This window comes from Cyprinus carpio, chromosome A5 (genome assembly GCF_018340385.1).
Source record: "Cyprinus carpio isolate SPL01 chromosome A5, ASM1834038v1, whole genome shotgun sequence".
Taxonomy (NCBI): domain Eukaryota; kingdom Metazoa; phylum Chordata; class Actinopteri; order Cypriniformes; family Cyprinidae; genus Cyprinus; species Cyprinus carpio.
Genome location: NC_056576.1, coordinates 9512574 through 9636034, shown reverse-complemented (window position 1 = coordinate 9636034; position 123461 = coordinate 9512574). Strand labels below are relative to the sequence as shown.

At 38.7% G+C, this 123461-nt stretch overlaps 3 protein-coding genes and 3 long non-coding RNA genes across 12 annotated transcripts; 5 read left to right on the top strand and 1 right to left on the bottom strand.

Annotated features, from left to right (window-relative positions):
- The first annotated feature begins 11729 nt into the window (after window positions 1-11729).
- kat6a (K(lysine) acetyltransferase 6A) lies at window positions 11730-54368 on the top strand. 2 transcript variants are annotated; one of them, XM_042753330.1, is made up of 17 exons: window positions 11730-11886; window positions 14358-15646; window positions 35577-35685; window positions 37456-37571; window positions 39095-39176; window positions 39347-39461; window positions 39557-39912; window positions 40554-40669; window positions 42844-42959; window positions 43375-43516; window positions 45817-45978; window positions 46453-46546; window positions 46693-46924; window positions 47331-47520; window positions 47636-48322; window positions 48518-48776; window positions 48892-54368. In XM_042753330.1, the coding sequence occupies exons 2-17, from the start codon at window positions 15017-15019 to the stop codon at window positions 52140-52142; spliced, it is 6657 nt and encodes a 2218-aa protein (XP_042609264.1). In that variant the 5' UTR covers window positions 11730-11886; window positions 14358-15016; the 3' UTR covers window positions 52143-54368. The 2 variants fall into 2 exon arrangements, with proteins under 2 accessions (XP_042609264.1, XP_042609269.1); XM_042753335.1 differs by lacking the exon at window positions 11730-11886 and adding an exon at window positions 12092-12223.
- On the top strand, window positions 26268-27713 carry LOC122142467. The gene is made up of 2 exons (XR_006158630.1): window positions 26268-27603; window positions 27666-27713. It is a non-coding gene; the product is annotated as an uncharacterized LOC122142467 (long non-coding RNA).
- Window positions 54369-55436: 1068 nt separating the features above from the next.
- On the top strand, window positions 55437-60865 carry ap3m2 (adaptor related protein complex 3 subunit mu 2). Its single transcript, XM_019097519.2, has 9 exons — window positions 55437-55589; window positions 55934-56214; window positions 56691-56862; window positions 56951-57088; window positions 57210-57295; window positions 58063-58196; window positions 58515-58722; window positions 59129-59273; window positions 59959-60865. The coding sequence occupies exons 2-9, from the start codon at window positions 55942-55944 to the stop codon at window positions 60057-60059; spliced, it is 1257 nt and encodes a 418-aa protein (XP_018953064.1). The 5' UTR covers window positions 55437-55589; window positions 55934-55941; the 3' UTR covers window positions 60060-60865.
- Window positions 60866-61020: 155 nt separating this feature from the next.
- On the top strand, window positions 61021-110442 carry LOC109082666 (methylcytosine dioxygenase tet3-like). Of its 6 annotated transcripts, none has more exons than XM_042753277.1 (12): window positions 61021-61729; window positions 64052-64784; window positions 78102-78158; window positions 93149-96083; window positions 97629-97719; window positions 100123-100216; window positions 100543-100751; window positions 101241-101391; window positions 103406-103495; window positions 103755-103892; window positions 104285-104633; window positions 105556-110442. In XM_042753277.1, the coding sequence occupies exons 2-12, from the start codon at window positions 64419-64421 to the stop codon at window positions 107274-107276; spliced, it is 6201 nt and encodes a 2066-aa protein (XP_042609211.1). In that variant the 5' UTR covers window positions 61021-61729; window positions 64052-64418; the 3' UTR covers window positions 107277-110442. The 6 variants fall into 6 exon arrangements, with proteins under 6 accessions (XP_042609211.1, XP_042609217.1, XP_042609222.1 ...); XM_042753283.1 differs by having other exon boundaries at window positions 61021-62635; XM_042753288.1 differs by lacking the exon at window positions 78102-78158.
- A 1435-nt stretch (window positions 110443-111877) lies between these two features.
- On the bottom strand, window positions 111878-114445 carry LOC122142457. Its single transcript, XR_006158625.1, has 2 exons — window positions 113631-114445; window positions 111878-112929 (listed from the first exon to the last, which is right to left on the bottom strand). It is a non-coding gene; the product is annotated as an uncharacterized LOC122142457 (long non-coding RNA).
- An 11-nt stretch (window positions 114446-114456) lies between these two features.
- LOC109111755 lies at window positions 114457-115623 on the top strand. The gene is made up of 2 exons (XR_006158619.1): window positions 114457-114833; window positions 115195-115623. It is a non-coding gene; the product is annotated as an uncharacterized LOC109111755 (long non-coding RNA).
- Window positions 115624-123461: the final 7838 nt, after the last annotated feature.

Sequence of the window (123461 nt, the reverse complement as noted above, 5' to 3'; positions counted from 1 at the left end):
GTCCCTGTCTTCCTTTATTTGTTAATAAATTCAGATCCCTTATCGCCCATCATCTATTCCATCGCGAGTGATGCTTTAACTAGATCCTTAACAGAAAGACTCATGCAAAATTGATGATGAGTGTCATACCCCGATTAGATTAAAGCGGTCTGAGGTCAAACGCTTGCTGTTGAGTAAAGCCAGTGGGCTGAGTGTTTACGTTCTCCGAGTGTCATCTGCTGCATCGCTAAATTATTCACAATGTGTGAAGTCTGTTTCCAGTCTGTTACAATGTACATAACTGTCACTTTCAACGCAGCCTTCATCATCAATGCGTCATGAGAGGCGCTATAGAGTGATTAGCATAGATCTTATGTAGCTCCGCCCCTTTTCAACACTGAGCTCATATGCACTGAGATCTCATGAATTCATTTACTGACATTTTTTACAACATCTGCTTCAAACATTACAATGTGCAAATCCACTTCGTCAGCTAATTTACTCATCAACATTGATGCCATAGAAATACACAGAGCAACTATAAAAAGCGGAAGTTCAAAGACAACATTCTGAAGATGGCTGAGTGCTTGTTTCTCTGACACATAAGGTCTATATGTCTGGCACAATCTATTTTCTCTTTAAATTTTGCTGCTGTCATGATTGAGCAACAGTTTTGAGAAATTTTGCAGAGCAAGTTAAAGTTACTCATACTGTCATAGAATGTTTATTTATAGATACCTGAGTATAACAGGGGGTCACTATCTGTTATTGGCTGATACCACTAATCTATAATAAATAGATGATTAGAGTCATTATGTAGATCAGTGGCTGATATCCAGAAGACCCTAGCAACCACCCATAACAAATAGCTACTGCCTAGCCACCGCACAGAACAATCTAGAGCAGGGGTCTCCAAACTGGTTCCTGGAGGGCCGGTGTCCTGCAGAGTTTAGCTCTTGCCTCAACACACCTTCCTAGAAGTTTCTAGTATAACTAGTAAGACCTTGATTAGCTGGTTCAGTTGTGTTTGATTAGGGTTGGAGCTAAACTCTGCAGGAACCCTGACCTAGAGACTGCCTATCAACCACCCAGAACACCCTAACAATTATAAAGCTTGAGCTGCGTCCCAAATGATGCACTATACACTATGCACTCATACATACAGAGTCTGAGAGCCCCTCCCTCTTCGTTAAATAATTAAAGCTGCGACAGTTGAGTGCATGGAGTGTCCAACATTCCAAACTTCGGTTTTTTTTTTGGTTATTTAAGTGCATCATCCGGGTATTTAAAGTGCACTTTTTATTTTTGGAATTTTCAGTGTGAACGCACTACTTGCACTATTTATACTACAAAACGTCATAGAAAAGTGCATAAGATTGCGATTTGGGACTCTCCTAATGGCTTAGCAACCACTGAGAATACCCTAGCAACTGCCTGATGCCATGGCAAGCACCAGTCATACTTTCTTCAGAAAATGTTTTAGTATTTTTTTTACTCGGCAGCATTGGTCAATATTGGATATACAGTTGTGAAAGCCCATTTTGCCTATTTTTCAAATAACCTTAGTCGTCATCTACTGCTTACAAATTAAATAAGTAATCATTTAATAACACTGTTAAATGTAATCTTCAAAAGATCCCAAATTAATATCCGACTCATTTAAAATGTAGTGATGCTTAGAATTTAAAACTATTGATTTGATAGAATTTATTCCGATTGGTTGATTCATTTAATTATCTTTTTTTTTTAGACAATAGTACAGAAGTTTAGGTTAAAAAAAATTATTGGTTCCAAACATCAAAATAATTTTACAGTTTAAATGTCAAAAGAATAATTAAAACATTTAATATTTAAAAAAAATGAGTGGGGTCCAACAGTACTGGACCCCATTGACTGTTGTTAATATATATTTGTATGTGCATGGCAGTAAATTTCAAACAATAGTCTGAATACAATTCATAGCTTTGTTGTGTCTACCTGGCAAACTTTGCCAAATGTGATTATTTCCTCAGTTCTCAAAAGTGCTCCTTGTATCCGCTTTAACCGTTTGTTTCCAGATGGACTGACAAAAAAATACCTGTGTGCTCTTACTCCAGGAAATATGCATCATTCCTGATTGATCAGATGGTTAGTGCACTATCACCACAGTAAAGCAAGAATGTGTAAAATATGTACCACTTGCAATGCACTGGCAAAATACTAATGTTTGCATACTTGTATAAAGTATTTCTGGCCTTATTTGACAATCACCTTATTTTTTTTTATTTTTATTTTTTTTAAACCTTTGCACTGTTGACAGGTCCACTTCTTCAGGAGCATTATGAGGTTAAATGTCTTGCTCGAGGCCACAGTGGTGCTATAACAAGCGAAAAACATCTGAACAACTCTCCAGGTGATGGAGAACCCCTGCTTTGGAAAGGAACCTACAAGTTAGTTTGCAGCCCAGATCCCAGATCATTAGTTTCCCAGCAGCCCAAAGGATCCAAACAGCAGGGCTGCCAGTCTGTGCTCTGTTTATCTCTTTGAAATGTGCTCTCTTTACGTCAAATCATATTCCTTGGCCTGTGAGCGAGTACCTGAGACGTGAGAGAGAGGATGTGCTCGCCGCATCTCCATTGGGACGGACTTCAGTGGAGGGATGTGGAACCTATGCCTGCTGCTCCATTATTAATGAACTGTTGAGTCCTCAGCACACTCTCTGTCTGCTGCCGAAAGATGACAATGTAAGAACTGCGAGCTGCATTTGAATGGTTTTGTGTGCTGCTGCAGTACCAGTGCCTGTTGCCTATACTGGATGATTTTTGGGGGGAAATTTGTCACTCTATTGATACAATAAAAACAGGTTAAAAAACAGCTACCTTTTTTATTCAGCACAAGGTTAATTAAATAATGACATAATTAGATTTTTTAGGGTCAAACTGTTTATATTAAGGAATATTCTGGGTTCACTACAAATAAGTTAAAATTAACAGGTAAAAAAGTTAATTATTTATTTGCTTTTTTTAAATGACAAGTATAAGTAACAAGACTCATTGTATTTATTCAGCACATGACTGAGTAAATAATAACAGAATTGTCATTTTTGGGGGTGTTGAGCTATTCCTTTTAAGGAATATTCCGGGGTTCACTACAAGTTAAGATTAATTGAAACTAATGATTTTTTTAATTGGAATTTTTTTTTTTAAATTACAAGTTTTCAGGTAAGTAACAGGTGTACAGAAAGAGCAGATATTTTGAACAATGTTTATAACCAAACAACTGATGGCATCCATTGACTTCCATAGTTGTTTCGCTGTATTTTTTTTATTAAAGGGTCAGAATTAATTTTTTGTATAGATCAACACAAATGCGGTTGATTGAAATTAACTGGTATTCAACCCAGATTGTTCCTTTAAGAAACCTTAAGCATCTGGTTTATTGCTTTAGGATGGATTTTATTTCAGAAGCAAGGGTGTCACTTAAAAGTATTTAAATTGTTTTTGTTGGTTTTTGTGTATCTGATTACAGTAGAATTAGTTGAGCACACACTGTGGAGTAAATTAATCAGGGTTAAGCAGTGATGTCAGGGGTTTGTAACAGAGTGAACAGCTTGCGATGGGCAGAGGCAGACTGATATATTAGATTAGTGATTGTCAGAGGTCAGAGGTCACGCTGCCCTGGGTCAGAGTGCCTGTTCCGTGAGGAGGTCCAAAGATTAACTATCAAAACACAAGCCAGAACAGCCCGCCCACAGACTGCATGTCGATTGTTGCAATGAAAACATTCCTGTCAGAGAGAGATATTGTTGTGAAAATTTGATATCAGTGTATGGATAAAAAAAAAAAATGCAACGTTAAATGACAATTTATCAAGACAGTTCAGAAAACAGGAAAGCTGTCTCTGTGTGTCCTGAAAACTGGACATAATCCAATAACAGTAATTCATTTTCCATGTACTGTCGAAGCTGATTTTATTTAATATGAGACATTGCCCTTGTATTTTACAGCTTTTTTGTTTACTCACAGAGCAGGAATGATAAATAACTACAATCAACCAGCCGTTGTAATGCATTTCAGCTATTTCTGTCAGGATCTAATCATATTTGGATTTGTACTATTGAATTAAAGACACTTCTCACTGACTCTTAACTTCAATTTCATGGCGATTAGTCTCATTAGACTGACAGGCTCTTATATCAGAGTGCCAGAGCTGATATAATGAGCAGCAGAAAGCATTATTGGGGGTAACATGAATCTGGCTGCTACACTTAAACTTTGCAGAAAAAAATCGCAGAAATCAATAAATCGATTTAAAGCAAATCTAGTTACACTCGGCTTTGACACAATCAGTATTGTATAAAGCGCTATACAAAAAGAAGAAATTCGTCCTGCATGGAGAAATATGGACAAAACCTTTCAAAACAGATCCAAAACACAAATCATTAAATCAGACTTTTAAATGAAGTCATGCTTGCCGATATAAAAGTCACAGACCGTCCTGCATGGACTCTGTGTGTGTGCTGTGTGTGTGCACTTCGGATGGGTTAAATGCAGAGCACGAATTCTGAGTATGGGTCACCATACTTGGCTGAATGTCACGTCACTTTCACTTTCGTCACTTTTGTTCAAGGTGGTTGCTAGGGTGTTGCTATGTCGTTGTTAGGGTGTTTTTGGTGGTTGCTAAGTGAATGCTATGTTTAATGGATCGCTTCATTGGTGAGCAAGTGATAATGATCTCCAAAACTGTTCCGAAGAATTAAACTCATCTGGATGGCCTTAGGGTGAGTAGGCTACATTTTCGAAAAAATTTCATTTTGGAGTGAATTATTCCTTAAAGAAAATAAATATCCATTTTGATTTAATTTTCAGTTTCAACAAAATAGCACTAAAGGTTCATTTTAGTCAGCTTGATATACATGGCTTTGAAATTACAGACTAAATCGACTGAACAATAATGATGCAAACTCATTTCACATTCAAGTGCATAAAATTTTGATGTGTTTTGAGGATACAGCCTGACAGCATGTGACCTCGGAGGTCAAAACTGGCATCATTTCCACTGAAAAATAAAAGCCAGATGCACGTTGAACTCTTAGGGGAAACATAGTTAGAGCTCTAACTCTGGAGGCCTACGTGAATGATGTGTGCTGCTGGGGTGAGTGTAGGCAGAAAGAAGCAGCAGGAGGGAGCGTCCTCCACTCACTGCCAACACAGGAGAGGGAGGGAGGAGGAAGAGTGAGAATGAGAGAGGCACACATTGTCTGCTAGGCTCAAAAGAAGAAATACCCGCCAACAGCCCCTGCAGGAATGCATGAAGGTCTTAGGTTGCATTGTTGTCTGCATTGTATCCTGCCCTGTAAATATATACTGCTCTGTGTCACATGACCCTGTGAAGAACATGTAGTTTGTGTCTCGGTTTTCATCCTCCCCTTGTAACTATAATTCAGACTCAGAGTAAAGAGCTGTCTTTTTCAGAATGAGATTTTTTTTTTTTTTTAGAATCTTATAGTAGGCGGCCAGAGGGCCAAATGGTCCATGACTTCTTTTCCTTGCTCTGACTGCCCTGTGTAACCTGAGATATTGCCCCTTTGAGAATATTCCACAATGGCTGGGGAATAAATACACACTTTACTCAATGATAAAATAGTTTTATTTCAAAATAAAATAAATAAAAAAGCAAACTAAATAGGACAACCAGTATAAAAAAGGGGAGAACACTGAATAACTTTGAACTCTGAATTTCAGAATAACTACAAAGTGATTTTTAACATATGAAGTAGAATTAAAATGAATTAAAAAATAGAAAGGAATTCATACATGCATAAATTCATTCATTCAGTTCAACTAATTTTTAACTAGAAGAGCTTTATCAGAAGTTTATCACAACAAACTTTTAATGATGGATGGATGGGTGGACGGATGAATGGATAGATAGATAGATAGATAGATAGATAGATAGATAGATAGATAGATAGATAGATAGAAGTTGCAAGCACAATTTCATGTTGAATTTTACTGTACCTTCAACCATTTCCTCACAAGTATGAACACCGGTCCTACAGGCCGGCAGAAGTACACTCCTACTTCAACGAAGAGTGCACTTCTGTGCACTTGAGGGATTGAGAAGGAAAAACAGAACTAAAGTATAGTGTCAGAGAGATCTTGCTGAAGTTGCTCTCTGCTTAGAGGCTTTGGGATGAAAACCGTCTGTAGTGGTTTGGATGAGGTAGAGGTGTTTCAATTGAGTTAGAAGTGAGGTGGAGGAGGGGTGGGGTCTGTCAAGCAGGCAAAACTTAAGTTTCAAGTGCAGTAGTTTTAACTGGACAGTTAAAGTCCATGTTTAACTTCAATAAGTAACATTTTTTACTGAAATTGAATACTGAATGAGAAAACATTCAGGGTGCAACTTGATATTTCATATTTTGTCTTTTTTTTTTCTGTTGTCTTCAAATTTTTGTCCCAGGAATCAGGACATTTTTATTTGAGCTTCTGCTTTCTGGGAAACCAATATGATTTTGAGACTTGGAGGTAAGTTCAGAATCTCAGCATTACCCAGTGGTAGATATACCATTAGTTACTATTATTGCTGTAACCTTCATTCATGTTAAAATTACTGTTTTAACTAATTCTCCCTTGTTTCTTAAAGAAATATTTTACCCAGATATGAAAATCCCATAATTTTCCCACAAAAGTCTTACATTAAAATCCACAGCACAACATTTTGCCCTGTTTTCACTCATAAACTATGCTTGATCTGAGCATATTGATCTGAGGAGTTGTTTCTTACAAACAGTTTTGCACTTCACAAGACTTAATTGATGGACTGGAGTCGTCTGGATTACTTGTGGGTTATTGTGATGTTTTTATCAACTGTTTGGACTTTTTGTCATTGATGTCAACCAAAATGTAAAGGCATGCAAGATTATGAAAACAAACATTAGAATAAAACACTGTGATGAATCATGTACAATATTATGTGACCACCAGCATGCAAAGGAAGTAAATCTGGTCAGTTTTGAATCCATGCTGACTATAAAGTGAGAGCCAACAGATAGGTTAGTTGACGTGGGTGGGGGGTATGCTTGGAAATTTCCGTTGTATGTCTCCGTCTGCTCCAGGATGGGAGGGGAGTGCCTGTGTTATGGAGAAATAGAGAGTAGTGGTTTGGGACTGGAGTTGGGGTTTGAGAGTTGGCCATGAGCCAAAGCCAGACCCAGCAGGAAGCTTGCTGGTTCACACGGACAAACACAGTAATGACTAGTTCCAAGGACGTCTGTGGTGGACACAACTTTCATCATCCTCCTCAACCCCCATCAACAATCTCTCTCTTTTTTCTTCAAAGCCAATATCCAACCCTTTGTAGATGCGTCTTATGTTTTCAGAAAACACTTTAAATGCATAGAATTGTTAGTTTTTGCACCTTCTGCGCACCTTCTGTATTTCAGTATTTCCTAAAAAAAAAAAAAAGAAAAACTTTATGTATTATGTGGCTCTCTTTTTGCCACCTGTGATTTTCAAGTGGTTGCCGTTATATTATAAACGTAAAAAAAAAAAAAAAGACTTTAGTAATTTGGTATATTAACCATGTTTTCAGGTAATTAATTATTTTTTAATACACAAAAAAATTAAGTTAAGTCTGTTAAACTTAAACTGATGCTATTGTACTTCTTATAGTAAAGTTCTGGCAACTTCAGCTACCTTTTTTTTTTAAATAACAGGTTAATCTGTGTAAACTTAAGGCAAATTACTTCATACATCAAAAAAAATCACTTTGAGATCAACTGGTTAAAAGTCACTGCAAAACAAAAAAAATAAATAATGAGAAGTTCTAGTTGACAGATGTCACTTCTTTTGATATTTTGATATTTAATCCAGTCGATTAATTTTAAGTGTGGTTTAAGTGTTGAAATCATTTCTTTTGGACTATTGTTTTTGCAATAAGTATTGACAGAATTCACTACTAACAGAAACACAAAAGAAGTCATTTTGAAAAATCAAAGGGATTTCATGTTGTTTGAACCCCTAAAGTCTTCAAAATATCTTCTTTTGTGTTTCATAGATAAAAGAAAGTCATTCAGGTTTGGAATGATGTGAGGGATAATTAAATGATGTCAATTCTAATTTTTTGATGAACTTCCACAATTTGCTGGTTACAAAAATACATAGAATAGAATAGAATAGAATAGAATAGAATAGAATAGAATAGAATAGGTCTGTTCATCAGCAATCAGCTAAGGGTGGTGGACTTAATTTCCACAACTTACAGTGCGATGGCTCACATGTGCTGCATTGCATCTTAAGTTACAGGGACTGTCCCACTGGAGCAACCTAGGGTTAAGTGCCTTGCTCAAGGGCACAATGATGATAGTACAAAGATTGACCTCATAACCTACAACCTACTTTCACCGTTCCTGATCTTTATCCACAAAACTAGAAACCTGTGTTTGACAGAGGAGTATGGGTCTTTTAAAAGCTCAAGTAAACACTGGCATAGGTCAGAGGATGTTTTTCTAACCCGAATTGTGCTTTCAGTTTTTCAGTATATGTTTTGGAGTCCTGCAAAGCAGATGACCCCCAAAATGAAAATATTCTTCTATAAAAGTATGAACAAATTGCTTTTGTGTTGCAGAAAAGGTCAGTACTGCTCTTTTATTCCATTAGAATTGTGCGCTTGTTCTTCTTTTCATTTACCAAATAAACATGCTTTGATCCTAGTTAACACTTCATGTTTATCACAGTGGGAATGACTCAACAGTTAAACTAAACGTTTTAATTAAACTGATGATCTTTATTCGATGAAGCCTGTGCTGCAGGGCAACTACAGCTCACCCACATAGTGTTATGAATGTCTATCAGGTGCCATTGCTACCTCCTCATAGTACAGCTTTATTTATTTTTATATGTGTGTGTTTCTATAGTGACAGTACTGGTAGCACTCAAAAACAGGACAACCTCCTCATTCCTTGAAAATGTTTGCATGATGCTGTTTTCACACTTTCACCAGCATAAATTCCAATATTAGAAGGAAGGACTTCCAAAACTGAGGATTTATTTCATATGACATTCATCATGCAAAAAAGAATATCAGAATTTTTGTTTGTTTTCACATAAGGAATAGTTTACCCAACAATGAAAACTAATTTATTATGTAGATGAATTCATTAGAACAGATTTGGAGAAATTTAGCATTATATCACTTGCTCACCAATGGATCCTGTGAATGGGTGCCGTCAGAATGAGAGTCCAAACAGCTGATAAGAACATCACAATAATCCACAAGTAATCCATATGGCTCCAGTCTATCAAATTAATAACTTGCAAACTCATCTACAAATTGTGAAAAATTTAAATTTTTGGCTAACAATTCCTTTATGAAAACTTTAAACATATAACCAATCAAGAAACCATATAATAAAAGTTAAATACTGTGGCCTTTTTTTTTTTTTTTTTTTTTAAATCTGGCATAATGGTGCTTTGGTTGAGTTATAGTACCTCTGAGTCATGTTGGTACAAATGAATCATGAAACATGAACATAATCATTTAGATTTATTTATTTATTTTACGGCAAGCATTTCAGATGAAAAAAAAAACAGACATTGTGTGTACTTGTCAAAGCATCATAGAGGTTGTGAAATTAGGTTATAATATCAGTGACACCATATTATTCTAAAATAAATATATGCTGTACAAAATGTCTCTTCATAACTGCAGTTCATTGAAATAAATGGTATTATTTGAGAAGTATGCTGAAGACTTAACACACTCTCAACTTCCTTTTGGAAAGTTCAGATCTCACAAAGCCAGTCGGGTCTCTTCCTCATTTTCATCTTGTCCACCTTAAACATAGGATGTTATCATAGAGTAATTAAATAAAAGCATAGCTATCTACTACACATGAGAAACTGTGGAGGGAAAAGCGGGTAATCTAACTACACTGTGTATCAATAAATTGTCTATGATTCTAATAGTAACAGTTGAGCGTGGTGCTATTATTGTTATTTGATAACTGATAGATAATGGGTTATTATTATTCTGAAATCTGAAATACAAAATGTGTACCTTGAATACAATGTTGCCACTTAAAAGCTTCTGCCAAATGCAAAAATGAATAAATAAAAATGTAATAGTTTACTTTCTTTCTAAAGACTACAGCTTTAAAATAAATGGTCACAAATAGCTTAATTGTAATCTTTCTTTAATACAACTTCAAGCAGCAGGTGAGCTATTAATTTGAAAAAGCTTGATTTATAAATACAGAAGCATTGACCAAAACCAGACTGTTTAAAAATTCTGAATTCAGTTCCCTTATAGTAGTTCCTGTTTTTAAATCAACACACCTGTCAGCTGCCTCTGCATCTGACAGCTGTCCTAAAAAGACAGGAATGACTGCAACATTCATCACTTCCTGACTGCTGTTTTTAAAGACATATAAAAGTATATACATATAAAGCTGGCTGTCTATCTTTTCAGTCCTTGACACCAGTGAGCCACAAAGCTGCAGGGTGCTTTTCAGGAAATAATACATAGCCTACTTTAAGTGAATATGCATTGGTCCATTGGCTGACTATGAGTCAAGGGCAAATGCACTGCATGCATATTAGGCATACTTTTCTAGGCTTACTTTTTGGTTCTTGTGCATGTATATATTTTGGTTTATCATAGCATATAATATTGGTTTCTGGTCATTCACACAACATTACATAAGCTATTATTTACAGTCTGCACTATAGTTACTGATATGATGTATTAATGTATGTCAACAATTAGCTAAATGTTTTATTTAAACATTATAGAAGAGAAATTTGAGGGAAGTGTGAATGTCAGATTATTTATATTACATTTATAATTTAAACACCAAACAAGTGGCTTTGATGATCAAGTTGTTTAATAATACAGGTGTGGCAAATAAGAAAGCACGTTTACATAATTACAGTTTTTCTGAAATAATTATGATTGTCTAAAGTAAACTAATTCGTATTAAAGTTTTTCCTCTCTTAAAATTTAAAAATGGTCTAGAGCATGCCCTGAATAGTAATTATGTGTTCATAATATTAATATATTCACGCAGCTCAAACATTACAGCAATTACAACGCAACTACATCATATCATAAATATTCTATTAATGACTACTGATGGCACTATAGCAACAGATTCTCATTTCCCGAGTGGGTGTTAAATTGAAAACATCTCTCGCATGGAGCACCGAAGGGAAAGGTGTGTGGGTCACCTGTCATCACTGCCTCATACGGCACTGCGGGCAATTTACATAATCCCACTCTAGTAGTGACTCTCGCAGGCATTGTTTATGTAGTGCGTCCCCGCTCCCAAAATAAAAATATTTGCTTTGTCATAAGCCCTGGCGTATGAGCTTATGTATTTTTCATAGCATTATGATTTCTCTTGGAAACAGGGGACGAAAACAGGAGAATGGCTACGCAGAACCCCGATGGGAGGTGTGGAGGGGCCGTCTTTGATCTTTAAATACCCTCTAACATTAAAACCACACACCGCCGCTTTGATTTCTTCTACCGCCGCCAAGGCGCGACTGCAACATTCAGACATTCCCTAAGCGTGCCACATCGCCTTTCTTTTTTTTCCTCTTTACCATCTGTCCCTTTCTTCCATTTCACGCAGAAGCAACGGACATTCGCCCTTCAGATGTGTGCAGCCGTATCCCCCCCTCTCCTCCCGCTGCAGTCCCTTTCTTATCCCATGCCTCTCCCTCTCCAATTCGGATTCGCACGATGCAGACGCTCCCTAGCGCCGACTGTTTCCCCCCCTCCCCCACCCGCAAAGCTCCTGTTTCACTCAAAGATGGCGTCAGCTCTGGAGCCAGTGCTCTCTGGTTGCATTTTTCGGGCTTGTTGTTGTCTGTGTTTCGAACGCTTTCTGGCACCTTTTCCTCGGCCACTCGACCCGAAATTAAGGTGAGTAGCGTGCACTTACGGGTAGCGTTTTAAAATGCTCTCGGCTCGTGAGCCCGAACTGGACTCGTGGTTCTGTCTTTCAGGGAAGGAGCGGGAGAAGGTAGAGGGAACGGGGGGGTACGCGGAGATGAAGGGGGAGGGTGTGTGGGGGGGAGGCTAGCCGAGGCCTAACTACTTCCCTCACGGGCCTCGTCTCCTCCTCCTCCGCCACCACCACCACCGCCGCCGCCGCAGGTTCTCCGGTTGGGTAGGGAGGGAGGGTTACAGTAAGCGGGGAAGGAAGTGGAAGATAAAAAAAATGGTGGAGGAAGCGCGGAGAAGCACTCGAACATCTCGCGTGAGGATTTATTTATTTATTTTTTGTCAAGCGCTTATCCGAGGCAGAGATTGAGGCCGCGCGCGGCCGTGTCAAACGTTGGCGCGAGGGAAGGAAGGAATCTTGGCATTCTTTTTTTTTTTTTTTTTTTTTTTAACGGCTGAGGCGCGCTAACCGCGGTAGCCACTGGTTACGGGCATTGTGTGTTCATTTAGGCCGCGAGGTTTCTTAACGGAACATAAGGCTGGAAAGGTCCAGAAAATGCCGTTTTCTGATTGTTATGGTGTGAAATCTCAGGCGCTGGAGGGAATGGAGGAGACATTGTCCTTATTCTCAGCTGCACGTTGGTTGTGTTTTGAAGCTAACAACATCCGCCTAGTGCACTGGCCTCGTTACTTCAAAGTTTACATTGTTTGGAATGGAAAAATATGCTTAAATAATCTACAGTCAAGTATATTTTCAATATCAAGTGTTTAGCCACTATTGGGCTGCTGTGTGTAATACTGTTTACATTTTTTCAACGTTCAAGCCCCGTTGCCGTGTTGTTTACTATTAGCCATGTGTTGACATTTCGTGCTTTCCTTTCTGCAGATTGACATGCGATTAGCACCTAATTTACAGATCATTTATAAGTGGCCACCTGTCATAGTGTTGTGAGATTGCTAAACTTTAGTTTTAGACATTTTTTTTATTATAACCCTTGTATGCGGTCACTGGATATACTGTGTTTTTAGTGTGTTTACAACTGATCACGAGGCAGTATTCTGTTGCACGTTTTGTTTTTGTTTAGATTGTTGTTACACTTTATTTTAATGTGTCCTTGTTACAGTGTAATTACACATGCACTGATAAATATTAATGTACTTCCTATAGTTGTTAGTTATGTTTTGGTTTAGAATTACTTGCCATAGTAATAACAAAATGATGCATAATTAAAAGCAATTACATGTGTTTAAAAGGACACTAAAATAAAGTTGATTCCTGCTAGTATTGGCTTTAACTTGTTTAAACTGAATCTTAACTTATTGTATTTGAATGCAGAACTAAAAATGTTCATCATCTGATACAATACATATATTGTGTCCATGCAAATTCTTATATTGTACTAATGTAAAATTAGCTTTATATAATTAAATCTGTTAATAGCTTCTGTAATTACATCTAAAGTTACACTGTTGACCCACTGTTAAACCTAACAACACCAAGAAACCTGTACCTAACCTTTACCGTATCCCACTTCAGTAGCAGCGAAAGTGTTTTGCAATACAATAAGTACATTTACCTAATTATAGTAGTAAAAAAACACCTAATGTGGAACCTACATTTTTTCTGAAGTGTAGTGTGGAGTCGTAGTTCACCATCAGTAGATGGTGTAGATGCAGTAGATGCACATAGATACATTGCCCTTAGCAAGGCCTGTGTGTTTCTGTAGAACTGTTTGCTGTGTTTTCTGGCTTTTTTTATGTGCTAGATGATTAAAGGATCAGTTCACTTCCAGAATAAAAATTTCCTGATAATTTACTCACCCCGACGTCATCCAATATGTTAATGTCTTTCTGTCTTCAGTCGCAAAGAAATTAAGGTTTTTGAGGAAAACATTCCAGGATTTTTCTCCATATAATGGACTTCAATGGTGGCCAACAGGTTGAAGGTCAAAATTGCAGTTTCAATGCAGGTTCAAAGGGCTCTGCGTGATCCCAGCTGAGGAATAGGGGTCTTATCTAGTGAAACGATTGGTTTTTCTAAAAAAAAAAAAAAATTATAATATGCATTTTTAACCACAAATGCATGTCTTCCACTAGCTCCACCATGCACGTCCGCAAATTCATGCATTACGTAATTACATTGGAAAGCTGTTTTGAAACTGTAATTTGGACTTTCAACCAGTTGGCCACCATTGAAGTCCATTATATGGAGAAAAATCCTGGAATGTTTTCCTCAAAAACCTAGAACGTTTTGCGACTGAATAAAGAAAGACATGAACATCTTGGATAACATGGGGTTGAGTAAATTATCAGGAAATTTTTATTCTGGAAGTGAACTAATTCTTTAATATAGATGAGTGTTCAATAATTTTGTTGGTTGCAATGCGTTTTGTTGATTTTCCTGAGTCTGATCCTTGTTTTTTTTTTTTTTTTTTTTTTTTTTTTTGCAGGTTACAGGAGCTTCTGAAGAATACTCTGTAGGAAGATGATCAGCCTGCTTTGCTTCCTGGAGTGAGGGATTTGTTCTGGACTGCTTGTTCCAACAGTGCTAGGAAGATCATCAAGGAAGGAACGGACTGCTAAACACTCATACTCACAATCCCATTCCTATCAGAAAGTCTATAAAAGTGTTGCTACAATTCTTTACAAAGATGCTCCATCTAAACGGATAACACTAACTGTCAGAATCAAGGATTCTACCTGACTGACTGCTTTTGAGTTGGGCAGATAAGACGATACTCAAGGCTCTTGCAGCTTTGCTTTCTTTTTGGAGTAGTTGCTGTGTCTGCCTGTTGCATACCCCACCTCTTTGCATTGGTGTGGCAGCCCTTCAGCCTTCAGGAGGAAGGGTCACTGGGTTAGGGGGATCTGTTCTAGGTTGGGGGGGATTTAGGGAGCCTATGCTATGGTGATCGGCTCCCTCTCTAACAGCTCCTGCTCAGGCACAGAGAGACTTACTGCACCTCCCCGGGACAAAGGATAGCCTCCTGGAAGAACAGAGAGGAGGAGGAGGACAACAACGAGGCAGCGCCAGGGCTGAGGCCGCTGGGTTGCTTCCTAACGGTTGTGAGAGTGTGTTGGGCCTTGGTCCAGCAGTATTACAGCAGCCATGGTGAAGTTGGCCAATCCGTTGTATACCACCTGGATCTTGGAAGCCATCAAGAAGGTGAAAAAGCAAAAGCAGCGGCCATCCGAAGAGCGCATCTGCAATGCTGTGTCAATGTCCCATGGGCTTGACCGCAAGACGGTCCTGGAGCACCTTGAGCTCAGCGTTAAAGATGGCTCTGTACTCAAGGTGTCCAATAAGGGGCTCAACTCATACAAGGACCCTGATAATCCTGGACGCTTGGCGTTCCCAAAGCCTCGGGCGGGAGGTGGCGGAGGCAGTTCCAGCACCTCCAGCTCTAGTAAAAAACCTGGTCTGGACTGGAACAAGCTCATCAAGCGCTCTCTAGAGGGGCTTCATGAACCTAGTGGATCATCCCTGAAGAGTATCGAACGTTTTCTGAAATGCCAGGCAGATGTTGCGGGTTATCTGTCTGGCAGTGGCTCTATGGGGCCAGGACTTTTCCACCAGCAGCTCCGACTGGCTCTTAAGCGGGCTGTTTCTCATGGACGGGTGGTAAAACAAGGACCGCTCTTCCGGTTGGTAAGCAGGAGTTCTCATAATGACGGGACGGGGTGTGTGTCTCTGGATTCTCTGCCTCCGGTGCGTCTGCTGCCTCATGAACAAGATCGGGTGAGTTGATGGAGCTCTTCCCATTGTTCGGTTGAAGTTTTGTGCAAAGCACACTTACAGTTTCCCTTTCTGATGACCAGTATTTACATATTTCACTTATGTTTCGAATATGGGCTCTCAGCTGTGACATGATTTGAGTAAGTAAACAGCTTTCTGAGACTCACTATAACGTCCAGAAATAATTGAAAGCAGGTCAAAGTGCATGCCACATTTTGGAAATTTACTTCTAGATCTTAACATGTTCAGATCGCTTCCTAATGGATTTCAGCAGTTTTTTTTTTTTTTTCAAGATTTCATGTTTTGTATGACCAGCGTAGGGGCAGAGTCACAAAATACTACAGTTCTCAGTCTGAAATGCCTCGTTTAAGTGAGATGGTCTAAAAGAAAACATGGCAGAGGTTGTCAGGAATGAGCAGTTATATGAGTTTTGCTTCCTGTCGAGGCTGCCAGCTGCAAGTTGTGCCACTGTTGGCGGGGAGAGACAGAGAATGAGACATAGTGAGTGAATGAGAGGATGTGTGTGTGCTTTTGTGTTTAGAATTGTAAAACAAAACAAGGGTTTATGTGTTAGACCAGATGAGAGAGGTGAACTGAAAGTGTGTAGTGAAGAAGAGATCCACACATTCTCAGACTGATATACTCCATACCATTCTGCTCGAGAGGGAGCGAGGGATCGAGAGAGAGATAGAAGCTGAACTGCAGACACACAGGCGGCAAGAGTAGCACAATACACACCCACTTTTTTGTAACCTGATAAATAGCAGCTCTGCCTTATGGTCCCCAGAGGCTAAACACACGCATTCACACCCACCCACCCCTCCTATCACATCTGATATGGGTCACATCCATGATGTGAACTGCAGGGTGTTGGCTGTCAGAATGATCGGCTGTTCATGTCTGTGTTTTGATTCGGGTACTTGATGTTGAAGTCTTTACGTGCAACCAATGTTCTCCAAATGTGTTGTGTCTGGCTCAGGAATTAAGGCTTCCACAAGTGGCCTGAAGTCCCATGACCACTCCAGGCTTCTGCAGTAGAAGAAAATGCTTAGAATTGGCCATTGCTTTGTTTTGGATTAGATCACCATAGTGATGCCAAGTTTCTTTTTTTAGGATGCACAGGATTTTACATTTATTGTAAATCAAGAGTTGCAGGAAAAAGTAGAGGAAATATCAACCTAGTTGTTGATGTCATTTTATATTTATAACATGGAGCATTTTAACACTTATGTTTGTGCTTAATTTAAAGTTTGATTGTCTTTCTTCCTCCTGCTGTTTTGCATTTTCAAGAGGTCTGTGTTTTCTTCCCAATTGTGATGTTTTTGTCATCTGTGTGCGGATCATTAGCAACTGTTATAATTTTAAGTTAAAACTCAAAGATGTTTTTGGCTAAATATTCCTCTTCATGAGTGCAATTTCTACAAAATGTTTAAAATCCTTGTCCAGTAATGATGTTTTAAGTTAAAACTCAGCAGTTGGGGGGTTCATGACAGGAAAAAGTCATTGAGATTCATCCCCCCACCCACAAGAACTCAGAAGATTGGGAACCGTGAGGTTCTTTAAAAGAAAAGAACAGTAGTCATGTCACACAGGCTGTTTACACGACAACAATGTAGTCAAAAACTGAAAAGTTTTTCCCTTGCATTTTTAAAAAGTTTCACGTATACATGACGTTTTCAAAATGATTTGCATTTACAGATATCAGTGAAAACGGCCAAATATGCTGTATTACGTGTGCCAGGCCAGTAGTTGGCACTGTCACCTTGTTAGTAAACAGTACCCGTAGGGAAGTGATGATTATATGTTGTATATGATGCGTCTCCGCTGTTGGTTATAATATTGGTGAAGTAAATCCACAGTTTGCCGAAGAAGCGTTAGCAAACTCTTGAGCAGCAACAACAGTACCATGAACTCCGCCATTGTTGTGTATGTTTGTTCACGCTTGCCTTTAAAATCAACACGTACTTTGCATGTCTACATACTGAACACGTACTACATACACACTTGACGTCATTGTTTTCAAAGATTCCCATATTGGATGTTTACATGGAAACGGTTTTCAAAAACTTGCACTTTGAAACCCATTTTCAAAAATATGCATTTTCAGTTCCCAAAATGCTGTTGTCGTGTAAATGAACAGGCAAAATGCATAAAAAGTTTCCCGTCTTTGGCTGAAAATGTTGTGTAAGCAGCCCCATAGTCATATTTTTGAACAGAATTTGGATGCTGTATTGCCATGCCTGCAGTAATGTGGTTGATAAGATGAGAATGTGTTTAAAAATTGATAAGCAAGTGACAGTCCAACAATATATGTAATCGCACTTTGAATTGATTTCAAGCCCAGACCAGATAGTTTTTACTGTGTATCGCTACAGGGCCTGAATTTCGTTTGGGGAAAATGGGGGGGAATTCCCCCTTTAGGTGTCTATTATGGGGTGTGGGGGGGTTAATTTGAGGGTGGAGTTAGGGTATTTTTTTACATTTTTAAACTATAATCATCCAAACTAAATGTTTCGTCACCCAGTGTATTTGTTTTTTACAATTTATAATGTTGTTGATTCATATTTATATTGTGAGGAAGATACTTAAAAAAAACTTTCAAACTCTTAAATGAAAACAATCTGCAAAGTTGTTAATCAAAAAAGTGTATGATAAATAAAGATATTGTCTCTCAAAAGAGAGAGTCGGTTTTGAATTGCCTTAGCGAGTCGTCACATTTTTGTGTACGGGTATACGTTACTGGGTAACACATTTGCATAATCCCTGCCTGCGAAATACGAACATAGTCTGACCTGCCCACAAACACTTCCGCTAGTTAGTGTGTTTACATCATGTTTAAGATGACGCTGTGTTCAAGGATACCACAGAAATACAATTCGAACCTTTTGTTGTGTGCATGTCATTTTATCAATGACTGCTTCTCTAATATTGGCTTTTATCTTTGTTGGCTTCTAATTAGGCATGGGCCGATTGCCGGATTCATGGTATACCGTGATTTGAAAATGGCACGGTTTCAAAACCACTAATATTTTCCATTATACCGTTCCTGCAGTATGCGCTGTTTTCCATGTCTCCTCAAAGAATGAAAGAGTAGGAATCCCTCAGACTGAGTGCAGTGTAGAGAGTAACACTGACCCCTCCTCCTCCTCTTGGTGCGAGTGAGCAGTCAGTCACGTGTGTAGGATGGCCGAACTTAAGGCCCGGGTACACTTCACATTCAGCGTTCCTTTCTCGTGCACAGCCGCGTCAGCACAGCTTTACGTGATCAGCAACCGGTCATTTTTTGCCAATGCAATAATTTTCCAAAATACCATTTATGTAAAAATATGAAGTCTGTTAACGCCCGTTAACACAGACCAGAGATGCTGAAGACAGACGCACAGAGAAAAATACTGTAGCAGGCAGATCACTCACTGTTCATGATGCACAAACTATTGGAAGAAAATGCTCAATATTGATTTGGGGGTTTATATGAATGTGTTTCTGAGGGGAGCTGACTGTCTTCTGAAAAGTTTACGTGGTATAATTTCACAAAGCATGTCAGAACATTCTGTTTTTGCTTTAAATTATTATTTTATTATTATAATTATTTTGTTATTATTAAATCAAATTGTATGATGATTATTATTATCTAACTAAATGATATGAAATTATATAAATGATATGTATATAAATTATATAACTAAAATTAAATAACTGTAATTACAGATATAGGTTAAATAAAGATGTCAGTCTTTATTTTTTTTACTTTTTAGGAAACAAATAAAAAAAAAAATAAACTAATTCTACTGTTTCTAATATTCTGTATGTTGCTCAAAAGCAAAATATATTGTGTACAGTGGGGAATTTTTTTTTACCCAGTCATTTAAAAATAACCCATTTCAGAACTGTAACAACAACACCGTGAAACCGTGATATTTTTGCTTAAGGTTATCATACCGTCAAAATCTCATACCGGCCCATGCCCACTTCTAATCTTGGACTAACGAGCTCTCCGAAACACAACCTGAAAGTAGTACGAATGATACGTTATGTGTACATTTTCAATTGAGTGCTCAAAATATCACGTTTTTGTGCTAATATGTGATGTATACCTAATGCAGCTTTAGGTTTCCAGGTATTGGGTTTCCAGGTAAAGCTTAGGGTAACCCTAACCCTTAGGTTTCCAGGTAAATTTTATGGTGATGTGTTGATTATTGTAGACTACTGATGTTGTTCTAATTACTTCGTTTAATAATAATGTAGTGTAGCACACAGACTTTGTTCATAGTGAAATTGCTGTTTATTGTGCTGTACCGGCAGTTATAGGGTTAATGCGGGAGAGACAAGCGAGTCATCAGGCTGATGAGAGTGTGATATTTTTATGTATTCTTATTATAGTTTGTGTGTTAGCATCTTTTGTCTGTTGTTCTTCAAACATTACAGTAGACATATTTTGGTTTACAAACTGTATTGTTCCATCAGTTAGTCACGTTAGCACTCGGCTAACGTATCCACCATTATTGTTTTGTGTTCACAGTGTAGCAGCTAAACTTAAGCGGTGGGCACGATTCGCTTGCATAAGTGTTTTTGTATTTTATGTCATTATTATTAGAACGGATTGGTGTACTGTATTATTGTTTTATGTAAAGGTGCTTTGTCAACGGTATCACTAGCTAACTGGCTCAAGGACTCCTCTCTGTGCCAATCAAACAGGCTTGGCCAGCTGAGCAATCAGAGCAGAGTAGGCTATGAGGAAGGAGAGTAGGCTTATGGAAGAGGCTAGAAACGAATCATTTCCGAATCATTGGCAAATGACTCTAATATTAAATGTATATTCTGAGAAAATTACAATGTTTTCTGACCTTAGATGCATATAAACCTATTGTAGGGGACTCCAACACAATATTAGGACACTTTAAAAATACATATGACCTGCTCTTGAAAGTTCAATGCAAACGGAGATATCGTCTTTTAAAATTCTGGCAGTTTAATGCCTACAAAAATGACTGGTAGGGACTACAAGAAGTTACTTCCCGGGTTTCTGATGTAACAAACCCAGATAAACCCCACCCTCTGGCAAAGGGGGCGAGGCCATGCTGTGCTGCTTTAGAGAAGAGGAAGAGAAAACTATAGGTGCGCACAAAAATCTATTCAATATTAGGGCTGCACGATTATAACAAAAAATCATAATTGTTGATTATTCCCTTGAAATCGAAATTGCGATTATTAATCATGATCATCACAATTTACATTGAATGATGTTTATACCATTGTTTGATGCAACTACATGCCATATTTTTATATGAAAATAAGCAAGCTGAAAAACCTTTAGTGCTTTTTCTATTGTATTAAGCCTCAAATGTCAAATATACATTGGATTGGTTTCTTCTTTAAATGATAAAAAATATATATATTCTGCTCTCTCTATCTCTATCTCTCTATCTCTCTCTCTCTCTCTCTCTCTATCTCTTTTTTTTGTTTTCTCTATCTCTATCTCTCTATCTCTCTCTCTCTCTCTCTCTCTCTATCTCTCTATCGCTATCTCACTATCTCTATCTCTATCTCTCTCTCTCTCTCTCGCTCAGCTCAGCTCAGGTCCAACAATGAACTGTTCCAATTATACACTTATTTTCACATAGCTATGAGAAGCGTTAAACATGGATTTGCGTGCAGTTGCCATAGTCTATTAAAGCTTTAATCAGGATAAAACCGTATATTAAAAGCTAACAAAAGCAGTAGCATTTACAGATAACAGCATATCTAAAGGTGTGAGACAACAGCAAACAAAAAACATAGGCCTACCATTAAAAGCCGTGCTTGCACAGGTTCTGCACGATCCTCTTCAATAATATCCTCTGCTTCTCAATCGGGCTCAAACTGATAAGCGATGTTAACGATGCCGTTGTTTACAATACAACCCGGAGCACATGCCGATGAGTTGAGGGGCGGGACGTTTAGATGCACACTAGAGGCGGTTTAGCCAATCACAACCCACTGGGCTAATCAATTAGTAGAGCCCATTGCCTATTTCTGAAGGAGGGACTTCATAAAAGCAGGAAATGATCAGCGCGTTTCTCAGAGAAGGGACAGAGCGGTGTGGAATAAAGGTAAATTATGTGAAAAATAATGATTTGTGCGTTTATAAGAGAAGGGAAAGAGCGTTGTGGAGTTAGACTGCACCCCATAAACACAATCAAGCCTAGAAAAAAACCAGTGAACCACCCCTTTAACTGTAGGGTTTTTAGGTTCATCTGGATCCAGGTTCACACAAAAAACTCTTGTTGCCCTCATTTAGTGCAAACAAAACACTTTGGACCTGTTTATACTTTTATTGCAGAAATTATCATTTGAGGTCATTGAATTGGTTGTGCTCAAATTTGAGCTGTCTTCAACTTTGATTCTATGATTGAATTTAGAAGAATTTTCAATATCAGGTTTGTTTTTGTCTGATATGGTGGCTGTCGTTAATGCTGTTTCCTGCTTGACCGTTTATAGCTGCATATTGCTGACTCTTCCCATGCAGTTTGTATAAGATCATTGAAGGTTCTGCATCAGTGCTGTGAACAAGGGAGCAAAACAAATGGATGAGCACTGGCTGTGACCCCGATATTAGGGGTGGAACGGTTCAACTTACTCACAGTTCGGTTTGTATCATGGTTTCGGTGCGGTTCAGTATGTGCTATGTTTAGGGAAAAACTATATTGTAAAAAAAAAAAGATTAATCTATTTAACTATAAGCAACAGCACAAATAAATACAAAAAAGTAAAGATACAAATAAAATAAACAGTGATTTTCAGGGTTTTTTAGGCAAGTTATGGACATTTTCATATGGGCTGTTAGATTAATATTAAGAAAGTGCTTGTCACTTTAAGACACTGTAAGTACGTTCAGCTGGCTATGTCTGCTATAGGATACTTACCAAGGTGGGATTTTGACAATTTTTGTGTGAATTTATCTGTTTAAACAATACTTCAGAGAGAGCTTCATATTTGTGCGCAATCAGAGGCGTGGGTTTGCACGCTTCGGATGAGCGCACACACAGATCTTTTCACACTATCAGCACCCAGTTGGTGACAGAATAAATGACTGCTGCTCATATTCCAGCATAACGGCATTCGCATTGAACAAGAGTGAATAGTTTGTCCACTTTTTTTTCATCGCTGTTGTTGTAATGTATTGGAAAGCCAGAATGTGCATCCATCAACAGAAACATATATTAGCCGAACCCTGTTTGTTTTACGTGTTATTTATAGCAAACCATATTACAGATGCGTTGTCAGATTTAAGTTGAACCGTGGTCCTAGTGCGTGCTGAACCGTGTGGAGAACCGTACGGTTCGATTATTTTTTTCCACGAACCGTTCCACCCCTACCAGATATAGAGGAGTGATCTGTGTATTCAACACACAAATGACACACTCCTCCATTTAAATATGATCGCAGACTCACTCACACGTTCTTCCTCTAATAGAGGGTCATTGCCAGGGCATATGTGGGAAGTGAGGGGGGGCTGGAGTCAAACACGGGGCATGGAGGTATAGATGGTAAATCACATAGCTTTTGGGGGGTAATTATGAGAGTGTGTGTATATAGAACATTAAGAGGGCTGGTCCTGATGAGAGGGTTTTGTGTAAGAGTCAGCAGTAAGAGGGATGGCAGCCTCATGTTGCCCTTTCACAGATGAAAGCTCCAGGGTTGAAGGAAAGTTCCTCGGGCGGTCATTCTGGGGACGTGTGAAAATTCTGATGATGCTTATGTGAACTTCTAGCCTGGTGACATTCAGTTCATAGTCAGCATAATGTGAGGATGGACCACTTGTAGTGATGATCAGGGCAGCTATTTGGTAAGACCTGGACATTATTCTTTCTAATAATATCTAGTAAGTGGTTTATGTATGTAAATGTGTGTGTGTGTGTGTGTGTGGTGTGTGTGTGTGTGTGTATATATATATATATATATATATATATATATATATAATGTGTGTGTGTGTGAAAATGAAATAGTCTTTCATTGCGCAAAAGTATTATATAATACGAAAAGCTCCAATACAGAGCGCACAAAGCGCTTATGCGCATCCTATGTGCAGAATGATGCGCTTGAGGCAACACATAGTCACAGGCGACACTGTTGCCAAGTCCGCGATTTTGCCGCAGGTTGTTTTTCATGTCCACTGGTTGAAGCGACTCCAATAACATGATATTTATCCCCTGGACTGTGAATTGTAACTGGACACCCCCTCGAAACGCGATTGGGCTAGTTTTAAGTAGCGATTGAGTGGGTTTTCTTATGAAAATCTGGCAACCCTGAGTCAGGCATGCAGCTCCACATAGATAAGTTAAAGCACAAAGAGGAGAAATATTGATGCGTAGTTTATTAAATCTGTGCGATAGTATATTGAGCCTTTTCTTTTATCAGATTTAAATCTTGAATATTGTAACCAAACGCGACACACAGTTTGAATGCTGAATGAAGGAGAGAAGAGTTTACTTGAACTTGAATTTAATGACTTAAATATTCATCTGTACCTCACACTGAACTATGGAACAGCTTCAGAACACTTGGACTTTGACTTTATGGTGCTTTATAATGTGTTTTTGCTTTCGTGAGGCTTAAAGGGATACTCCATCCCAAAATGAAAATTTTGTCATTATTCACACCCGTAAAAGCTTCGTTCATCTTCGGAACACAATTTAAGATATTTTGGATGAAAACAGGTTTGAAACGGTCCCATAGACTGCCAAATAAATAACAGTGCCAAGGTCCAGGAAAGTATGAAAAGCATCGTCAGAATAGTCCATCTGCCATCCATGATTTAACCGTAACGTTATGAAGCGACGAGAATACATTTGTACACGAAGAAAACAAAAATAACGACTTTATTCAATAATTCCGCTCCTCTGTGTCTCTCCAAATCAGTTTTTTTTTTTTTTTTTTTTTTTAAACCACAAATCGCAAAAAACTGTGGTTAAAAAAATACAGGGATGTATTGAACAGTGGGCTAACTGTATTGTTGCATCCCTTATAATATATATCTTTTTTTATGTTATTTAAAATAAAATAGAATAAAATAATGGTCTCTGTGTGTATCGGCTTAATATTGGCCATCTGCCTCCCTGCTCTCTAAGATATCCACATCAGCATCGTCTGTCAAAAAAAACCAATATCGGTTGACCACTAATATGGATAGCTAAATGTTTCACAAGTATGAGAGGGTAAACGTTTACATCAATAAATGTATGCTACCTAAATAATTTATTCACTTAATATCCAGCGATATCATCGACTTGATTGCACAGATACTATTTAAACTGAACTCTGCAGGATGATGACATCACTGAATTCAATGATGAACTGCCTTTAACTGAAAATTGAGTGTTTACTATTGTCATTTTGCATTTTTGACACACTATTTTCCTATTTAATACTGTAAAGTGCTTTGACAAAATCTGTATTGTTAAAAGCACTATATAAATAAAGGTGACTTGACTTGACTTAAAACCGTTTTTGCATCTTGTTTTATGAACCACTGTGTCTCTTTACACTGACCCTTATATGAACTTGGGAGTCATATAGTCATCATGTTCCATGATGGATTTGAGCTTGAATGTGATTTAGCACACACATGTTCTCTGCTTCATTACTCTCTGCTGTAAGTGTCACCAGCTTGACCTCCAAATTTGAATCCCTCACTTTAGTTTGTCTAACAGGAATAGTCTGCATACACACGTTCTGTTTATTACAAAATTAATATTTGTTGTTTGTGTCACCAGCAATGTCTCATTGCGATTATTAATTACGATTATCACAATTTGCACATTTAATGATGTTTATACCATGTGTTTGATGCAACTGCATGCCAAATTTTTATATTTTATATAGTGCTCAAATGTCAACTATACATTATGATTGGTTTCTTCTTTAAATTATAAAAAAGCTTCTTTTTAAAAATATGAATGTCATTATAATGCTATACCAGAACTAAAATTAAAATAATGGGCTGTGTGAAAAAAAACCCTTAAGATAACATGTAGAAAGAAAAAAATGCATCTTAAGCATGCAGAATAAACATAAGCTCACTTTGAACGATTTAATTGCCGCATTGACGATTACGTAATTGTGGCATCCATAATTGTAATCGCGATTAGACACTTTCAAGAGGCGGCATGCAGTTACCGCGTTATGTGTAGCCACATTTTAATTTTGCAATTGTGCAGCCTATAGTCAATATTGTGCAGCCCTAGTCTGCATAGTACAATGGATTTTGGCTTGTTTGCCACTTCTGTTTGTGAAACCACCCTGAGACTTGATAAACCAACCAGTGCACTTCATTTCTCATTGCTTCTGAAGTCAGCAGGAGGCATTTTGGCTCTTGCACCTGATCTGAAAGGTGTTTTATTGTTTGTGTTTCGATGAAAGGTCTTTTAGAAATAGAGGACATCAATTTAAATTATTTATCTGTCTGTCTATCATTCTGTTCTATCGTTTCATCTATCTTTCGATCTATCTAAAGGTCTTTTTTAATGATATCAATTTTTTTCAGTTTTTTTTTAGTTTTTCAGTTTTTAAAGTGTAAAGTGTAAATTTTAAATTTTGATTCTGTGTGATTATGTGTGAATTTAATTTTTAATTTTATTCTTGTCTTGTTGATATGATGTTAACCAGTAATAACCACACCAACAAGCTACAGTGTTTGAGGGCGGGGTCAAATTGCTCACGGCCGGCCAACTGTGCCCCAACTGCTCCCCGGGCGCCGCAGCATAAATGGCTGGTCACGGGTGTGTGTTCACGGTGTGTGTGTGTGTGTTCACTGCTATATGTGTGCACTTTGGGTGGGTTAAATGCAGAGCACGAATTCCGAGTATGGGTCACTATACTTGGCTGCATGTCACATCACTTTCACTTTCACTTTCAATAGGCGGCATATTCCAAATGTGTTACCCCGTTATGTGTAGCCATCATAGAATTGGGGTTCGAATCACTGATGATTAGTTTAGGAGTCGATTCTCCCTTTTGGAAGACAATAACTTTTTATTTATCATGCATTTTTGGCTTTACAACTTTGCAGATTGTTTATATTCACATACAGCCATGTTACACGCTGCATGAAGGGCAATTTTTTAAATGGCATAATAGGGGCACTTTAGTAACATTTCGAGTTTGATGATGTGGGACATAAAAAGGTTGTCTGGTACCATGCATTGTGATAGACTTTATAAGGTCAAGGCCAGGAACACCCCATATTCTGATCTAATGGACATACCATTGTTTTGGTCGTACGCAAAACCACTGCTGTGATAGATTGTCTTGTCCTGTCATTTGATAGTATTATTTCATCTGCTTGTCTGCCCTCTATTTTTGTTTTCTTAGTTTCCTTTCTGTCACCTGTTTGTGTTTGGGTGTGTTTTATTAGTGTGTCCAGCTGTCTCCCTCTGTGTGTTGATCAGTGAGGTTCTTGCACAGGGGTTTGTGGGTGATTGGTAGGGGCTGCACTGTCAGGTGTATACAGAAATGAGTTTCACATGTTAATGAAAACCTTGACAGAGCCAGAGACAAGGACAGTAGGTTATGTTCTCCCTCCCCCTGCCATTCCTGTTGCATCCCCATCTGCCCATTCAGGATTGCCCACACTCAACATGCACTCAGCTTTGCTTATATTAAGAGGAAATTGAAGGCTGCATTAGAATGGCAAAAACTACAGATTGATGCATGCATGTGTGTGTGTGTGTGTGTGTGTGTGTGTGTGAGGGAGCAGCTTTTGTCCTGTCAGATTGCTTCTGTAAGAATAATTTTTCTCTCCCACATGTAATATTTTTAGACTTCCTGCGGCGGTCTTCTGCCTTGCAGATGTGCTTTAATTTTGCTGTTCTGTGAATAGTTTGTGTGAATAGTATGAATATTCTGTGAATAGTTTGCTCATCTCATGTAAGTTGTTCTGCTGGTCTTTATGAAGAATGAAAGAGGAGTTGTATGAATGCAAGGTGTGTCCGCAAACTGCCCAGGTTTCTCTATATCAATTTGTGCGTAATTAACTGAATGCAAGGTGTGTCCGCAAACTGCCCAGGTTTCTCCACTTGTCCTGACTTGTTCTTGAAAGATGTAATTAGCTGTGTGTGTGTACAAACTAAAAAAAAATTGTTTGAAAGTTTTTAATTAATACTTTTATTCAGCAATGAGCAGCAAAACTGTTTTCAACATTGACGATGAAATGTTTCTTGACAACAAATCAGTATATTAGAATGATTTCTGAAGAATTATGTGACACTGGAGACTAGAGAAATGATGCTGATAATCCAGCTTTGCCGTCATAGGAATCAGTTACGTTGAAAAAAAAATATATATTATTATTTAAATTATTTAAAATGTATTAATTTATTTATTATTTCTGGTAATAGGAATATGTTATTTTTTAAATTATTTATTATTTTTTTATTTATTTTTTATTTTTTGTTTTTTCATCGTTAAGTGTTTCCTTATTAACATTTTTTTGACTAAATTGCTGCCTTAGTGGAGAAAAAACAGCAATTAAAATGACACTGCTATGAGTTCCGCGGGACGAGAGGACGCAAACAAATTTCGGCACTGTCCCGTATTCTAGTTCAAGAAATGTAAATGTGATTTGAATCGTGTTAGCCAACGCATTCATCGAATATACAACAAAATTCATTTATAACAAGGAGCTACAATGCCTATTGCAAGGAAGACAAATATACTTTATGTACCACTTAGCAGCAAAATTTCTATACTTGCCGTTTATTGTTGTGCGCGGAAACTCGCGTAAATGGGGCTGAGCAGGTGGTTCCTCAAGTGTGGATAAATCAGCTGGGTTGATCTTGATGTTTCAGGTTCTGTTCTTGTTTTTTTTTAAATATTTAATTTAAGATGTCTGTTTTGACATGCTCGTCATGCGTGTTAAAAGTTTATTTCACTAGCAGACGTAAACTCATCTTCCCATCCCCCCAACAATACGCGATTGTCTAAACAGAACTACTAAGCTTATTGATTGGTTGTTGCAGTAAGGCAATTATATGAAAAAGTTTTCCCTCTACAGTAATTATTTTTTTTTACAAAACTTCTTGTACGTGTTTAAGTGATTAGTATTGCCACATATGCATGATCTTTTTTCTGCTTTCCAACATTTTTTTTTTTTTTGTCTGTTCTGATTGGGTGGGCCAGCCGTCAATCTGGGTGGGCAAGTGCCACCCTGGCCCTTATGTAGCCTCGCCCAACATGAATTAACATCAAAAGGTAGGCTATTTTATAAGATATCCTACAGTACAACTTACTGAAATGTCTCATGTAGGAGGAGCCCAAGCTACACTAAGTGGCCAAGTGATGCTTATGCTCCATGATACTGGTACAGATTCTGTGTAATGAAAAAAATTCTTTGTGACTGTAGATTTCAAGCTGGAAAGACATTTAGTTCCCACTTTAAGTGAACTTTAGTACCCAGATCATCTACAAGATGGATTAAAATGCTGATAAAGTCAAGAAAGGATGAGACTTAAACACATGACAGTATGATTGAAATGTTGAAATGTAAGTAAATAAATACATAATAATAATCGTAGAATATATAAAAACCGTTTATTCTGTGGCACCTAAAAATTATTTGGCTATTATTTGGCTCCTAAGTTTTTTTTTCTTATAGGAGCCAATGGCTCCTTTCTCGATTTTTTTTTTTTTTGTTTGGAGCCCTTTTATTTATTAGTGTTCATTTATTATATTGAACTGGATAAATTATTACACCTTTTTTAAGGTGTTCGTGGTCTGTCGTTTCGAAGCTTAAGTTACATATGTTTTTCTTTAGTTTTAATTTGCCTAACTATCGATCTTTCTGTTTGTTTGTTTTTTTTTTTTTTTTTTAATGGTGGGCGTTTACGCATTTGGCTAGAGCAGTGCTGATTGGGGAGAACAGAGGTGCACTCACTCTATTGGTTAGTAAGGCTGCCACTCAAGAATGGCAGTCATGCAAATGCTCTGGAACAGAGTAATATCACGTCCACATCGCAGGCTTTTGCGGTTAGCAAATCGCAACGTCTCAAATCGCGATTGCGACTCGATTTCGATTAATTGCACAGCACTTTGTCTCTCTCCCGCTTTCTGTTTGCTTTGTCTTTTAATATATTCTGCCTTTTTTTTATCTTTTTTGAGTTTGAATTTTTATATGAACTGTTTTGGACAGCCGCTTGAACTGAACACGATGCGTTGGATGTGTGTGATTTCTGTGAGATCTCCTAGACGCGGTACTGCCCAGTGTGTGACTAACATATTTTATTTTGTTTAGATAATCATCATGTGTTCTAGTATAGAAGCAAACTGTGAGAGTATACAGGGGTTGATGCAAAGTGTTTGAGTAAGGAGCCATTGTTTGTTTTGATAATAATAATAAGGAGCCAAATCATTTTTTTAGGTGCCACAGAATAAACGTGTTTTATTTATTTTACAAATATTATTTTTTATTTATTTACATTTCAACATTTCAATCATACTGTCATGTGTTTATGTCTCATCTTTTCTTAACTTTATCAGCATTTTAATCCATCTTGTAGATGACCTGGAAACTAAGGTTCACTTAAAGTGGGAACTAAATGTCTTTTCCAGCTTGAAAATATACAGTCACAAAGAATTGTTTCATTACACAGAATCTGTACCAGTATCATGGAGCATTAGCATCACTTGGCCACTGAGTTTAGCTTGGGCTCCTCCTTCATGAGACATTTCAGTAAGTTGTACTGTAGGCTCTCTTATAAAATAATCTACCTTTTGATGTTAATTCATGTTCACTATGTACTATATTAGTAAAGAGAAAGATTAAATGGGTTCACTTGCCCTTGAACTGAGGCGCTAAAGCAACCGCGCCTGCCCCATTAAGGAGCGCCAAAACTGTATTGTTTGAATTTCGTTAAGAATTCTGAATAATTTTAAAGCTGGTACTTTTTATTAAAAGTTAAAATAGTTTTTAACTTTTTTTTTTTTTTATAATTTATTAAAAGTTTATTACAAAGCACAGAGCTTTTTGCGATTACTGGACGGCAGTCGCACTTCAAATAATGAAGTTCACGCATCAAAAGAACACAGACCAAGATCTTGTTTAGAAGAAGCCATATTAGTAATTATTATAAACGAGAATTGTTAACGATATTGCCAATATCCACACAGCTGACAGCTTTACCTGTTCTAGTTTGTTCAAGTTGTGCTGTATTTTCTGCACTCTCCCTTCTTACGTCTCCGTCATTTCTCTCTCGCTGCACAGCGGAGCTGCGTTTATCAGACTGTGTGCGTCAGCACTGATGTGCGGCAGAGATGAGGACTGTCTGAAACTCTCTTTTTCCACTAAAACTTTGATGCGCATCGTCTGTTTAATACGTGAACATAACAAAAGATTTGATCGCAAAACAATTAGGAAAAAAGGCATTACATTCAATTCATTTTTAAGTTATAACATGTAAATATATACCCAGATAGCAATAACACTCGGGCTGATTCTGGCTGAAATGCGTCTCTGTCGGTTCAGTCTCGGCATCGGTGAGAAGATAATGGGCCAGAGCCGCGCCGACTCTACAAAACACCTCTGGCTGACAGACGGCTTTTTCTCTATGGGCTGATCTCGCCTGAAATCCTGAGGAGCTTTCGGCGGGTAGTCGCCAGTGGCGACCTCAGCAAAAACGTCACTCGCAAATTAATATTTATGGTCGCAAATGCGACTGTTTTAGTCGCAGTTTGGAGCCCTGGTATACATACAATATCTGTTAACATTAGTTAATAAACCATGAACTAGCTTTAATGATCAGTATATAATTAATATTTTATTCATGTATGGTTCAGTACTGTTTTTTTTAAAATAGTAAATTACTTTCTTAGTTTTTGTTCAGTATCCATTTTAAAAACTATCAGTTGATTAATCTGTATCAGCCAGTAGCTATCAGTATCTGTAAAATCCACTATTGGTCGACGTCTAATTTACATGATAGGATTTTTCTGACTGATTTCGAATCACATCATTTGTTGTGTTGACATAATAAACTGAGACGGTGCACATCAAAGTTTTTGTGGGAAAAAAGTCCTCATCTCTGCCAAACACCTGCTAAAAAAGTGTCTATTTCGTGCAAAATTTGTACAAACTACAACAGGTAAAGCTGTCAGCTGTGTGGATATTAGCAATATTGTTAACAATTTTGTTCGTAATCAGTGGTGCACATGTGCGACCAAAATAAAAAATACACTGTGAAAATAAGTTCAGACCGCTCACTGGCATACCGACATGGCTGACAGCTATTAATGCAATAACAGCTTTTTTGATCAACTAACTAATACTGTATATGATTTAATTTTTAACTGAAAGCATAAACCTAGGCTAAGTGTTGCCAGTTTCACAGCAAAATGCAAAACGAATAAATATAAGCATTGTATTTTTAGGTGTACTATAAAAATAATTGTATTTTTATTTAATACTCACTATTTTTTTTTAAAATATAATAGTATTGTTACACTTGATAGTGAAAACTCAGTTGTACATGACAAATTGTACCTGAAACATGTATTTCTACGAGAGCTTTTTGTGCTCCTGCATGAGTGGCAGAGCGGCACTGAACATCTGATATAAACGCCCAATATGATGTTGATGGGCTTTTTTTTTTTTTATCAAGATATAAACACATGTGTTTTTTCAAACACATCTTTACAATAACAACAGCATTTCTTGTCAAATGTCAGTCCAAGTTACCCACCCAACATGGCTGATAGATTAGCAAAATTACTGGCAACTAGTCAAAACATGAACAGTTAGATTTTAATAAAATATTATTTTTCAACACAGTGATTTTCATTCTTAATACAGTAACAGCAGATGTTGAATCAAAATAATGTTGAACCAGGGCAGAGTACTACAGTAAAATGAATTAGATTTTTTCCGTGGGTAAATCATCTGTTGTTGTCAACAAAAATCAGGGAGGCAGCCAAGTGCAAGCGTCACTGAACAGCGTCCATTATTGCTTTTAGCCCAAAAGTGTGCATATTTCGAGAAATACTGATGATGTTTACTTGATTTTTTTTTTTTTAGATAAAATCATAATTTATATTAATTTTCCACTGATTTCCATGATCTGATAAGCTTTAGCTGCTTCCAGCTCTGACTGTCTGTGTTTTTTCTTTCCCGATCGCTGTTGACTCATTTGCTCCTCATGTCACTCATATTGCGTTACAGGTTATCAGTTGGGTAAATGTATATGCATGGACCAGAGATAAGGAGTGAATAAAGATTTTACATTTCCTGAAGTGTTTAACAACCTAATGTTATGTTTATGTTCACCTATGCTGCAAAAGGCCCCTTTTTAGCTGTTATGTTGTATTTAATTTAACTTGATAATTGTCATTTACTTCAATCATCTAATTATTAGAATGCCTCAAATAGTGAGACGGCAGAGGCTTAAATCACCGCGAACGTCAGGTGTGCGCATTATGTGTGTAGTACGAAACTGCCACATGAAGTTCATGAAACCACGTGTCTGCGACATTCATTAACAGAGACATCTAGAACATGCAGGATGGATATTTAAATAGACTTTTGCGGCTTAATATTAACAGATACTTTTCCATATCGCAATTTGTTTTAAGTGTAATGACCTAATTTTGACAAATTCCGTGACATTCCGTGACATTCCGCGTTAAACTGTGAATTCCATTTTTATGACTGGATTCTGCGATTCCGTCCGCTTTTTCTGCATCGCGGAAATCATAGGGCCCTATCCACCTTTTTCTTGACGTGAAAATGGGCATGACCATTTGTACATTTTATGGGTCTGGCTTCCGGTCTCATCTGCGTCCACTCTGTCCAGCTATTTTTAGCTGAACAAAACAGTTAGTTTTGCTGCATGATATTGAAAGTTGGTGAGTCTTATCATATTATTTTAATGTATTATCTTAATTATGAACACAGTGGTTTGTAGTGCAAACAGTTTTACTGTTTACTGCATGTTGTTATTCTCCTCGTTATTTACCTATAGCGGCTAATGAAACGGAATTCTCACCCATAGGTTTACTTCCGCATTGAAGAAAAAAGTAGTTATGTTGCGTGTTAAAAGTCTTTGTTTCAGCCAGTTGAAGGGTGGGTACAGTGTGTGCACATGATCAGGACGTTACCACCTCTGCCTCATTATGAGCGAGGAAAAACCCTGTAAACTGTGCAAAATCTTTCTAGCTTATTATCTCTGTTGGCCGATCAGATAAGATCATCAGATAAGATGCTAGAGGTAATAAGATTTCTAACTCTGATTTTGAGTCTTAGTTCTGCCACGACACAAAGAGAGAAGAGACAATAAATGGCCTCTTATGGTTGAAGTATACAACAGTATTCTGTTTAACCTAGTTCTGATTGGATCTCTTGGCTAGGAGAAGTGTGTGTAAGGGTTTGGTTTTCTTCCTTAGAGTCCCACCCATGAGTATGTATGTGTGTGGACCTGAGTCAGAGGAAAATGAACCCAATAAATCACACTGTCCTCTCTCCTCCCTGCCTGGATCTGCTTTCTTACACACATACACGTATTCATCCAAACCTTAGAAACACCCACATATGTGCACTGACCTTTTTTCTCCCAGCCTAAATCTGCCATTTCTTCTTTCTGCATTCAGTCAAGAATGCCATATAAACACTTCCAGTCTAATACCCACAGCGTCTTTCTTCAGAGCAACTGCCATAATAGCCTATTGGATTGATACAATCACATGTTCAAAACCATAGTAGCAATTTTCATGATTGTACTGTTGCTTTGGCTGTAATGTTGTACAACATCTGTATAGCTGTGTAACTTTTTCCACACATCTGTCTCCTTGCATTCACATGTATCTGTTTGTTTGTGCGCTGTGTGTGTGGTGTATGATGCATGCTGCATCGTGGGTGGGTCTCTCTTGGACACAAACTGAAAGATTAATGGTGCTCCAGAAGCAAATGTCAGATGGTGTGGCTTAGAATAAGCATCAACACATGCTTTTGTGCCCACACCCTGACAATAAACCCACCTCTAGTCCCACAAATTCACTGTGATCATGCCCACTGTAGCCTCTTTGATCATCAAAACTTTGAGCCACTATAGTTGTATCAGTTAGAATCTTTTTTGGGCTTTTTGATGGCACTCATTAACTGACCTCAGAGAGCTTTGCAAATGCCTTAAAATTGCCATTGAGTGATACCACTTTTCGTGGTACAATTTATTTTTAACAAATGTTAAAAGCTCTTTTTTTTTTTTTTCACAAGGAATTTGGAGTGTTTTGGGTGTAAATTAACTTTTGTAACATTTATACACTACCAGTCAAAGGTTTGGAATAATTGAAATAATTGTTTTTAAAAGAAGATTATGATCAACAATGCTGTATTTATTTGATAACTGATAATAATTAAAAACTGATAATTGATCATTTGGAAAAAAAAGGATTGAGCAGCAAATCAGCATATTAGAATGATTTCAGAAGATATAAGAAGATTCAGCTTTGTATCACAGGAATACATTATTTTAAAATGTGTTATTAGAAAAGTTATTTGATTGTAAATTGTAATAATATTTCACAATATTACTCTTTTTACTGTATTTTCGATCAAATAAACACAGCCTTGGTGGGCATAGCAGACTTCATTTAAAAACATTTGAAAAAAAATCTTCATTATTCCAAACATTTGATTTGACTGGTAGTTATTCTTCCTGAACCAGAAAGTAAAAGTCTATTTGCTTCAGGCTTTGCTAAATCTGTCACTGTGGAAAGGTATTAGTAGTGTCCTCAGCTCAGAGCTGAAGGTAGCAGGTCTTAATATGGTTCATAAAGGGCAATTAATTCATCCATCCTGTCCTCAACTGAGCTCATTTATACAATATTCAGACCTCTGTTGTTTCACCATATCATTAAGTACCTTTTTTCTAGTAACTCTCTAATTTGCTCTTTTTCTCTGTTTTTCCTCTCTCAGCCTGTGGCAGAGCCCATACCCATCTGTAGTTTCTGTTTGGGGACCAAGGAACAGAACCGTGACAAGAAGCCTGAAGAACTCATCTCCTGTGCAGACTGTGGAAACAGCGGTAAGGAAGTGTTGAAAGTTCATTCGACTTTGAATATTTCTATTAATCATGTATTCATAAAAGTGTACTATAAGTTTTCTGCTAAAAAATGTACTACACAAGTCAAACCTGTTGACCAAATTCATGTTCCCTGCTTGCCCATAAAGTCGTGAAATGTCTTAAATTCAGTATTATCAAGATTTAAGGTCATAAAAATTTTGTAAATGGTACAACAAAGTCTTTAAAGGCAAGATGTGGCATGTGGTAATGCTGCACATTCTGCAGTCTCAGAGAAGTTTGCAAACTGTGAATACGGCACATTTATGCCAAGAGTTGCATATGATGAACTATTAATTAATTATGCCTCTATTTCCATTATGCATAAAATCTTTCTGGTTTTATTGGTATTTTTATTCTGACTACACAATAAACTCTATCTGGCATTTAATCATTTGTGGCTTCTCTTTTGGCTGCTCTGTTTCAGGAAGGAAAAATTAAAAACATTACCACATTCAATAGATTTTAGGGGTGTAACGGTTCATGTATTCGTCCCGAATCGTTAAAGGCTTTGTTCATGCAGTCAGACTACGAATACAGTCAGTCATAGTTTATCACAACAGGAAAGAGCAGAAGAAGAGACAATCTAAGCACCAACCCAAAATAAGAACAGCGAGTCCAGATGGCTCACAAGGGCTCGAAGAACCGCCTGCTTGTTTTAAATCAACAGTGTGGGATAGTTTCGAGTTCTAGAGATGCACTGGTCAACCGTCTATAAATTGGAACCATTTTTTTTTTATTTTATTTTGGCCGATCTCTATTCCAGAATAGCACACATACTGCATTACAGTCACTTCACAAAATGTAATTTGTGTGGTATTTTTTATGAACAGTAGCAGACAAATCAAGCTCACTGTTAACGATGCTCAAAATATAGGAAGACAAATATGTGGGGTTTATGTGAATGGACCTCTGAGAGAAACTGACCTTCTTCAGAAATTTTTTGATGGCATTTTATTTTACTCTTACCTGCATATAATGCATATTAAAGTAGTGTTTATAAGTGCAGCTGCTTTGTTTGCAGAGGTTACCAAGGAAACTATATCACTGCTGTTCCGTAAGCGCCACATGCTGTCAGATAATAAATTTGCATTTTCATTCATTCCGTCTGCTGTTTTTGATTTGTGCAGGTGACTTATGTAGCATAATTTTACAAATCTATAGTCAGACCAAGTTTTGAAATTATAAATTCTTATTAAAATCAAAAACAACTGCTCATGCTACATGTATGTAGCACTACTAATAAATGAAAAAATATATTTCCTGTTCGTATCAAACCGTGACCCCTAAACCGAGGTACAGTACAGGTCAAAAGTTTGGAAACATTACTATTTTTAATGTTTTTGAAAGAAGTTTCTTCTGCTCATCAAGCCTGCATTTATTTGATCAAAAATAAAGAAAATTTTTTTAATTTTTTTTTATTTTTTTGATTTATTATTTATTTATTGTGTATGTATTTGTTTAGTTAAGTTAAATAATTGAAAACATATGAATTATTGTGGGTTTGTTCTGTATGGGCATAAAGTGTTAAATTGTGAAGGTCTTAAAGGTATTAAAAAGTCTTAAATTAGATTTTAAAAACTATCCAGATACACTGGAACTAACTGATTTCGGAAGATAAGAGTAGAAAAGTTTTTTTTTTTTTTATTACAGAGTGGCATGGCACTGTCTGTCTTTTCATCAGGATGAGGCTTTATTCTAGTTATATAAGGCTGTCTCATTCTGTCTTCGCAGGGCACCCATCCTGTCTGAAGTTCTCTCCAGAGCTCACAGCACGGGTCAAAGCTCTGTGGTGGCAGTGTATCGAGTGCAAAACCTGCAGCAGCTGCCAGGACCAAGGAAAAAATGCAGTAGGTTTTTTTTTTCTTTCTTTTTTTTCTATGGTCTTTCTTATTGTTGCTGTCAGATCATGTTAATTTAGGCTGTGTCCTCATTTACACTACCATTTAAAAGTTTGGGGTTGGTAAGAGTTTTTATAATTTTTTTAAAATAAGTGTCTTATGCTTACCAAGGCTACATTTATTTAATCAAAAATACAGTAAAAACAGTGATATTGCGAAGTATTATTACCGTTTAAAATTACTTTTGTATTTTGTTTTAAAATGAATCTTTTTCCTGTGATGGTACGGCTGAATAGTCAGGAGCCATTACACCAGTCTTCAGTCTCACAGGACACAGAAATCATTCTAATGATGATTTGGTTCTTTTTATTTTGTTTTTTGTTTTCACAGGACACAGAAATCATTCTAATGATGATTTGGTTCTTAAGAAACATTTCTTCTTCTTCTTCTTAGGTCTTCTTCTATTTCTTCTCTTTTTCTTTCAACTCTTCTTCTTTCTTCTTCTTCTTCTTTTCTTCTTCTTTTCTTCTTCTTCTTTCTCTTCTTCTTTCTTTCTTCCTTCTTCTTCTTTCTTCTTCTTCTTTTCTTCTTCTTCTTCTTCTTCCGTCTTCTCTCTTCTTTTCTTTTTTTCTTCTCTTCTTTTCTTCTTTTTCTCTTCTTTTTCTTCTTTCGTTCTTTTTTTCTTCTTCTCTCTGTTTCTTTTTTTTTCTTTTCTGTTCTCTTCTTTTCTCTTTCTTCTTCTTCTTTTTCTCTTCTCTCTTTTTTTTTCTCTTTCTTCTTCTTTTCTTCTTTCTTCTTTTCTTCTCCCTTCTCTTCTTCTTCTTCTTCTCTTCTTCTTATTCTTCTTTTCTTCCTTCTCTTTTTTTCTATTTCTCTTTTTTTTTTTTCTTTTTCTCTTCTTCTTCTTCTTTTACTTGCCTTTTCTTCTTCTTCTCTTTTTCTTCTTTCTATTTTCTTCTTTCTTGGCTTCTCTCCCTTTCTCTTCTCTTCTCTTCTTTCTTCTTGTCTCTTCTTCTTCTTCTTCTTCTTCTTCTTTCTTCTTTCTTCTTCTTCTCCTCTTCTTTTTCTTCCTTTTTTCTTAAATCTTCTTCTTCTTCTTCTTCCTTCTTCTTCTTCTTTTTTCTTCCTGAAAGCTCTTCTTCTTCTCTTTCAGTCTTCTTTAATATATTAGTGGAAACTGATCAATTTAATGTGTTCTTTCTGAGTAAAAGTATTAATTTCTTTCAAAATATGCTTGCATTATGCACTTCAGACATGTACTGGTTACAGGAACATCCTTTTCAGTGTGTAGTACAATAGTGGCTCAGTGTTGGGACATATTACCATTTCATAATGTCTCCTGATACCACAGATGTTTAGTTTTGTAATTTTTTTTTTATTTTTTTTTTATTTTTTTTTTACTTTTTTTATATGTGTTTGTTATTTATCTCTTCTATTGAATGGAAGGAGAAGTGAATTTATTATCTAGTGTTGTGTTTAAATAATTTGGGTCCTTGACTCTTGTGTTGCCTGCGTGTGTTTGTATTTTACAGGACAACATGTTGTTCTGTGACTCCTGTGACCGAGGTTTCCACATGGAGTGTTGTGACCCCCCACTGATGCGAATGCCAAAAGGTGAGTGCCCACACACTCAAATGCATGCCTATTCTACTTGGTGTAATCATAGGATTTGTCTCTAGGCACACTCTATTAACTGTATAATGTATTGATGCTTTAATTTACACTAGTACATTAATTTACACATGAATAGTTATGATGAATGATTCTTGATGGCCGTTCTGCAGGGATGTGGATCTGTCAGATCTGTCGGCCAAAAAAAAAGGGAAGAAAGCTCTTACATGAAAAAGCAGCACAAATTAAGCGGCGATATAATGCACCACTGGGGCGGCCGAAGGGCAGGTATTATAAACCATTTGGTTCTGTTTACGACCACATTTGCAGAACTGTGTTGAAATCTACTCTGTTGAGACTACTTCAAGTTCTGTTGTCCTCAGACCGGGCCGTCCCTTTAAAAAGCTTCGAGGTGGTGGGCGTGGCAGGAGAAGGCGGGGTGCCGGAGGCGTGGATCAGCGCTCACAAGGCTCCTCCTCCCCACACTCTTCCTCCAGTTCCTCATGCGAAGGTTACCCCGGTGACGATCGCATGCTGTTCTCTCTCAGAGAAGATGATCCAGTGCATGGTGGCCTGCGTTTTAACAAGAAAACAAAGGGCCTAATCGACGCCCTCAGCAAGTTCTTTACGCCATCCCCGGACGGGCGGAAAGCCCGTGCTGAAGTGGTGGACTATTCCCAGCAATATCGTATGCGCAAGAAGAGCAATCGCAAGGGCGAGCATGATGACAGGACAGGAGGTGAGATACGTCAAGAGCTGAATCTAAACTGTTTAGCAGCTATTTCGTTTTCAACATCTGTATTATGTAATCTATGCTTGGATGATAAGGATAGTAAATACACTGAACAATGGCCATTTCTCTCAATGTCTAACTACTGTTCACAAACTTGAAGTTTTTGAAAGAAGTCTCTAATGCTCACCAAGGCTGTTTATTTGATCAAAATACAGTAAAAACTGTAATAGGAGAGATTATTACTATTTAAAATGTGTTTTCTATTTTATTATTTTAAAATGTAATTTAGTCCTGTGATCCAATGCTGATGTTTTTTCATTTCTGATTATCAATGTTGAGCGGTTGTGCTGCTTTATATTTTTGTGGAAACCATGATATTTGTTTTTTTCAGGATACTTCAAAAAATAGAAAGTTCAAAAGAACAGCATTTATTTGAAATAGAATAGCTTTACTGTCATTTGTCATTTGAAGACAGAATAATTGGAAACTTGTCTCACTGTGCCTGGGTAGGACACAGTGTGAAATGAAAAGTAAAAATTTAACGTGAATGTGGCGTCTCTTCTATTAGTGTTTTTGCTCTGTACCTACAGTTTTGTGCTCCCCCTCACTCTTTGGCCATTTAAACTTGGTATCTTTTTGAATCACAGACAATCAGGAGTGTGGAGACAGCTGGCAGGAGGATGAGGACAAACTGCCAGGACATGAGAACCTAACTGAGAAAGATGTGGAGCTCTTCAGACACATTCAGGAACTGGCACTACAGGTACAGAAAGGGATGGGGAGACATTACATTTTGCCGTACAAATGCAAATGAATTTGCTTTTGTTAAATGTCCCATCTGAATTTGATTCATAAATGAACCACAAAGAATATCTTTCTCCATTTGCTGAGAAATCTGTTCCCTTATGGGCTGTGTTTGTGAGAGACACTTGTGCTTCAGTTAAGTTTTTACAAATCACACAGAACTGAAATGGTTATAAAAGTCAAATTTAATAAATGCATTAACAACATAAAAATTCAGTGTTAAACATTTAAATAAACACATGCTAACATGTAAACTTTCACGGTTTTTAATTAGTGAGTTATGAAATTGTTAATTCAGTGTTAAACATTTAAATAATTTAATTACTACATCAAAAAATAAGTTTTTGTTACATAGAAGTATATGTGTGTGTACTGTGTATATTTATTGATTTTTTTTTTTTTTTTTTGTTGTTGTGTAAAGAGAAATATCATTTTTTTTTTATATATTATATGTGTGTGTATATTTTTTTTTTTTTTTTTTTTTTGTTATTTCTGTCGAAAGAACATTTTTTTTTTATTTTAATTTTTAAATTATTTTTTTTAATTTTAATTTTTTTTTATTTTTTTATTTTTTTTTTTTTTTTTATATATCATATATAATAAATATACACTACACCGTATTTGTGGATGCGATTAATCGTATTTTGGATGCGATTAATTGTTTGACAGCACTTCTATAAACAATATAAACAAACTGAATCCTTCTGTCGATAAATTGTGTGCTTGATGGTAGGGGTGTCCATTGTTTGTTTGCAGTCACTGATTCTCTTTTGCTATATTAGCAAAGACTTGGAAGCTGTGAAGGCCTTTATCTCTGCAGAATGTAATGTGGGGGATTTGAGAGTTTCCATTATCTTGACAGCTGGTGCCTCTCTCAGTGATACACACACAAACACAAATGCACATGTGTAGACTGATTGGCTGATTGGTGTGTGTATGTGTGTGTGTGTGTGTGTGTGTGTGTGTGTGTGTGTGTGTGTGTGTGTGTGTGTGTGTGTGTGTGATTTGAAGCTCCCAGCAGAAGCAGCCATTCTCTGACTGCCTGAGGCCATCAGTCGAAGAAAAACACTCACTAACCCAGAGAGAGACAATCATATTTGCTTGCAGCATCAGACAGATCCAACATGCTTGTGTTGAGCTGCCAGAAAGGAAGAATACCATGCTGTAGTCTGACAGTATTAACTGAATGTGTGTGCTCTATAACATTTAGGACATGTGCACACTGCAAAGTTTAGAGAGTGATAGCTGCATTTAAATGTGGGATTGAATCACCCTAAATTATTGTTCTGTATGTGTACAGAAATATAAGAGTCATTCCTGAACTTGCGATGGTTGGCAGTTTGATGATACAATTTTATTTTATCAAGCACAACTAGATGTAGCAAGAACATCCAGAAATCTCCTTAGATTTTCGCTGTATGAAAAAGCTTTGTTTTTCACGGGAAAAGGTCAGACAAGCGAGATGTATATGACAATTTTCAGTTTGCACAACAAAACATAAATATTTGAATGTGTAATTTCTACTATAGCATTTCAGACAAATTTATGAAATGTATTTATTTAAAATTTAAACTTATTTTCAAAATTTTAAAATGAGGGATAGGCAATACTAGCTCAGAAATCTCAAGTGAGAAACCATTAATAGCTTTAATTTGTATACAATCTTTATGATTTTGTTTAGGTTGAATAATGCAACTAATAATTAAACATTTTCCAGATGTCATCTCAATTACTGAAGAAAGGACTGTTATTGCTGTTATTAACTGACCAATGGTTCAGCACAAGCCGTTTCACCTCCGCTTTGCGTATGTGCATGAGATGCAGAGCAGAGAAGTGTGTGATCACTACTGAGTGTCAGCAGGCTGGCAAGTGGCAGATGCTCTGAATTTCCACTTGGGCTGCGGATAAGAGCTAATTATATTCCTGTAAGCTTGAGTGTGGAGCTGTGTTCTTGTGAGAAACTGTGATTATTATATTTCTTGTGTAAAAGAGAGCGACTTTTCTTTTTTTGTGTGTGGTAGGATGCTCTGGGAAAAGGGCATAGTGGCCTAATAGTCTCTAAATTGTAAATGTGCCCGCTTTATCTTTGCCTTAACTCCTATTTTTTTTTTTTTTTTTTTTCTACTTCTATAGAAAGTCGGGGTGACTGGTCCACCGGACCCCCAGATGCGCTGCCCATCTGTTATAGAGTTTGGGAAGTATGAAATTCAGACGTGGTACTCTTCTCCATACCCACAGGAGTACAGCAGGTAACCAACAGCATGTGTCCTAATCATCCTCAAAATTTTGACATTTGTTCATTAAAAAAAAAACCACAGGAGTACAGCAGGTTATAATTTACCATATATATATAATAATATATATATATATTATATATATATATATATATATATATATAATATATATATATATATATATAGTATTATTTTTATTTTTTTTTTTTTTTTTTTTTTCATATATATATATATATATATATATATATATATTAATATTTTAGTACTTAGTTTAACAGTAATGTTATTGTTTAAGGGGTCATGTTTCAAACTAGCTGTCAAACATCTTAACCTCTTACTGTTTTATTGTATTTAAATGCTCTCACAAGAGGTATTTGCTTGAGCATTTTTAGGCTGTAAATTCTGATGTGTGATTGTTTCGTTGTGACAGGCTCCCTAAGCTCTACCTCTGTGAGTTCTGTCTGCGCTACATGAAGAGCCGCAGCATTCTCTACCAGCACATGCGAAAGTGCAACTGGTTTCACCCGCCTGCCAACGAGATCTACAGGAAGGACGACGTGTCCGTGTTCGAGGTGAGGAAAAGAAATCTCCGCCCAGATAAAAAACACAAATACACGAAGACGCTCACACACAGACACACGTCTTTGTTTATACACACTTGGCAGCAGAGACATAAGCTCATCCACACTCTAGTCATGCACACGCAAATGTGTGTTTTCATACGTGCTGAGCCAACAAAGGAAATCTCATTCACACTGATTCACACTCACTCCCACACTGGCTCAGGCAATAACATCCGCCCACTTCCTGCCCTCACAAGGTGTTGTAATGATGCCGCACAGCAGGGTGATAAATGAAGAACGGTAAGCTCTCATTGTTCCAGAATCACTATTGTGATTTACTACATCCTTTGTGTTTCTATGAAAGAACATTTAGGTGTAAACATGACATGCAGATCTGAATCAGTGTGGTCCAAGTCAACGCTGACAGACCATATTTTACTGAGATTACATAGTCAAGTTCACACACTCAAGAGTTTGGAGACTGACAACAATATGATTCTCGAATTCTCCAGTACAGAAAACATCTTACAGGACCATCCTGCTTACTATCTATATGAACGAATAACCCTTTTTGATTTGGTCTAATGTGATTGTTTAACTTCAAAAGGCTTTGTTTGATTTGAATAAAAAAATATGAGCATTGTACATTTGAAATAAAAATGGGGTACTGTTGGCTCGCTGTTTCAGAGCACTTCACAAACCAATGAATAGTTTGCATTTATGCCAAGTGATTGCAATGTTTACTTTTTGGTATTTATATTGTGACATGTTAAAGATGGTTGTAAGAGTGCATATTTTATCTTTCATCTTTTTGATTGAGCAGCTGTGAGTAGTAACAGACATTTACATATATTTGTTTAGTAGACACTTAATATCCACATCAACTTACAAATTAAGGAATGCAAAAAGTGATTTGTCCTAAAGTGTCAATAACATTAGAGGTGCTAGCAAAATGAAAACATTATTTATATATATATATATATTTATATATAAAAAAAAAAACATAAAATAAAAGATGTTTTACATTTCAAGACTCTGTATTTTGGGCTTGTTTGTGTCATTTATATTTTGTATATACAATAATATGTATCTGGCAATTAATTCAATGTAAACCCATGTGGCTTCTCACTGGGCCGACCCGTCACAGGAAGGAAAGACTGAGAACATTATTTAACAAAAAGTGTAAAATCCAGTATCACTCGATTTGCAATTGAATGCCCCTATTTTGCTAAAATTGTTAAATTAATTTTTGGTTTATTTGCTATTGTTTGTAAAATAATGTTAAATTTAGTGATTTAATTTGATAAATTTTGATTTGTTGTGTTTGGATTAGATTTTAAAAACTAATTTTGTATTAAATTTTTTTGTGATGATTTTAAATAAGTTTGGCTTTGATGCACAACATAATGCCAGGTTCACACTGAATGATTTTAGATTCACAGTCCTGAAGTATTTGTCTTTGATGCAATGATTTATTTTGATTTTCTTACAGCCAATGAGAGAGCAAGATTCAGGGCAAGGGAAAGTTCAAGGGGTGGAATCATAATAGATTTGCAACAGAACATAAGCAACCAATCATTCTGTCCTACATATTTTTCTTTGTTTATTTATTTTTCATTTCTTTTTTTATTTATTTCAACTTGGACTGCAAGCTTGGACTGGAATAAATCCATTCTCATGTGAAAAAGGAACCGTTTATTATGTGATATTTATTTTAAAGTGTCGATTGTTTTGTTTGTGTTGTTTTTTGTCGTGTATCGTGTCTTGTGTGAGATTGCTGGGATGTGTGGTTTTTATTTTGTCGTGAGATCAACTGGGTGATTAGATGGTAAGTCGTGCATTGTTGGATGGTCAGCGAAAATCGTGCAGTGTGAACCTGGCATAACTAGTCCTCCAATGTGGTTCCATTCATAGCACAAGTTAACCAAATGTTAAACTCTCTCTACATTCATCAACACTACTCTGTGTTGTCGGGTAAGTTACTGCTTGCCTTCCTGTTTAGCCAGTTGGTTTTAGAGGCTCGGGTTTCAGAGCTGCTCCTGGTCTGGTCCTGACTCAGCAGGAGGGAGTTTCATGCCTCATGTCTCTGCTGCACAATTTCTTTCAAAATGTTAATATAGAATTTAGAAATTAAGAGTCTTACAGGCATTACATTTTGCAAACATGAATAAGGAATTGGAGTTGACTGTGAAGTGTAACAATATCTGAATCCTAGAAAATTCAGTTTAGGTTGTTGCTTAATTGCATCATGTCTGGTTAGGACACAATATGTCAACCAAAGGCTGAAAAACATATTTTCTACACTCCAGGTGGATGGAAATGTCAGCACAATATACTGTCAGAATCTGTGCCTGCTGGCCAAGCTCTTTCTGGACCATAAGACACTGTACTATGATGTGGAGCCCTTCCTCTTCTATGTGCTCACACAGAATGACAGTAAGGGCTGCCATCTCGTAGGATACTTTTCAAAGGTAAGCTAATCATTTCACAAACCTTTTTGATTTACTTTTAAGTGCACTGAAGTCAGATGACAATGTTGAGCAATTTGGGTTTGTTATTAATGCTATTTTTTTTTGCACATTATACTTCTATTGTGACTTGCTTACAGTAGATGGTTTGTTTGATTCCTTATGGGTTGATTATACTCCTGGAAAATATGTTTACAGTGAATCATTTTTATTTTATTATTATTCTTTTAATAAACAGGTTTTTGCTTATTTTGAGGGTGAATTGAGGATGCTGTTTATGCATTCGGTTTAAATAATTTTAAGAGCCATATTCACAACTGTGTATGTTTCAGCATGTGTTCCGTGTGGTTATTATGTGCATTTTTAAACAGAATAATAAGAATATTTTGTGGCACACAGATGGAAATGTGTTTGTTATATTTACTTTAATTTTACAAACTTTTGTGCTTCCCCCCCCCGCCCCTTTTCCATCTCCAGGAGAAGCATTGTCAACAAAAGTATAATGTATCCTGCATCATGATTCTTCCACAATATCAGCGCAAGGGCTATGGTCGATTCCTCATTGACTTCAGTAAGCACTCTGCATTATCTTTCCTCTGTTCCCTCAGTCTGTGAATTATTATTTTTTTTGAATAGTAAAGAAAATATTTGAGAATTATGCTCCTTCAGATAGTGTCATTAGACACCGAGGATAAACTGTAGTGACTCTCTCTGCAGGTTATCTGCTGTCCAAGAGGGAAGGCCAGCCGGGCTCACCAGAGAAGCCATTGTCAGACCTTGGCCGGCTATCCTACATGGCATATTGGCGTAGTGTGGTGCTGGAGTGCTTGCATGAGATCAGAGATCGGCAGCTCACCATCCGCAAACTCAGCAAATTCACTGGCATTTGCCCTCAAGATATCACGGCCACTCTACTTAATCTGAATATGCTGGAACAGAGAGGGGACCGGTAAGAGAGATGGCTGATTTTCATTGATTATAAATGGTTTTATGCTAATGTGAAATTATTACTTTTATTCAGTGAGGATGCACTACATTGATCAAAAGTGACTGTAAAGACGTTTGTTACAAAAGAGTTCTATTTCAAATATGTACTGTTCTTTTTTAACTTTATATTTAACAAAAATAACAAATGTTTCTTGAGCACTAAATCAGCACATAAGAATGATTTCTGAAGGATCATGTGATGCTGAAGCCTAGAGTAATGGCTGCTGAAAGTTCACGCTATTCACAGATATATTAAAGTAGAAAACAGTTATTTTAAATTGTTATATTACTGAACCACATTGTATTTTTGTTACTTTTTTAGCAGTCTGTATAGTTTCCTGATTTTTGATTTTCCTTTCTTGTTATAGGGTTATTATCCTGCGAAGAGAGAAGCTGGTGGATTCTCACATGGCCCGACTGAAGACCAAACCTCGTCTGCTTGAAGTTGATCCAGACTGCTTGCGCTGGACACCTGTTATCATCACCAACACAGTAGTATCTGAAGGAGAAGCGGATGAGGATGAGGAAGAGGAAGAAGGAGAGGCGGGACCTAAAGATGTAAGCATCTTAACATTTATTCAAGGTTCAGTAGATGAAGTATGCAGCATTTAGTTTGTGTACCAGTACATACTGAAGCTGAACTTCTATTCTATGCTTCTTGTCTCTTTTATAGGTCAAACCCAGTCACAAGAGCGCCCCACTCTCTTGGCATAAGAAAGGAGAAAGGGAAAAAGATGAAGAGAAAAAGGGCTTCCCAGCATTCCCAAAAAACCAAAGCTCTCCTCCATCCTCTTCTGTTTGCAACAGTGTTCTCAGTCCTGAACATTCTTCCCTTTTTCTTATGGCAAATGGGGAGCGCAGGGGACCTGGACGCCCCCCCAAAAACTGGTTATGGGGAAAGGTGAAGGATACACCACGTACAGGACCAGGTCGACCCCGTAAACTAAGGCCCCCAGATGATGACGATGATGATGATGATGAGGAAGAGGAAGAGGAGGATGATGACGAGAATGAAAGAACTGGGATTAATAAAGTGACAACATCACCAATGCTCTTGGCCTTAGAAAATGAGCCTGACTCCACATCAGCCTGTCCCTTTGAGGCTTCTAGGCACCCCGCAGTTCCATCGTCACGCAGCAGAGGACGGCCTCCACGGAAAAAGCGCGGCCCAAAACGCAGACTTAGTGAGGAGCCTGAAGATGACCTGCCGTTGTTGCCCCACACCACAAGGCTGAGTGAACCCACGCCAGCCTTTATCAGTGAGAGCAGTGAAGATGATGATGATGAAGATGATGAGGAAGAGTTAAGGGCTCGTTCACCACCTGTCCTCACCAAGCCCACATTAGGGCTAAAATGCAAGGTATGTGCGATATATTTTCATGTATGTATTTTTTTTTTTCTTTTGCATGAAACTTTTTTTTTAAATATAGATCTTAAAAATAAGTAGTAACAATTAGTAGTTTGATTGTAATATCAAAAGACTTTTTTAGAAAGATCTGGAAATAAAAATGTTGTGGATTATTCTAGAATTTTCTTTGGCTTCCTCCCCTTGTAGTCTCAGAAGTCCTTGCGAAAGCGACGTGTACGTCAGCGCAGCCATCCCCACAGCAGTGTAGTTACAGAGACCATCTCAGAGACAACTGAAGTTCTGGATGAGCCATTTGTGGATTCAGATTCTGAAAGACCCATGCCCAGATTAGAAGAGGAAACTCCATTTGGCAACCCTCTCCGACGCTACCCAGCAGCTCGCAAACACATGGGACTTGCCCCAAAAAGCATCAACAGAGGCAGTCTGACTGAATCGGAGGAAGATGGTTAGTATTTCGGTGGTTTTATATGTACAATCTTAAAAGTTTTGTGTGATGTTATTGTTTGCAATAGTGCGATTTCAAAAAATGCTTAAAGGATGGTTACCTCTTTTCTGTTTAGATCCCACTCCTGTGTTGAAGCCAGTTGCTGTCCTGAGAAGACCTGAACTTTCAGAGGCCACACAGAGAACAGGGGCAACAGCTGAGATGCCAGAGGTTCCAGTAAAAAGGAAGAAAGGCTGGCCTAAGGGCAAGAGTCGCAAACCACTCCACTGGAAGAAGCGTCCAGGCAGGAAGCCTGGTAGTGGAACCGGTCAGATGGCTGACACCAGTCTGGCAGATCCATCCTCAGAGGACCCACCACCCCCAAAGATCAAAATGAAGCCTGGCAGGAAACCTCGCAGCTATTACCTGCAGCGGGCCCAAGAGGAAACAGCCAGACAGGAGTTTGAGAGAAGCCGATTAGATCAGCAGCAGCTAGACAATTCAACATTGGAGGACAAAACCTGTAAAAGGACAGCCAGAGCCTTAACATCTGACCTCAGCCCTGAGAAACACAAAGACTCAGAAGAGGAAGATGATTTCCTTCAGGGCTTTAGAGAGACATCCAAACCCAAAAGGCGAGGTCGGCCTCCAAAAAATGGCAACCTCCCTCCCCCTGTACCCAAACCTCCCCCTGTGTCTGAGCCAGAGGAGGAAGATGAGGAGGAAGACAGACCATGGTCAGTTGAGAAGATCAGCCGTCCGCCTTCTCGTACCATGTCACAGTCTTCCAGCACCAGAGTCTCTCAGCCAAGAGCTAACACAGACATGGCAGATGCAGAGGAGGACGAAGAGCGGGATGTTGAAGACTGCGATAATGGGGTGAGAAAAGCAGTGACACCAGGCTCAGGAAGCCGGCGTAGTGATGATCATGATGCTGATGACGAAGGGGATGGCCGTCTTGAAGAGAAAAGTGACAACAGCAGTAGCACTAAAAGGAGAAAGGGCCCAGATTCTGAGGATGATGTGGAGGAGCAAGAGGATGAAGAAGAGGAACCATCATCACCTGCTCGCTCTCCCCCTGTGAAAGAAGAACCCCAGAGCAGTGAGGGTTTTTTAGACATACAGGCAAACGTGACACGGGATTATGTCAGCAAACAGGAAGAAGCTGAGGACGAGGAGGAGGATGCAGAGGAAGTGCAGGAGGTGAAGACTAGCTCTGCTGATACGGAAGAACGGCGACGACGAGAGCAGGAGGAATCTGCAGCGGCTGCGGCAGCTGTAGAGACAGTAACTGCCATCGCAGTGCCCTCTGAATCATTGGACTTGCAGCCTTTACACGTAGAGGATAAGACTGTGCTCATGATGGGGGCTGAGCATTCACACCAGCATCCTGACTTCAAAGATGACCTGAGCCACCAGCAACACACGCATCACCACAGTAGTGAGCTGGATCTGGAAACAGTGCAAGCTGTCCAGTCACTTACGCAAGGAGAAGCCCAGGAGGAGGATTCAGAGTCCCATGGAGCCTACCAGGATTGCGAAGAGACGCTGGCTGCCTGCCGAACCCTCCAGAGCTACAGTCACGGTGAGGGAGAGGAGGAAACACTAGCGCTGGTGGAAGATTGTGGAGCCTCCCAGCACAGTCCCATGCCCAACCCACCGATGCCCACATTACCGAACCAGTCTGTCCGTTCAGTCAACAGTCCTGGAATGACTCCTGGTCCTATGGACTCTGGACCAGGAGTGCCTGGTCCCACAGGAACAGGAGGGGGAACAGGTGTAGGGTATACTCAAATAACTCCTGAGCATCCCAGCTCTCTATCAGCTCCCTCATTGCAAAACATGGAGACCTCTCCCATGATGGATGTGCCATCTGTTTCTGATCATTCACAACAAGTGGTGGACAGTGGATTTAGTGACCTGGGCAGCATTGAAAGTACCACCGAAAACTATGACAATCCGAGCAGCTATGACTCAACAATGGGTGGTGGAGGTAACGGAGGAGGGAATGGAAGTAATGGAGGTGGCATGTCTGCAGCAGCAGCAGCAGCAGCGGTAGCAGCTTCCTCCTCTTCGTCGTCTTCGTCCTCTAGTTCAGCCACACCTTCGTCATCATCTTCGCAAGGCAACAGCTGCTCCTTCGTCTCAACTCCTGGGCTGACATCCTCTAGCACAGGCGTTGGCTCTCAGATTGCCATGGGTAGCTGTAGCCTTATCCAGCAAGCAGGTCCAGGACCAACCAATGGACCTGGTGCTAACAGCGGTAGTAGCGTCCCACAGCCTCCTCCCCCACCTCCTCCCCCTCCAAGCAGCACTCCAAGTTGCAGTATAAAGTCTCCGCAAGGCTGCGTCATTGAAAGGCCGCCAAGTGCCAGCCAGCAACAACAGAAGAAGGTCTCACAACCAACTCAACAACAGCAAAACCCTCAACCGCAGCCTCCGCCCTCTGCTCCACCACCCCCTCCACCTCAACAACAAGCACTCTCACAGTGCAGTATGGGAAATGGTTTCGCTTCCACACCCATGATCATGGAGATTCCTGAAAGTGCAGGCAGCGGTGGAGGAGGCCGGAGTTTGTATGACCGCATGGGCCAAGACTTTGGCGCTGGTGGTTATGGTCAACACTCGGCTTCTTTCAGTTTAGCCAAACTCCAGCAGCTAACCAACACCATCATGGACCCCCACGCCATGTCTTATTCACATTCAGCAGCAGTCACCTCATACGCCACAAGTGTTTCGCTCTCCAACCCAGGCTTAGCGCAGCTTGCTTCTTCCCCACACCCACCATTGCCCCAGGCTCAGCCCACTATGACCCCACCTCCCAATTTGAGTTCTGGCTCCATGAATCTTGGTTCCCCCTTGATCCAGTGCAACATGACAGGCGCTAATATTGGACTACCTCCCCCTCCCCATTCACAGCGGTTGCAAGGCCAAATGACCACAGTCAAAGGCCACATTTCAATTCGGTCCAAAGCCTCTCAGATTCCTACGGGCTCCCCTCACCAGCAACAATTGTACAGTCGCAGCTCTGGTGCTGTGACTATGCAAGGCTCCCCACGCACTCTAACGGTGCAACGTGGCATGATGACAAACCTCATGCCCACTCCTGCAGCCTACAACTCCATGAACATGAATCCACTCAATGCTGCCATGTCAGCTGGCTACCGCATGCCGCAGCCCATGATGAACAGCGGGTACCATAGTAACCCGCCCTATATGAACCAGCCGGCCCAGTACCCCATGCAGATGCAAATGGGCATGATGGGAGGGCAGGCTTACCCACAGCAGCCTATGCAGCCCAATCACCATGGCAACATGATGTACACGGGCCCCTCGCACCACAGCTACGCTGGCGTCCCCAAACAGTCGCCTTACATGAGCAGATGAGCACCAGAGAACAGGCAGAGAGAGACGTTCCCCACCGGACTCTGCATCTCTGTACTTTTTCCATTTGTATCCACCCTCCAAAGTCTGCGCAAAAAGGCAACAAGATAAGTGAGCTTGGTGGAATAAGAGGACATAGAGACTGCGACGATTTCTTTTCCTTGCTAAATATGTTGTCGTCAAGCTCTGATCCTTTTAGGTTCATTTCCCAGTTGCCTGAGCTGACGGAGCTGAGGAGATGATGATGATGGTCTGATCATGGGAGATGATTTAATGGACCTTTATTGTGGCAAGTGTCACGCTCCCACAGACCCTGTCTGCCGTGGTTGTACCAACAGGGGTTGGTCCACCGAAATGTCCGCCACTCCATCCGTGAGACAGAAGGGGTGAAGCATCAAAGCAGCTAAAGGGGAAGTGGACCTAACTTTTCAAACTGAGAAACATACATTTACGTTGTTATTGAACATACATTGAATCATGCACACAATCGTTCAATTGACATAGGAAGCCTTACCTAAATAGAGACAAAAGTAATTGTAGATGGACTATTTTGTTCTTTTTTTTATTATTATTATATTATTATTATTTACTTTATTTTTAATATGTTCTTTTTTTCAATGACTGTTGAAATGCTTGTGTTTCAGTCTGACCTTCTCATGCTTTATGTGTGTGGCTGTTCTGGACAAAGTGATTCACGCTCGCTCACTCATACACTCACTCATGAACACATTCACTTACACAGAGCTCTGTCGCCACTTGAGAGCTTACATGGAGGCACTTCTAGTTTGGACGCACAAGGCGTCCGAGGTAACTGTAAATCTGTGTCTTCCCAGTATGGAATCGTGTATATCCAAACGTAACAGTTGTAAGAGCCCAAATGGACGCCTGATAGTAATGACCATGCATTCATAGACTAAACCTGGACTAAACAGAAGTCCTTTGAAACTAGTTAATGTAAATATTCTGGTACTACCTGGTTCACAGCACAGACTCGAAATCCAGTACACACACTTTCACGAACACTCCACAGATGTCACTCGAGGGCACCGCAGTCAATAGAGGGAAGGTCTTTAATTCCATACTACAAAGCGTCCACACAATGTGGTGGGTAAAAAGGGTTTAACCACACAGGAGCACATCTGCAGAGCAGTTAGCATTGCAACTGTGCTCATCCAATGATGTTAATGATGCCTCCTAAAGTAGGCCTTACCGTGGCACCAGTAAGTAGCACTACTCGTACTCCAGCTGATCATGCGGTAGTGATGTTAGCTGTTTAGCCATGAGAGGGAGTTGTACAAATAAGTAGATCCGTGTCTGCAATGCACACATGGACAAATGAACACGCATACCCGGGATAAAGGTTAAAGTGCATGATGTCCTGAGATGGTTACTGTTTTAGGACAATGGGCAGAGAATTTCTTAATGTTCCAGTATTCATTGTCAATATGAGGAATCTTTCTCAAAGACCTGACGTTTAATGTATTATTTGTGAGCTTTTGTTTTTCTGAATTTTATCAGACTGGGCAGCTTTCTTTTATGACAAGCTGACTCTTTTTGACTTTAGAAGACTTATTGTAGAGAAAATGTTTTTTCTAAAATATAAAAAACGAAATTCTGACATGGATATTGGTACTGTCATTTTTTTCACTTCTGTTTCAGGAAAAAACAATGCATATTTTTTAGCTCGAATCTTGGGGTAATATTATTAAGAAATTCAAAACTAAAAAAAATTACAACTCACTTTTAGTGAATTTAAGATGCCTTTAACCTTTCCATTCCATCTCATCTCTAGAGTTTTCTATCTTTGTGTAGTATATTAATGCTATTTTAAAACAAAAGGAAAAAACGGATATCTAAAGGTCACTTAGCGTTATTTTCTTTTTTTCTTGGTTATTGTGCGTGTATAAGACAACTTCCTTACATCTATGAGGCATGTAAAAAATGAGCTCAGTATATTTCTGTCTGTTTATATTGCTTACCTTTTCGTATACTTTGTAATTGTACATGGTGAGTTGTAAGCTAAGAGAGACCCTGGTAGCCCGGAGAAAGAGAGAGAGCCAAGCTGGGGCGCTCGGTGATGGTCGGAAGCGTCCACCTTCCACTCCTCTCTGTTTTGTCCTTGTATGTATTTCCATTTATTCGTTTCCTTCTTTTTTTCTTAGCAAGTACTTTCAAAGAACTCTGTACATTTTAACATGAAACAAAAATAAATTATGTTGAGCCATTTCACTTGTTATTGCATTTCTTGAAAAATCTCTAAAGTTATGTGTATTTTAAAAAGGAAATCTCTTTTCTAAAAGTCATTCCACTCGATCATATCCGAGCCAGTCTATGGACAGGACATCTCTTTTAAACTCAACAGTTTAACTGGAAAGACTATTTCTAGACATTCAATAAACATTTAAATTGTTGTATATGATACTAAACTAACTTTACACCCCCATTTAATTGACCCTTTTGAGCTTCCGTCAAATCATGTCATTTGTTCACATTCTGAACACTGGCTAATCTTTCCAATGCCTCTAATTTAGTCGTGGGAGTCTTATAAATGAGTAAAAAACTCTTATTTAAGTGTAATGGCTGAAAAAAGGTTTTTGAACAATTCAATTATTAAACAAAATAGATTGTTTTTTCCATTTTTATTTTTCATTTTAAAATAAATTTCTTGAAGATCCTGATCATTCTATCAGAAAATCTTTGCCATGACATGGAAAAATGGTACTTATTGTTATCAGACAGATTTTTAATTGGAGAATCCCTTAAATGTACGTTATTTTAACAAGTGGCAGTTATAATGATAGAGTTGGTGTATAACCTGGGGACACAACTTCAAGCCTTTTGAATAAAATGTCTAAAACTGGAATTAGATTTGTTATTGTATATAAAAATGATCTACATAGAGAATAAATACAAAAGGCTTGATATATGCAAGTAATATATGGCAACAAAATATAATATGGATAGGGACAGGACAAAAGGACATCTTTATGGAGACCAAAATCTTTATTGTTTTTCTTGATATAAGAAAGAAAATGTCTGGAATAACAGTATAAGTTCGTATAACGCTTAAAGGACATACGGAAGTTTTTTATTGGTTGTAATAACGTAAATGTAATTCAGCAAGATTTAGAATCTAAGAAACTTGTGGCATTTTTAACCTCAATGCTACCTTGAGCCAATAAAACAACGCTGTGCAGTGACGTTTATTGGTCGCTATCCAATGAACTTCGAGTATAATACTCCAATCGCTTCCGCACTATATACCAATTATATATGGAGTGGGCGGGTACACGCGATAGACGTGGTCCGTCATTGGTTAGAGCGAATGACAATCATTTTTTTTTTGTTGTCTCAAAATAGCGGAGAAGGAAGCGATATTTCTGGTTCTGTCTACTATAAAAATCCTGTGAAGTGCCAGAAAGAAGAAGAAGAAAAATAGAAACAGAGATCGTGAGTATATTTACAATATGAGCATTTACGCCCAAAGAAAAAGAAACGGCAGATGGAAATGCGGAATGAATTAACCTTTTTTAATCCGTGGCTTGTCACAAGACAGTCCTGTGATGCGAGAGTGGGGAGGAGAAAATATTAACGTGAGGATGATGTGATGCCAAACCATCCCGTTCCTGTCCCCTCATCCGTGCTGGCAGCTCTTAAAAACAAAACCATTCATCTGTCCGGTAACCAGATAGGGATGTAGAATAACAAACGAGCTCAGAGGCCTATCGGTTACCCGTGAGGATGCTGGCAGGGTTTCATTTTGTGTTTCACATGTTCTAACTTTGTCTTTCCAGCTGCCAAGATGATACACAGCCTTTTCCTGGTTAACGCATCGGGGGACATCTTTTTGGAGAAGCACTGGAAGAGTGTGGTCAGCCGATCCGTCTGCGATTACTTTTTCGAGGCCCTGGAACGCGCCACGGAACCGGAGAACGTTCCTCCGGTGATCCCGACCCCGCATCACTACCTCATTAACGTGCTCCGCCATCGCATCTACTTTGTGGCCGTGATACAGAGCGAAGTGCCTCCTCTGTTTGTCATCGAGTTCCTCCATCGTGTGGTGGACACATTTCAGGTTTGAGGGGTTCATTTGATTCTCATACTTTACCTGATGGATGTGGCTGTACCATGTTAATACAGTTATTACTATGACCAGTGATGGTTTTGGATGATAACATGAAACATCAGTATATATAACATGTACTGTATGAGTACCATATTAATAGACCAAGGTATTTTCACGTTATATTATACTTTATAAAATAAAAACACTATAATACTATGTGAAATATCATGTCATTAAAATAACATAAAGAAAAAAAACAATGCAATGTCATAGTATGTTTTGTTATAACTTTGATCATTCAGTTTTAGCAACCACTGCCTTAATTAAAGAAAATTATGGAAAGTTACTTTAATATTATATTTTATACAAACCATAGCAGGTGCATGGTACTTTTCCATTGTCATGAACTACTGTTCTGTTTTATCAAATATTTTACTGAATTTACTATAATTTACTATATTATTGCGTTATGTTTTACTTTCCAGGACTATTTTGGGGTTTGCACAGAAGCAGCTATTAAAGACAATGTTGTTGTGGTCTATGAGCTGCTGGAGGAGATGCTGGATAATGGCTTCCCACTGGCCACCGAATCAAACATCCTTAAAGAGCTCATTAAACCTCCTACCATCCTGCGCACAGTGGTGAACACCATCACAGGTATTCTGTGGTATTTGGTTGTGTATTAAATATCTGTAAGCTTTTAAATCCATGATAATAATTCATTCTGTTTGTTATCTGTGCTCAGGAAGCACTAATGTTGGCGAGCAGCTTCCTACAGGTCAGCTGTCAGTAGTACCGTGGCGGCGCACAGGTGTCAAATACACCAACAATGAAGCTTATTTTGACGTGATTGAAGAAATCGATGCTATCATTGACAAATCAGGTTTATCTTTTTTTTATATATGTTAATTACTTACAGATATAACCGTAAAACGCAGATGTCTTTGCTGTCAAACCTTTGAATCAGTCCATCATTTATAAATGTTTATATTTTCTCCCCAAAGGATCAACTATCACAGCAGAGATTCAGGGAGTGATAGATGCCTGTGTCAAACTTACAGGAATGCCTGATCTCACCTTGTCATTTATGGTAAATCTGGACATTTTTCTAAATAAAGGTTGTTTTGTTTAACTTTTTGAAGTCCTGAACAACTTGGCCTGGAGTTTTAGGATGTGTTTGAATTGTAAAAATACCCTGTTCACAGCAGTGTTGCTATTTGTAACTAAAGCTATTACAATGTATGTTTGTTATAAAGCTGAAAATAAAATTAAATATAAACATAACATGGAAAAACGTAAACCTATTTTATTGAAGTTAGATGCCAAGATAGCATTTTTAATTTTCATTCAAGTTTTTTAAGTACTAAAATTGCAAAAACTAAAATGTGTGTGTGTATATATATATATATGAAAAAAGCACATAAGAAAAATACTAAAGTTTTATTAAAGTTAAAATATAAAATGAAAACAAATAAAAGCTCATTTACAGTACTAATGAATAATATAATAGTATATAACTAATAATAAAATGTGTTCAGTTGGCCGTGTGAATCGTATAAGATGCTTCAGTATTTTGATACATTTAAAGTTGCACTCTGTAATGTTTTGCTTGTGTTTTTCTGGCCAGTAAGATCTCTTGACACCTTTACCTTTCAAAATGGCTATCCAATTTTTTAGATGTCAATCATTTTTACTGTTATCAGAATTTGCATTTATGCTTTTGAATTTGCAATTATGCAATGAGGGACAAATTACCAACTGCACTTTGAAGTGCAAGTTTGTAATATATTCTATATTACTGCATACTAACCCACATTTTCTTCTTTACATTTTATTCCTACATCTTTCATTCTGTAGAATCCTCGACTCTTGGATGATGTCAGCTTCCACCCCTGTGTTCGGTTCAAGCGCTGGGAAGCTGAGCGAATTCTGTCCTTCATCCCACCAGACGGCAACTTCCGCCTCCTGTCCTACCACGTCAGCTCTCAGAAGTGAGAACCTCCCAAAGTCACAATTCTTCATATGCTCATCGAGTCTACATTTATTTGATAATAATACAGTAAAAACAGATATATCGGGAACAGATATATATAATTATTGCAATTTAAAATAACTATTATATTTAATTTTTCTTAAAATTTAATGTATTCATGTAATGAGCTGAATTTTCAGTGTCACATGATCCTTCAGAAGTCATTGTAAAATTGTAAACTCTTAAATACACATTAAGAGTATCTGCCTTTGCTTGTGTTATTTTACAATATAATGGACAGTTATGACTGTGAATGCTTTATTTCTGTGTTCTTCAGCCTGGTGGCCATCCCGGTGTATGTAAAGCATAACATCAGCTTCAGAGAGGGCAGTTCTCAGGGTCGTTTTGAGCTCACCCTCGGCCCAAAGCAGACTATGGGTAAGGCGGTGGAATCAGTCCTGGTGAGCAGTCAGCTGCCCCGCGGCGTCCTCAACGCCAACCTCAACCCCTCTCAGGGCACTTACACTTTCGATCCTGTCACCAAGGTAAATAAGCATTTATTGTTTTCTGTGTTCGTTGTTCTTTATGTGGTTCTGATATTCAACTAAGAACAGACTTGATTGGATTTTTTTATTTGTTACATAGTCTTTTAAAAGTCAAGAGTGTTATTTTTCCCTTTGCATTTTATTTTCACATGTGAAGCTAGAACGTTCTCTGTGATCAACTAATAATAATTAGTTCAATGATGAGAAAAGTTAAATGCATAAATAGCAGGTCATAGTAATTTTACAGATATTGGCTCTTTTTTTTCCTTCTACATTTTGATTGAAACACACAGCAAAATATAATTTAATGCTGTTAGCACACACATCAATCTTCTGATTTAGTTTAATGTGAATGTTTAACTGGTGGTAGCTGCATATTAATGATACAATTAACTGTTTTTTGCAGCTTTTGTCATGGGATGTGGGTAAGATAAACCCCCAGAAATTGCCCAGTTTAAAAGGATCTATGAGTCTCCAGGCTGGAGCCTCCAAACCTGATGAAAACCCAACAATCAACATCCAGTTCAAGATTCAACAGCTGGCCATTTCAGGTACCATAGATTAGTGGTTTCTTAACTGACTTTGCTTCAGATTTTACATTGGACTTAAAGTTGCCACCCAACACACGGTACTAAGATTGTTTAATGAGATAGTAGAATAACAAAAATCATATATATTATACACTATTAAAAGCATTCCAGCCATACTAGTTGTTTTCAAACAGCAATAGTTATGAATTACACGTTTAAAAAAAATATGCTTAGGCTTTCAATTCACATTTATTTCTGGATGTTTTGTGTATTAAATGTGCACTGTAGAATTTGCCACATAGGATATAAAATGTATTGAATTCAAATATATAATATAAAATAGATTTTCTTCTGTTTAAAATAAAGGTGAACAGAGACATTTTCACAGTTGACCCTCAGTCATTAAATTGTTTCTTTAATCTCCCACAGGGAATGTAATAAAGCACAATGTATATGAATGAGCAATTGAGAACATTCATGACAATTTTATTATGTGGCCAGGAGATGGAGCTGTTTTAATTCGGAAACATGGTTTGAGCAGCTGCTGGTGTAACATGGCACTGTAGGACAGCATTTCAAGCTCACATTGACTGGTCATTGATTTAGTGCTTTTAGCAGTCACAACCTGTCCCCAAAGACTCTATTGTGACAAATACAGACCTGTTTTGCAACTGACATGTTTGCTTTCGGCTTTTTCACCCAACAGGTCTGAAAGTAAATAGGTTGGACATGTATGGCGAGAAGTACAAACCTTTCAAAGGCATCAAATACATGACCAAGGCTGGCAAATTTCAAGTCCGAACCTAGATGACCTCATTCTTCTTCCATTCTATAATTTATTCAATTGGTTTACGGCAAAATGGGGACAAAGAAGAGGGAACAAGTTTGAGAAAATACATGACCTTTGGAATGCATTTCAGGATCAGTTCAGGAAAATGTATGATAAGACTGTCGGAGCATGTGAAGTCCAGAGAGGCGATATTGTTATTAACACTATCAAAATGTGCTTTTACAGGTCCATCCAAGTTAAAGGGACAGTAACTACATTTCTGAGCCTCATTTTCTTATTTAATTTTTTTTATTTTTTATTTGCAGCTTCTTTGGATTACTGTTGCTCTCAAACCTCCGTCTCCTCTTCATACCCTTTCTTAGTTTATTTCTTATTTTCAGTTTTATAACTCTTCACACTGTATTACCATCTTCAATGTTTTGAGTCTCATTCCTTCATGAGATGGAGCTGCACTGTTATGTATTGATCTGTGCTCTCCTCCTCTGAGAAGTGAGGCGATAGGTGACTCATTTCTGCATTGCAGAACAATAATCTATTATTACTATTACAGACTGACTTTGTCCTCCGTCCCCAATGATTGTCTGCAAGGTCATTTTACATTGTTAAACACTGTACTTTTTCTTTGTTTACTGTAGTATTTTGACCGTATACATATTTTGTTTAAATGTTTCTTTTATTATTTATTGCCTATCTGACAATAATCAAAATTTTAACGCATAACTGACCATGACAATTTATAATAATGCTATACGTGATGCTTGATTGTTCATTGTCTCATGTTTTACCCTGAATGCTACATGCATTAAAAAAATATTTTGGAATTTATTTATGGTATTTGTATACAGTACTTTCGTATGTAGTGTAGTTTTAGGTGTTTTTTTAGGGTTTTTTTGATGTTGATTTTTTTATGGTTGGTTTTGTATGAGATATTGACTGAGTGGGAATATGTGAATTTTGTTTTTAGCTTCTATTGATGTTTTCTTTTCTTCATACTGTTTTTCAGATAAATACAACTGTTTACAGTGCTATAAAATATATATATATACACACACACAAAATGCCTCATGTTTGGCAGCATGCTTCTCTTAAACCAGGCGAACTGTAGAAACACTGTGATTAAAATGTGTATTATGTTAATATCTAGAGATTATCATTTCACCATGTGGTAAAGATGGTTTGGCAAGGTGATATACCACTGAGACTTGAAGAAAACATTTAACGGTTTGCTTCCCCTGAGTTCTGCTGAAATGACATTTAGGTCACTGCGATGACGTCATTTTAACCCCCTCGGTCCACCACACTCTATGAAATCCATTCCGCAACTTACATCAGTCTCTCGCCGCCTCGCCTTCCTCCTCCTCATCGTCTTTTAACTCTGAAACTTCTCTAAAGTACATAGACGAGACAGAGAAAAGTTAAAAGGTCTGTCCCATAATGAAATGGCAACTTTTTTCTTCTCGTGTAATTCGCCCTGTCATGCCTTGAACTGTTCAGCAGTTTTTAACCCGTTCAGCAAATGAACTTTTCATGTTTCTCTCATTTGCACTGCATTTTAAGATAAACCATAATGACGTTTGAGTCATTCTAGTCATGTGGAACTGTATATGCATGCACTGTTTTTAAGTAAACCATAATTTTAATCTAAACGGGATTTGACAAGACGCACAGAGAACGTTTCCGTCGCATGGTAAGTCTTTGCATTTAATTTCTTAACATCTGGAAACTTTTACTGTTTGAAAAAGTTATAAACTTTTAGTTTTACAAGAATGAGTCTTGGGTATTCCCCTATGTAAGTTGTGTAAGTCCCCAGTGAGGTGATTAGCGCAATACACATCGATTACTGATAACTTCGACTGTATTATGTGATGATACGGATGAGAACTGTTATTATACACCAGAAAACATTGGAACTGTCGTTGTTACAATTTGTAGCGAACGCTTTACAAATGCAACGTTCTATTTTTTATTTTTAGAACTTTCATATTTTGTTTCTTTGGAAGAAATCGCGCCCGGCAGCGCTGTAACACGCGCCCCGGGGTGTTGTTGTCTTTATGCAGAGGGGGGGCCTTGCTGATGTGTCGTTTCTCTCACCCTCACAAGAAAAACTGTCACTTGTTTGTCAACATAAATCGGAAAAAACTAATACAGGCGTGTATGTGCCGTAATTTATGCTATCATCGCAGGGTTTTGTTTTGTTTTTACACCTTTCCCTCAGCTCTGCCTTTTTTGCCGCCAGTTAAAGCACCCGGCTGAGTAAGGAGCCACGTGCTCAAGTCTCAGAGCGCGTGCGACACGCTTGACTGGACTGGTTTTTATATGAGGGCCATTTAACGATAATGCAGGATTCCTTAATAGTCAACGGAAGGGTATTAATACGTTTCGTTTGATCCTTCTAATAGGGTTCAGACTGATTTACTTGCTCATTTCTACTCAGAATGTCATTTACTTGTCAGTCAAAAAATCGCGGAATGAGTTATAACGCCGTTAGCCATTTACAAATTAACTACAGGGGTGACATGTAACCACCATCCTCCTGTAACAGTATTAAAAGTAATGAATATGAAAGATTTATGGGACAAAAACAATTCGACATGTAAGTATAATTTCACGTCTGTCTAACTAGTTTAATCTTAATCAGCAGGTTCTGTTCTTTGATTCTTTGATTTGATATCTCCAGTCAAACTTTAATCTACAAGATAAAAACCTGACGGTGAGGATTGTAACAATTTCCAGTGTAGCCTTCTTCTGCTGGACTCACAAAAGACTGCACAAGATGGGACAAGTTGTGAATTATTACTACGAATATAGTCTGGTTTTAGAATTGTTGTTTTAGTGTGATCCAGATTCGTTTCCCGTTTTAGTTGCTTTTTTTCTTCTGCTTTCTATAAATTAGACTATATGTGTTAATTATGTTAGCAGATGAACATGTAAATATTATATAAAAGTTTAAGAGCACGTGAAAACACCGAGCTATTTTGCTGACTCAAGCACTTATTCTGCTTACGCAAGCATTGTCTCATCTTGTGCAGTTGTTATATGCATATGCATTAAAGAAAACACTCAGCCTGCTCTTTATAAAGCCTAGTACACAGAACTATAACTGAAAAACACCAATAAGCTTATTTTGCTCATACCGCAAACGAGTCCTTAAGGCTAGACTGTAAAACTTCGGTTATATCTTAATATTAAAATTCATACTCGCCATGCCTTAGAGGAAGAAGAGTGGATGACTTCCAGGTTTTTGTTTGTTTGGTTTTAATTATTTATTTATTTTTTCTTGAGCGATGCTGTTTTAATTACTCTGCAGTATGTTAGAATTAATAATGTATCGAAGCATGAAACGAGCCACAGAGAGAATTCCTCATTAAAGCGCCGCACTTTATAGAATAAATAATGAATCACAACGTTTCGTTAACGATTCTTCGCGTATCTTAGCTACACAATATCTTAACAACAATAAACAATGCGTGCGCTGCGTGTCCCGTAGTTACCGTTAAAACATTTATTGACGGTCCCCAAGCGCTGAACAAAGAGCGTCGAGCGAAAGTCCTGCATTGAAGACTCATAGCGGACAAACAAAGAACTGCGGAGAGCTGTCTCATGGGGATTCGCCATTCTAACTGAGAATTTGCTCACATTTCGCACGTAGTACCTGTCGTCATTCAATACCTTTGTGTCTTGTCTGTTTTTCCCCCCTTTGCACTTCATTGTAAAAGACTGTACAATGATCATGAGATTTTAGGCTGGTATTGGTAATATCCTTTGACTTACGACCATAGATAGATAGATAGATAGATAAATAGATAGATAGGTTGATTTATTATGCTTTACCATATTATAGTAATTTTAACAAAAACCTTTAATGGGCTCTTATATTTGATTGTAATAGATAATTCACTCAATATGCTTATACATATATACAATAAATTCTGATTTATTTACAATATGGTTAATTTGACTAAAATGGAAATGTATCCTAAACCTTACTTTTTTTTCTCTGTCCGTACAGTCCTCAAACTGCCTTAAGTGGCAATGACTTGAGCTGGTTTCTGTCTGCATGCAAATGACATCAAGTTTGTGTAACAGAGAGATGCTCTCTATCACCTGCAGCCGTATTCCTTACGTACCTGCACCTGCAGGTGAATGACGTCATGCCCAGAACTATCTCCTCAAAGTAAGGAGTTCCTCTTGTGCCCAGCGCCACCCTTTAAAAACCCTTTCCTGACGTTCTTCCATGTGGCCCTAACTCAGCACTCACACTTTATGGACTGGTCTGTGCTGTGCTGTAAAGAACTTTATTTTTTACCTTGTATTTTTAAACTGTTAGTGGCCACTTTTACTGCTCTCTTGTCCTGTAAGAGAGTGGGATCCTCAGTATGCACAAGCTGAGGGGAGGCCCTGGCCCTCCTGTCCAGGACATATATGAATTCTCTCTGGATGAGGAGGACCCTAAAATTTTCCTCGGGGCCAGGAGTGCAAGGGTGGTGTCTCCTGCGGCCGACTACATCAGGTCTGAGCATGAGCAAGCTGGCATGTTCTCCTTGCCGCAGATGGAGGGCCAGGAACCGATGGAGCCTATGGTACCCCTTAAAAAGAAAAGGAAGAGATGCGGTTTATGTGGGCCTTGCATGAGGAAGGAGAACTGCGGTACCTGCAGCAACTGCCTGAACCGAAAGATCGGACACCAGATCTGCAAACTGAGAAAGTGTGATGATCTGAAGAGAAGGAAGTGCCCATGGGAGGTAAAAGATACTACACTTCTGTTTTGTACATAAAAAGCATGTTATATATATATCCATGTTATCTGCTAGTGATGTTTAGAGGATTTAACACTCAAAGGCAGGGCTACAGTCATTACTTCCTGTTTATTAGCTGTTATTGTTCCTCCTAGATGCATTCCTCACCTGTCCTGTCTTGACATGTTTCTTTATCCCTCCATACTTGCCTAATTTGTAATGACAATGGGGCATCTCCACTTTAAATGAGGATGGTCTGACTCTTTTTATGTAGATTTCAAACATTGAACATCCTTTCAATACAAGACCCTCAGTGGTTTCACTTTCATATAGGTATTTAAAGTGAACTAACAATGAAAAATACTTGTTAATTTTTTAAAGGGGTGGTTGTTTAAGATTTCACTTTTTGAACCTTAGTTAGTGTGTAATGTTTCTGTTAGAGCATAGAGTCCCATGCAGCATCATCAGTACATCGCCCTGCGCAATCTATCTCATCTGTGGCTTTATTATTTCAAAAAACGTCAGTGACACTAACACAATCCATTGACACGTCACAATTGTCAGTGGCACATGTCACTCTCCACTGACACATGTCACCGGATGTGCCACTGAGCATGCCAATGCAGGACTCCAAACAATAAAAATCGAGTAAGGAGGCATTGGCTTCTATAAGAAAAAAACGTAGGCGCCAAATTATTTTTTTAGGTACCACAGAATAAACATGTTTTATTTATTTTATTATTATTATTTTATTTATTTATTTTACATTTTAACATTTAAATCATACTGTCATGGGTTTATGTCTCATCTTATTTTGACTTTATCGGCATTTTAATCCATCTTGTAGAACTAAGGTTCTTTTAAAGTGGGAACTAAATGTCTTTTCCAACTTGAAATATACAGTCACAAAGAATTGTTCATTATTTGTACCAATGTCCTAGACCATAAGCATTACTTGGCCACTGAGTGTAGCTTGGGCTCCTCCTCAATGTATCCTGTAAATGTTGTCATACACTCTTGAAAATGAAGTTGCTTCACAATGCCATAGAAGAACTTTTTTTGTCTTAATGGTTTCATAAAGAAGCTTTAACATCTGAAGAACCTTTACGTTTCACAAAAGGTTCTTTGTGGCGAAGGAAGGTTCTTCAGATTATAAAAAGTTGAGAAAGAGATGGTTCTTTAAAGAACCTTTGACTGAATGGTTCTTTGATGAACCAAAAATGGTTCTGTGAAGTACCTTTTAAGCACCTTTATTTTTAAGAGTGTATGTCTTTCACACTTTATGTTTTTCTTAATGAGTAAAATGCAATTTTATAGGAGGAGCTGAATAATGTAGACAACAGTTTAAGTAAAAATATTAAAATGCAATAGTGCATAAATATTGAAAAATGCTCCTCTTTATAGTTATTTTTCTAGCTGACTGATGAGCTTATGGACACCGAATGGTTATTCTGAGGTAAATGTATTTTACGTTGCAATGTTTACAAGCTTTATACGTTTTCTACAGTTTGAAACACTGAATGAGCTTTTACACTAAACATTTCAGTAAGTTGTGCTGTAGGCTCTCTTATAATATAGCCTACCTTTTGATGTTAATTCATGTTCATTTTGTACTATAGTAGTAAAGAGAAAGATTAAATGGGTTACGTGCCGCTTGAACTGAGACACTAAAGCGATCGCTCCTGCCGCATTAAAGAGCGCCAAAATTGTATTTATTGTTTGTATTTCATTATGAATTTTGAATAATTTTAAAGCTGATACTTTGTCTATTAAAAAAGTAACAAAGCACAAAGCTTTTTGCGATTACTGGACGGCAAGTGCGCTTCAGATAATGAAGTTAATCATGCATTAACAGAACACAGCATAGACCTAAGATTTCGTTAAGAAGAAGACACATTATCAATGTTTAAAAAGGAGAATTGTTAACAATATTGCCAATATCCACACAGCTGACAGCTTTACCTGTTGTAGTTTGTTCAAGTTGTGCACGAAATAGACGCTGCTTTTCTGCACTTTCACATGTACATCTCCGTCATTTCGAGCTCTCGTGCACATCTGAGCTGTGTTTATCAGGTGTGCGTCAGCACTGCTGCACGGCAGAGATGAGGACTGTTTGAAACTCTTTTTTCCACTAAAACTTTGATGTGCATTATCTCAGTTTAATATGTGAACATAGCAAATGATGCGATCACAAAACAATCTGGAAAACAGGTATTACATGCAAATTTTTCTGTTATAACATGTAAATACATAGGCCTAGTCGCCAGTGGTGACCTCAGCAAAAACTTCACTCGCAATTTAATATTTTTGGCCGCAAATGCGACCGTTTTAGTCGCAGTTTGGAGTCCTGCAATGGCATCCGTACGTCAGATGCCATGTCACTTAATGTTAATACTGCCTCTCCAGAATAAGGCACGCAACATACTTCATAGTATTTAGTGATAAAGCCTATGTGGATTAGCATTGCATTATTATATACTTTATTATAATAAAAATTATAATAAGACAAACTCAGATAAACCATATATTGTCGTAGTAGTGTGTTTATTACTCATGTTGAATCAATGAAAGCAGTTAAATGTTCTGTATATTCAGCAACCGCTATTGGGATTTCGCGGAGTTGTTCTGCGGGGCATATTTGGAGTTTCCGCGAGAGAGCACCCTCTGGCCTTCAGATGGAGATTTAGAACTGATCACAAAACCGTGCTTGCCTGACAAGATGTGCATGACAATTATAGCTTTTGCCAAATCGCGATAATCATGATTGCGATTGCGATTTAATTTCACCATCTTCACAGATCTTAAGTATAGGCTGAGAAGTAGTAGGAGGAGGGAGGGTCAGAGCAGGTCAGAGCAGGTGTGGGGTGTGAGACCAGGCTTTTCAAACTTGCAGTAAAACTCTTTCATACTATCGGTTAAAAGTTGATTCTACACAGTGCTGGGGGATGGGGTCTTGTAGCTGGTGATGGCTTTCATGCCCTTCCACACTAATGTTGGGTCATTGCTTGAAACATTTTTTTTTTCAGCTTTTCAGAGTAGCTTCTCTTAGCTATTCTTATCTCCCTATTCAGTTTGTATTTGGCCTGTTTGTTCTAGGCTTTGTACAACTCCTGTAGGCATCCTCTTTGGCCTGGCGAAGCTGTTTGAGTTTTGCACAGAACCAAGGTTTGTCATTGTTAAATGTTAAATAGGTCCTGGTTGGAACACACATGTCCTCACAGAAGCTGATGTAGGATGTCTCAGTGTCAGTGAGCTCATCCAGATCAGTGGCTGCAGCCTCAAAAACACTCCAATCAGTGCAGCTGAAGCAGGCTTGTAAACCCGCTCTGCTTTTTTAGTCCATCTCTTTGCAGTTCTTACTACAGACTTAGCAGATTAAAGTTTCTGCTTGTAGGCTGGTAGAAGATGAACCAAACAGTGTTCAGAGAGTCCCAGAGCCACTCGGGGACAGAGTGGTATGCATCCTTTAAAACTGTGTAGCAATGGTCCAGTATATTGCTGTCCCTGGTGGGGCATGTGATGTGCTGTCTGTATTTAGGCAGTTCACGTTTGAGATTAGCTTTATTAAAATCACAGAGAATGATAATGAAATAGTCGGGGGAACACTGCTCTGTGTGTGTGTGTGATCTGATCAGCCAGCTGTTCTAGTGCCATGCTCACACATGTGTCAGGAGGAATGTGCTCCAGCCTTCGTTGAAATAAAAACATTATCCACCACCTCTCATTTTCCCCAACGACTCTGTGACACCATCCACTCTGAACAGCTGGAAGCCCTTTAGATGAAGCACGCTGTCCGGGATGGCCCCATTCAACCAGGTTTCCTTGAAGCAAAGTGCAGCAGAGTTTAAAAAGTCCTTGTTTTCTGTGGGTGAGGAGTTGCAGTTTGTATGTTTTATTTGCTATGTAGCGGTTATTTGCCAGATGAATGCTTTGCAGCTGAGTCCTTAAACCGCGCTGTCAGAATTTCACAAGCGCACGTGCACGCTTCTCTCATTTGCGTCACTTGAAGCGCTAGTATAGGATCGCAGCTCCTCTGATTAGAATGTCCAGTAAAACATCTGAATGCTCAAAAGTCGGCAAACAAATTATTTTGTGTGCTATTTCTGATGTCTAGGAGTAGCCCTAGTAAATCTGATCAGGAAAAAGTTACATAAAACAGGACAAACAAACAAAAATTGTAAAAGTACCAAGGAGCTACAAACTCTTGTATGCATGGCGCCACTTGTATCTTTCTTTTTGAATTATTTAATTTTATTATGAGATTTTCATTTATTATGTTACTCTTCCTATTATACGAGTTAAGAACCAGCTGCTGTAGTGTCTGCTGTAGTCTTTTTCTACCAATGACCACATATGAGTGGCTGATCATGACTATAGCTGGCTACACATTTGGCCTGTTTGTTCTAGGCTTTGTACAACTCCTGTAGGCATCCTCTTTGGCCTGGCGAAGCTGTTTGAGTTTTGCACAGAACCAAGGTTTTTCATTGTTAAATGTTAAGTAAGTCCTGGTTGGAACACACATGTCCTCACAGAAACTGATGTAGGATGTCACGGTGTCAGTGAGCTCATCCAGATCAGTGGTTGTAGTCTCAAAAACACTCCAGTCAGTGCAGTTGAAACAGGCTTGTAAATCCCGCTCTGCTTCATTAGTCCATCTCTTTGCAGTTCTTACTACAGACTTAGCAGATTAAAGTTTCTGCTTGTAGGCTGGTAGAAGATGAACCAAACAGTGTTCAGAGAGTTCTAGAGCCACTCGGGGACAGAGTGGTATGCATCCTTTAAAACTGTGTAGCATTTGGTCCAGTATATTGCTGGCCCTGGTGGGGCATGTGATGTGCTGTCTGTATTTAGGCAGTTCACGTTTGAGATTAGCTTTATTAAAATCACAGAGAATGATAATGAAATAGGGGGAACACTGCTCTGTGTGTGTGTGTGATCTGATCAGCCAGCTGTTCTAGTGCCATGCTCACACATGTGTCAGGAGGAATGTGCTCCAGCCTTCGTTGAAATAAAAACATTATCCACCACCTCTCATTTTCCCCAACGACTCGGTGACGCAATCCGCTCTGAACAGCTGGAAGCCCGTTCGATGAAGCATGCTGTCTGGAATGGCTCCGTTCAACCAGGTTTCCGTGAAGCAAAGTGCAGCAGAGTTTAAAAAGTCCTTGTTTTCTGTGGGTGAGGAGTTGCAGTTTGTATGTTTTATTTGCTATGGAGCGGTTATTTGCCAGATGAATGCTCTGCAGCTGAGTCCTTAAACCGCGCTGTCGGAATTTCACAAGCGCACGTGCACGCTTCTCTCATTTGCGTCACTTGAAGCGCTAGTATAGGATCGCAGCTCCTCTGATTAGAATGTCCAGTAAAACATCTGAATGCTCAAAAGTCGGCAAACAAATTATTTTGTGTGCTATTTCTGATGTCTAGGAGTAGCCCTAGTAAATCTGATCAGGAAAAAGTTACTTAAAACAGGACAAACAAACAAAAATTGTAAAAGTACCAAGGAGCTACAAACTTTTGTATGCGTGGCACCACTTGTATCTTTCTTTTTGAATTATTTAATTTTATTATGAGATTTTCATTTATTATGTTACTCTTCATATTATACGAGTTAAGAAGCAGCTGATGTAGTGTCTGCTGTAGTCTTTTTCTACCAATGACCACATATGAGTGGCTGATCATGACTATAGCTGGCTACACATTTTCATGCGTTTTTTTCTTTTTTTCAAAGAGCAGCTGTCTAGAAGTTTGTTTTTCTGAAAAAAAAAACAACTTTTCTGCAGCATAATTACCAACTTTAAATTGAACTTTTAACTTTTAAATTGAATTTAAAAAAAAAAAAAAACATGACTTGTTTGCCCATGCAGATGTTGTTGACGTGATGTCAGGTTGTTGTGGCTGGTTGCCAGGGTGTTGATTTGCGTTTGCTAAGGTGTTCTGAGTGGTTTTTGGCACATTGCTTTTTGGTTGCTAGGATATTGTGTAAGATAGCTAGGTAGATGTTTACTGGCTTAAGTCTACCCATTAGACTCTACACTGCATTTTTTGCTAAATATTTTTGACTTGTTTTCATTAGATGTTGTCATATCTACCAAAATTAAGTGAGTTTATGATTAGAACAAGAAAAAGGGGCAGTCGTGGCCTAATGGTTAGAGAGTTGGACTTGTAACCCGAAGGTTGTGGGTTTGAGTCTCGGGTCTGGCAGGAATTGTTGGTAGAGGGAGTGAATGCCCAGCGCTCTCTTCTACCCTCAATACCACGACTAAGGTGAGACCCTTGAGCAAGGCACCAAACCCCCACTGCTCTGGCTGTGTGTTCACTACTGTGTGTGTGCACTTGGATGGGTTGAATGCAAAGCACAAATTCTGAGTATGGATCACCATACATGGCTACACGTCACTTCACTTTTCATTAATTACTCACCCTCATGTCATTCCAAACCTGTGTCAGTCTGCGATGTGCGTTCATGACGTATTCGTGTGGTACTGCTGAGGCAGGAGCTGGCATTCTAAAGTAGAACCCTGATGCGCTGCACCTTGTTTACAAACAGAAGAATGCACACACATACATCATGATACTCTTGTGAATGGCGGCAGAGACTGACACGGAAGAGAAGAAATTGTTGAATAAAGTCGTTATTATTGCTGTTTTCTTTGCGAACTAAAAGTATTCTCATAGAAAAAATTAAGGTTGAACCACTGATGTCACATGCACTATTTTAATGATTTTCTTACTACTTACTAGGCCTGAGGCCTGGGAATGTTTCAGTTGCATTACTGTCTATGCCGGGTCAGAAAGCTCACAGATTTCATCAAAAATATCTTAATTTTTGTTCTGAAGATGAACGAAAGTCTTACGGGTTTGGAACGACATGAGAGTGAGTAATTAATGACAGAATTTAATTTTTTTGCGTGAACTAATCCAAACAGAAAAAATATTTTTCTTAACAAACTGACACATATTTTTCTTGTTTTAAGCATAAGCTCACTTAATTTTGATACATTTTTCAGAAAACAAGACTTGTTTCTTGATATAAGACATTCTCTGCTTGAATAAGTATGTTTTTATGGCAGTTTTATTATTTGGAAGGACAAAAAACTGTAATTTCTCTTAAATAGTCTCTTAAATAGTAATACCACAGCTCTCCTCAACAAGCCGCACAATTTCAGGGATTATATTTATGTCCGAAGCACAAATTATATATGTACAGACATTTAATACTTAGGGGTATGGGATTGTGCAAACAGAATATGAGCAGTAGTAAGTGAGATGTTGCCAATCAAGCACCACTAATGATATTTCTGGTTTTTATGATTTATCTAATTACCTTAAAGTGTTTAGGAACTTTTTGTGTCTTTTGAGTGTTCCACACTCACATGGGTTCCAGGTGTGTGTATATGTGTGTTTGAGCAGGTTTAGAGTCTCAGTGCAGAGAATTCCTTTTGCTTACTTTATATACTCTGCCCTTTGACCCTTGACCTTTGGAGGCATGGGGGCTGACCTGTTGCCAAATAGAAGAGGAAGGAGAACGGGGGAGGGAGAGAACAAGAGAGAAAAAGAGAACCAGAAAGAGGAGATGAGAAGTAAAGAAAGAAAAAGAGAAACGGTCGCAATGTAAAGGAGAAATGCAGATAAACAGGAAATGCTGAAAGTGCAAAGGACAGGGAGGACAATTGAAGGAAAGGTATCCATGTCTTTGTGTGCTTGTGTGGGAAATGGACAGAATTAGACCTTTGATTCAATGACAGGAAACAACAATACTCCCTCTCTCTTACGCTCCCACCCACTCTGCCTTCATTTTCCCTCAACCTAATTATTGACCATACAGTTTAAGTCATGGTATGCAAGATGTCTGGTTATATTTTAGCTGGAATAAGTGGTTGACAAAGATGTTTCCTCACTTTAGAGACTGAAATATACTGTAATCTCCGTAGCTTCATTTCACAGCAAAGCATGACGTTTCACTACAAGCATTCAATTTATCCATCATGGCAGCAGATTGTGTTTTATAGACAGAAAGGTGTTCCTGTAGCTCAACTGGTAGAACATGGCACTAGATTCTCCAGGAGCATATGTAACTAGAAGATACATTTCATTTGTATGGTGTTGGTATTTTTTTTTTTGTTGTTGTTGATAGTGTTTTATTATAATCAAGGATGATTTATTAATTATTAATTAATTAATAATGTTGTATTGTTGTATATTATTAAAATATTAAGTTAAAGTAACTATTTTATTATGTTTTTAGAAATAAAATGTGATGCAAAGCTGAATTTTCAGCAGCCATTAGTGCAGTCTTCAGTGTCACATGACCTTTCAGAAATCATGTAATCAAATATGCTGATTTAATACTCAAGAAACAATGTTAATATGGTTGTGTTGCTTTTATTTATTTATTTATTTTTATTCATTTATTTTTGCTGGCATTATAAATGTCTTTACTGTCACTTTTAAAAAAAGTATTACAGAAAAGTTCTTATTAATTGTAAAGTAAAAAGGTTGTACATATATGTATAGGAAGTGAAAAGAAGTAATGTATTTTCTTACAAAATATACATTTTTTACTTACACACTTATGTATACAAGCAACACTATTATTGTGTTACACACACAAGCCATTTTAACAAACTCAAAACCCTAAGTAGTCTATTAACATTTCACGTGTAACTGGTCCCTCATTGTTTTTGCTCGAGACATTACAATGCTCCAAAATTATGTCTTGTAACCAATCAGACTTAAAATTTTCATCTTGTTGATAAAAACTTATATTGAAGGAGGCATTTGGGTCATATCTATAGATCAGAATATCGCAGACTTGGACTGCTTTGACTTGGACCAGGAAGTTAACAGCTAGCAACCATCCAGAACACCCTAATGGTGGCTGACTTTGTAAGGGCAAGTACTACTTGCATTTCCTCTCAATTTCAAAGCAAATAGTACTTGTAGTATTAGTAGTAGTAATGCTGTTAATAATATCAGTATCTGATAAGACATTTTTTAAAAGACCAGTTTGCCATTTTTGTTTACTAGTTAAGATCAGACAAAGGATCAGGTGGATTAAATTTAAATGGTGTCTGTCTGTGTGTTTTGTAAGGGTCACCCATCCCCCTTGCCTCTCCCACCCTCTTTCCCTCCTCATCACTTCACTGAGCACATGAAGGAGATCGGCTCCAAAATCTACCCTTTCAAGTTTCACATGTGCAGCAAAACATTCATTAATAAATCACTGATTACTGTGAAATCCAGTAGTATTTATTCAAACTAATCCAAATCCTGATTCACACAGCATTTTGACTTACCATATGTGCACAAAACCTATTCTGAGCACCTGCCTTGTTGATTTTGTGTATTTAAATGTGAATTTGAGATTGAAATTGGAAAGATATTATCTTTGGAGAGCTAGAACAACAACCATTGCTGTGCTACAGTGTCCATACTGGCCATATTTCATTGAGCTGACCTCTGCACTGTACCACCAGCTGACTTCACTATTGCCTGGCAACCAAATCACATTATAGCCTTCTCCACCAATCAGAGTTTTGCTCCGAGTCAGAATGAATGCAGACCCAGCGTGCATGACAGGTAGCAGCACTCAATAATGCTAATAAACCCAAACCAGTGACTGAACAAGAATAATGTACTGTTGGTTGTCTGTGTGTTAGGAAGATGAGCGACATTAAGCAGTTTAGAGTTAAATCTGTATTATATTTGATATAGATGTAAAAATATGCATTTGAAATAAATGGTTATGTTAAATAATGCAAAACTAAAGGGGGCTCTTCACAAATGACCATCACAGCACATTTATTGATCGATTCACTGCAGTATGTCAGTGCTACAGCATATAGAGGTTGTCACCAGGGCTGCTGCATCAGGCTTGTAAGACTGCTTGAATTGAGAATGATTTGGAGAGTTTTAATCTTAAATGTCATGCATTATTACATCACATGTATTAAATAGGTTGTCACCAGGGCTGCTGCATCAGGCTTGTAAGAGAACAGTAAATGGCTTGCAGGAATTTTTTTGTATTTTTAATAATTTGAAATGATCCCTATTTGCAAGCAAGATATACGGTGTTGATAATCATGCAATTTTTTTTTTACAGTAAACATACATAGAAACAGGTATTAGATAAATTTTTAATATTACTTTAATTGGGTAAGTTTTCTAATTTTTTATATATTTAAAATATACATAAATGTATTAAAAATAAATATTACCAAGATAAGTTTGATAATATAACTTCTTTACAATAAACATACACAAACACATTACATATTTTTACTATTTTTTAATTATTTTTTATTGGGTTATTATGCCCTCTCTCTCTCTTTCTCTCTAAAGCTATAAGCAAAATATTAAAGCAAAATATAATTCTTATGTTCTGATTATAGGAATTTATATATCATAATATTTTTCCATATTTTATTAGTTTAGGGTGAAATATGACTCAAACAGTTCTTGTTTTTTTGATCTGATAACATAACACACGGTTACATTAAAAACTTGCAATCAATGCGCAGTACCAGGCAAAAGTTTGAGTGTGAATGGAAGTATGTCTTTGTGTGTGTGGGTTAGGTTGTGTATTGGAGCAAGGTCTTGTGGATTAGTTCAGTTTGGGGTGGCTATTGTTCAAGAAAAGGGGGAGGAGAGAGTTAATTAGGATTGTTAATCCTTCTGTTATTACAACGATGTCTTAACCCTCATTTAAACTCATGCAGACACACACACACACACACAGACCTTTGCAATTATTTCACAATGAAGCCTTAACGATGTTTCTGCAGTCTCACTCCTCTTACCACGAGAACTTGGTGTGAGCACGTGTGTGTGTGTGTGTATGGGTGTGAAAGTGGGTTTGGGGGTCACAGGTAGGATTTCAGACAGCCTTGAGGGGATTTGCTTTGATACAGACTGAATCACCTGGCCTGTTGCAAGAGTGCCAAGGAAGGAGATTAATGACCACTTACGCACTTTGGCTCTCGTGACAAACCAGGTGATTCAGCCAGTATGAAAGCAAACAGATGAGATAACATCAGGAAGGCGGCAGTCATTCCGAATGCATTTGCATCGCAACCCAGTCACTGGAACGCACTTTGCCGATTCCATTGTGGACAACAAAATTACATTCACATTATTTTTTATGTTGCTAGAAGCGTAAAAAAAGAAATTTGGTTCCACAGCGTCACAACCTTCCCTAGCCCCGTGGTTACTGCAAGCCTTCATGCAGATGCATACACGCACGAACATGATGTTCCTGGAACTCCCACGCTGCGTAATCCACACTCATCAACTGCTGCGTCACCAAACATCCGCTGGCTCTTCGAAAGCCTGAGTGCACGCTTCCCTCCACTCTCATCCTCCACATGTCTCTTCCGTCAGCCTCGCTCCTGGTTACGTTCTGACTAAGGGAAAATACAGAAAGATTATGCAGTAAAATTAAATCAAATTAAATGTTGATTTATTTTTGACATTTACAATTTTGTTGAATCAGTGTGCCGTATTTCATGTCAATTGCAGTTGCTGTTTTCTTCATGAATGCAAGCGTGTACGATGCTAACCCTCATGGATGATTTCAACATCAGTTTTGTTGTACTCAAAATAGCCTAACAACTCACTTGCATTTCTATCTAGCAGGCATTTGTAGGTCTGGCCAGCAGAGGTTGTAGTCCACCATGTATGACTTTGAAAGATTGAAATCGAAGCACTTATAGTGGTATTTCAGGCATGCACACATGCTTTGCACAGTTGGTCAATCCTGAGCATTTAAAACAGCTGAGATTCGATTGGCATTTGCGTTGCCAGTTGCATGTAAGATTGGACAAATGTAAAATGGTGTTGTATAGTCATATAGTATTCATACTGGGCAACTTTTTTTGGTTGGCTGAATGGAAAAATGCTTGTGTGTTTTCAAACAACTGACTCCAGCTGTTCGTGTGTCACTGGCTGGATATAGAGGATCAGCTATGTGTGTTTCTCTGTCAGTGACATTGTTTGACTATGTTGTGGTACCAAAGACACGGCGTGCACATGCACGTGCACAGTCCAGTCCAGTTGTTGCAGGCAGCCGAGACACAGATGGTCTTCAGTGATACCACATTCCAGAGCCATTGTTTAAGGGAGGCTAGCCGGGTTAGATAATTGACAGCCACAGCGCGCAAGAGAGAAACCCTTCCCCCCAGTCTGAAATGCACAGACACACATACACACGTACACACATACACACATTGTTCACAGCACGCGCCCCCTTCTCTTTCTTTATCCAGCACATCCCGCCCTCGTGCTCTCTGTGTCTGTGTCTCTCACTCATTCTCTCTCTCCTCTTGTCTGTTTCACCCTAGCAGCAGTGCATGTGCTCGACTCCAATTGGCTGATGGCCGCTCTTTGTGAGCTATCGTTGGCGTGACGTCGCGTTAGTGAGTGTGGTGTGTGTAGGTCGGAAAGGAGGCGGGGGGGGGGGGGGGGGGGGGTATTCACATCACGTATTCTGTTAGCTTTTTCGTTTGGAGAGGGGGGAGGGGGGTAGAGGAAAAAGAAAGAGAGAGAGGGGGCTATAGTGCAGCAGTGATAGCAATCACACAGCCTTTTAAAAAAAATGCTCATGTGTGTATGTAGTCGAGCCATGAATTGGAGGAAGTGAGAAAGAGAGAGAGAGAGAGAAAGAGAGGCAGGGAGGGCGAGAACGAAAGAGCGTACGAGAGCTAATGTAAAACAGGATTAAGAACACAAGATGGCTTCCTGAATGGACAGAGACCAGAAAGAGAGAGGGAGAAGAAAAGAAAGATAAAGAAAGACAGAGTGAGAGAGAAGTGGGGGGGACGCAGAGAGAATGCTTTGGGTCTTCTGATGGGGATACCTCTCGCCACCGAAGAGCAAGACACGAAGGCAGCAAGGCTGAGTAGGTAAATATTTATTAGCACAGGGAAAAATGACAGACAGTAATGGCAGATGCGGAGGGAGGGGGGAGGTTAGACTCTGAACAGGACCGGTTTATAGAAAAACTGGGGTCAAAAATAGCTAGCTGGCATTAGCTTACAATTTTATTGTCTCTTTATGCCATACAAATATGTTTTATATCATATGTTTTGTATAAATATGAAGGACAGAATTTGATCTTCTATTTAAAATGTTCTGTTTTATGCATGTGAATGAGCCCAACCTTTCTGACTCATGACTTATGACAAGATACATTTTTTTTTCTTCTGCTAGATATCATGGGTTGTAAGGTTTGGATGATTATGATGTTTTTTTATTTATTGTCAGTGTTCATGTCATTGACAGTTCTCAATCTGTTTTCTTCCTTTCTTTTTCCATGATTACCCTGGGGTGGAATATTTTGAAGACGTAAAAACCCAGTCCATAATCCCAAACCTGGCTAAAGAGGTGAGCTAAATAACCCTTGGCCAGCTGTGTCTCTATGTGTATCTTGTTACAGCAAATGTCAACTGTTTTTGATATTCCTATACTTGCCTGATGTTTTTCTCATGGGTATGAATCAGAAATGGTGCAATGTTTTGAGCTGCAGTTGATGATTTGTGCTTTTTGCGTGACTCAACAGGCCCAATGCGTGCCCAGATGCAGTGCGATTGCTTCGGCTTGAAGCAACAGCTGCGTTCAGGCATCCACCTGCGTGTTGCAGGTGTGACTCTGTGTTTATGACCTCCGTTTTTTATCCTAGTACTACGCCAAGGTCTGTTACGCAGGGATGTGCTTTAGTGTTGATTCTTGAGCAGGGCGAGAAGAACTCGTGTGGACTAGGCCACGGTTTAAAGAGACCCGGGCTCTGCGCTTATTGGACTAAATGTAGGCGTGAGCTTCGCCTGGCAAAGAGAGAGAAGAGAGGAGGAGGAGTTGGCCTCTCTCTCTCTCTCTCTTTCTCTCTCTCTCTTTCTCTTTGGCTCTATCTCACTCAGTCTGTCAGTCTGTCTGTCCTCTTTTTTCTCTGCACTTTGTGTCAAGCCCGGGAACAGAAAAAAGAGTGGTGAGCAGGACTGTCAAAGTTTCGAGTCATCTGAGGTAAAGGGAGTAAAAGTTAGTGGGTCACATAAGCACACGCATGCGCGGTGACGCCACTGGTATTTGTGTGTCCATGTGAGCGAGCACATGGCGGAGTGTTTATGGACTAAGTGTAACGTAACGTCAGAGTTAGAGAGACTCGACAGGCCTTGAGAGCTTTAGGTGTGAGTTAGCGGCAAATTCCCCCTCAGCAAATATGCTGAATTACACATAGGAGAAATTGTGATTGGTGCAACTGCTGTAAAAACAAGCAGACAGTCTCGACAGCACCGGCGGTGTCAGCGCTCCTCTTTGCGCTCTCACCACACCATGGTGGGTTTAGCTTTAGCCTCGGCCAGAAGTAACTGTTTAAGTTTATCTTGAATCTAGAATGTATAATCCATGCCAATTCATTTCTAACTGGCTATTTTGGTTAGTATGATCAAATGCACCGTCACTAAGTTCCGTACACCTACACACACTCACAAAGTCTTACATGAACTCACTCAGACATGTTTGGTTAAAATACAGCTAAATCTTGCTTGCCTTAAAGGATCGTCTCAAAATTTTGTTTGCGGCTTACCAGTTGCCCAACACGCCCCTCATCTGTCACACTTCGTTGTCGCTTGGCCACAAATTGCCAGTTTGCCGTGAGAAGATGGCTTGCATCACATACTCATTTGCTCTCAAAATACTTTGGATTTGGATGACTGTGGATTGGCATTGTCAAGCTTTGTTAGGCAGTTTGCTATGATGTAACCCATGCGGTGATGTTAAGTTGTGTTGTTACAATTACTCAGCTCTACCCAGAAGTTGTTGACCGGTACTTCAAACCCAACCCGTGAACATGAACATTCGAGGCTCCTTGAAGAGGTGATGTTTCTGTGAAGTGTTTCTTTCCTTTGGCTTGGCTTCTGATTGACGTAATGTACTGTAGTTGTGGGGATAACCAAAACAAGAAAGCGCTCTGCAATAGACTATAAAAGCTGACGCTACTCTACTGTAAACGTTTGATCTGTGGGGTAAATGTATATCATCACCCCAGTTTATTCATTTAATAGGTACTGAAAGTTGCATGGGATGCAGCACCACATTAAAGAGCTCATGGAAAGTGTGTAGTAATGGCTCGTTTCGAGGTGTGCGGAATCCCCTGGCATGACGGGAAAGGGTTAACAGTGACCTAGATTTTGCGGCAACAATGAGTGGCAGATGACATCACGGCTGTAATTATAGTTCAGACCCGCCCATGAGGCAACTCACGTGATGCGGTATTTGTGTGTATGTATATGTGAATGTGTGCTTGTGAGGGGGAATTATATGCGAGTGTGAGGGTTTAAAGGTAATGCGAAAGGCAGGAAGCCACTAGTTTTCCTTTAATCGTTCTCATGAAATTAAGCTCACAATGTAATTCGCTACCAAATAAACCGGTTGTTTTCTACAGATGTCACTATGAGTTAACCGAGACAGAAGTTCAGTTTTGAGAAAACAGGATGTTAAGAATGGGAAGGCTGTAAACTGTTTTAATTAGCTGATGCATTGTTATCTCCTGCCACATGACAAGTTTCCTGAAAACACACACACACACACATACTCAAGCTATACTCAAAACAAAGTTTGCGTAAAATTAGGTCTGTTTTTTCCCTGTCTATCCACCCAACCAAACATTCCAAAAACCTAGCATGTGAACTAAAATGATTTTGTAGCAAAATATACCACCATTTTAGTAACACGTACTGGGACAGGGTTTAGAACAATGGGAATGCATGATTCATTTGACTAAATTGATTTTATTTACTGTTACTCCTTTTGTTGTATAGCTATGCTTAACTGTGCAAAAACTTTTTTTCGAGGTAAACTAATTTTTTATACAGTTTCGTTGTTTTGGTGTTTTTGATCAATAGCTGGGATAATCAGTATGCTTATGTTGTAAGTTAAGCTAGTTTTATAATAAAATCTTATTATATAGCAAACATGTATATTGTAGATTCAATTAAAACTTCTTTGGTCTACTAATGTATGGTAAGCACCACATGTTGTTGGAATTTTGTAATTCACAGGTGTTTTGGGTTAAAGATGCAAGATTTTTTCTTTAAGGTAGTGATTTTTAAGTAAACAGTTCAGCCAGTTCAGTTGGACCTCAACCAATGAAAGTTAAATTGGCCATTTAGTTTGTTTAGAAGAACAGATAGTTTATCATGCAATATAACAACAAGAAATATAGTCTACATAACAAAAACAGTCAGGAAATCAAAAACAGAATCATTATGAAATTGTAACAGCATTACACTTTTTAATGTGTCACCAAACATGCTGGAATAACCAGTTTCCCAAACAATCCCGTTTTGCCATTCTCAATTGGCTGATGCGCCAGGTTGGGACGTGCAAACAAACAGCAATGTTTTGATACTGGTACAGTGTACCTTTCAGGGTATAAGCCAACAATGGGCTTACTTGTAATTGTCTCTACATATTAATCTGGTTTATCAGAAAATAATTTAACTTCCAAATAAATGACACACTTCAGCAGACCATGCATCCTGTTTTGCATTTTTAAATGTCAAGTAGAGATTGGTGGTGGGGGTGGGTTGGTGTGTGTGTGCATGTGCAGAAAGAGCAGATGTGTGAGGTTTTAATATTAAACGTATGCAGGATTTATCACAAAGCAGGTTAAACCTAAATGTTCAGACGATTCTTAAAAGTGACAGCTTCAGTTATCCAGGTTTGATCAATGTCAGGAGGTTGGAAACTAATACAGCTACGATAAATGCTCTGTGCTGAACCATCATGAATGCACTGAAATCTTGCAGTTGTGTGAAGGTGATTTAAAGATAATGCAATAACCAATGCAACTTGGGTAGTTAAAGGTTGAAGTGGTCTCATCTGATGTTTAATATTTGATACTCTCACAGCGTAATGTGCAGAGACAGCTATAATGAAGTCTTACACCCTAAAAAGTGTAAACACTGTGACTCTGTGGTGGTTTCAAATTTTTGTACATCACAACCATCTCAACACAGCAACATTGACTCCAACCAATGGTGTGAATTTGGGATCTGTTCTTCTTACCAGTGACAGATAGATAGAGTGTTTGGGAAAACCTGTTTGAAAACAGTCATTAATTTGGTGACTCTAGTGGCAGATAAATTATATGTTAGATGAGAAGTATCTTGGGACTATTGCTTGGTGGCCTAATACATTTCAACTAAAATACGGTCTCTTTTAAGGGGGTTTGAACCCATTGTATCTCAATCTGTTGTTTGTTAAAGCCAATTTCACATGGATTCACATATTAACCCTTCACTTTGGCTTGTGGCTTTGCATCTCCTGTGGAATGGATGACAGCACTACTGCAGTTAATGAAAAATGAATGGACAGGATGTACTGTGGCACGTCAGCTGAGAACTAGCTCAATAATGGTGTGTTGTCTCTCTCTGTTCATCTTACTCCTGATCCCCAGTGATTTGTAATTTCTACCTCTGATACATAAATATATTATGTTTATGTACATAAAATATATATGTATATGCACACATCTGTTGGGATCAGTAAGATTTTTAAAAATGTTTTTGAAAGAGGACTCTTTTGCTCACCAAGGCTGCAGTTATTTGATCAAAAATACATTGAAAACAGTAATATTGTGAAATATTATTACAGTTTGAAACAATCATTTTCTAATGTAATTAGAAACATATTTTAAAATGTAATAATTTCTGTGATGGCAAAGATAAATTTTAAGCATCATTACTCCAGTCTTAAGTGTCACATGATCCTTCAGAAATCATTCTGATATGCTGATTTGCTAATCAAAAAACATTCATTATCTATGTTGAAAACAGTTGGAATGTTGGAAACCATGATGCATTTTCCAGGATTCTTTGAACATTTTTTTTTGTAACAATGTAGAGGTCTTTACTGTTCTTATTGATCAATTTAATGCATCTTTGTTGAATAAGAGTTCTTAGTTTTCTTAGTGTATGATTTTTTTTTTTCTTTTTTTTCCTTTTTTATTTTACTGACCCCACACTTTTGAATGGTGGTGCATGTGTATACATTTCTATCTAAATTTGACTATACATGCATGAAAAGGGGGACTGGCTGGAAGGCATTTGTGCTCATTGTGTTGCAACTGTATGTGAAAGAGAGGCTGAGACAAAACAGCGCATGCAGTGCTGCAGTGTACTTTGTACCATTTTCAAAGAGACCCTGGCCCTTTAAGAGCAGCTACGCCTGACTTGAACATATGGGGAGCTAATCTTAGCCTTACTCCTGAGAGAAACTAGGCTGGCAACCAGCCACTGTGCAGAACTGGAGAAAGTATCCTGTCTCTCTCTTGCTGCTTCTTTTGTCATAGATGTTGAACAGAATAAGGTCTTTTGGGTTATTAGTGACAGATTTTTGCCCAACATAGATTGATTTGAGGTTTTTACATCATATTATTTTGAGAAAGATCTGCATGATGTCCATCTCCATCTATCTCTATCTCCTTCAACACGATTGTCTTTCAATTCTCTCTGCCCTTCTTCTCTTTCAAGCCTTCCTCTCTTTACCAGTCTGCTATTTTCTGCTTTCCTCTCTCTTGTATCCCCCTCATCAAATTTCACCTCGGTTTTTTTTTTCTTTCTCCTCCAAAACTTCTTGCACAAAGACCACTCTTTAGGCTGTTATTCCTCTGTCTCATACCTCCTCCTTTCCCACCATCTTATTGAATGATGAGGGTCGCTCCTCCCTTCCCTTCCCCCTCTTTCCTTATGTCTTTTCTGCTTTGCTTCCCCCTCACTTTCTTTCTCTCTCTCTCTCTCTCTCTCTCTCTCTCTCTCTGTCTGTCTCTCCCTTTCCCTTTGTGAGTATTTGTGGACTAAAATGAGGAGGGGTGTCTCAGCTGAGTTGTGCATGCTGACTTGCATGCGCCATGTGTCAGGCAGGACAAATTATGACATGCACACATTGATATTTACATTCGACATCTAACACCTCACAAACCCACCCACCTTGCCCTAAAGAAAGAAGCAGCCGGTCAGGGGACACCAAAAATAAGGTGCACACAGAAAAAAGAAGAAAACGAGGTTGGGAAGGAGGGATGTGGGGGGTCAGAGAACAATAGATAGAAATAGAGAAAGGGAATTACAAAAATAGAGACACGGGAATTACAGAGAAGATGGGAAAAAATGGAAAGGTAAGTTAAGAGAAACAGAAGTTAATGTCTTGATAGTCTCAATGACTGTTTGTACCATTCATAATCTGCCCCAGACCTTATGCACTCAGTGACCCTAAGCTTATTTGCATTCGCCGGTACACGTGCGAATGCTCTGCGTGTGTTTGAGTGTGTGCGTGTGCCCTTGCACGCAGTGGTATACGTTTCTTAGAAAGCATGCTTGAAACTCTTCCATGGTTTAGCCTCTAGTTGGGGCCCTAGTTTAGTGCACGTATGTTTTGTCTGTGCTTGAGAAAGTGTTTCAGATCTGGACTTAAGGGACAGGTCTAGTAAACAAATACAGAGAATGAAAGGGAGAGTGTGTGTGTGTGTGTGAGAGAGAGAGAGGGAGAGAGGGAGAGAGAGACAGAAAGGGAGTGTGGATGGACTTGTTGTAATAGACAAAAAGACAGCTGTTCTTTTAAGTAAAGTTGGCTTTTTTGTTTAATTCTTGTCAATGCTAGGATTTTCTTTGGGAATACTAGGCTTTTGCATGCCAAAAAAGTAATAAATTTATTTGCTATAATTGCTTGTTTCCTGTGGATATATATGTATTACTTAAAATGCAGTTCTTAGAATCAAGAAATTCCTTTTTCTTTTCTTTTTAAATTGCAATCATTTATTCAACCTCACATGTTCCATAAGTTATTTCACAGAAACATTCGCGTGTTTCCTATGAGTGTCTATTTCTCTGTAGGTGGTTTGTGTAGGTGGGGGTTTGAGTTTTTTTCTCTCTCTCTCTATGTGATTGTGAGCTGAGATGAGCAACAGATGAGTCAAAAGACATCATCAAATGGCATAACCACTACGCTGTCAGTCATCGTTTTTCTGAGAACTTCTCAAATCTGAGAATGAGCAGTGTAAAACTGAGAGTTCTTAATCATACATGAGTATTGTTTAGATATTGCTCGTCATGAAATCGTTGGTTAATTATTTGTACTGTTTTCCTAAGATATGACAATTGGAAATCGACAGGGACCTGCACCTGATGATCATTTTTAGTTTTGACCCATTCAGGTTTTTCTGTAGCTGATGCCAGTAATGACATCTAAACAACAAGGTGTTTGCATAGTCAAGCTACAGTTTTACTAGGCAAGTACACACAATGTATAACTGCATATTTGAAGGGGTAAATAGAGGTGGTGTGTCACTTCTGTTAAATGTAATCCAATTTATTTGTATACATACTGGACAAAGCTAGATATATTTGCAAAAATTAGCCTGGTATAATTTCATTAACATCAACATCAATTTCATAACGTCTTAAGATAATTTATTGTTCACTCATAGTGAATTTTTAAATTGAATGGGAATGTTACTGGTAAATATTTTCAGAGTCAGTTTGGCCAATAAATCAGAATATCAGTCTCGGTTATACTCAATGAAATGTTGTGCCCACAAAAACAATGTCTGCCCATAGTTGTTACAAGGGAACTGCCACAGCAAGTTGCTTTGTTTAAAAGCAAATTTCAGTTTCAGTTCCTGTCTAGTATACCTTAAGTGTGACCTTGCACGTCTAGTATTTTACGGTTGGTTCAAGATACAGACAAGACTTGTCTAATGAGTAATAACATTATAGAAAGAGCATAGTGATGACCTTTAGGTCTAACTGAAATGCCAAGTCTTTCAGTATATCACCATGGTCTTTCTGAGACCTACAGAGTTTCACATCCCCCGTGTCTCTTGTGTTTGGATCAATGATCAGGTGTCTTGTGACACTGTGGATGTTTGTGGCTCTCTTGGTTAAGATTTCTCTTTTTTTAAACGACACAAGACATATCAGGCATTTACTGTAATGTAGAAGCAAATGTCCCTTGTACATACTTGTGAAGAATCGAGATTTTCCTGTATGTTTGGAAGAGCTAATTATATGGGCCAGGTATGTATAATTTTTGTCTTTCAATATTAGCAAACCATGTCACGTCTCTCACTGAAGTGAGAAAAATGTTACTTAAAGGGATAGCTCAAGCTAAAATGAAAATTCTGTCATTATTTACTCAAGTTGTTCCAAACCTGTATGAATTTTCACATTTCAACTTTTTTTTCATACATTGAAAGTCAATGGAGTCCAATGCTGTTTGACCGAAGCAAGAAAGTCATAGAGGTTTGAAACAACATGAGGTTGAGTAAATGATGACAGAATTTTCACTTTTGGGCGAACTATACCTTTAAATGTGCAAATGCTTAAAGCTTTGTGTCTGGTCACTTGATTTATGTGTCTCAGGGCATGTGGTGTTAAATGTACATTGTTAATCAGTATTAACAAGTGGCATTCAATTGTTCATACGATAAATAAATTCCAAAGACGCCCAGAGCAATAACAAAAGAACGCTGGTAGTAATTTTGCTATGTAATCGGTGTTATGTCAGCTCCACATTGCTGCATATTTTGTTAGCACTCTAGTTTTGCCCCTATAAGAATTGATGCGCCGTAACCTGCAGCAGGAAGGGTGAGGTAACTACAGGGCACAATAACTGCTGCATCACGCTGAAATGAGCGAGGGAGTACGCTTAGATGGGTGAGTGAATGAGAGCGCCTTTGTGCGTGAAGGGAGGCACATCTACATTATGTGTTATGACACATCTGCCCAGCCCTCTTTTTTCCGAATGAGAACATTGAATGATTGTGGTGACGCGACTGCGACGTCATAACGGTTCCTGCTCTCCATTCTCCCTCTCTCTCATTCACTCGCTTCTCCTCCGCTGGTGACAGTGCACTTTACCTCTCCGCTTGGGCTTTGGGTCTGTGTGTGTTTGTCCGTGGGGTTGCCTTGCCTTCACTGTGTTGACAGTGGCGATCCAACTGGCAGGACTCAACAGAAAGAGTGAGCGGGAGAGAAAGACTCTGATCTGAAGGAAAGACGACAAGACGAGAGAGTCGCGAACATGGCAAGAGGTTATGCGGGTTAATACAAATTGCGCGTTATGCAGTCTGTGATCGCATCCTCATAATGCAAAAGCGATTGTACCGAAGGGCTTTCCAGCGACTATCAAAGACAATTGCCATGTTTTTCTCTTCTACTGAACAGAATAAGTACAAAAATAAGCTCATGGAGAAAAGGGAGAGGTAGAGATAGAAAAGATGCCAGCAAAAGAGTGAGCGTGAGAGACCCAGCTGAGAAGCTTCGGAGTTCGCAGAGATGGGTTGGCATGAAACAAAGTGTTTAGGCAGGAAAGAAAGCGCAAGAGTGGCTCAGAAAAGGGAAGAAGAATACGGTTAAGACTGCGAGACTAATAGCAAATTCGTCCTTCACAACGAACACTCACTTACCATTTTGGTCTCTATATTTTGCTCTTCCCTACCCTGGACTCCCTCACGCGAACATCACCTCTTCTGTATTGCTGCAAAAGCACCTCGTCGCCCTCCCTTCGCTTCTGAACAGAACAAACACCATCGACAGGTCAAACTAGATAACCAACAGCAAAATTGAGCGTAAACGCATGTGTGTTATGTGTTGTTTGTTGCCTTTTCCCTCAAAACTTGTGCTTCCTATGTCTCTGTGGTTCCCGTTAACCTGGCTGTACGTTGTGGTTGCTTCTGACAGTCGCTTTGCTTTCCCCCTCACATCCTGTGTTCCTCCGCTTCAAGACTCTTTTGCTTCTGTCGACTCTTATATCTGCGGTCTCTATAAGTGCAACCATGTATATGCTTCGTATGTTGTAGATGATTTTTTTCACCACAATCTTTCACGTTTTGGTTAGGCAGCAGCACTTGTATATGTTATGTCTGTAAGCATCTTCTGCCAGGTATCATCTGTTCAAAATCAGCTATGTTTTGCAAGGTAAAGCAGCAATAAAGGGTTCAAATAAACTGTGAACCATCGAGGACAGCACTATAATGACAGGAATAAATATATCCTAGCCACCAATTTCCCTTCCTTGTTTGTTTTTTGTGTGTTATTCTTAGTCATCATCACACAGCAGCTGCCATTTACTGTTTGAGTGGATGTCTGCATTTAACTGCTGCAGCCTCCATCTTATGGAGCCTCTCAGAATTCACAGCCCAGAGCGATCAACAATAACAAAACCAAAACACCTCTACAATAACAAATAGCTGCTCATTTTGGTTTTGCATGCGTCTCTGCTGTCACATAAGCCATAGATCTGTGTCCATACAGTCCTTTACTTAGCCCAGTAGTCAGCCAGTCTGCCACTTGCACTCTCTCTACGTTTTGCAGCGGCTGTATTTCCTGCACGCTCCACCATTCCATCGTACGTGCCCAGTGTAGCTCAGATAATGGCCTCTCTCACTCTGCACACACAGAAAAGAGGAGGGGGAGGAGGAAAATGAAGGGAGGGAGAAAACGAGAGGGGGGGAGGGAGTGATTGAGCAAGGGAACGAGAGAGAGAGAAAGAGAGAGAGAGGGTGGGGGCTGTAAGGCAAAGCAGACAGCAAATGCGAAAAGCAGAAAGAAAAAGAATATAGAAAAAGGGAAGGGAGGAGCAGAGAGACATAATGAGAGAGGGAGAAAGAGAGAAACGACAGTGGCGATAAGAAGAGAATCAGAGCAAAAATGTGTGCATGGGGGAGGCAGAGTGTATGACAGAGTGCATGCGTGAGTGTGTGTGTGTGTCCGTGTGCCGCACTGCCTGGCTGACTGAGAAGAGAGGGAGAGAAAGAAAGAAAGAAAGACAATAAGAGAAAAGAAAGGAACCCGTAGTGGATTTCCACCGGCTGGCTTTTTTTATGTTTTTATTTTTTTTTATTATTATTTTATATTATTTGGCACTTTCGTGAAAACTGTATTCCATGCACTTTCTTGTCCACGTTTCCCACCTTAGTCTCTCCAGCAACGGTATTGGGACAGCTAGACCACTGTGAGTATATGCCAATCTGTTAATTTTCCTCTCTGTGTGCTTGAGCTCTGTATTTTAACTGTGATAGTCACAGAAGTATGGGGGGACATCTACGGGAGGGGGGGTGTTGTGTGTCTTTCTATGTTCAGCTGTCTACTACTACGCTTTAAACCTCATCTGCAGTCTCTTGTGTTTTTTTTTGTTTTTTTTTTTCGCTTAGTGCTGTCAACCTCTGAGACAGCTGTTAATTATGTGTAAATTCTGAGACATTGTATAAACAGCATATGGTCTAAGTTTAAAGGACACTTAATACTTCTGAGTTAAACCGGTTTTACAGTCTCTTCTGGTTGGGCGTGTTAATGTTTTGGTAGTAGTAGCTCTGTGACTGAGAAGAGGGAGAGAGAGTTTTGGCAGTGCTGAAAGTCCTGGCATGCCTCAGATAATCGAAAGCACATGCTTTCTGCTGTCAGACAGGTGTGTGTTTGCAGGTGTAAGGCATGTATATGTGTCACTGATCCAAAGAATCTAATACCAGATGTGTAGCACGTTGCATGCAATAAATCAACTCTCTGATGTTTGAAATACAAACTAGTCCAGTTTTGCGTGTTAGTGCGTTCCTGTGAACTCTGCGGTGACACTAAGGGGCCGTTTAGTGTCAAAAAATGGGAAACTTTTGTGCGTTTTGCATGTTCGTTTACACAACAACAGCGTTTTGGGGACTAAAAACATATTTTTGAAAATGGGTTTCAAAGTGCAAGTTCTTGAAAATGCCACCGTTATCGTTTCCGTGTAAACACCCAATACGGGAATCTTTGAAAACGGTAACATTATGCATGTGCGTAGTACGTGTTAGGTTTGTAGACATGCGCAGTACATGACGATGTTAAAGGCAAGTGTGAACAAACATACACAACTATGGTGGAGTACATGGTACTGTTGTTGCTGCTCAAAAGTTTGCTTACGCTTCTTCAGCAAAGTGTGGATTTACTTCACCAATATTACAACCAACAGCGGAGACACATCATATACAACATATAATCGTCACTTCCCTACGGGTACTGTATACTAACAAGGTGACAGGGCCAACTACTGGCCTGGCATACATAATACAGCATTTTTGGCCTTTTCGTGGATATGTGTAAATGCAAATCATTTTGAAAACGTTGTCGTGTATACGAAACTTTTTAAAAATGCAAGGGAAAAACTTCTGTTTTTGACTACATCGTTGTCATGTAAACGTAGCCTAAAGGCCGGGACACACCAAGCCGACTTCAACGAACTAGCGGCGACGAAAGCCGACGGTGTTGTTGCCTTGTGTCGGCAGCGTCGGACCAAAAAGCTGCGCTAGAACACACCGCACAGAATACAGCCGACGGCAAACTAACACGTGCGTTAGTGTTGGGCGATATGGTCATTTTTCAAATTGTCATATCATCAGCCCGTGAGATTAACGATACACAATATTATCGTGCATGGGTGGAGCAAGAGAGAGACTCTCTGTAATTGTCATAGCATAACTTTTGGTGTTTTAAACCGCGCAGGTGCGTGAGAGAGAGCTGACTTTCATACTTTCATACTGATAAACTAACGTTAAATATAAAAATACTATATTTAAAACAGCTAGTTCATATATAGTCGGACACAACTGTCAAATTTGCCACATCTGCGCATGGAAATTATCAGTCTAAATGTTCTGCAAATTCAGTCAACAGTGAAAATCAATAGTAGATTTCATTTAAAGACCAACAGTTTAACGCTAAATATTGGACATAAACGAACACTTCAAATATAAAGTATTTAAAACAGGTAATTTCATATATTTGGAGTAAAGTTAAATTGAACAGATGCATCAGTCCTACAGCTCTCCGGACCGTGAGCCCCAAGACAAGCCCGAAGCAACCTCAGCAGAAACGAATGAGATGCATTCTAACATAACTGTGGCATTAAACTCTGTTAGTGAGGGCTCGTTTAGAATATTGTACATATATAGGCCGTTCGGATTACTTGTTAAAGTGCAATGAAATACCTTATATCTGCAGACAATATAGGCTACGTCTGTTTGTGCTTGGAGACTCATTCGGCTCTAATCCTCATTTTCACACGTGTGTGAAATGCGGTGCTGAAGTGAAATAGCAAAGCAATTTGATAGCCGAATTATAATAGGCCGCCAAATAAAAATAATAATTATTATTATTAAAATTATTAAATGCATTAATACAGGAATGAGCCTAATATCGTCTTGACTATCGACAAAGACATCTGCTATCGTCGATATTTCTGACTATCATCGATACACGAAACTATCGTCTATCGGCACAACCCTAACGTGCATTCTGCGCATGCGTGAGAGGAACGAGCAGTCTATATCAGCAGCTATCAATAATATATATTCATCATTCAAAAGGAGAAACCGAAACAAAGATATACAAGATAAACTCAGATATACGAAATGTAAACAATGCAGCACTTGCTTACCATATTGAATATCAGTAACGTTGATTACTTTAATCATTTTAAGCAGCTCATGTTGTTATGAAAACATTCGCGTATTAGAATGATTGGGGAAGATCACGTAACACTTATAACTGACAGTCTTCTGTCTGTACCGCCTTCATTTACATACTCGTTTGAATCACTTTCGCTTTAATTCTCAGCACTAACTCGACTGCTAAACTGAACATCCAATCAGAGTTCTCACTCTCGCCGTAGTCCCAGATGCCGATTCAACATGTTGAATTGGGCAAACAGCCGCCGAAGTGAGCCCGACGAGAGCCGATGAGTGGAACACACCAAACAAACTAGCCCAACCATCACTCGCTGTTGGCCAACAGCCAACAATCGGCTTGATGTGTCCCGGCCTTAAGACTTTATTGTGAAATGTTTCTGCATGACTGTGTGCACGTGGATGCCCACTGCATCACTGAAAAGAGGAAAAAGAGCCTGTTGTAACAATTGTGTGGTTCAGCTTTTTTTGAAGAGTTGGCGTGTGACCAGTGTTGTTAAGTGGGGTACTAGCTCACGCTCCTCATCTGATAGGTTTTTGAAACACACACGTATGTACACACACACACACAAACACAAACAGTCTGCTCGGTGGCTGGCAAATGGCCCCATGGGGGTCCAACCAGACACCAGCACAGAAGGTGAATTCAAAGTGTCTGAATAACTTGCCTATCAGTATAACCCATCAAAAGAGCTGTCACAATCAAGGCACAATAAGAGAGATTTGAACATTTAGTTACAGAGCTGTTAGGTGAACTCTTAAACATGCAAGTCTTGTCTCAGCAGTCTAAACAATTACATTTTATGCAAAAAAGTTATTATACTCTGTTCAAATATTGTAAATATTTCTACAGAATTACTGCTTAGGAATTTGAATAGACAGTTGCATGTTAGTTTTAAATGGATGATTCATTTCATCTAGCTAGCGTGATAAAACCACAAGGTCCTCTTTTCTAAGATATGCCTTTGTCATAGACAAAAGCCTCTGTATTTGTCATCTGTGCAGCAGTGTTTATTTAAATCCACTGTTTTCACTGTTTTTAATATGGCATGCAGATATTGCCCTTTCGCACTTATCTGGGACCAGTTCACAGTTTCCACAACATTAATTTACTCCTTTAAAGTAAAAAAAGCACAAAAGAGAGTTCAGAGACTAGCAGAGAGGATATTTGAAAACCAGGAACCAGGAAGAGGTTCTCAGTATGTTGACTTTGGCATTATCAGTTGTATTATAATTGTAAATATGGGTTTGTATTTGCATGAGACAGCTGAACTTGATGCAGTCCTGTGCTGTCTCCAATGTGCCCCTGAAAATTGTGCAGGTAGCCTCAGTTTGTTTTAGTCAGAATTTTTTGTAGGGTTAGCGTCTGCACATAATTTGGCCATAAATAATGGCCAACGCTATGATTTAAATTAGACAATAGACAACACTGTAGTAACCAAAGGCCATTTTATGTTGTATTTGCGGAATGTGTTTTCTTGAAATCAGAGAGCAAAGACAGAGAGGGAGCAGGAGAAGAACATAAGAAGACCCAGGGATCTCCGCAGAACAAAATATTATGTAGTCTTTTCTCAAATCAGGCAGCAATCTTACAGAGAATACCAAGATAAATCAGTCCAATAGGTCAGAGTATGTTGTTTAGTTAAAAAAGGTCAATGATTATGTCACAATTCCAGAACAAAATACTATGCTCTTTGTTTGAATTAGTCTGCAATTAATGTATTAAAATAGTATCTGCCTTATATTTTGTATGATGTAATAAATGCCTCACAGCTACAAATAGTTTACAAAGATAGAGTGTTGAATAGGATACACAGACTTAAAACATATATATAAATTTTCAGTTTGCTGGAACATTGTCAAGTAACTTGTTTTTGCTCTTCCACAGACTGTTTCTGTGGTGGGTTCAGTGGATGGCCCCAGAGGAAGAGGCCAGATGGAAATTGGGTCCCATGACCGCCTGGATGAAGGCGTGTTAAACCAGGAACTGTCTAATGGGCTTAGCAAACATGCAACAAATGAAGAAAATATTTGTGATGAAGAAGTCAGAGGCATGGCCAGGGAGCAACACCAGCACAACTACCACGAGGGAGCTGGATGTATTTCCCAGACACCAGGTTGGGTCCCTGAACATGCTGGGAAGTCAAATCCTGAATCTCAACAGGGTGCTTGGAGTGGCCAAAATGCCAGTACACCAGTGAATGATGTGGATATAGAGGATGCACGAACCCTGGTGGCCTTTTCTGCTACTGTTGGCTCACTGCCACCTTACACCAACCATCGACCTTCTGAGACTCCTACAGCTCAACTGTACGAAAGGTTCAATCAGGAAATGTCTAATCTAGGTGAGGAGGCCAGACAGAAAGGTGTGGATGGTGAGTTGCACCCCCCTGAAGACCTAAACACTCTTCAGGCAGCACTGAGCAAGGCCCGTCATGGCCACAAGCCCCCTAACTGTGATTGTGATGGCCCAGACTGCCCTGACTACCTGGAATGGCTCGAGAAGCAAATCAAAATGGTGGCTAACTGTCAGGATAAAGGTTCCTCTAAGATTTTGGGTGCTCCTCTACAGCCACATGCACAGCATCGTAATGCCCAATCCCAACCTCAACAATGTGGAGGTAACTCCTTGTGTGTGCAAGACACAAATCCACATCCCCATGTTAACCAGCCTTCTGCTCCTAGACCCTTTGGCCCACCAGCACCTATTCCTTGCTCCCCTAGTGTTCTGTCAATAGCCAAGGAAAGAAATGTTAGCTTGCAAACAGCAATTGCAATTGAGGCTCTGACGCAGTTGTCTGCCACTGACCCACAAACTGTTGTTCCTCCAGCTGAATCTTCACCTGCAAATCACCATCAGCATCTGCCAACCTCCTATCCTCAGAGTATGCCACAAGTGGTCTCTTCATCACCTGGTCCTCTTTCGTCCTCCTCTGCCACCTCTGCTATGCCACAGTCCATCCCTCCAGGTCATTATCCTCAACAGGAGATTTCATGGGATCAGCAGAGACCTCAGTCTCAGGGTGAGGCCCCTGCACCTAACATTTTGTCTAGCCCATCTAACTATGCTTCCACATACCCATCCTCCAAGTCCCCATTTACAAGCAAACACCCACCAACCCCTAATCCCCGACTCCAGCAGTGGAACCAGGGCACAGCTGGAAGCTGCGAGAAAAGCTCCCCTCGGAACCCATGGATGAACACTGATTCCCAGCTTTGTTTTGTAAACCCATCCAAAGGCAGTAGTGACCCAGTGTCTGAGCTAAAGCAACTCCTTGGAGACGCCAGTGGAAAGTACACCAACTCAGCCTTCAAGTTCCCACTCCCTCACCCCAGCTTGCAGGATGGTCGCAAAGGCAGCCTTACTGTGATGTCTCACATTAAGCAGGAGGTGGACATAAAGGAGTACCTGGGCTCAGGGTGTGCAGTCATGGGCCAGGAGGGGGTGGTAAATGGCCAGCAGCAGTTCCAGGGTCAGCAGTTTTCCCCCACCATTAGGCACTTAACTCAGGCAGCACTACAGCAGCACCTTCATCATAAACGTAACCTCTTCTCTAATTCCCCTGCCTTCAATCCGTTAGCCCCCATGGCTTGTCAAAATCTTCGTAAGTGGTGGCCACAGACTATTCCAGAGGGTCCTTTAACCATCAAACAGGAGCACAAAGAACCCAAAAAGAAAAAGAGTGCTCAGAGTTCTCCTCTTCTCAAGCAGCCAGTGGGTGGGCTTTTTGGTTCACTGGGCACACCTCTTCCAAAATCCAAACAGATTGTTATCAAGAAGCATAAACAGAAAGCTTCTCAACCAACTTTCCTCCCACAGAACCAGATTGTACTATTGAAACCTCCCCTCATCTCCCCAGGGTGTGCACCATCCCTATCTCAGCTTGCTCCATCTTTACTAGGCATGGAAGCTGGGCTTCCCCCCTCTCAGGTGGCTGAGAGCCACCTAGCTCCAGCTCAATCTCAGGAATCCATTTTGAAAAGCAGTAGTGCACCTATCTCTGAAAACACTCTTTCTTCTTTTACTCCTGTGTCAGTCCTAGCACCATCCACCCAGAAGGTGATAGCTTGCTCAGGCCCAGCTGGGTCAAATGATAATAGCATCCTAACAACCAGTATCACACCTCAAACCTCTACAACACAGCAGGCTCCTTCTCTGGCTGGCCTCAGTAACCTAGATCCAAAATTTGAAGAGCTGATTCGCCAGTTTGAGGAGGAGTTTGGGGACACCATTTCCTCAGCTTCTGCAGCAGAGACCCCAGAGAATGGTCCTGCTCAGCCAGTGGTGACCGAGTCACAATCAAACTCAGGACAAACCAGACCCGAGTCACCATCCCCAAAGCAGCCAAATAACTGCCCTGCTTTTCCCTCAAATGATTCTGACCCCATGGATGAAGGTCAAAAGGACATGGCTGAAAGACTGAAAGAAAAAACACCATTGCCATCTGAGGAGCTCTGTACTATTAAACAGGAAAGTGAGGAATGTGAGGTGGATGTGAAACCTTCTGGGCAGTCCCTGTCTTTAGCTCAGGATGCATTTCTGGAGCGACAGCACCCCTTCAACGCACCTTTCTCCCCTCCAACTAAACGTATAAAGATTGAGTCATCTGGTGGCGTGACAGTGCTCTCCACAACTGCATGTTTGTCTGCAGACAGAGAGAGGGCTGATTTGAATACTCCCACCAAGGATATCTTTCCCTCCTCACCTTCACTTAAAGGTTTTCTTGAGTCACCATTGCGTTACCTGGACACTCCCACCAAGAACCTGCTGGATACACCTGTGAAAGATGCCCAGCCTGACTTTCCCACCTGTGACTGCGTAGGTAAGTGAAAGAATTCAATCCAGCAAAATATAATGGGGCGATTTGGGCAAGATCACTCATATTCTCAAACAGAATATAAAAGCACAAAAAAAAGTCATTTGAACTTTTGCTGCAGTAAAGCACATCACACCACCCCACACCTCCTCACATTCATCTGATCATGAGACCTAAGACCCACTTAGCTAACTCCCCTAACACTCTATTATTTACTATTTTTAAACACAGCCTTTTTAAACTCATTTTATGTTTAATATAGTTTAGCTTTATTAGTTTCCAGTGCATGTTAAAATATTCCATTAGACTGTAATATAGACTAAATTGATCATTAGCAGCAAGCCCCCAAATGTTTATTTCATCATATACTTTCTGCATGAGCACATTTCTCAGGGTAGTGTTGGGCCATGTCTGAGAATGCCTTCTCTATCAGGGACCCGTGCATTGCATTGCATTGCAGTCTGTTCTCTCTGCCCCTTGCAGAGGAACAATAGATTTGAAGAAAGGAGCCCATTGTAATTCTTAGGGCCAGTGCACTGCACCACTTTCTGTCTACATTCAGGCTGTTGGTACAGTGAGTACAGCTAGTTTCTGCTAAGGAGGCAGTCACAATGAAGAGAGTCTGCTCATATATCATATGATATACTGTGGCCAGACATCAAAGAAGGGAGGGAATAGGGAGGACAGGGTGAGAAGAGATGGACTGCAACCTCTCAGCTCAGGCCTCATATCTCTTACTGTGTTATTTCAGAGGTTTTGGTTGTGTGAAATTTGTATTATACGTGTGATATATAAATATCAATATTCTTTGACAAATATAAAATAAATAATTTAAGAAAGCATTCATTCAAGGATAGTAAGCTATGCCTGAACACTTGTTGGAGCTTGACTGTTACTAAGGGCAAAGGACAATAGAAGGGAGGTTTCCATAGTGAATCCTTACAGCACTCCGTCAACACTACAGGGAACACCCAGTGTAACTTGATACTTACAAACACATTCAAGCAACAAATTCAAGCTGCCACATATGTAGTACCTTCAGCAGTTATACAGTCTTAATATAGATTCTGACAAGTTAGAATATATTTAGAATATATTTTTATGTTTTCTTTTTTCTGTCATAGTTTGTGCTTCTCTATGTAAAGCACTCAGTTTTTCCCATGCTGTTAGCTATTCTTGCATCAGCTGTTATGACATTTTACCCTGCTGAGTAAGCAGGTAGTAAGTAGCCACTAGATGTTTTTCTTCTCACAAACACTTTTTCTGTAAGATTTCCCACAAATCATTTCCTGACTTTAGTCATGCCTTTATCCCTTCATACACCCTGAGTGGAATGTGACCTTAGATTGCCTCTTTCCCAGACAAGCTCTCTGTCCCTTTCTCTCTCTCTTGCTCACCCACACACGACTGACTCATACTATCATTCTAATGGCATTACACATTTGCAGTCTAAGCTGTTTATATCATTTGGATTATTAGCCATTGTTGTATAAGAGTGTGTCCATGCTTTAACATGCTTTAACATTCACTTTCACTCTCTGTCTCCCATAGATCAAGTCCTAGAAAAGGAAGAGGGTCCATATTACAATCACTTGGGATCTGGGCGAGACATTGCTTCAGTCAGACAACTAATGGAGGAGAGGTGAGAGGCACCTGTCAGATGTCTAAATTATTATTGGTTCAGATAGCATTCCATAATGTCGTCTTCTTCAGTGCTCTTGGTGTAGGCATGTTCATTGGCAAACACAACCAGCAGTACATGTGAGGACCATGTGGGATCATTCTTTAAAATCAAGTTTTTATTGAGCCAAATAGGAAAATCACAAAAACTAAATGAAGAGTGTATCTATTGGGTTCTTTCCCTACTATTAGAACAGTGTAATTAGCTGGAGAAACTATTTCGAAGGTTGGATTTAAAGGTCAGCCTGCTTGCTTTTCTGTAGCAATCACCTTTTCTGACTTGTCCCTTTTTAGTAACATTACCAAAATAAGTAACTGGAAGAAGAATATTCTCATAAATATACAATGAGTAACAATCAGTCAAACTCAAGAGAAAATCCATTTATAGATTAAAATATATTTTTCTACTATTTTAAACAGAGTATTAAACTTGAAAAAAACACATAGGAATACTACTGACCCCACGTCATTTGCTTTAAGAGATCCCTAACCACCATGTCATTGTTCTGCGAGAGTTCTTTGGAAGCTCTGGCAGTTGGGTCCTGGCAACAGATTCTCAACCAGCTGAGGATAAGCATCTCTCTTTTCTGCCATTTGTTCTCCCTTCACCCCCTCCTCCCACCTTCCTTCTCTATGATCTTGTCCCCAGGGTATTTCTGACCCAGAATCCAACAGGAGTAACAGGAAATATCAGCATCAGCAGATCCACACAGGGGAGAGTCAGGGAGACAGACAGACAATGAATAAAAGAGGAAGAGAAAAAGAATTTAGAGGAAATTAAAGAAGTAGGAGGTGAAATGACAAAAATGATGGGGTATATATTAAACTTTAAGCAATGAGTATCCTTCAGGTTTTTTTATTTGGATACACAGGGCAAAAGAAAGCCAGATTTCCTTTACAGCAGTGCTGTCATGCAGGGTAAATTGTTAAAAATGTATACTGTAAATCAAGTTAATTTAATATATATGAAAATACTTGACACATTCCCTGAGGTCTGAAAACATTATTTAGTAATACTTTAATGATCCTATGATCATTGAGAAGTGTAGAGGAATATAAAAAGCTCCACAGGATGTTGACCCCCTTTCCCTTGTGAGCATACAGAAGCTAAGACTTTGTTGACCCATTTGGACAGAGTATCTCCACCGTGACTGACCTCTCGTACACTTGGCCGCTTTCATTGCTTTATTTGCGAGCTGATTGAGGGCATAGTGGCTGTATTTCTATAGCTTGAGTCATCTCCTCTGAGATAAAAAGGGGGCTGGTGGGTAGAGGAAGAACCTCCCCTTTGTTTGTCCATCAGACAGTGACTATAGCCTCCTTAAGCCTAAGCCTGACCCTTTTGTGGCCTTTGACCTCATAGCCCACCCCTCTGGATCTTTGAAGCTTCTCCCCCAACCTGTGTAATTATAACTGAACAGTATTATACTTAGCACATGCTGCTATCATACTCGTGCACTGAGAGTTTAATTTGAGGAGACAAGCAATTGTTGACTGAGAACATGACGCAATCATATGCAAATGTGTGTAAACTTTAGTACTGAGTATCACAAACTACTTCAATATATGACACACATCACATTACATTTGGAACTGTTCAATACATTGCTGTATCACACATAATTCCATCATTTCTAAAGCTTTACCAAACTCAAAGCTTTAACTGCTTAAATGTGATGTATGTAATTATTTGATTAAAGCATATAAATACCATAATATGTTTGCAGATATTTAGGAAACATCACATATTAGTTTCTCCAAAAAACAATGCTACAACGAGAAATTAGTGTTGTATGTCAGAATGTCTGTTTTTGTTTTGGTCCGTGTGATGCCGTCCTGTGCCAGTTTAACCAATAGTATTTTGTCTGCCTGGGTTTCCAGTTGGCTGAAAACTTAGCGCATAGCAGGCATTGAAACTGGGTCAGAGATCACAGATTCTACAGTACCTAACCTAAAAAGCCTCATCATCCATATAAAAAGCTCTATGAGCAGAGGCATATTAAACACAGATAAAACAACTTATCAACTTACACTGTAAGACTCGTTGGCTAACATTGTCAGTTGTGCTTGTTCCTTGTTGCATCTGGCTACCCACATGAGCGTCGATGAGGGGAGGGAGAAACAATGCTCTCCAATATTTTGAATTTCAGCTGCAGTACCCCTTTCAACCTCTAGCTGTCAATACTACATACTGCATCTTTAATTATTGATTTGATTTCTACATACATGCACCCAAATCTGTATTAAGTATAAAGTGACTTAAAATGTGTCTTCATTAAGATTGAGGTGGGTTGCTGTTTTCATGTTGCAATTTCAAACTGTAATTTGAGTTTGTCACTCAACTTCTGTCCCCTCATTATGACAGGTATGGGGAGAAAGGCGAAGCCGTTCGTATTGAGAGGGTGGTTTACACAGGGAAAGAAGGAAAGAGCTCTCAGGGATGTCCTATCGCTAAGTGGGTGGGTGAGTGTGAAAAAAATATTTTTTATAAAAAAATTTTAGCTGTGTTTTATGTGTGTTTATTTGATTAATAATGATTATTGAATAACCGTATAATTAGGATGGTGGGGGGTTCACCTGAAGCAAAAGGGTATGTTTCTTACACCTTCTGGCATTCAAAAACAGCTAGTGAACTGATTTTAACTGAAAATACCACAAGACACGAGACAGCAGTCAAAGTAGTACCACTGAATGATTACATTATGATTTCTGCTTTCCTGCAGTATACACAACTACAACATCTATCATATGCATTTATCATTGCTGATTGTCTTTCTCTTTGTAGGTGATACGTCGCAGCAGTGAGAAGGAGAAATTGTTATGCGTTGTGAAGCAACGGCCTGGGCACCACTGTGTCAATACTGTTATTGTTGTTGTCATCCTGTGCTGGGAGGGTGTGCCCCGTGCTCTGGGAGATAAACTCTACAAAGAAGTAACAGAAACCCTTATCAAATATGGCAATCCCACCAGCCGCCGCTGTGGACTCAATGACGAGTGAGTTATGAACACAACTGAGGTGTTTTTTGAATTTTGAATTTTAGCCTTTTGTGTCTTCGAGGTAAAGAGGTGACAGGAACTTATATTTTGTGTGGATTAATTTGGTTGATGACTTTAATGTTGGACTTAGGGTATGATATATCAATGCATTGGTCACATATTGGATGATTAACAATTTCCTTTGATATAGTATGTGAATTATAACCTGTTTAAATTTTTCAAGGGTTTTCAGAGTCATTAAAATAATGAAATAATAGTTAATTCAAATCACATTATTGACCAATCATACAAATTCTGTTTAATCACACACTTGCTCAAAGGAGATCCTGTAATCAAATGTAATCATACAAGCTCCCTGCATGTATCTTTCGTAAGACTTATGAAAGCTCCCGATGCTGGTATCTAATGACTCTGTAATGTATTGTTTTCATAAAGCATGATTTAAGGAAAAGACTCAATTAAATTCATGGTGGATGCCTTTTGCAGTCGAACCTGTGCATGCCAAGGGAAGGACCCGGAAACCTGTGGAGCTTCCTTCTCTTTTGGCTGCTCCTGGAGCATGTACTTCAATGGATGCAAGTATGCTCGAAGCAAAACCCCTCGCAAGTTCAGACTGCATGGAGAGCACCCCGAAGAGGTTAGTGTCACATAAAGAAGGCAATTTTTTTTTTTTTTTTAACAAGCCTAATAAAAATAACTGAGGGTAATTTTACATCACCCTAGCTTGCTCTTTTATAATTGAATTATATTATATATAATAAACTATTTTTCAAATCAAGGTTTAAATCTGTTTAAATATGAATCGAATAGTTTACAGCTACACTTTGCTATGATTATAATTAAACAGTGTGTTGCGTTTTGTTTACTCACTGGGATATGAGTTGACATCTGAAGGTTTTTAAATTTAGTATCTGCTTCCATCAGTGTTCTGGTCTGGGTGTCATCCAAATGCTACACTCTACACGCAGTTTACAGTAAAAGCATTTAAAGCCGTTGCGGGTTAATTATGTACTGGCAGATGAACTTGCACCTTGTTTACTAAATAGCGTTTAGCCCGTATATATTTTTGTTATAAGACTTTTTGGTTATAATCAGGGCTTGAAAACAGAAAAAAAATTCAATCGGTTCTCTCCGAGCAGAATCGGTATTTTATTATTTCTGTTCCTGCATTCCTCTGATATTATTACCATTCTGAAACCAGTTCGGGTGGAAGTCATACTGGTTAGTAACATTATTTTTCAAAAACAATTTTCTTTGCCTATCATTTGCCTTATAATAATAATAAAGTACAGTGTTTTCTTTACTTGATTTGGTAATGTTAGCCAATAACCCGCTGCGCTTAGTCACAGCCAATACAGCATCATCTTTTCTAGATTTTGGCCAAATATAGGCTACTTCAAAAAAAATGATCAACACTTTAAAGACATCAAAGTATTTTTAAGATATTTAAAAATGTTTGCTGCATTGTTAAAAAAAAACACTTGTATAAGATTGCGTTTTGAGAGTGAAAAAAAACATAAGCTGCGTCTCACGTCGCATTTTATTAGCCCTATTACTTTCCGAAATAATGAAGGCTAAAATGCCTGTAGGATAAAGCAAAAATGTTTACAAACATTATAAAAACAGTTATTATTTTCTCTCCAAAACAAATCCTCTAAAGTTTAGGCTATAAAAACGTCAATCCAAAAACAAATTAATTTAAGGTGAAGCTGATGCCTACCTCTCTCATTCGGCACGAATCCAAATGTTCCCAAATTCCCGACGTATCTGGATGCTAAAATATAATTTATTATATAGTGTTTGTACTTTCATCGACATAAAACATCATCCTTCACATCGGCTTTATCAGCACAATGAGGCGTGGTCACGCTGAACGCAACTAATTTTGTAAAACGGAGCAGTGTAACATGTCACAATGAACCGTAATTCAGCACATTTTTTATTTCGTTTCGTTAATTTGTCAATATGATTTAAGTGAAATATATTTAGTGTATATGCCTATATTCCTTTTTATGTAAGCCTATAGTTTTTCTGTTTTCTCCATTCACAGAAGCGCTGCAGGTGCGTGTGATCTGTTGAATTCATCTTACACTATCCTCAGATAAACTCTAAGGGTGGTGCATTGCCATTGCGACTTACCTATGATGAGTTCACAGCTGAGCAGACAATTCACTCATTGGCCTCAGTGTCACATTTGCATAGACCGTACTACTGGAATTCGTGATTGGTTGACAGCAAATTTCAAACATTAAATGGAATGATAAAATAATGTTATTAACCGGATAATGGCCATTTCAAATTTTCGATTCTGTTCGGAACTATACAATTTGATTTTGTTTCTGTTTCTGGTTCTGTTCCTGTCAAAATTTTGTTCATTTCCAGTTTTCGTTTTCGTTCCTTGAACCGGTTCAGAGCCCTGGTTATAAGATTTTCCAGTTTTATGGAAGTCACCATCTTTGATATTTATTTTAGTCAATGTCAGCTGGGTTATTGGAGAAAAATAGGGAAAGGGGAGTTGACTTGTTTGTTTCATAAAACAGACTGTTAGTCTATGCCAAACCCTGAGTGTGTGAACATAGCTCTTTACTCTTCATGATAGCCAATGTAAACTCATTTGAATTGTTTTATTTATTTTATTATTATTTGTACAGGAGGACAATCTCAGGGATAACTTCCAAAACTTGGCCACACATGTGGCCCCTGTGTATAAGAGGCTGGCTCCCCAGGCCTACAGTAACCAGGTTTGTTTTTTGAAATTTCACACTACACTGAATGGTACACATTTTACACCATTCAGGCACATTAAACCAAAAAGCTTTTCTGGTAATTGTGGACTTGTTGGTTTGGTGGGGTTTCAGATGTTCAAAAATAATTTAATGCTTCAGAACTTTATTTTTAGATAGTGAATTTTGGTATCAGGAAGTGTTACTGAAATAAACAGACACTGAATGAATCATTTGTTAATTAAAAATAATTATTTTCTTTTTCTGTGTTATTCAGTGTTTAAATGAGAAGATTGCCTCAGACTGTCGGTTGGGTTTGAAGGAAGGACGGCCATTTTCAGGAGTCACTGCATGCATGGATTTCTGTGCCCATGCTCACAAAGACCAGCATAACCTCCACAATGGCTGCACTGTGGTATGGTATTAATTATCATTTATGAATATATGTATCTGTGTAAATAATATGTGATTATACACAGTATATATATATTTTTTATAATAGCCATTTTATTTATGTATGTATATATGTATTTATTTTTATGTAGGTTAGGCCTTTGCGTCATACTTATTTTTAACTGAATGCTCTCCAGGGCTGTACTGCGGTCACTGCCTGGGGACTACTATGTGTTGTAACTTGTTCTAATTTACCATACATTGCAAATTGTTCCTGTACTTATAAATTAAAAGAATACACTGGTCAAAATGAGAATTGTGATTATGTACAATAGGCAGTAGGAGATGTACCCCATATATGGAATTAATTGCTATTTACTTTAGCCTTACACTTCCTAATTTTGTTACTTCCAGGTGTGCACTCTTACGAAAGAGGACAATCGCAGAGTGGGCACAATCCCAGAAGATGAGCAGCTGCATGTGCTTCCGCTCTACAAGATTTCTTCAACCGATGAATTTGGAAGTGAGGAGAACCAGCGTCTCAAAATGCAGACAGGAGCCATCCAGGTGCTCACTAACTTCCGTCGTCAGGTTAGAAAACTTCCAGAACCTGCTAAATCCTGCCGGCAGCGTCGGTTGGAGGCCAAAAAGGCTGCATCTGAGAAGAAGAACAGGAAATTGCATCTTGTAGAAACCCCAGAGAAGACTGTCAAGATGGAGATGTGTCACGTGGAGTCACCCCACCCTCAGCAAGGCAATAAAGGTCAGTGGTTAAATATTAGTTTATCTCTAGCTACATAAACCAGTTTATGTAAAATTCTAAAAGGGAGTTAAATTAACTACTGGTTGTTTAAAGTAAAGGACAAACCATTAATTTGGCTGAAGTGGGAATATTTTAGAGATGTGCTCTTTGGACTCTGTAGTGCAGTGGTCAGCAACAAGAGGCCCGCCGGCCAAAACTGGCCCGCCGACAATAATATCTGACCCGCACCCTCAGCCAGATTATTTTGATAGCAGAATAATTCTGAGTGTAAAAGTAGGCTACGTCAAATAATTATTACAATAGGTTAGGCTCCATTGTGTAAAAAATGATACACATTTATTATTCACAATATGGAAAGAGGAAATAAAACAGTTTGTAAACAGCACGACTCAAACATGCCATTAATGGGCTTATTCAAGTCCTCTTTTATTTTTTGAGTTAATTTTATCCATTTCGCATCTCCCACATGTGTGTGTTTTAATAAGGCGGTGTTGCAAGTTGGTGAAGTAAGATACTTGCCAGGTTACGTGTCACTACTCTGCTTCATTCATTTATCCAGTGTAAAACCTGGACACCGCCATACAAATGTGGCTTTTTGTTAATGACTGTCCTACTGCAGGATATAACACAGCGTAAAAGCTCACTGTCAGTTACAAAAGACAACGTAACAGTCTGTCACAGGCAACTCTAGTTTCATTTTTCATCAATTAATTGCTTAAATTATCCTTTGACTATGGTCTGGCCCACCATCTAGTGGCGAAATATTTTTTGGCCCAATGCCAAACTTACTTGCCTGTTGTAGTATAATTTGCCATTCCTGTTGAAGATTTTGAACTTGAGCTCTAATCTTATAAAATGGAAATGCAACAGTATAAAATGTATATTTACTATATCATTATTTTCTTGTTTGTCTGTTATCTAGCTATTCCAAAACAGGAAGTGAAACCAACCATCAAAAAGCCTGTCGACCACTTCCAGCCCTTCAATGGAGCCATACACGGCTACCCAGCACTAGGGAACGGCAAGACAACCTCTGATCCACACAGCATGCACAGTTCGTTGTCATACCCTGGAAACTATGCAAGAGGTCGCATCCCTACCAACAGCCAACCTCCTGCACAGAGCCCCATCAATGGCTTTCACCCCAACCTCCAAGAAATACGCTACGGTTATTACAACTACCCTCCCAGTGCACTTTTTCCTCCTGGGCGCTTGGGATATGATAATGGAGCCTGGCCCAAAGCTGGAGAACCCTCTGCCACACCATTTGACCAGAAGCCAGATGTTCAGTGTCTCCAAGCCAAACTGGCACAGGCCTATCCCAGCCGTCCTGTGCATTCACAGCAGCAAATGGCTGATGCATCCATTCAAGGCTTCCCACACCCTTCTGAGGTTTCCCAGTCTCCTGTTCCACCCAGTCGTACTCCATCACTTGAGCAGACACACCGCTCTTCACCCATCATCAAGCAGGAGCCCATGGATGTGCCTCTATATGATGGCAGATCAGATGGGCAAGCTCAAAGCTGCCCTAGCACTCCCAGTACCACGCCAAAACCTGAAGGCTGGCCTGGACACAAACCAAACGGAAGTCTAGTCCCTCAAGGCTGGGATGGAAATATCAGATCAGGTCCAACTGATTTGTCTTTCACTCCGGACAAGCAGAGGCTCCACCAGCAACACCCCCACCAACATGAACACCCTCAGTATCTACAGCAGCAACAATGGAATTCCTATTCCTGCCCTAACTCTCCAATGCCATCCCCTGCCCCATCTCCGTCCCCATCCCTAAAAACAGGTCCATCACCTGCACCCTCTCCACATCCGTCCACCCCAAGACAGTGGGTTAGCCCTGCCCCTAGTCCACAACCTAAAGCATGGGGTCCTTACGGACCCATAGGTTATGGTACTGGTTGTATAAGGCAAGGCAATCCTGCTGGTGCTCTCCCTGATAAAATGCTTTCCCAAGCAGGTGAGAATTGTGGGTCTGCACCTCTGGGACTCCAGGAGAAAGCCTGGAAATCTGGTGGTGGATCAGCAGCAGGCAGCACACCATCTCCGGCTCCTGAGGGACGCTTGTTTCCCGATGCACTGCAAAAGTCGGATGGTCAGGCATGTTGGGACAGTGAGGCAGAGACCCAGAGTGAACGTGAGGAGGAAGAGGTGTGGTCAGACAGCGAACACAACTTCTTGGATCCCAACATTGGAGGAGTAGCAGTGGCCCCTGCTCATGGTTCTATCTTGATTGAGTGTGCCCGTCGGGAGCTCCATGCCACCACGCCACTTAAAAAGCCTGACCGCTCTCACCCAAGCCGCATATCCCTGGTCTTCTACCAGCACAAGAGCCTGAACCAGCCCTGCCACGGTCTGGCTTTGTGGGAATCCAAGATGAAACTCCTGGCCGAGCGAGCACGACAGCGGCAACAAGAAGCAGCTCTTTTGGGTCTCTCACAGGAAGATCTTAAGGCTTATGCGAAAAAACGCAAATGGCCGGCTGGATCAGCGAGCCCATCCCCTGGACAAACCAAGGACAAACGAGAGGGTGTGATGACTCGGATGGCGCCCACACAGCATACCACCACCCTAGTCACAGTTTCACCCTACCCATCCACACACCTCACTGGTCCTTACAGTCGATTTGTGTGAACTCTTGTAGACTGTTGCCCCCTGGAGCCAGAGATGGGAATTAAAATGATAAGGATCCTTTTACTCCTTTACCATTTGCTTCCCCTCTTCTAGCTCTAAAACCTCTCTCAGGCCACCACAAGGGAGGGAGAACAGAGGAAGGGGCACGTTTTCACTTTTTTCTTTTACCTCAAATTTTGGCAGCAGTTTGGCAACTCCCCAAACGGACACGCTGTCTATGGTGCTCTCGCTCTCTCCAACGTGGGAGGGATTTCCATAGCTACCCCTCCTTAAGTGAATTTGATGATCCTAATTATTATTGCTCTATTATCAATATTATTACAATTGCTATTGTTACTGTCAACGTTGATATTACAGGTATTGTTATTATATAATGAAGATGACTATTTTTTATTTTAATTTTATTGCTTTTTTTCATCTTTGTTATTAATATTCTGATTTTTAACCCCTCTTGACTAAGAGGGACTTCCTTTCTTCATTCTTGCTTGTTCATTATGAACACGAGAACAAGCTAATCAGCATTTTTGTTGCGCTTTTCGCCTCTCCCACCCACACCAACCTCTCTATTAATGAAGCGCCATCACATCACTGCAAGTCACATTTATGTGACTGCATCAAGGCATATCTAGAGTATTTGCTCATTGCGCTAGTCACTAAACACGTGACCAAGAAAGAGAGCTTGGGCCTTTCTGTTCGGTGCCACTCTAATGAAATCTTTAAAGTTTCTCATCCCTTCAAATGGTGCTTCTTTTATGTCTCAAGTGTCTCTAAATTTGCCCTCACAATATCGAGGCAGGTGCTGGACCTGGGTGCTCTTCAGAAGCAGATGTCAGTCATGTTCAGTGACAGGGACCTCCCAGTCCCGATGATGGCTCAGCCTTCCATCATGCCATCTGATTGGTGCTGACTCATTTATCTGCAGTTTCATTGGCCATTCTTCACTACCCATGTGACTTTTTTAGACTAAGTTCTCTAAGGTGCTGTTAGTGCTAGTAAAAATCCACCTTAATCAAACCGCCCTAAAGAGCTGCTGAAAACAAACCATGGGTCTTATGCTTATGATTTCCAGAATCCAGACTCAGCTCAAACAGGGAATTCTCAAATCATCAGACATTTTTTATCGGCTTAAAATTCTGCAATCTCTGCTTGATTCACTCTAGATATGTTCAGATTGATTGTAGAGCAGAGACTTTGAGCTGCAGTAGGTAAGAAACAATTATTATTATTTTTTTTTAATAACGACTTGCTTCAAAATTGCCATTATAAGTGAGTATCTATAGATTTGTAACATCAGTGTATCTGGTTGGTTTCAGTCAGAAGACTGCCCAAAACAGATCTACACAGGGTTCCCTTACCGGTTCCCTTAGTTACCTTTGGGATTCCCAACAACACAGCCCCTGTACAAACTGAGCATGTCTTCCATGTCCTGATTTATCTGTAGTTACCCATTTGTGATGACTATTTTATTCTAAGTTGTTATTTTGGGGATATTTTCTTACCCACTGCTGGTTAAGTCCACCAGCCTAATGAAAAAAAGAGCACATTTCTTGGAGTTGGTGCTACTATGAGTCTTTTATGCTCCTGTTAAGTTTCCCCTGTCATTATAAGCAGCCCTCTTCTCTCTTTTTGCCCTGAGAGATCACCCACACCTGGAATTCTTGGTGCTGATTGGCAATGCGTACAGTTTCAGCTCAGTTGTTTGTGCGAGCTTATGTATAACTACATAATACGTGTGTGTGTGTGTGTGTGTGTGTGTGTGTGTGTATGGATTCCTAAACATGCACGCTGGTTAGAATGTACGTGTGCCAGTGTGAATGCCTGTCTGTGAGCTACACATAGAGAGCAATGCAGGGCTGTTGCTGGTTTACACAGGGCTGTAAGGTGCTTGACACTCACAGAGGAGAGATCCTGGTGCTCATTAAGTGGTCCTGAAGCTCTTTACCTCATGTTGTACAGACACTGGTCCCAGTCACAACATGCTACAAACACACGGGCGCTACAGAATGCAGGCTTGCTGCCTACATCCATATTCGTACCTATTATTTTTTTTATTATTTATTATATGATAATGATGATGATTATTGTTATTGTGATTGCTGTCATTTTTTTTTATTTTTTTGGTTTGCTCATTTTAAAGAAATTGTAAATATTGAAGAGAGGATTTTATAAAAGCACTTTTAATCTTGATTTTAATGAGGAAAAAAAAAAATAAGAACGGATTATTGACAACTTGAAAACTAGTTTTTGTTTTAATGGAATTTTATTGGGAGAGATAGAAATGTAAATAGTTAAATATTTAGGTAAGATTATTTAACTGGTGAGGGAATATGGCCTAATTATGAATGATTCCAGAATTTTTAGTCTTCAGTTGTCTGTTTGTCAAGCCGTCAATAACAGACCAACAAAGCAGGATGTTTTGTCGGTCCACTCAAGATACTGCTGTCCTTCCTTTCGTGAGTACTGTACTTACATCAATACCTCTGTACTACCATTGTCACCCAGCTTCCTTCCCCTGCATCTGATCCACATCTATAAACCATAAACTAATGGAGAACAAAGAAACGAATGTGAACATGTTGACTAATACAGTTCGCAAGGATTCAGGACTCACTTTTTTGTTTTGTTTTTATGAAAAGGAGTGGAAGTGCATCACTTTTACATGAAAATTGCCCATAGAACCAAAAAGAGTATCAGGTGTAAACTTGCAGTTTGAAATGTGACCGCTTTCAGTTCAAAACTCTCGGTAGATCATGTAATGCTTATTATTTTGGTTTATTTTATTAAATATTTTGTGGGGTGATTCTTACAGAGCTCTGAGTCTGCACTGTCATTATTTTATCTAGATTGTCACTTGTACTTGGAAATGTGAGACATACCCCTGAAGTTTAAAAAGCTGAGTTTCAAGACTGCTCTTGAAGCCCACTGCAGTTTTATTCTCCCTAAATGGCTTTTGAACCATGGTGCTACCCCCTAGAGTTCACTGTGGGAAAGACTCTCGGCAAACACTGTTGCTACAGTTCTTCTGGCTCTTAAATTGGTATGTGAGCTAGTTTTGAGAGGAAACCTGTATGGTGCTGATCTTTTTAAATCTTTTTACCTAGTTATTTCAGAAACATTTCTGATGATCGCAATTAAAACAAAAAAAAAAAAAAAAGGAAAAAAAAGGCACTCCAACTGATCCAGTTTCCCTTTTTAGCCATCACCCTAAATAACTGAAATGGTACTTGAAGAGCATGATGACAGGTAGAGGAATAGGTACTCTCATGCTTTTGATGTGAATAGACTGTTAATTTAACATTCTGGTGCTACCTGAACTGCCCAGAGATCCGTTTTTACCCATTCTGATATTTTAAACATTTTGGCATTTTACTGAATTTACTGTTTCTTTTTTCCTTACTCGCATCTACCTTTTGGCCACAGTGTCACACAAATGCATACAAATACACACAAACACAACACCCTCACATACACACACTACTCTGCCCCTCTGTTAGCACTCACTGTTAAAGAGTATCAATCGTGCCCAGTTTTAAACATCAAAAGGACAAAATGTCTAAAGAGGAAAAAGAAAGAAAGAAAGAAAGAAAGAAAAAACTGGCAGCTACATTCCTTTATGAGTTAAAGATTGTTCTTAGTTCTATTTTTCATGTTGAGTATGCAGTATGTAAAAAGTGTTATCTTTTGTTTGGTCTCTCTCCTTGTAGCTGTATGGTGTATTATGTGAATACATAGTGTATGTGGTAAGAGCCACAATACTGTTTTATGTTCTAAACTAAGAAAAAATAAAAAAAAATCTAGAAAGTTTGTGGACATGTTTATTCATTTACTGAACCTACTGACTGCCAATCTTGACTTAATTCTGTTTAGCACAGATATTTTTTTTTTTTTTTTTTTTTCATGAGACATTAATTTTAAAACTAAAATTAAAACCAGTCAGTCTATCGTAGACTGCTTAATTTTTTTTCTTTTTTGGAATGGCAACGAGGTGTATTTTGCTACAAAACCACACGATGGCAACAGAGGTCCATCAACATACAGTATTAATACATACCCGAATGTTGCATCGTTAAAAGTGTTATTGTGTTATGATTTATTACTTGGTGAAGGTGAACTTGCCTGGTTGTTAGTTAGTGCTCAAAACTAAAGTCCCATTAATAAGCAAAAAATGATGATTATGATAATAATAATAATAATAATAATAATAATAATAATTCCTTACATTTATATAGCGCTTTTCTGGGCACTCGAAGAGCTTTGCATAGAAGTGGGAAATCTCCTCAACCACCACCAGTGTGCAACATCCACCTTGATGATAATGATTAAATGATCTCTTTCCTGGAATAAAAACTGCATATAGATTACAGCTGTATAAAAACAATTAGGCCTATTAATATTCACTATGGCCAATCACGGCATCAACTCACGTGTAGCTCACATTTTCTTTAGAATTTTAGCAGCAGAGAGAAATATCAGAAATGCAATTTCAAGAGGTGAGCTTTTCGTTCCATCAGAGACAAGAGTGTCTGTTGGACTTCATATGGTTCGTTTGAATTCAGCCAAGACAATACATTGTCACTGGAAGGGAAAAAAAAGGCCACAGACAACTTCCGGTTAATTTATTTGCACCTAATTGTTGTTTAGATGCACTTGTAGCTCTGCATTACAGTATATTGTTCTGTCTGGAGGCCTTTGCCCATAATGTGTATCACTGTGTATCAGCGCCCCCTGCTGGACACCTTTGATATAAAATGTTTTACAAACTTCTAGTCACATTTACAGGGTTTTTTTTCAATTGCTAACAAGCATTGTTCAATACTGAAGCCACATTTTCAAACCTGTTCACACATTCAGTGGTACAGTAGTCTTTGCTAAACAAACTGTGAATCATTTTTCATTGCTTTGAGACAAAAGGCAATCAATGACCACATTTCTCAAAATGCACAAACACTTTTGTCATTCATATTCCACAACCTGCAAAACACTATATATTTTCAGTACATTTTTCAAATGCTAACACACTGCTTTCAAAACTGATAAAAACACATTCAAATCAAAACAATGGTAAACTCTGTCTGTTTCTGCAGGAATTACATTAAAATATAAAATCTTAGCAGAATATTAACCGTGAAATTGAATAATAATAAAATAATTTGGACTAACACAACTACCTTCAATTTCAGCTGAATGCCAAGCCAGATGCCCTATTTGTAGTTGTGTGTGTGTGTGTGTGATCTTTTTGATGGGATGGATGCCTTCAGAATGATTTTTTTTGGAAACATGGATAAAGGAAGACACAACGTCAACACATGACGAACTTACAAACTCTCAGCAAATTTTCTGATTGAGAACTGTTGCCAGTGTTATGGTGAAACAAGCTTATTTTGAGACATATATGAAGTGTTTTTTTGGTCTGAGTGAGTTTTGGAGGTGAGCTCAAGTGTTCGGCCAAGATTCATGTTGGTAATGCAGGCTGTATGAACAGTTTTGAAAATGTCCCAGCAAACATTTGGACATTTAATGACTGTTGAAAAGACGCCCCTCCATCACATCCAGTCATGGTTGAAAAATAGTTCCAAAATGAAAGTTGAACGGACGTCTTTGACGTCATCTGGCCGTGAATTCCATGTCTTTTCTGCTCGTCCCTGGACATCACCTGGATATTTATAAGATATGTTGCTGCATAATTTAAGTATAAGCCTGCATAAAAAATAATCACACACCCATTGTGCAACATCGTGAAAGGCACATCTGAACTTGACAAATGTTCTGACCTGTTAACCTGCACCCCCCATTATGGGATCCACAGCTGAAAATGACCTACCTAACTTAAAATTGTAATAGTTCCTGACTACATACAAATTTTGGTGTCTTTGGAAAGAAGACCCTTTGGGCTTTACTGTCCATCATCCAGAGTTGATAATGCTCAAAAAGATAAAAAGCTATAGACACTGAAATGCCTTGAAGAAAATTGTACCACACTGATTTTTTTTTAAAAAATTATTTCATATAAAAATACATGAAATCAGTCCAGGAGCAATACAGAAAAGTAATGGGTTGAAAGTCACATGTCTCATGAGTTTCTGTTTCAAATCTGAACAAGATACCATGAAAAATGAGACCCCCCCCACCCATGTAAATATTTACCAAAATAATATTTACCAAATGTATCGAAGGGTTCTACAAACTATTTTAGTCACTGCATAGTTTTTCATTTATAGAACAATAGACAGAATCTTAGACATATGATTTATTTGAGCACTACAAAAATACAAGAATAATTTGAAATAATTAAGAAATAAGAATTAAGAATTTACTATGTATGCCAATTACAATTACAGTTAGGACTTGACGTACCTTGCAGCCAAGTTAGAGCTTGTTGAGAGTTCTCCCAGAATCTATGGCACCAGCTCTTCCAGGAGTGAGCTTCATGTGTTCCACCGTTGATGCATGGAAGTCAGAGCTGTGGCAGTACTTTTTTTTTCCTAACAGTCTTGCATTATTGTTAAACAGCCATAAATCAAACAAGTAAACAACAAAAATACTGGATAATGGTTAAAACCTCTTAACCCGCACCGGCCCGAAGGGCGCGTCTAGGCGCGGCTGTGAATTTTATAACCGTTGTTTTAGAAAAATATTCAATTAACTATCATAAACTATATATCATTTGAAGGCTAAAACACTCAATATCCATGTTCTGAGCTTGTTTTTTAAATCAATACACCAGAGAGGAAAGGGTTAACATAAATGCTGAAGGACCGGTCATTTAAACATGTACAAAGTGCACGGCAGTACTTACGTTTCATCGCCTATAGTTCTGGTCTGCTCGGACTATTCCAAGAAACACCAGCACACATTTCAAGGTAAGGGTCTACTCTTCAAGATGCATCCCACTTTTTAATCCAAAACAACGAAAAAATAGGGGAAAAAACGAAAGATCCTCCTTTGTTTACATGAGCGATTCGAGTTATAGTTGTCGATAGCGTCCATTTTCAAAGAAATATCGATTCTAATTCGTATTCCAGCTTTTGTTTCCTATAGAATGGTCTCTTCCGAGCAAAATGAGCCCTCCCTCGTCTCTCTCCTTCAATCACAGGCGATGTTATAACCCAGAACAGGCCAGGAGTCACTGACTGGTTTAGCGAGGTGCCAATCACCGCACCTCAGTTTTGGCTGTTTGTAAGCTAGCCAATGCCTAGCCAGCAATGTTTTGATGGATGGAAGTGTTAGCCAATCACAAGGACGTTTACAGTGATTCACAGTTTGCACCGTTTCGTAATCAGTTTGAAGATTCAGCGAGCGCAAAAGTTGCTGTGTGTCCGTGCGCTCTCGTCTTTACGCCCGCGGCGCACTCAGAGTGGCGCAGCAGCGCTACACGGGTATCTATCAGCGAGCGGATTGTCTCCAAAGCTTACATATGAATCTCTCCAGCAAAGAACGTCGACTTTAGAAGAGTTTTTGTGGTGTTTGATCGTGTTTTGGAGGCCGTGATGAGAAGCAGCGGCGAAGAGCAGCAGAAAGACCCGGAGAGATGCATGCAGCCAGGGATAGCATTAGCACGTGAGTTTCAACGCTGTTCTCTTGAATGTTTATATATGTTTATCATGTGTTTGCAGCTTCTGATTCATGTTAGCTGTGTTAGATTATAAAAATGACAACGGAGAGGGAAAATATGAGGGGGCTACATGATTTATTTATGCATGTTTGTGCGTGTGTATGTATATTGAGTATGTTTGTGTTTGTGCGTATGCATGAGTATTGTGTGTGTGTGTGTGTGTGTGTATGTGTATGTATGTATGTATGTTTATGTGTACGAGCATTGAGTATGTATATTTATGAGTGTGTATACAACATGTAAACACAGTTTTGCAAGTTTGATTTGTTTTGTTTACACACTGGTTCTCCCTTTCCTGTGTTTCAGTGACTTTGGTGTCCAGTTGGTCAAAGAACAAACCTTTTTAGTGACTGCCTTGAGTGTCTTCCTACACTGTAATACTGTAAATAGTTCCTTTTAGTTTTTCAGTAACTTGATATTCAAAATAATTAGCAGAGAAAAAAAATGTACAATTACAAAATGTAAAATAAATAATTGTATTTTGCATGTTTTGTGTTCATTCACTCTAAAATGATCACTGATCAAATCTGTTTTCATTATTAGAATTGTTCAAAATAAATAGTTTTGTTAAAATGTTTAAATGTTGTTCTGAAATAGTTTTGTTTCATGGGTAGATGAGTTCTGAGTTGATATACATATGTAGTGTATGTAGTATGCAGTGTCATATGCAGAGTCTCTAAATAGCCTTTTTGAAAGTATTCCTAGACTTTTCTTGAAATAAAAGATCTAAATGACTTTTCCAAAGCTTTTCTTTAAATAAAATACCATAAAGATGTACTTTCTGCAAGTTTTTTACCTAAAAAAAAATGTTTTATTTCAGCTTTTATTTCAGGAAAAGTTAAGGCATTCTTTCAAAAATGCCCAAATTTTTGCCCAAAAATGACCAAATGAGTCAGGAATAGTTTTTTTCTTGTGTATTATGGTTGGCAGAGCAGTTTCTGAACTGATATACATATATGTGTTATGCAGTTTTGCCTCATTTGGTCATTTGGTTACCAGGTGTACATTTGGAGTCTCCAAATGGCTTTTTTGAAAGGACGCCTAGACTTTTTTTTTAAATAAAAGCTTACAGAAACTACATTTTTGGGAGTATCATCTTCAAATTTGAATCAAAATATGTTCAGACATTCAGCTTTATGTTTATGGCATTTTAAGGCCTTTGGCAAATAAGTCACTATCATTTTTCCCTTAGTGAATTTCATTCAAAGATATCATGAGTCGCTTTCATGTAAGTTTTACCTTGTTTTACTCTGTTGCTATACTAATTTTGAGTTATTATGACTCCAGAGTAATAAAGGTTTAAGTGTCTAGTTTCAGACAATACCAGATTTATAAATTTAGACCATAGGGTTCAAGAGCTACAGACATTTTTATTTGGGTATGTCGTTTTTCAGAAAATGCTCAAAAATAGGAGCGCAGGTTGTAAATGTTTTTAGAGTTTATGAAAGTTGTTTACGGCTTCAGGTGTTCTGGCATTGCTGCAACCATGTCTGAGTCCGTATCATTTTGTCTCATTTGGGCTTCACCTCTTCACAGCATCTGAGGAAAGAGAATATGAATATTTAAAAAAAATAAAATAATAATAAAATCAACAATAACATGCACCTGCTTATTTTGAAAATGTCTTTATGGTCCTACAACTAAATTGAAAATACAATGGAACAAGATTTTACATCTGTTTCTTAAATTAAGCATAAGAAAAAGGTAATCAACATGTATTACATGTTATTTTACTCTAGAATAATCTTAAGTAAAAGATGTTCTGCATTAAATGTGTGTTAGATTAGTGAAAAAACAGCAATCAATACCACTGTGGTGTCCTTGATAAAGATCCTAAACTAGGTGTAACTCTGTGAAAGTTAACAGGACACTTCTGATAAAGACAGGTGGTCTTTTAGAGAAAAGTCCCCTAAATAGATAAAGGGTAACAATAAAAATGATATAAATAATAGACAAGGAATAGGAGATTTTTCGAATGTCATAAGGCCAAAATTACCTTGAATCACATAGTATAAAGGGGTAGCTTTGAGTGGCTTCTTTTCAAGTTGGCCACCAGCCCTCGTATTGAATTTCGCCATCAAGGCATTTGACATATTTACATTTAGTCATTTAGCAGATGCTTTTGTCAAAAGCGGATGAAAACTGGGAGACTTGAGACTGTCCCATAGACTGCCAAGTAAGTAACACGGTCAAGGTCCAGGAAAGTATGAAAAGCATCGTCAGAATAGTCCATCTGCCATCAGTGGTTCAACCGTAACGTTATGAAGCGACGAGAATACTTTTTGTACACGAAGAAAACAAAAATAACGACTTTCTTCTACTCTGTGTCTCTCCAAATTAGCCTAGTGCCATTTTGACAAATCTGAGCATTACGCAGGCGGCGTACACTCTTCTGTGTCAGCCGCGCTGCGCTGATGCGCTGTTTTCTTTCAAACCAAAGCGTAAATATACGTAAACAAGGTTGAATCACTGATTGAATCACTAATGGCACATGGACTATTCTGACAATGCTTTTCATACTTTTCTGGATCTTGACACTGTTATTTATTTGGCAGTCTATAGGACAGTCTCAAGCCGGTTTTCATCCAAAATATCTTAAATTGTGTTCCGAAGATGAACAAAGCTTTTACGGGTTTGGAATGACATGGTGGTAAGTGATTAATGCCAAAATTTTCATTTTGGGGTTGAGTAACTCTTTAAATGGACAAGATTGTTTTAAAGAATAGAATTAAAATATTATAGAATTTTCTATTTAATTCACTGAAAACAGCACTCAAATCCAATATAGTGACATCATGAAGACTCACAATTAATGCTTAAGCAGCTGGGTTAGGGTTAGGGTTTAAGAGTCTCGACGGGAGGCCTTTCTGCATGTTCTCCCTGTGTGTCAGCGTGGCTTTGCTCTGGGTCCCAAGACATGCAGGTTAAGTGAACTAAAGATTCTAAAAGAAGAAAGAAATAGATTTAAATAAATCCAGCAGCTCTGTAGTATTTCCATCAGTAAGCTTCTTTTCCATTCTGATATATCTGACAATAAGGAGTTAGATGATGTCTTAAACTTTATATGTATGATGGGTAAACAGCATATCCAAGAAACCTACATGCAAAGCTCCTGAGAAACTCTGGTCAAGTGCACCGAGGGCAAAACCTACTTTAAACACAAAGGATGCCCACACCAAATGTTGATTTCATTTATTTAATAGAAGTTAATTTATAAAGAAAATCTATTTATGACATTATTTTTGACGGCATTCTCATTTTACAGCATTTTTACACAAGTGCCTAATACTTTTAACAGTCCTGTAGCTTTGTGGGTAGGTTTCTTGAAGCAGCTTGAAGAACGTTGCCACAGTTCCTCTGGATTGAGTCTGTCTCAGCTTGTTCTGTTTCTTCATGTCATTCCAGACAGACTGGATGATAATCAGATCAGATCTCACAGCCGCCTGGACATGATTCTGTGAAAGAAATGACTCAGGATTACTTCACCAGTGTGGTGATTGTATGCTATGTTAAAACATACACTTTCACAACCACTCATCTATAATGTAACAAGTGCATGAACTAAGTCTTTATCCATATCCACAGTTTTTGTGACAAGTATTGACTGTCAATCATGGCTTACACTGAAATTATGTTTATTATGGCATAGACATCATTTCAGAAGTGAAGGGGACAGAAATGTAATAATACTTTTCTTCTCTCTCCTTAACAGGTTTTATTTATTTTTCTTACTTTTAATTGGCTAAAAAAATCAAATAAACTGCTGGACAATAACCAATAATTTGTATTCTGTGATATATTTTCCTATATTTTCTTAATGTCAATTTTATGATTTGTTTATATACCACACCCCATTTTTTTTTTTTTTAAATCACAGAATAAGGTAGAAGATATATTTTATAATTTCTATCTGGAGATGAGTTGAAAAACACAAATAAACCAAAATCGTGCATGTATTGTCTTCACTTTTTTCAGATGGGGGATGCCTTTGCCCAAATTAGGGATTTCCTGGCTGGCATGTCATAAGTAACTTCTGTGAGTCTGTTTTGGACTTTCTGCAGGAGAGCGCCATCAGGCTTTGAGTATGTATGAAACATACACTGCATGTTCACATCTCCTGTTGTCATGCACCAGGTCATGCATAGACTATCTTTTCTCTTTGAATTTAAATCTAGACTTATTCACACTGGCCATACTTTTTGCTTACCTACATTTCAGTTGACAATGTGCGCATTTCTTTCAGTTCCTTCATGTCAAACAAGTAAATCTCAACCACATTAATAAAATACTACAAAATTTACTTACCCAACAGTAGATAATTTGTCGACTTTCGCAATAAAACAAAGCAGTCACTCCTTGTGATCATTTGAAGAAAGGGGAAAATGCGTCAACGCTCTCTCGCGAGATAATCTATCCTATTGCGGGATTATGCAAAAATCGCGAGATATGTTACAACATCTTGGCAGCAGAGTTTTGGAAATTCACATAAAATTCAGACTTGAAATGGTGACCGGATAGATATATATATGTATATGTGCGTTTCATATGGATATGCATAAATTTCATTAAAAAATAAAACAAATGGCTTCAGTATTGAACAATGCTTGTTAGCAATTGAAAAAAACAACAACAACTTATTACTTTTTCATGTAATGTGTCCAATGTCAAACATCACATCTGAATATTTTTCAGCTGAATTCTCTGTTCTCACTAACAGAACACTCTAGCCACATTTGATGTGAAGGGTGTTTTTATTTCTACAAGTGCAGTCATTTTCCACTTGTTGTAGATTCTTTGAATAGGACCTTGTACATAAAACCTCTTCGAAAACCACTGGAGTCTAAAACTGGCATGTTGGAATTACAATATCATTATCAATTATTGAGTGGGTTCTGCATTTTTCAGCAGAAATAAAGCATTCAGTAAGGTAATTGCAGTTGGGGGTCTAATGCCTTGCTCAAGGGTCTCACCACAGTTGTGGTATTGAGGGGGGAAGACAGCACTGGTTATTCACTCCCCCCACCTACCATCCCTGACAATATCGAGACTCAAACCCACGACCTTTGGGTTACAAGTCCAGCTTTCTAACCATTAGGCCACGATAACAAAGTTATCACCCTTTGACAATTGAAATATGACATAGAAAAACTAAGGGCTTGTTTTCTCTGGTATTAAGAAATAGTGATTATATGTCTACATCTCCAAGATTAAAACAAATCCAAAGGCAACTGCAAAACATATGATGAAACTGTTCTAAGCTGCAGGTGGTAAAGGGTGATAGAATCTTGTTGCAGCGAAATGATGACATGATTGTTGCTGTAGGAATAATAAAATGTCACATACTTGCTAGCACATTATGAATTGAGTACCCCTAGATATTGACAAACATTCAGAATATAAGAATACATTAGAAATCATCAAAACTTGCACATTACTGACGTCAAAGAAAGTGAGAAATGGAAGGTTAATCGAGTTTAAGTCCAGGGACCTTGCAGAGTCGCTTAATAGCTTTCACCTATGAAAACGCTCAGTATCTTTTCAGACCAAATTGAACATGCTGTTGACTGCAGGAGATCCTTTGATCTAATATCCATGTTATGAGCTGAGATCATCTATGTATCTAAATGTGGTTGCCTTCATTCACTAACTAAATGCATTAAATCAGATCCCTTACATGAATTTCATTTGCTACCTTAATGAATCTTGTACTAGATAACATACTTTCATGTCATCTGCACAGCAGGGTATATTTCCATGTCCAAAAGTTTCATTCAACACTGAGAACAGTGTATGGTATATTTCTATGAATAAGAAGCATTAGTGCTTTGACTATAATGTACAGAATAGGCAGGGAGATTGCATGTGTCTAAGTGGGACTCGAAACCGAGTCGCTGGCATGGGAGGCAGGCGCACTAACAAGGAGGCTACAGACCACAGCATCTCAGTCACTAGTGTGCCTCTTGAGATCAGGGGAGTGGGGTTTAACTGCACAGCACCTACTAGCTGGCCTCCATTACACATGTGCATTCAAATGACGGTAACAGGTGAAAATATGCATACTAATATCCCTATATGTGAAAAGTGCACAGTGAAGGTTAAAGAAAAAAATGCAACACACAACTAGATAGCTCTATTTACTCAACTGTGTGATGAATTGACCTGAAATTGCCCTATTGTGGAGACAAGCTCCTAGGAGAAAGAACATGGTCCTTAAAATTCTGAATGCAGAGAAGACTAATGAAGACAGGTTAAAAAAAGTGTAAAATAAAAAACCTAGACTTAAATCTGGCTGATATTAGATCAGATTCATCCCATATTATATACTCTGTGTCTGTGGTTGCAAATAATTCAGTTCAGCACTCTTGCTCAGAAAATCAGTTTCTTTTTGACTTGGCTGACTCAATTATTGGCTGTTTACACTGAAAATTACTGACAGGAGAGTGAGTACCTTCCAAAAACCCTGTATAATGACCAGCACCAGGAATAAAAGCCCAAAGGAAATGGGGCTATTTGTCATTTTTACCATGCTTTTTGAAAAGCAGACTAGAATTCAGCTTCTTTAGGTTGAGAATTTAGCATAGAGCTATTAATCTAAAAAATTGTATGCTATTGCAAATGGCATTTAATTGACTATGAATGATGTTTATGCTTTGAAAGGCTTCTCAGTACATTCACTGTGTGATGTTGCTGTGTAATCCATTTCCAATAGATGGGCAAAATTGCTTCTGTGCAAATTGGTATTTGATTAAGTCTCCATATGGATTTTTTCAATAGATTTTCAATTTTTTCAATGGTGGTTGTGTTCGGTATCATATCATAGCAGTCAGATGTACAGAGGTGGCTTTTTGAAGATAAAAAGTCTCACAAATTTTTCTTTCTGCCATTACCTGTGACACTTAGCATCTCACAAATTGCACATGTCCTGTGTTGCACAGTTTGTGCTACTGACACGAATGACACCTCAAATTGTGCAGCTTGCTGGGGAAAGGTGTGCTTTTTTGAATCTCATTTTTGTCTGGTGGATTTCTTGGATGCCAGAGCTATACCTAAGGACAAAAATATCATAGAGGCTTTGGATGAACTGTAAAAGAAAGCCCGGACACGCTAGCATCCAAACACCAATATGCTAAACACACTCAGAACACACTGTGATTATCTAGTACATGCAAACATCTAGTTTATATATTTTTAAATAGTTTATCAACATCTTTAAACTTTGTTAGTTAACAATGCTGAACTGACTTAAAGTGAATAACAACACTGTTGTCTTCTGCAGAACTGCTTAAGTAAGAAATAATTGATGATGGGCCAAAAAAAAAAAAAAAAAAAAAAATATATATATATATATATATATATATATATATATATATATATATATATATATATATATATATAGTGTTGTCATATTTGTTTGCTTGATCAGTGTCTTTGTGGATCTTGGTCCATTTGCTGTTGCAGCCTATAAGGACCAGAGAGTTTGACTCCTAACCCTAAGGTTCTGGGTTCGAGTCTTGGGCCGGCAATACCACGACTGAGGTGCCCTTGAGCAAGGCACCGAACCCCCCAATTGCTCCCCGGGCACCGCAGCATGTGTGTGCACTTTGGATGGGTTAAATGCAGAGCACGAATTCCGAGTATGGGTCACCATATTTGGCTGTATGTCACGTCACATCACTATACACAGGAAAAAAACCACACATGTTCGTCAACCAATCAGAATCAACCATTCAACAGCCCTGTGATATAAAGCTGAACTAAAATCAGAATTGATGAACTTGACAGTTATAACACTAAACTAAATGAACACTGCAATGATGAGCTGAATCATGTAAAATATGTAAAAACTGTCTGAACTATTTTGTTTTCATCATATTCATTCATTCAGATTTAGGGCCCCAATAAAACTGTTTTGCATGTCCAGTGTCTAAATTGTACATCTGGAAATTTGAACAAGCAAGACACTTATTTTTTATAGTGCTTTATACAATACAGACTGTTTTAAAGCAGCTTATAGTAATAAACAGGAAAACACCAGAATGTCATCCAATTAGATTTTGTTTCATATTTGCAGAAGTTTGTGTCACTGTTATTTCCTTGTTTATTACTGTGAATCTGTTTTGAAACAATCTGTAATATATAAAGTGCTGTAGAAATAAAGGTGACTTAGTCACTGGACATGCAAAATAGTTTCATTAGGGCCCCAAACCTGATACCTGACATGAATGTGATGATAATACTTGAAAAACAACATAGTTTGGATTTTTCTGAACACATATTTTTACTGCTAACTCAACCAATGAGGCGGAAGTCCAGCCGGACTCTGTTACCATGTGAACTAATGTGCATGCAGTGTGCCCTTTTACATCCAAATAACCCACATAGCAAGAGTTTTCTCTGTCTGTTTTTGTATGTGCATTTTGATTAATCTATGGACTCTGTTCTTGATTTTTAATACTGATACTTGGGGGTCCCGGCACTGCATTTTGGTTGCTCTTATCTGGCACCTTCAGCTGAGCTCATGGAACTTTTACTAATGAGGTGATAAATTGAATTAGTCGTATTAGATAGAAGAG

Bases quoted from the DNA above. Each gene is read 5' to 3' on its own strand.
- kat6a (XM_042753330.1), top strand. From the start codon at position 15,017: ATGGTGAAGTTGGCCAATCCGTTGTATACCACCTGGATCTTGGAAGCC. The intron at 39,913-40,553 runs GTGAGATACGTC...TTTGAATCACAG, and splicing joins GCATGATGACAGGACAGGAG to ACAATCAGGAGTGTGGAGAC. The intron at 46,925-47,330 runs GTAAGAGAGATG...TTCTTGTTATAG, and splicing joins CTGGAACAGAGAGGGGACCG to GGTTATTATCCTGCGAAGAG.
- ap3m2 (XM_019097519.2), top strand. From the start codon at position 55,942: ATGATACACAGCCTTTTCCTGGTTAACGCATCGGGGGACATCTTTTTG. The intron at 57,089-57,209 runs GTTTATCTTTTT...TTCTCCCCAAAG, and splicing joins TGCTATCATTGACAAATCAG to GATCAACTATCACAGCAGAG. The intron at 58,723-59,128 runs GTAAATAAGCAT...TGTTTTTTGCAG, and splicing joins CTTTCGATCCTGTCACCAAG to CTTTTGTCATGGGATGTGGG.
- LOC109082666 (XM_042753277.1), top strand. From the start codon at position 64,419: ATGCACAAGCTGAGGGGAGGCCCTGGCCCTCCTGTCCAGGACATATAT. The intron at 96,084-97,628 runs GTAAGTGAAAGA...TGTCTCCCATAG, and splicing joins TCCCACCTGTGACTGCGTAG to ATCAAGTCCTAGAAAAGGAA. The intron at 100,752-101,240 runs GTGAGTTATGAA...TGCCTTTTGCAG, and splicing joins CGCTGTGGACTCAATGACGA to TCGAACCTGTGCATGCCAAG.